Source organism: Diospyros lotus, chromosome 7 (assembly GCF_014633365.1).
Source record: "Diospyros lotus cultivar Yz01 chromosome 7, ASM1463336v1, whole genome shotgun sequence".
Lineage (NCBI taxonomy): Eukaryota > Viridiplantae > Streptophyta > Magnoliopsida > Ericales > Ebenaceae > Diospyros > Diospyros lotus.
This window is the reverse complement of record NC_068344.1, coordinates 36,233,634-36,377,812: the sequence shown is the minus strand read 5'-3', so window position 1 is coordinate 36,377,812 and position 144,179 is coordinate 36,233,634. Positions and strand designations below refer to the sequence as shown.

The 144,179-nt window shown below is 33.7% G+C and overlaps 12 protein-coding genes and 1 pseudogene across 26 annotated transcripts; 6 read left to right on the top strand and 7 right to left on the bottom strand.

The window, feature by feature from the left end:
- Positions 1-28,013: 28,013 nt before the first annotated feature.
- LOC127806155 (dehydration-responsive element-binding protein 3-like) lies at positions 28,014-29,337 on the bottom strand. The gene has a single exon (XM_052343246.1). It carries the CDS (start codon positions 28,951-28,953, stop codon positions 28,270-28,272), a length of 684 nt encoding a protein of 227 aa, XP_052199206.1. The 5' UTR covers positions 28,954-29,337; the 3' UTR covers positions 28,014-28,269.
- Positions 29,338-39,847: 10,510 nt separating this feature from the next.
- Positions 39,848-48,167, bottom strand: LOC127805940 (uncharacterized). 5 transcript variants are annotated; one of them, XM_052342793.1, is made up of 10 exons: positions 47,805-48,167; positions 46,676-46,737; positions 44,727-44,859; positions 44,373-44,565; positions 43,718-43,822; positions 43,411-43,539; positions 42,686-42,735; positions 42,500-42,597; positions 42,031-42,315; positions 39,848-40,518 (listed from the first exon to the last, which is right to left on the bottom strand). In XM_052342793.1, the coding sequence occupies exons 2-10, from the start codon at positions 46,721-46,723 to the stop codon at positions 40,033-40,035; spliced, it is 1,527 nt and encodes a 508-aa protein (XP_052198753.1). In that variant the 5' UTR covers positions 46,724-46,737; positions 47,805-48,167; the 3' UTR covers positions 39,848-40,032. The 5 variants fall into 5 exon arrangements, with proteins under 5 accessions (XP_052198753.1, XP_052198754.1, XP_052198752.1 ...); XM_052342794.1 differs by having other exon boundaries at positions 47,874-48,167; XM_052342792.1 differs by lacking the exon at positions 47,805-48,167 and adding an exon at positions 46,998-47,798.
- A 613-nt stretch (positions 48,168-48,780) lies between these two features.
- Positions 48,781-78,373, bottom strand: LOC127805939 (probable glycosyltransferase At3g42180). The gene is made up of 6 exons (XM_052342788.1): positions 78,050-78,373; positions 76,520-77,776; positions 76,263-76,393; positions 75,296-75,644; positions 74,610-74,963; positions 48,781-49,364 (listed from the first exon to the last, which is right to left on the bottom strand). Exons 2-6 carry the CDS (start codon positions 77,684-77,686, stop codon positions 49,050-49,052), a joined length of 2,316 nt encoding a protein of 771 aa, XP_052198748.1. The 5' UTR covers positions 77,687-77,776; positions 78,050-78,373; the 3' UTR covers positions 48,781-49,049.
- LOC127805941 (equilibrative nucleotide transporter 1-like) lies at positions 57,508-63,026 on the top strand. Its single transcript, XM_052342795.1, has 2 exons — positions 57,508-58,185; positions 62,098-63,026. The coding sequence occupies exons 1-2, from the start codon at positions 57,654-57,656 to the stop codon at positions 62,826-62,828; spliced, it is 1,263 nt and encodes a 420-aa protein (XP_052198755.1). The 5' UTR covers positions 57,508-57,653; the 3' UTR covers positions 62,829-63,026.
- Positions 68,048-75,543, top strand: LOC127805942 (uncharacterized). The gene is given in 4 exon segments (XM_052342796.1): positions 68,048-68,663; positions 68,946-69,206; positions 74,336-74,459; positions 74,461-75,543. Coding segments are annotated over 3 exon segments (252 nt in total). The 5' UTR covers positions 68,048-68,663; positions 68,946-69,195; the 3' UTR covers positions 74,578-75,543.
- Positions 78,374-79,618: 1,245 nt separating the features above from the next.
- LOC127805871 (probable glycosyltransferase At3g07620) lies at positions 79,619-88,368 on the bottom strand. 5 transcript variants are annotated; one of them, XM_052342685.1, is made up of 5 exons: positions 88,228-88,368; positions 81,780-82,669; positions 81,558-81,688; positions 81,124-81,472; positions 79,619-80,670 (listed from the first exon to the last, which is right to left on the bottom strand). In XM_052342685.1, the coding sequence occupies exons 2-5, from the start codon at positions 82,578-82,580 to the stop codon at positions 80,005-80,007; spliced, it is 1,947 nt and encodes a 648-aa protein (XP_052198645.1). In that variant the 5' UTR covers positions 82,581-82,669; positions 88,228-88,368; the 3' UTR covers positions 79,619-80,004. The 5 variants fall into 5 exon arrangements, with proteins under 5 accessions (XP_052198645.1, XP_052198647.1, XP_052198648.1 ...); XM_052342687.1 differs by lacking the exon at positions 88,228-88,368 and adding an exon at positions 83,783-84,114; XM_052342688.1 differs by lacking the exon at positions 88,228-88,368 and adding an exon at positions 82,828-83,312.
- LOC127805870 (probable glycosyltransferase At3g07620) lies at positions 84,899-88,500 on the bottom strand. Its single transcript, XM_052342683.1, has 6 exons — positions 88,353-88,500; positions 88,228-88,262; positions 87,037-87,928; positions 86,815-86,945; positions 86,381-86,729; positions 84,899-85,931 (listed from the first exon to the last, which is right to left on the bottom strand). The coding sequence occupies exons 3-6, from the start codon at positions 87,838-87,840 to the stop codon at positions 85,269-85,271; spliced, it is 1,947 nt and encodes a 648-aa protein (XP_052198643.1). The 5' UTR covers positions 87,841-87,928; positions 88,228-88,262; positions 88,353-88,500; the 3' UTR covers positions 84,899-85,268.
- A 328-nt stretch (positions 88,501-88,828) lies between these two features.
- Positions 88,829-92,189, top strand: LOC127805869 (CRS2-associated factor 1, chloroplastic). Its single transcript, XM_052342682.1, has 5 exons — positions 88,829-89,790; positions 90,249-90,376; positions 90,583-90,808; positions 90,904-91,031; positions 91,117-92,189. Exons 1-5 carry the CDS (start codon positions 89,007-89,009, stop codon positions 92,116-92,118), a joined length of 2,268 nt encoding a protein of 755 aa, XP_052198642.1. The 5' UTR covers positions 88,829-89,006; the 3' UTR covers positions 92,119-92,189.
- Positions 92,190-92,335: 146 nt separating this feature from the next.
- On the bottom strand, positions 92,336-95,857 carry LOC127805872 (sugar transport protein 14). 3 transcript variants are annotated; one of them, XM_052342691.1, is made up of 5 exons: positions 95,743-95,857; positions 95,313-95,514; positions 93,993-94,315; positions 93,279-93,908; positions 92,336-93,176 (listed from the first exon to the last, which is right to left on the bottom strand). In XM_052342691.1, the coding sequence occupies exons 2-5, from the start codon at positions 95,452-95,454 to the stop codon at positions 92,733-92,735; spliced, it is 1,539 nt and encodes a 512-aa protein (XP_052198651.1). In that variant the 5' UTR covers positions 95,455-95,514; positions 95,743-95,857; the 3' UTR covers positions 92,336-92,732. The 3 variants fall into 3 exon arrangements, with proteins under 3 accessions (XP_052198651.1, XP_052198652.1, XP_052198650.1); XM_052342692.1 differs by lacking the exon at positions 95,743-95,857 and adding an exon at positions 94,821-95,139 and having other exon boundaries at positions 95,313-95,451; XM_052342690.1 differs by lacking the exon at positions 95,743-95,857 and having other exon boundaries at positions 95,313-95,689.
- An 11,890-nt stretch (positions 95,858-107,747) lies between these two features.
- LOC127806278 (ninja-family protein mc410-like) lies at positions 107,748-111,815 on the top strand (annotated as a pseudogene).
- A 4,822-nt stretch (positions 111,816-116,637) lies between these two features.
- Positions 116,638-121,123, top strand: LOC127806277 (ninja-family protein mc410-like). 4 transcript variants are annotated; one of them, XM_052343474.1, is made up of 3 exons: positions 116,638-116,817; positions 117,595-118,713; positions 120,383-121,123. In XM_052343474.1, the coding sequence occupies exons 2-3, from the start codon at positions 117,672-117,674 to the stop codon at positions 120,817-120,819; spliced, it is 1,479 nt and encodes a 492-aa protein (XP_052199434.1). In that variant the 5' UTR covers positions 116,638-116,817; positions 117,595-117,671; the 3' UTR covers positions 120,820-121,123. The 4 variants fall into 4 exon arrangements, with proteins under 4 accessions (XP_052199434.1, XP_052199433.1, XP_052199431.1 ...); XM_052343473.1 differs by having other exon boundaries at positions 120,380-121,123; XM_052343471.1 differs by having other exon boundaries at positions 116,640-116,817; positions 120,323-121,123.
- Positions 121,124-122,632: 1,509 nt separating this feature from the next.
- LOC127806560 (E3 ubiquitin-protein ligase ATL42-like) lies at positions 122,633-124,431 on the top strand. The gene has a single exon (XM_052343935.1). The coding sequence runs from the start codon at positions 122,782-122,784 to the stop codon at positions 124,168-124,170; it is 1,389 nt and encodes a 462-aa protein (XP_052199895.1). The 5' UTR covers positions 122,633-122,781; the 3' UTR covers positions 124,171-124,431.
- A 2,061-nt stretch (positions 124,432-126,492) lies between these two features.
- Positions 126,493-136,310, bottom strand: LOC127806508 (protein phosphatase 2C and cyclic nucleotide-binding/kinase domain-containing protein). Of its 2 annotated transcripts, none has more exons than XM_052343858.1 (16): positions 136,089-136,310; positions 134,313-135,529; positions 133,011-133,142; positions 132,668-132,898; positions 132,419-132,544; positions 131,571-131,633; positions 131,330-131,412; positions 130,724-130,955; positions 130,331-130,647; positions 130,095-130,179; positions 129,931-129,997; positions 129,494-129,771; positions 129,327-129,392; positions 129,053-129,174; positions 127,202-127,358; positions 126,493-127,116 (listed from the first exon to the last, which is right to left on the bottom strand). In XM_052343858.1, exons 2-16 carry the CDS (start codon positions 135,327-135,329, stop codon positions 126,871-126,873), a joined length of 3,222 nt encoding a protein of 1,073 aa, XP_052199818.1. In that variant the 5' UTR covers positions 135,330-135,529; positions 136,089-136,310; the 3' UTR covers positions 126,493-126,870. The 2 variants fall into 2 exon arrangements, 1 of the variants encoding a protein (XP_052199818.1); XR_008024428.1 differs by having other exon boundaries at positions 126,969-127,116; positions 127,202-127,401.
- Between the last annotated feature and the right edge of the window lie 7,869 nt (positions 136,311-144,179).

Below are 144,179 nucleotides of genomic sequence, written 5' to 3'. Positions count from 1 at the left end.
ATTCTGTCTATGGAATATAGTTCAATTTATGGTAATTGCTTAACTTAGAATTTCCATGCCATGTATGGATATTGCTTAAACAAGAATTACCATTATCTTGAACTAAATTTACTAACAGAGCTGTAAAACTTAATTCAGATGAATATTGCTGATCTTTTCTATCAAATTGGGAATTAATTGGTTTTGACACTGAAATTGCCTTGACCCAAGCTACTTAAATTCAGTATTAGTTTAGCTTTAATTATTGTCTTTAGATCATCTTAATTACCTCTTAAAATCAAATATTTTGTGATCTTCATTTTCATCAATAAATAATCTCCCTGTGAATCGACTCGGACTCACCGAAATATAAATTTAAAATTGTACTACACGCACACTCGCACACTGGCGAGTATAATCGCCATACACCTGCTTTAATAAGAGGATTGACGTCGGATGAATTTGGTTGTAGTTTTGATAAATAAATGTGCAGGGTAGTGTAGCAGTCACTAGTCCACAGCCGTCATCTCATTATTCTCCCAGAGTGGCGGTATCTGATTATATTTTTCTTGTCCTCCTTCCTTGCCCCTCATGGTCTCCTTTATTTCCATTTTTCTTGAGGGGCTTTTACAATCTAGATAATATATAAAAATACAGTGTTTGTATAATGGGGGACAAATAGTTCTTACCGCCTTCGCAAGACCGGGAGTGGGATCCTCATTACGAGGGGCATGGGCTGTTACAGATAAAGTGATCGGACCCTACCTCTGACTTCTCAGCAGCTTTGCCGCTCATGCGAGCTGGAGATTTTAGGCGAGCGACCTGGATGGTCCAGCGATCTGGAGGATATTTCAGGAGCTCGTTAGTCGATTGCTCCGAGCTCGTTGGGGGATTGCCGGGAGCTCGCCATACGCTCGCTTTATGAGTTCCGGATCTTTGGTGGAGGCTGGACCTTCCTTGACGAGGTCGTCCGGGCCTTCTTGGCCTTGGGTGATTGGGCCGGTCTATCGGACCGAGTCTGGCCCATGCGGGGTGATGCGGGAAATACATATAACAAAAGCGAAATTAAGAGCAGCTTCAATGGAGCACCAATTGCAGGGTCAACTGCAAATTGGCGCTGAAAGTGTCTCCAATGAATATACCAAAATGGTATTGGGCACAATTTTCTATAATTAAATTTGGTGTTGAGTAAATAGTGTAACACCAAATTTGGTGTTACACTATTCACCAACACCAAATTTTTTTTTTTCATTTTATTCCCAATTTTACTCCTCTTTGTGTAACTTCAAAATAACTTATTCCCTTTGTATCTTTTATCACTTTTATTATATTTGTATATTTTGATTAATAATTAAAAATATAAATTAGATTATCATAAAATATATATATCGATGGAAATATTTTATTAAGATCTATAAAATGAGTATAATATTGAATATATTTTAAAATAGTTTCTTTGATTTAAAATATTAGTTGAAAAATGAGATGGATAAATAATTAAGTGGATAAACAATTAATTTGATAAAAGTTATGCGAAAATAATTAATTAAAAATTTAGTAAAGAAATTAATTAGAATAACATATTTTGAAAAAAATTTAAAAAAATTATGACTATCATTTTTAATTTTTTTATAAAATATGACAAATTATTTTTAATTATATTATACTATTAATATTTATTAAATACTTATTTATAGAATATTCTTTAAAGATTCTTTTTTATACCAATTTGGTGTCCAACATTAGAGACAACACCAAAATGATGTTAAAATATTTGGTGTAATCTACTCTTGGACACCAAATTGGCGTCCAATTTGGTGTCCAACATTGGAGATGCTCTAAAATAGAAAAAAGAAATCAGACCAACTAGTGACTTTAAAAATTGATGTTGATTCTCTAAACTAAACAAACTGAAACTTTTATCTCTTTTTGGAATGAAAAAAGTTTTTATCGTTACCTAATTAGAATAATAAATTTATAATGTGGGAGAGTGAGATGCAAGTGGGCCAATGAGTTGGGTAATGATCCCAACGAAAGGAAGTCTTAGTATAAGCTTGTGAGTTGTCTCTCAAGATGGAAAATGAGTTGTGACTCTTAGGATGAGTTGTGATTTCTTTCAATAATGAAAGTCTACTTTGGTGACGAAAGTCTTCCTTGGAGACGAGGGTCCTCTTTAGTGACATGAGTCTTCTTTGGTGACGAGAGTTCCAAAGTGTTAGGAGAGTTGTCTGATGACTAAGAAAGTGTCTGATGACCGAAAGAGTTCCAAATGACCAAGTGACCTATAAAGAAAGAAACAAGTTAAGGGCACGGGTGGGGTTATTTGCGGACGCTTCGATCCAATGCTTAAGTTAGTCTTAGCTCGAAAAACAATTGGAGTTTAAGTGGCCTTGTGAGCGTACCTTTGCTAAGATGGGACTCTTATTTATAGAGACGGGTGAGACTAATAGGTGGTAAGAAACTCACACCTCTTGGCGAGCATCTCGGGAACGATTTTGACTGAGTCTCACGAGGTTCGCATGGCCCGATTGCATGTGGCACAAACAACGACTAGGAAAGGGGGGTAGTCATTATGTTATGACCGAGTGACCCCCCATGTCACTCGATCAACTTCTGTTAACGTTCAATTTCAGCCGACCGTGATTCGTTTTGGGCCGCGGTGAGTGAGTCCAAAAATGCTAAGAGGAGGAAAACAAAGATCCTAGATGTGAGTCAACACAAGCACTTTTCACGTGGTTCAGCCAGAACGATGCCTACTCCACGTCCGCACTCTGATTGTTCTTTCAGAATGGCGGTGTTTGATTATTCTCCTTGTACCCCTCATGGTATCTCTAACTCCTATTTATAATGAAGGGCCTTTATGATTTGGATAACATATAGAAATATAAAGATGACATTTTGGGGGACAAACAACCCTTATCATCTACACAAAATCGGGAGTGGGATCCTCATTACGAGGAGCATGGGCTGTTGCAGGTAAAGTAAATGGACCCTACCCTTGACTTCTCAGCAGCTTTGTCATTTATGCGAGCTGGAGGTTTTAGGCCAGCGATCTTGATGGTCTAGCGAATTGAGGGCTTTGCTGGGAGCTCGTTAATCAATCGCTGAGAGCTCGCTAGGGGCTTTGCCGAGAGCTCACAAGGTGCTCGCTGTACGAGATTCGGATTTCGATTGTGTATAGACTTTCTTTGGCGAGGCCGCTTGGGCCTTCTAGCTTCAGTCGATTGGGCCGGCCCATTAGACTGAGTCTGGCCCATGAGGAATGATATGGGAAATGCGTATAATAGCTTCTAAGTCTTTGTGCACAGGGTTATATAATCACGTGACTTGATTTGTTATGGCTTGGGATAGAAAATAGCTTGAAATATGGTTGAAACAACGATGACTAAGTGGGGAGAGGGAAAGGAGAGGTTACTCGGTCATTACCAAGTGATCTATATACTCACTTGGTCATGATTGAGTGACTGCCCAACTCACTCGATCATGGTTGAGTTTGCTTGCCTTAATGATTTGTTTTGATTTCTTGGTCTTGTTCAAGCTTTGGGAGTGCTTCTTTGGCCTTGGCTCATTTGGTTTTGGTTTTAATGGTCTTGACCCATATTAATTTTTAACTTAGTTCTGCCACTTAAATTTTCATAGAGCTAAATTGATTACTAAGCATAACAGTTATGAAAATTTTAATTTTAAGAATTAAACTCAATGAAATTCAACTATATTAAATTATTTTTTACTAAAATAGGTGAAATTTAGAAATGTATCTTACAATTTAAAGATAAAATTTATTTATAGATAAAAATGCCCCTTCTCTTCTCGTACCCTCACCAATTTTCATTTGCATCGTCATTGACTATGCCTACACTGGCCCTTACCACTTTAAGGGTGCATTTGATTGGTCAAATTTTTCATGAAAAATGTCTATTTTTCATTTAAATTTTAACTTTTGAGGTGTTTGATTATTTTTTTTTTCTAGGCAATTTATTTTTCAAATTTTGTTCATGTGACTTGATTTTCTTCAAAATGCTGAAAAACATTTTCTTGTGGGTGGGGGGAGGGGAAGGGGGAGGGGAGGGTTGGTTTTTAGTTTCCAGGTAAACTCTTCACACTTCCCAACGTATTCATCTTCTCCATTGAATCTGTTACGGAAGAATACTTACCAAAATAGAGGATTAGAACAAAATATAAGCAAACGAAAGAGATATCGAAAAAACAGCCAAGAACACAAAAAAGTAAAAGAGATGAAACTCCATGTAAAATAGCTTTTCAAGGCTCAGATCTGGATCTGTCCAGTTTGTACCACCCAGGTAACTCCAAAAATAGGGACACCAAGCCTCATGGAAGCACACAAGAACCGAGCCACAAAACCCCCAAACTACAGCCCAAACCCTCTCGACCAGAACACCAAATCTTCTCCCAAAACCACACAGGTTACGTTCACAGCAAGATCCACCAAAGAATAAGAACAATCACGAATATATGGGACGAAGAGCAGTACTAGAAAGCTTACCTCTAAGGGATCTGCCGAACCGAATAAATAATAACTACTCATCGATCGACCAAGAGCTTTCAAAGGAAAGGAAGACCACTGTCATGGAAAGGGAGATTTGGCTGAAAAGTGAAGAACCGACTCACGAAGATCAACCATCAAAAGGAAAATATCAGGAGAGCAAAGAGAGAAAGAGAGAGAGAGTTCGGCCGTCAAATAAGGGCAAAAGAAAGCAGAAAATGAGCCTTTTATATGACGGTGCTAGGGCATGATTGGGGAGCCATTTGGCTTGGGCTTCCTTAAGCCTTGAGCAAATGGGCTCAGCCCATTTCTCCTCAAAAAACTTAATTAAGGGTTTATGGCCCGACTTTTTAATAGGCTGCTAATGGGTGGTATATTTGGACTATATTTCAATCCTGGGCCGAAGTCTATGAAGATAAACCCGAAACTTTGTCATAGCCTTGGGCCTCATTGGGAAACAAAAAACAACAAATCTCCACCTGATTTTCAATGAGGCCAGCACACACAAACAGAAGAAAAACAGCAAGCACATGCAATAGAATGCAAATGATGCAACAAATGCTTAAGCAATTATTAAGTAACCTTACCAATATTAAGTAGATCTAGGCAGCTCTTAAATTTAGCCATACGAAAAATTTTAGTCCCCATATCAGCAGGATTATATTTAGAAAGCACTTTTTCCAGTCTAATAATGTTTTGAGATACAATATCATGAACAAAATGCAATCTCACATCTATATGCTTAGTGTGTTTGTGAAAAACAAGATTTTTACATAAGTGAATTGCAAATTGACTATCAGAGAAAACAGTCGCATTTTCATTAAAAACACATAGTTCATTTAGCAATCCCTTAAACCACAGAGCTTCCTTAATGGCCTCTGTAGCAGCAATGTATTAAGATTCGGTGGTAGAGAAGGTAACAATATGTTGCAGCTGAGACTTCCAACTAATGCATGATTCACATAAAGTAAATACATAGGATGATGTGGACTTCCTATTATCTCTATCACCAGCATAGTCTGAATCGGTAAACCCTTTTAATCTCACATTATTGGACTTATGTTTATATATTAATCCTACATTGTAGGTGCCTCTTAAATACTTCAATAACTATTTCACTGCTTCCCAATGATAGGGATCTGGGTTTGTCATAAATCTACTAAGAGTACTAACTGTATAGACTAGGTCTGGCCTAGTACATACCATAAGGTACATGACTGAACCTATTGCATTTGAGTAAAGAATTCTATTCATATATTTCTGTTCTTCCTCATTAGTAGGAGATTTATCTTTAGATAATATGAAATGGTTTCCTAAAGGTAATGAAATTGACTTACTATCATGCATGCCAAACTTTTTTAGAATTTTTAACACATATGTTGATTGATGCAAAAATAACATAGAATTTGACCTATCTCTTACAATTTTCATACCTAAGATCCTCTTAGCCATACCTAGGTATTTCATTTCAAATTTTCCACCTAATGCAGATTTTATGCTATTTATCTTTTTAACATTAGGGCCAATAAGAAGTATATCATCAACATAAAGTAAAAGAAACACACAATTATTTTTTTTTTATGCTAAAAATACAAGCAATTATCAAACTCACTTCTTTTAAAACTAATAGATTTTACAAAGGAGTCAAACGTTTATACCATTGTATTGGGGACTATTTTAAACCATAAAAGGATTTTTTTAAGAAACACACAAAATCTAGTTTTCTTTTGTCTTCAAAACCTTTGGGTTGATATATAAAGATTTTTTCTTCTAAATCACCATGCAAGAAATCAATTTTTACATCTAGTTGTTCAAGTTCCCAGTCAAAATATGCAACTAATGCAAGCATAACTCGAATGGTAGCGTACTTAACAACCAAGGAAAAAATCTCGTTATAATCTACCCCTTTCTTTTGTGTGAATCCCTTGGCTACTAACCTAGCCTTAAACCTTAAACCTTATTGGTTCTCTATCAGTTGTACCCTTCTTAACCTTATAAATCTACTTGCAACCTACAATGGACTTATCCTTAGGTCTAGGGACTAATTCCCAAGTTTGATTCTTATTGAGGGAACTCATCTCCTCTTTCATTGCTTCTATTCATTCTTTTGAATATTTACTTCTTATGGCTTCCTCATATGTGTTAGGCTCATTTTCAGTTAGGTCTTGATAGCTAACATAGTCTAATTCGAAATCTGATGCTAACCTTTGAGGTAACCTATGAGACCTTCTTTCCCTATCCCTAGCTAACTGATAATCAAAAACTGATGGTTGGTCATTAGGAAAATCTTCTATTGTTTCTCTCTCCTCATCTATTTCAGGCTGATTTTGACTCTTCACTTCACTAGAGGTTGAAGGAGTGTTCTCCATCTCATCTGAGTTTATAGGAGCTTGAGTGCTTGAGTTTCTCAACTCTTCTTGAGGACTCTTATCCTCACTAACTTTGTCACCACTAGGCTTTGTACAAGGCATTTCAGATTCATTAAATGTGACATCTTTATTAACAATGATCCTTATTCCCTTTTGGTTTCTATCCCATAGCCTATACTCTTTTACTACCTTAGGATATCCTAAGAAAACACATTTCCTAGCTCTAGGCTCTAATTTTCCCTCATTTTGATGAGTGAAGGTAGCACAACCAAAGGTTCTAAGAATTGAATAATTGGCACATTTTTCATGCCATTTTTCATAGGGAGTATCACCATTTAAAGCAGCTGAAGGAGTTAGATTAACTAGGTAACAGGCAGTCATGACTGCTTCTCCCCATAATGATTTAGGTATATTTGAACTAATCATCATACACCTAACCTTGTCTAAAAGGGTCCTATTTATCCTCTCAGCTACTCCATTCTGTTGAGGAGTGCAGGGGACTGTTCTATGCCTAGTAACTCCATATTCCTTGCACAAATTATCAAAATTAGAATTACAAAATTCTAAACCATTGTCAGTCCTAAGGTATTTTATCTTCTTGTCAGTTTGATTCTCTATTTGAGTTTTCCAGTTTTTAAAACTTTTAAAAATTTCTGACTTATCTTTTAAGAGAATAACCTAAACTGTCTTAGAGTAATCATCAATTATAGACAAAAAATACCTATTACCACCTGATGTGGGATTTGATGCTGGCCCCCAAATATCTGAATGAATGTATTCTAAGGCTCTATGAACATTAGAGGAGAAAGACAACCTATGATGTTTTCTAAGGACACAATGATCACAAAAATGGATATTAGACACAAAGTCTTTACCAAAAGCACCTTTATCACTTAACAACTTAAGCCCTTTAACACTCACATGTGCTGACCTATTGTGCCACTTGATAGTGGCATCATGATTGATTGATGCAATATGGGATTCTAGATTATTAACTACCTCAGCATTTAATACATAAATCCCATTTCTTCTTACTCCCTTACAGACTACCACTATTCCTTTAAACATTTTTAACACTCTATTTTCAATTTTTCCAATAAGACCACTCTTTTCTAACTCTCCTACTGAAATTAAATTCTTAACCATTTCGGATATATACCTAACATCTTTTAATTTTAGCACATAACCAATGTCTAACTTGACAGAGATGTCTCATACCCCAATGACCTTATATGCTACGTTGCTACACACTATGGCATGCCCACCTTCAGATTCATGCAAATTTTCAAAACATTGTTTTTGTGATGTGACATGAAATGATGCACCTGAATTTAAAATCCAATCAGAATCTAAGAGCATGTATACTTCACTAAGGTCGTATGAGGTTACTACATTAGCCTCTTCTTGATCCTTACCTTTTTCTTTATTTTTATTTTTTTTTGCATAACAATTTTTAATAAAATGCCCAGTTTTACCACACCCATAACATTTTTTACCCTTCCCTCGATTTTTGGATTTGGACCTATTTCTTCCTTTTTTCTTACCACCTCTTTCTTAATTCTTAGATTGGAACCTACCTCTCATTATATGGACTTCGCCATGTCTTTTCTCATGTTTAAGTTTTATTTCTTTACTTCTTAAAGAATCTATGACAATTTCTGGTGTTAAGGTATCCCTACCATATTTAATTGCATTTTTAACCTCTTTATAGATATCCGAAATAGCATTTAATAAAATTACAGTCTTATATTCTTCAGATATTGTTTCACCACAATTAGTGATATCTTGAACTAATTTGTTGAAAACATCTAAGTTGTCATCTAGATCCTTAGAAGGGTCAATCTTAAAATTGAAAAAATTCTCTAACAAATAGAGTTTATTTGGTGTGGACTTTTTCACATATAATTTTTTCAGTTTTTCCCATAACTCTTTAGTTGTGTCAAGTTTTCCTACTTTTCTTAACACTGAATCAGAGAGATGTGAGATTATTGAAGTGTATGCCAATTCATCAGCTTCTAGTTTTTGTTCTTCTCTAGTACCTTCAGGGTATTTACCATCTATGGCCTTAGATACTTTCTGTTGTACTAAAATTCCCTTAATTTTTTGTTGCCAAATAGAAAAATCCCCCTTCCCATTAAAAACCCCTAATTCGAAGTGTGTGGTCATATTCACTAAGTATATGAATTTCACATAGAATATGCAGCCTAATTAAATTGATGCAAACACACAGTTTTAAAGATTTAACTCAGGCAGTAGATTCATAGAGGAATAATAAACAGAACTGGAACAGGACTAAACAGGGATAGAGAAAACTGATTTACAAAATAAATAATATTCTAAACTTGTTTTGCACATAGCCAAGTAACTGATATCACACAGCATATTATCAAGATGTACTCAACAAAGTATATATTGGAACAACAACAAAAATTTAGAGAACAGTAACTGCAGGAAAAACAACTCAAATAAGCTGATACAAAATTTATCGAGCTAGATCTCAAGAATGAGATCTAGAATGAAATCGGGTCGGATCTTGCGGACCTGTCGGCCTCCATGTGCCAAAGTCTGCCAACTACACGCGTCGTCACCGACCGAAGAGTAAACTAGCACGCGCCGGTCAGAGTGAACCTACTCGGACAAAGGATCACGGATCTGGGGTTGGTTTACCCCAAATCATTCACTACACAAAGCAATTTGAGTTAAATGATTCGGGTTCCAACGTAAACCCTAGAACCACTTACCGTGTAAATCGATTGAGAAAACCAGAGGGGTTTTTCTATTAGGTTTTGGTTTTGTACAACCCAGGAGCCACACGAGGCTCTGATACCATTTGTTGCGGAAGAATACTTACCAAAACAGAGGGTTAGAACAAAATATAAGCAAACGAAAGAGATATCGAAAAAACAATCAAGAACACAAAAGAGTAAAAGAGATGAAACTCCCTGTAAAATAGCTTTTCAAGGCTTAGATCTGGATCTGTCCAGTTTGTACCACCCAGGTAACTCCAAAAATAGAGACACCAAGCCTCACGGAAGCACACAAGAACCGAGCCACAGAACCCCCAAATCAGAGCCCAAACCCTCTCAGCCAGAACACCAAATCTTCTCCCAAAACCACACAAGTTACGTTCACAGCAAGATCCACCAAGGAACAAGAACAATCAAGAAGATATGGGACGAAGAACAGTACCAAAAAGCTTACCTCTAAGGGATCTATCGAACCAAATAAATAATAGCTACTCACCAATCGACCAAGGGCTTTCAAAGGAAAGGAAGACCACTACCATGGAAAGGGAGATCTGGCTGAAAAGGGAAGAACCGACTCACGAAGATCGGCCATCAAAAGGAAAATATCGGGAGAGTAAAGAGAGAAATAGAGAGAGTTCGGCCGTCAAATAAGAGCAAAAGAAAGCAGAAAATGGGCCTTTTATATGATGGTGCTAGGGCACGGCTGGGAAGCTATTTGGCTTGGGCTTGGACTTCCTTAAGTCTTGAGCAAATGGGCTTAGCCTATTTTTCTTCAAAAAACTTAATTAAGGGCTCATGGCCCGACTTTTTAATGGGCTGTCAATGGGTGGTATATTTAGACTATACTTTAATCTCGAGCCGAAACCCATGAAGATAAATTCGAAACTTCATCATAGCCTTGGCCCTCATTGAGAAACAAAAACCAACAGAATCAAATGGGCTTACAACTATCTATCTCACATCTCTTTCTTGTTGGGGTTGCAGGCAATGACAAAGAGATTGAATTTGTTGTTGAGCAGCGAGGACGTGAGGTTGAATTGGGAGATTTGGAGGGTGGCAACGAAAAATAATATAAGAAACAAAAACGTAAAGAAACACATAACTAAAAAATATATTTTTTAAAATATAATTTTTAATATAAAATTATAAAAAAATAATTATTCAATCTAAAAAATAAACATAAATTCTATAATACATTCAAAAAAATTTGAAAAAAATTAAGAATTTTAAGTTATAATTTTTTCTCTCTCTAAGCTTTTCGTGGATAGAATCACGTTTTCAAATTAAAAATAGGTTTCTAATATTCTTTTAATATTACAAAATAGTTTTAAAAATTTTAAAAACGGTTATTTTTTTTTATCTTATTTTTTGTATTTTAAAAATTAGAACATTTTGAAAAACGCTAAAACAACGTCTTTCCGTGCGCCATAGACTTTAAACATAAAATTTGTAAAATTTAATTAAATTTTATATTTTAAATGATATGATTTCAAACATAATAATTGATTTATAAATAAAATATATATAAAATTCATTACAATAGATTCATCGATGACAGGCGGACGAGTAAGGGGAAGTGAGTGGTTGACCGGTGATGAAAGAAGCCTCTCCAGACGCCAGCTGGAATACGAACACAAAGGGCAAGGGCAAGGGCACATCTTTTCTTTGCCGCCATGTTGTCTCCATCTTTACATCCTTGTCACCCCATAATCATTCCTCTTCCTAGCTGCTATGGTGGCAGCACGTTGAAATTGTTTGAAACGTGGTGCCTGCAGGCTGCAGACGATCGAGAGAGGGGAGAAAGCTACCCCCCACGCACTGTAGTCTGCAGACGGACCATCCATTGCGTCTGAACCTCCCATTGAAGACGTACGACGTAGCCGAAGAAGAAGATGATGGAGATGGGGATTTGTCGGAGAAGGCATCGCCGCCGCAAAGGGCCAAGAAGGCCCCCCCGGTATTTTGCCGGCAACTTCCACCGCCCTACTTTTATTTCAAGACCCCACCACCATTCCAACCCATCTCTCTCTCTCTCTCTCTCTCTCAACTGCTAGGACGTCACTGTTTGTATAGAGATTCTTAGGCCCCTCCCTAAAAGCAGAAAGATCTTATGATCCATTCCCTGCTCGTCGGCACAGTCCTCACCTCTCTTTCTTTCTCTCTCTCTCTCTCTCTCTGCAACCTCCCAATTATTCTAAATTATTTAGTACTTATATTCTCGGATCCATTTAATTACAATTTTATATTATTTCGCCCCCTCAATTACAAAATGCATTTGAAGGTAATACCCAACTAAGTTTATGTTATTCCAACTTGAATATTAGTTGTAAAAAATTAAATTAAACATAAACCCGAATCAAATTAAAAAAAAAATCTTAAAATTATATCGATCAAATCACATTAAGTTCAATTCAATTCTCTCGAACTTACTCGGATACGAATACCCTTAAATTACATCAATTTTTTGTATTTAAAAAATAAAGAAAAGAGACAAGGGAGGGAGATGTTGATGCAGAGGTCCTAAAGAGACATCACCTCATCAAGAAACAATTTTTTTTAAGTGAGACAGAGAAAGATGAAAGCTTTTGGGGGGATGAAAAGGGGAAACCGAAAAGAAGAAGAAGAAGATGTGCTATAATTGAGAAGTGATGATTGGGCATTGGATTTTTATTTCCAGCCATCTCCATCTCTATAATAATAATAGTCACCCATGCAGAGCTGCCGTTCATTTCATTTGGGGGCCTGTATTATTGCAGAATAAATATGGGGCCCTCCAAATTTTGAGCCTTTTTTTTTTTTTTTTTGTGTACCTTGTTGTACAACTTGTCCTTTTTTCCCACAAAATAATATATAAATATAAAATCAAATTCTCGTATATATAGGGCAATTAGTTTACCTATTCACTCTTGTTAAAATAAGATCGAGTCATTACCCATATTATTTTTGTCTTATTTAACTAATTCTACTAAGGCAATAAGGATCGAACCAAGAAAAATACATTTTAGTCTAAATCGAAATATATATATAAGAGTTCATCCATCTCTAAGTGCCATGTGTGTGTATATATATATATATTATATTTATATTTAAGAAAGGAACTTGAAAATAAGATGAGAGACGGGGTTGCAGACATGTTCAAAAGCTTCAAAGCAAATTCAAAGGTTAGGAAACAGCCTTTTGAGCCGCAAACCTTGAAAAGAAGAACCCTGGAAAGTTGGTAGAACCCACTTCCAATTATCAATTTCAAATGATTCATTCATTCATTCATTAAATTTATATCTTTATACTATTATGTAAATAAATATTAATTTCAATACCACAAAATTCTGTCAACAAAATGTCTTTCTAAACTATTCTTTATGTTATATATCTTCTTTAAAAAATAAAAATTAACTATCCTAAGAATATTTAAATCTATAACCTCTAAATAATAATTAATTACAAATAAATGCCACCTTATATACATATATATATATATATGTATATATTGATAGCTAGCCATTTTGTTCCGTTGCTTGGGGCAAATCCAGTGCAAGAGTTGACGACTCCTTCACCACACCACCTTGTCCCCCATCTCTACATGCCGACAATCTCTATCCTGTTCGTCTATATATATATATATATATATGTGCGTGTGTATGTGTATTTATACATATATATATATTCATGCAGACATCGATATATATATATATATATATAAGCGCACACATGCAAGTTATGTAAAAGCAATATAGGGACAGTGTCGATGTGCAAGGTTTGATTTGGGTTGTTGCATCCTTTGTTTTCTATATGAAAATGATCTTTTCATTTTGCCTTTTTGACCTTTTCATATATATATATATATATGTGTGTGTGTGTATATGTCGTGTATAACAGTCTCGTCTATTCATAATCGCTATTCTGGTCCTACTAATTGAAAGGTTGCTTTGTTATTTACAGGGCCCAATCTAATTAAGGGGGATAGATTTTTAACTGATCAAATTCTAAGATCTTAGATTTTGGATTGGTACTTGTGACATTAGGAGTACTTATTCAAGAAGTGATAATTAATATATTCAATGATCTTCATGTTTATGAGATTAAGCACATAAATTGTTAATATGGAATTAAATCGTCAAAAGTTCCTTTGCTTGTAACTTCTGACATTCTCTCGAAGATAGAGAACTCTTATCTCAAGTTAACAAAAGATGATTTTAAACGTATTTTCTTTACCTGTCTATACCCGCATAGTAATAGTCTCAAGTTGACTCTCATAAGTCTTAGTAGTCGATGTTGCTATGTATTGGAACCTAAGGTACCACCTGCTAGTTCCTGCAAGCGTGGGACTTTTGTCTCTTGGCTAATTTTTGAGGATGAAATTAATATCAAAATTTTAATAAAAAAGTAAAAGATAAGAATAATTAGCAGATTAATGTCCAAAGTCCCTCTCGTACCTCTAGAATTTAAGACTTATATATCTCGATTCAAGATACTTTTGAGTATGAATTTTATTGGATCATTTCTTGTGTCTGGACCATTCTTTTTAGATCACTTTAAAGTCCATGCTCCGATAATCAAAGAGAAAGACAGTGACGCTTGGTATATAATTTATTAAAAGAAATACGTGTCTTCTGGATACAGATCAGATGGTATCTTGGCATTTGACAATTGAATAGTAAAGTTGATATTCTTTGACTATAAATAATTTGTTTTTTTTTTTTTTTGCTACAAACAAATGCGCTTTTATAATATATATATATATATATATATATATACGAACATGAAGACTTTTTTTGAAATTTCTTGGGACAAAAGTGAAGTCAAGGCACCGTCTTTGCTGGCTCTGGACACATGGTCACCACCGACCCAAACGCGCCAATTCCGCCAACTGGGCTGCCTGTTTTCGCTGGCTCGCTCGCTGCCGCCACACGGCGGCGAGGAAAGGGGCGGTGGAAGTGGGTAGATCAGACATATACCTATATTAAAAAAAAGTATATATATATATATATATGAAATAAGCTTTCAATTTAAACTAAGCTTTTTAATTAAAAGAAAACTCAAATCTCAGAATATTTTTTTAATTAATTATACAGTGGAGGTGGGGTAAAAAGATTTGATGAATGCTTTCCTTTCATGGAAGAGGACAACTGATGAATATATATGAAGTAAATCTATATATGATATAGATGCGTATGCGTGGTGTTAGACAGTTAGATGGAGGTGACATATATTAACCAAATGTTAATTAATTAAACAAAGTACTGTATCTCTTTGACTCCTAATTGGTCTGTAATTTTGACAAAATTCGACTTAACAATGTGAAAAGCAAAGCAAAAGTATTGTTAATTTACTTTGACCCTCTTTCCTTCATCATGGCATGCACACATGTCAATATAAATAAATAAAAAGACTAGCCATGGATGGTAATTAAGTGGATGGATCTCTCCTCATGGTCCACGTAATGATGTTGTTTTTGGAAGGGTTTGATGCCACGTTTGCCCCCATCATGATGAAGGTATAAACTTGGTAATTAAAGCCACTATATATATATATATATATATTTTTTTAATTGCATGTTTTTGATAGAACATATGTTAAATTCGTTTCCTTTGTTGTTTAGCAAAACTCCATATCATGAAAAGTCAGTTTGGAGCTACTCATATATATATATATATATAGTGAAGTGAAGATGGATGCATGCATATATCCAAAAGTACATTCTTTTGGTTTAAGCCATGAATTTGTTAGGGATTGAGTTGGTGTCCAGACCTTAATTTTGGTACTTCAGTCAATATAATTAATTATTCAGTAGGTAACAATATATTTTTTCATTTTAACATTGACATAACATGTAGGGTAAAATGCATCCAAATCTAATATGACTTTATTTATTGATCGAGATACTTTTTGTAATTTAAAAATGTTTTTACTAGTTCTTATATATGTATATAGTTTAGTGTTTCGGCAAAGACACTCATTCTTCACTACTAATCCACGTGGTTTGAAAATGTTGCTAGGTTCTAATAGCGAGAAGAAGAAGAAAAAGAGAAAAAAGAATAAATCAATCCATTGACAATGGTCCATATATCTTCTTCATTGATTTCAAGATTGTTAAAATCAGGATTTTAAGTGAGATCGAAAAAGTGTTCATAAAATCGGATCGTAAAATCGAATCATAAAATCGTAAGATTTTAGAGATAATTAAAAATACCCTTCAATTTTTATAAATATATGTTTATAATAATATAATTTTGTAGAAAATGAATTAATATTTTTTAATAACCTGATTATTCCTTATTATAGTTCAAAAGATATACTTCCAAAATATAGCTAAAAAACTAGCAGGTTGGTATAGGCAATTTAGAGGTAAAATATAGCTTAAAATTCTTTAGAGGATTCTTTCAACGTCTTCCATTAGATTTATGTTGCATTTTTTTCTTGATTTAACGTTGATTAAATCAAGTAAAATCCAGATTTGAGGTTTGGTGGTCCATTAATTAATTACTTGTTTGTCTTGATTTACTTATGCAATCAATGTTAAATCAAGTTCCAATTTGAGGCAAAATATAACAATTTATTGCATAAGTTCCAATGTCAGATGTTATGTGACATTGAGACGTTAGAAGCATCCTCTAAATTGTAACTTAAATCAATGAAGGTCTTTGAAGCGTAAAATTGTTTAAAGATCTCTAAAGCGTAAAATCGTATATATAAAATCGAGATTTTATAGGATTTTATCCCAAATTAGATTTTACATAGGATTTGAATCGTTTAGGAGGTTTTTTAATCTTAAAATCGTAAAATCATACACATAAAATCGGGATTTTAACAACAATATTGATTGACTCCGATTTTAATTTGATTTTAATCCAAAAATCTAACACCATCACCGAAAATGAACCATCGGTGAAACTTGTTAACCTCAAAGGTATAACTAAATGATTTGTCTCATGATAACAAATTTTTTTGCCATCTTAATTAAATTAAGATCAATTTATGATACCATATTATAAGATGTTTCATTCAAAACAAAAAAATTCCTAAAAGATCATGGACTTTGTCAAAATTATCTCAGTATGATCAACTAAGTACGCAACCATATGTGAGGTGGTCTTACTTTGTGAGGGTGTTTTATTAACTAATAAAAATATATAAATATATAGTAACAATGAAACCCTAATTAAAGATTGTGTGAGAGGATAACTATTTGACAGCCTTTTCGAATAAAGCGATGTGATTGAGCAGCAGCTCTATGGGTCCAATGGACTACACACACGTGCAATAAAATGCTATGGGGTTATCAAAGCAAGTAAAGAAGACAGGCTAGCATGATGACTTGAAGTCGACTGTATTCTCCGGTCTCCATCTATTAATATTTAATTCTATTTTCATCTGTTAATTTATTGAATACATAATTCTTAATTTTGATTTGAACAGGTTAACTAAATAGGTTAAATATTAAATACCTGTTAATATTAACATATACATATCAAGTTAATTTATTAACTTGTTTAAATATTTATTTAAATTTAAATACTAATCAAAATATTAAAATTAAAAAATAAAATAAAGTAACACATAGATTACTAATTAAATGATTAGTATTGTTCTGATTCTTGTGAAGCCATCCAAAATTGTTAAGACATAAAGGACAAGACATCCATTATTCATGATATATACTTGGAAAAATAATTAAAATCTTGTTTTACTATCGGGTCGATTTCAAATTCTTTTGGGTTGACCTACTATTAATATGAACCTAATAAATTTTTATCGTGTTGACCTAATAACGACTTAGACTTGTTAAAGGGTCGATCCAAAATTCACTAATTTTGTGTTGAGTTTGAGTTAGAATATTAGGTTAAGTGATCTATTGATTAGGTTACACAGCAACAGAAATAGGAAACGTTTTCGATATGAAATAAAAACAAAAAGAATGATATTTTTTTTGAAAAAGTAAAAAACGTAAACGTGGGATAAAAATGTAACTAAAAAATATATAGGAGATTTTTTGTAAATATAATTTTTAATATAAAAAATTATAAAAAAATATTTATTCAATTTAAAAAATAGTTAATTTGAATCGACAACAACACGAACATCAAACACTGAGCATCGAGCAATCAGTAACAAGAGGGAACCGAGTAGTCAGAGTTGGAAATGATGACCTTGCAAGCGATCGCACCAAGCATCGAGCAATTGAATCGACGATAGTATGAGTACCAAGCATCGAGTAATTGACAGTGAGAGAGAATTGAGCAATTAGAATTGGAAACGATGATCTCGTGAACAATCGCAACCAAGTGATATTTTACTCTTAGTAATAAAATGGTTTTGATAATGACTATATGAAAATCAATCTCTATAATATGGATTACATAAATGAGAAAATAACTTTTATAATATGAAGCAAGGCATGGATTATATAAATGAGAAAATAGCTTTTAATATGTGAATTGTGAATGAGAAAACAAATTTGTAATACATGAATTTTGAAGCAAAATATGAAATCCTATAGAAGAAATATTGAGTTTGGTTGAGTGATATTTATTTTAAAAATATACTTTTGATAATCTCAACTTGCTTTCAAAAAGATCAAAATGAGGATGTGTTTAAGTTTTCTATGTTTTCAAAAGGATAGTCGACTATGTGTTTCATTCTGTTGACTATGCCTTAAAATAGTCGACTATGCTGTTAAGAATAGTCGACTATATATAAGGATAGTCGACTATGTTGGTTTGATCTGTCGACTATGTGAGGCATCTGTCGACTATTTCTTAATCTGTCGACTATCAAGTAAGGATAGTCGACTATGGGTTTTCATCTATCGACTATTTTTGTTTTGTAAATTCAAAATTTTCTTCACATTTTCACATCTGTCGACTATACACTTGTATCTGTCAACTATGGAATTTTTGTATTAAAAAATAATCGACTATCTCTTTCTGTTTGTCGACTATACTTAGCTTTATTTGATAAAATAGTCGACTAACCTATTTTCTCTGTCGATTATGTGTTTTATAGAAACTTATAACAGCTAGTTTTTTGCTCATTAAATGCTCGCCCAACCACCCACAACGGTCCAAATTTTGAACTTGCGCACCATCAACTATAAATAAGTGGTTGAAGACGCATTGAAGGCTGTTGAATCTTATTGAATATCTAAAACGACTGTGCCTTCACTGTTACATCAAGCGTTTATTTTTCTTTCTCTCTGTATTTCCATTTAAGAGGCTTTGATATCTTACTGTTCTATTCTTTTAAGCCTCGATCATTAATTTAAAGAGAGAGCTTGTAACTAAGAGTTGTACTCTTAGAATCTCTACTTCATTTTCTATATTTTTCCTAGCAGTAGCTAGAGGGCCCATTAAATTGGGAGGTTGTAACTCTGCCTAGTCAAGGACTAGAGAATCTGCTCATATTGAGTAGGGGGTTTGATAGTGAAATTGCTTTTAAAATCCTTAGTGGATAGCTAAGGTAATGGACTAAGATTGGAAGGCTGAACCACTATAAATCTGTGTCTTCACTGCTATTCATCTTTTCTGTTTTATGTTTGCATCCTTGCTCTTTTGACTTAGCTTATTCATTGATAAATTTTTCTTTAACCAAAATATTTTTACTTCTCAAAAGAATTTTTTTAATTACACCAATTCACCCCCCTCTTGGTGTGTGCCATATCAGTTCAATTCTATCACCAAGCACTAAGCAACTAAATCGACAACGGCACCAAACACTAAGCAACTGGCCAACAAGGGAACGATGACAAAATGACGACCATTTAGGGTAAAAAATGAGAGGATTGAGTTGAGAAATGCTTTGGACTTCAAAAATTAGGGCTAAGGCATAAAGATTGAAGAGAAGAAATGCAAAATCGATTGAGGAGAAGAGACAAAAATTCTTCCATCTCTAACTAGCGTCTGCTACCCGAAATGAATTTGCTATAGTTTGGGTATATTATGGAATACCCCCCAAAATATTTTTTAAATTACAAAAATGACTCAAAAAACGTTCTTATACGTATTCATTATTTCCAGAATAAGAAATGTCTCGAAAACGCCAAAACATTATTTTTAAGTCATTTCTATGCATTAGAGTCTATTGATAGCTCTATAAAAAGCATGTATTAACAAAAAGAGTTTTTTTGGGAAATGGGTTTTAAAATTTAATTAGTATTTAGAAAAATTTAATATTTAAAATTTATTAAATAAATTAAAAAGTGACAAGTATACTCATTAAATTTGTAAACTATGTTAATATATAATGTTTTTAATTAATATTAATAATCATTATCATGTTGTCATGTATTAATGATGAACCTAAACTTATAACCCTCAACGGTCATATATGGATTGACTTGGGATATTAAAAAATTATGGTGACATGGTCATTTAGAGACATAAATTTACATTTTATTTTTGAAAAGGACAATTCCAAACGAATGCATTATTACATTATTTTAAAATTTATTATATCTAGTAAGTCAGAAGGTTAATAATTAAGCAAATTTTTATACGCTTAAAATTATTGATTACTAGTTATATGTAAATAAAAATATACAAATGTCTTTAAAATTTATTATATTTAGTATACAAACAATAATTTATATTGCTATTTTTTTAATTACTCTAATAAATTTGGATGACCTTGACAACAGTGGGACAAGGGAGTCTTATGGGCAGCGGCAAAGTAGTGTGGTAGGAGCCCTTATAGGTTCTTAACTGTTTGGTTCTACAAATGATGGTTTATTTTTTGTGAAATGAACAAAATAATAAGTGTGTGAGGAAATAAGAGCGATTTATATTATTATTTTTTTTAATTACTTGAAAAAATTTGGATGATCTAGACAACGGTGGAACAAGGGAGTCATACGGGCAGCGGCAAAATAGTGTGGTAGGAGCTCTTGATAGGTTCTTAACTATTTGGTTCGGCAGATGATGGTTTATTTTTCGTGAAGAGAGCAAAATAAAAAGTGTTTTAAGAAATAAGAGCGATTCATGTCCTAGCTGGCACATCAAATGCAATGCGTTGTTGTCTGAACAAAGTTAGCTAACATCTCCTTCTTTCATATCTTACAGAGGTAAGCTCTGCAACATTTTTGGCGGCTCCCAATTGATCAGTCTTTTTATATTTTACTGAGTTAAATTGTTTAGTAACTAAGAGTTAATATCATAAATATTAGTTTTCATGAGTATACTTTTAGTTTTTTCGGCACTATAAATCATTATTTGGAAAGTAATTGAGGGTTAACGTTACAAATATTAATACTTACTGAACATATCATTCTGATGTTTAAGGAGATTTGATAGATGTTGATTGGGAGCTAATTTTTTTAGTGCATATTTTTGAAGACTTCCTCCGACACCTATACATAGTTATATAGCCGCGAAAATGAAACTGGACCACACTATGCAACAGATGAAATTGAAGCATTGAATGAGTACATTTAATTAATGATGCCATTGCTATCATCTTAAATAAAGGCTGCAGTTGAGAGGCTTTAATCATTCTAATTTTGCATTTTTATTACCATTATTATTACTTTTTGCATTATTTCAATGTGCATAAATATTAAATTATTTACCCCATTCCTAAACATAAAAATTATTATGATTAATTAAGTATGCTTAGGAATGGTGACATAGTGGTTGATTTATATTTGAATAATGTTAGAAATCATAACTAATAATGGTGTTATCTGTCGCATCTTTATTAGAAGCAGGAGCAAATGCATGCGTGAGCTGCCCTGGGCCGAAACCCAGGCAGCTCACAATTAAAAATATTTTTTAATATAAAAATTAATTTTTTAATGTAAAAAATAATAAATTTTATTAATAATTCAGTTAAAAAAAATTTCAACCCACTCCAAAATTTGTGATGTATAATTTTATACCTCAAAAAAAAATTTTAGCCTCCCCTACATAGATTTCTGGATCCGCCCCTAATTAGAAGAGGTAGTAATTAGAAAAGATAATTATATATGATGTCTTTAGTCTCTTTCAATGAGAAAATACTATATAACTGATGATATTATCATCAATCATGACTCATAATATTATTCAAACATAAATCAAATACCCTATCACCATTACTAAGTATACTTATTAATCATAATAATTTATAGTCAAACTGACTTCCAAACCAAGAATATATCAAAAGAAAGGTATCTTAATTAGATCTCTTTGCACGACAATTGGGATTAATTAATAGGAAAGAATGATTTGTTGATCAATTTTGACTTAGGATTGTGTGATCATATGATTCTATTCCTAGGAAGCATCAAAGTTTACTTAATTATCATTGAGATCAGAGTTAGCATTCCCAAATTCACATGGACTGTGGCCTAATTCTACCGAGGATTGGAAGATTAGGAAGCTTCTAATCACTATTTTAAGATTAATGGCTAAGTAACAATAAACATGCATTTATTACACCTCAGCCAACATCTAAATAATTTTATTGACCAATGATAAGTGCGTTGCATTTTAAACTATTTAATCAATTAATAAAATTAAAAAAATATTATACATACATATAAATTTGACAAATAATTTATAAATTAACATAATTTTATAATAGTTCTTTTCAAATTTATAATTATTGTCATTCGAATACAACAATGAATTTATCGAATGAAAACATCGTCTTCAAGTTACTTGAAATCTATAAGAAAGAGAAAAATCAAAAAACGCATGAAAGTTTTTGAGCAAAAACTCTGATACTTAAGCCAGACAACGAAAACTTAAATGGTATATTAAAATCAGTATCAAATATTTACTTTTTCTGATATGAAAGCCTGCTTATTTATAAAGGAGTATGAAATTTTTTCGAGATCTACTAGTATTATGATTGTTATAAATAATATTTATCTTCATATTCCAAATCTCATTAGAATTAAATTTTTTATAGATAACACTTATTCTTTCGTAAAACTCTCTAGGGACTTTTGAATATCAAAATTATCATGTTTGCATTTTGTCCGGGACCATCCTAACTATTAGAGAAAAATTATAGCTTTTTAGCCTAAAAGATTAATTTGAGGTTTTAGATTTTTTTGATCTTTTAATGAATTTTTGTCTACCATACATTGATGGTGATAATAATAATAATAATATATTTTATACATAATAAAAAAAAATATATATATATATATATTATGTAGTGTTAGATTTGGGTTTCATTCAACAGTGAAGCATTATGTGGTTGACAGCATAATAATAATTTTAAAATATGTATCATTTTCCGATGCATTTAGAAATTTCAGAAATAGAAAAGAATATTTAGTTTAGAGTCCCAATTAATTCCTGGGATTATTTAAGGTCAACTTTGTAATTAAAGTGCACGTGTGACTCCAAGTCCCCTACATTTACCCAGAATTGACGTACAATTGCTTAGAAGAAAACAGCTTATTATAAGTACTCTGATTATCAACTCTAATTAATTATTAGCTGTACACACCCAAACTCATTCTGGCACCAATTAATACTTTTAATTTTTTAATTAGTGGATTCTGTCATTAAATAAGCTCCCAAAGTAACATGCGATCGCAAACCAACATTGGGTGATTACCCTTCTTGTTATTTTTTGTTTGTTTGTGAGTAAATTTGTTTCAAAATATTATTTAGATATTCAAGTTTGACATTTATGTCGATCCTCTACATTGGTCAATGTAAATGTATAAGGTATCAAATTTGAGTTTTCATATTTTTTAATTTGGTAAAACTAATCATTGCTTTTAAGTAATGTTTGTTAACCAAAATATAGATCGAAAAAAGTGAGATATGTAAAAATATTTTAAATAAAAATAATTTTTATTGTATTTATTAAATTTATTTGGCGATCATTGAAAAATAAGTTACATGACTTCTGATCTAGGATTTTTTAAATAAATTTATCTTTCATCTCCTTCTAAATAAATTTACTTTGGACCTTACAGATAAAAAAATAACGCATATATCCTCTAGTACATTTCAAAAAAATTAACAAATAATTTGTTAAAAAACTTAAAGTGCTTGATAGCCTTATCTTGACCATTATACATATTGATCCGAAAAACATTTCAACCTTATTTTAATACAATCTTATTTTACTTATTTTAACAAACACTATCTTAATAGTTAAGAAATAATAAATATACCTTATTTTCATAAAAGATGCATTTGTTGTTTCTTATTTTCAACATCCAAACAATTCTTTTGCCTAATGATAAATGCATCGTGTTTAAAATCATTTAATCAATTAATAAATTTTTTTGGATATTGAAAACAAGATACAATAACCTACCTTGTATGAAAATAAGGTATATTTATTACTGTCTTAAGGGATATAGATCAAGTGGTTGAATCACGATAAGTTGAGATTCGCACTAGTAGGTCGTGGGTTCGATTTTTTACTCTGTGCAGTAAGACAAAGATTCCACTTATGATTTACCTCCTCTGTCGAAATTGATGGCATGAGCGATAGGGAACCATACAAGAATAGTAATCCCAAGATACATTTATTACTACTTAATTATTGTCCTTATAGTAATAGATTTGTTTTTATAAATAAAAATTTCATTACAAAGAAACTAATAAACATCTACAGCTTAAACTTTACAATATATATATATAAGAGAAGATCTAAACTATTAAAATGTATGCACAATTTTCGTAACATTAAGAATATAGTAAATAGACGTCTCTACGGGCATAGTCTAGTAGTTGAGACCGTATACACGTTGGTCCTAAATAGCTCTGAATTTAGCCACTATATAGCTGGTGCAAATCCCATGTTCGAATCTCGTCGTTGAGTTCTATAATTTAATCCTTTGCAAAAATATTGGAGTTGGGACCCCTAGGTGAGGAATTTCACCTTTTGGTCCCAAAAAAATATAGTAAATAAAGAAAAAAAGGGATAGGGTATAATTTAAAAGGGAGTGGTAAAATAAAGAGCTTGGGTTCCCGTGCCCCAAACATTGTAAAATTACTCGAGGAAAAGGGTATTGTTAATTTACTAGGCTTTTCATTTTGTTAATTTACTAGGGTGGTATTTGTACATAATATTTGACAAGAGAAGGACAATTTTACCATGGTTAAATCTATATTTTTATATTTTAATTATATTCTTGTATATATATATTTTAATTAATTTATTTTCATATATTTTGACTTTTTTTCGTTTGTTAATTTAAATTTTTTATTGTTACGATTATATTCATGTACTTATATTTTTTTAATCGATTTAATCTTTATATTTTAATATGTAAAAAAGAAGACGAGTTAGATTGATTCATATCACTTTATTTTTTTTATATGTCAAAATATATGAGTTAAATTAATTAAAAAATATAAGTATTGAGAGTATAATTAAAATAATAAAAAAATTTAAATGATTACATAAAAAATATTAAAATATAAAAATTAAATTAATTTTAAAAAATAATAAAAAATAAAGTAAGCAAGCGAAGAAAACATAAACGTACCACGGTTATCCATGAAAAAGAAAAAAACAAATGAAATGAATAAAAAGTGGGGTCCTACGAATGCTTTGATCACATCATCACAGCTGGGTGATGGGGTCATGAAAGTTTGACTACGAACCTCTTCCTTAAAGTCTCTCAACAGCAAGGGCCATGGATCACCATCCATCACCATCACCGTCACTATTCGATCGATGGACTGCATTTGAGGTTCCTATCTCTCTACCCATCTCCTTTCCCCTACTCCAATTTTAATCGATAATATCTCTAATTTATGGACTAAATCTATATTTTTATTTTTATATTTTTTAAATAATTATTTAAAATTTTCGTTATTTTAATTATACATCTAAACTTTAATTTTTGAATCAATTTATTTCTTGTATTTTGATCATTTTTTTCTGGTGACAATTCAAACTATTCTTTGTTTCGAATTATACTATTAAATATATTTTTTTGAGTTCATTTAATTAATTTTATTTTATGTATAAAAAAATTAACAAAATACATATCAAGATACACATTCTTCCCGTTAAAATACATAAATTAAATTAATTCAAAAATAAAAAAATATAATCGAAATGATTAAAGTTCGAATGATTACACACAAAAAATATAGGCTTAGTCTCTTTCCATATCTCATTATATATATATATGCTTTAATTAAATAATTAGTCAAATTTTTAACTAAGGTTAAAAATTATGAGTTAATTTATTCTTATCACTAATTTTTTTTTGTGTTAATTTTATATTCAATAAAAATTTTAAGAAAATTATTTGTGGATTTTTAAAGTCATGGTCATGGTATAATTTTTTGGTCTAAATTATAAAGAGAGAATTAATAAACAAATAAATAAATTAACGAATAAGAAAATCATCAATTTGAGATCGAGCAGGTTAGATTCTTTGAATGTATATGCTGGGAGCATGGTCGGACTGAGCTTTCAATGAAATATTTGGGATTTGGGTAGGGCATCTAACAGTTAACTACAACCCTTTTTCACATTTTCAACTAATATTTAAAGGTATAAAATTGGTTTGCTTGTAACACATAAAGTAGGCTCTAAATAATCAAACCATTATTTAAATGAATTGGAAATTGTATGCTCATCATCATCAGGGCACACGTTTTGTGCGTAACCCACATTTTCTATGAAGATATATCTACAATAATGGCTCAATCTTTGCTTCTCTTGCTTGGAAGGTACCTCCAACCCACTATGGAAGACCACTTCTAACACATTTTATTTTACAACCCATTCTATCTATGTCAATGTTTTTCAATTATTCTTCATATTTTCTACCTATTGCTTCCTTTAAAGTCACGCTCTCACGTGTGATGGATTAACATATAACGATATTTTTGATGAATAGTTATCGTTTATTAGTAAAGTTTTTTTGTGTTACCCTAAATAAAAATTAGAGGTAAAAAGCGAAATCAATCTGATTATTTAATTTGTTCGACAAATTATAAACATGAAAAATAGAATACCCACAAGTGATAAATCAACATATAACGATAAAAGTAATGAGTACTATTTTTGAAGAACGATCGTCATTTATTAGTGCGGCGGGCTCACCCTTTATAACAAATACAATGTGATTTTTAAGATGTTAAATGGTGACATCATTTTCGTATTGAAAATGAATTGCAAATGCATAAAACTAATATGCAGGTCCATCTTTGTGTCCTGTAGACAATGACTAATGAGGCAGGATCATCCAATGATTCTTTACTAATTTAATCCAAGGGCATGTACCATGGTACCTAAAATATGTCTCCGGCCTTATGGAAGGCCCCGGTGTGACTAATAATGAAAGCCTAACAACCCTTCAGTTCATTAATCACGTTTATCTGGCTACTTTCTATTGGCCTTCTTAGTAACTCAACACATATATATAAATATCAGCTATACTACATACTTTAATGTATTAATATGTATTATTGTAAGATGGATGCATAAGCAGTAACGTGTCATTTAAAAACTAAAGTTTCAGATTACAGTTGTTAGGATACTATTGCTGCGCATACAAGTCCTAATTAAGGGTCTGAAGAGCAAACTAGACGTACAAGTTTAGTCAATGCCATTAAAATAAATCTTTTTAATTAGTTTATAATTAGCAGTGGGTGGCATGCGGGGTTGAACCGATTAATTAGTTAAGTCAACTAGCTAGTTCGACTGATGAAATAATTAAGCCTAATTAATTAAAAAGATAAATATAATCTTTTACCCCCAATTGGGGACGAAGTTTGAGAATGGGTGGGTCTATGTCCTTGAAATAGGGTGACAGAGAGGGTAAAAGAGAGGAAGATAAGAGGCAGCTGCATGCTATTTTGGCTTGGACACAGCAGGCATAGGTGCTGTATTATTGCCAAAGGAAATTAATTGATTGGGGGTGTCAATATCACCCTAAATGAGTTCCGAGCCATTTCTACCACAAACTTTCCCTTCAAAGAACACCACAATGTGCCCTTCAGAGAATCTTACTGCCTTTGTTTTATTCTCCCTTTCTCTTTTTGATGAGTTACAAAAGAATAGAAGCAGCCAGCAGCTAAGGGCCATTAGTCTGTACCTCCTTGATTATCTTTAGGACCTTTTAGTTGCCCTTTCTATAATCTTGTTCATATTAAGTGTTTAAAGAGTTAAATTGATGGGAATATCATGAATTGGGTCCTGATATATGTATATGATATGATTAAGAGTCCATGGTCTCACGGATTATTAATTCCAAGACTTATTAAGGGAAAAAAACAACAAAGAAGTTTGGGACTGCCTTGAGATTTGGAACCCACTTAATAAAATCAGTACCTTTGAGATGAAACAAACAAACTATAGAATACATATATGCATTGATAATAGAATCAAACAAAACGAGATGGCATTATAACATGGAGAGAGAGAGAGAGAGAGATTAATTGTAGCATTAAGCAAGCCTGTTTATTATTATTATTATTATTATTATTATTATTAATATTATTAATTAAAGAGAAAATGGGAAGAAAAACACTAGCTGATCCACAACTACTACGTACTGTTATTAATGAAGAAGAACTTGAGAAGGAAGAAAGGTATATATAATTTGACCCTTAAAAACAAACAAAAGAGCTACTGATGATGAAAAGTCCAAACAAGGAAACAAAAAAAAAAAAAAAAAGAGGGGGGAAAAGAAACAAAAACAAAAAAAGGGTTGGTTGTAGTGAAAAACCCATAAACTCTCTCTCACCGGCAATCATTAATGCTGCCACAATAAAGTCTCGAAATCGCCGGCGGGGATAACACTCTCTTGCATCGCCAGGGGATCCGTCGCTAAATACGCGTAGGCTTCGTGCAACCACTCAGGGGAGTAGACCCACGCGGATTCCGTGAACACGAAATCGTTCCGGGAGTCGGCCGAATCGTCTAATCTCGGTAGCTCCACTATCTCGCTGAGCTCCTCTGGAGCAGCAGCCGTGGAGGTGGAGGAGGAGGAGGAGGAGGAGGAAGAGCAGGTGGAGGGGGTGGCGGGGATGAGGTTGTCCATGGAGGCGGCCTTGAGGGCGGCGGCCTGGACGTCACGCGCGGAGCACGTGGCGGGGCGGGGGAGGAGGTCGGCGAGGTCGGGGAAGTTGAGGACGGCCGAGCTTCCCTTGATGGAGAGGGCGGCGACGTCGTGGGCGCGGGCCGCCATCTCCGGCGTGGAGAAGGTTCCGAGCCAGATGCGGGACTTCTTCCGGGGCTCGCGGATTTCGGAGACCCACTTGCCCCACGCCCGCATTCTCACCCCTCTGTACACCGGGTGCTTGGTGCTGGCTCCGCCGCTCTCTCTGCCCCTCTTCGGCCGCTTCTGGGCTCCTACACCGTCGGCCTTGCCGGTGGACGGTGAGAGAGAGGACGAGACACTGCTTGACTCCGACTCCGAGTTTGATGGATCCGCCATTAATGCAGCAACTCTCTTTTAACTTAGACTTTTAACGATGCTCTGATACGATTCTCTAAACCCCTTGATCGTTCTAATATTACTTGGTAGGAAATCGGCCAGGGAGAATGGATGAACAGAAATGGAATGTGAAAGCGGAAGTAGATGAGAGAGAGACTGGTATCACTATATGTATCTGTGTGGCGAGTGAATGAATGTATAATATATGTATATATATATATAGACACATCCACACACACACACACAGCGAGAGAGAGAGAGAGAGAGATGGCGACCGACCTGAGCTTTACCCCATGATTTCTTAATAAACATCCGCACACAAATAGAGAAGAGAGAGAGAGAGAGAGAGAGAAGTGCTTATTAAGATTAGGAGCTTAAGGTTTAGGGAGGATCAGTGCTTGTACACATAACATTAACATGCTATAAAGTGCAGGGCACTCCATTAAGAGATGTATAATATAATTATAATTATTAATCAATATAATTAAACTAAGATAGTAGTAGTAGTAGTAGTAATAATAATAATAATGATAATATAAATAAGAGTGGACCTAACTAAATAATAAGAAGCATGGAGGCTGGGGGGTAACGCTACAGTCGGCACACCTAGCTGTCACAAAGCCAGCCATACCATCTCATCTTTTAAATATATATTATATATATATATATTTCAAACATTAAATAATCTAAAATAAAAATAAAAATTAACACTTTATTAAAGAGTTTCAGCATAGAATCCGTGTAAATGGGCTACCTTCGCTTCCGTTTTGAACTCCACCTGACTAACACGGTAACACCCCCCCCCCCCCCCCCCCCCCCCCCTCTCTCTCTCTCTCTCTCTCTATATATATATATAGCATTTATTAAAATAAATAAAATAATATTTAAAAAAAATCGAACTAAAATGTGAAGTAATTAAGATAAGACTAGAAAATATTTGATCAGACTATTTGTTGAATTTTAAAAAATGCATTGAAAATTGTATTATTTTTTTCATATATTTGTTAAAATACATATGATAAATACCAAGATAAGGATTTTTTTACCAAAATATCCCTCTCACTATCAAAGAGTGTGAGGGTTTTAATTATGAGATGATTGATCATATGGTTCTTTTCCTATAAAATCCTAGATAAATTTATCTGTATGTAGAAGAGATTTGTTTATTTGATTTTAGATAGATAAGAAGTCATGTGATTTATTTTTAATAAATTGTTAGATAAATTTAATAAATATAATGAAAAACACTTTTATCTGTAATATTTTTTATATTTCATTTTTTTCGACCTCTAATAACACATACATATTAATTAATATAAATTAAGATTAAGATTATATATGCTGCTTCAAAGTAAATGGATTGGAAAGACACATTGGCAGCTAGAGAACGAGGATTTTGCAAAGAAGCCATGCTTCATAAATGGTGTGTGTAAAATTCAGCTTTAATTGGTTTGGAACCTGGCAATATAACTATAACAAATCAAGAATGATGCCCCATAAATGGCAGTCCTTACACAGAGAAATTAATATATATAATTTTGTTTTACCTATGCAGTAAAGTATTTAATTAATTAATGAAGTCAAACTGTTTTCCTACAAAACCAATATGACCCAATCCATGTGTCCATTTGGGTATTTTGAGTTTAATATTTTATATGTTTATATTAATATGATATATATATATAATATAAAGTATTAATTACTCACAGGAAAAATAAAGGGTAAATATTAAATAAAGTAATATTAACATTTGGTGTTTTAAAATATATAATCTAACTCAATTAATAGAGGGGGATCTTTACCCAGAGTTGGGGATGGGTTCCTATTAGGGTTTGTGTTTCACATTAATGATCCAATGCCCCCACCCCCTCTCGGAGGGCCAGATTAGGAGTTGCTTTGCCCTTTTATTTTAACCTCCACCCCCAGTTAGTGAGTACATAAATTAAGTAATTAAGAACAACCTCTAAGAATTTTATTTTTTTAAAAAAATATTAGATTTTATAAGTAGTAAGAAGTTATAGTTATTTCCTCCATAATTAGGATTTAAACTCTTTTGGGGGTGAATCCATTACGCTCCAATTTCATTTCTCTTGGTTTTCATGGATGGCTGTGTGTTATCTTTTCTTAATGCTACTGATGAAAAATTAACAATTGTTACCCTTTTAAAGTAATATTTATTAAAATGAGTAAGATAAAATTATATTAAAATAAAATTAAAATATTTTTTAAATCAAAATTTCTATCAGATTGTTCATTAATTTTTAAAATGCAATGAGGAAGAGAGTTTTATGAGATGGGGGCCCGGCATATAAGTTATTTTTTCTTATTTATAAAATCTTAAATAATCAGTGATTTGTCAAATAAATTTAACAAATATAATATAAATCACTTTTGTTTAAAATACTTTTTATATCTCATTTTTTTTTTAATTCACAGCTTAATAAACAAATACTACTTAAGTGTATATTAAGTAAACTCATCATAAATTTGGTATTGATGACAAATGCATCAACTTTCATGTAAAAACGGTAGTTGACTCACAAGTATGCCATAGAATCCTAATGATTCATTTTTTGAGGAATAGTCGATAGTTGACATCACAAATGTGAATACTCGCACGAATATACCATTCTAATGACTAGGAAACATCGTAAATTGACAAATTTTCTATATTTTGTTGTTACTCCCCTGATTTGGAATGTTTAGTAATTGGGAGTTACTAGCACAATTGTGAACTTTTGCATAAAAAGTCTAGCAAATCCTTAGGGAAGTTCTTTTCTAGTTGGACTCTCCAACCCACTCTTTTGAAAATCTTTCACTAATATATTTTCTACTCCTTTATTTTGAGCTATCTTTTATGTTTCACAGGAACTTGATGAGTCATGAGTATGTTTTGACACTCTAAGCTATAAAGTTTAGGGAATGTGTTTTTTCTGAATGGTTTTAGAATGTGACACTGATGTAAATTTCTTCCCAATATTTGTACATATTATTCTTTTTTATTATTAGAAAGACTGTATATTCGTTTGCTCTTTAACTACTTCGATCCACTTGGTCTTTTGTTATGGCTTTTAGGGTATTCTCTAGTTGAGAGTAGTAGACCGTTTTCATTAGTTTTATGAAATTCTTATTTTCAGGAAAATAAAAACTCATCATAAACTTAATAGCTAACAAATTACAAAAATTAAGAGAAATAAAAATAAAAAAAATACACACATAAAAACTAGAAACCATTTTCATTACTATTCCACATATTGATTGCATGCACTATGAGCGCTTTATTTGTTTTGTTTGGCTATAGAATACATTATGGATACACAAGCATAATAATAATAATAATAATCTAACTATATCATTTCATAGATTGATGGCAATTTGGTTAATAATGGGTAGTTAGCTTTAAAAATAATGGAAATTAGATTAAAAATGCATGAGGGCTAAAAATGTCAACATCTGACATGTAACATAATAAAATGAGTATAATGTATTAATGATATACGAGTATCTTTAAAAATATCACAACTAAACATACAGATAACATTTTTATTAAAATAAATGATTATGTTTCGCAATAAATGTAGGTTTAAATGGTTCAATTTGAATAGTTTAAAATAGTTTCGTCCTTTCCAGTGAGGGCTAATCATGAAAATATTTCAATCATTTTTCACGAATTTATAATTTTATCTAATTTTTTTAATTTTGATAATTAAGTTTAAATTATCTCAATTGAGTGTAATTTTATCTAATATGTAATATTAATTTACAAAATATATGTTAATATTGACTTGACATGTCAACTGCCATCAAAGAACACTAAACCATAACATGGTTTAGTACTAATGGAGTTAGATTCCATTTGAAAAATCAAAATCTTTTTATGGATTTTTACTAAGTCCCTAACCATTTGGTCAGACTTAATTTCTTGTTACCTACCAAAAAGATTTTCAATTTATTTTGTTTAGGCTAATTAAAGTATCAAAAGCGAACCAAAATTAATGCTAGGGCACTATGTTTGGTAGCCCGGAAAATTTAAAGCCATAACCTAGCAAGCTAGGGGGTCCAACCTTCCCTTAGAAATTTAACATAGCAAAGGCAAGATTTATATGTCATTTATTTTTTTATTATTATTGTAAAAATGTTATGTCAATTAGAGATATATAGAATGAAAATGTTATTTTAACACACTTTTGACATTTTTAATTACACTCGTGCATTAATATATTATACTTTGTGTTATATTAATATAAACGTATAATATATCAATACATAAGTATTATTAAAAGCGTTGTAAGTGAATATCCAAATAACAAAGTATTTTACGTCTCACTTTATTTGAGATGTATTAATAATTCGTAATGCTAATTATTGTCGTTGTCGTTCAAACATAATAATAAATTTAGTGTTTGAAAACGTCGTCGTCAAGTTGTCTGAGAGAAAATGGTCAGAGGGTGTAATGAAATTCTTACACAAATACTTCGATTTTTAAGTTAGACACTAAAGATGCTAAAGACTCGAAAGTCATATTTACTACTATCAGAGACGTATCTTTTTTTTAATAAGATCTTACTTATTTATAGAAAAATATGGAACAATTCTAAATCTCCAAAGATTACGATCCTTACCGATGACATTTATTCTAATATTTTGAAGTCTTATCTAAGATTAGAATTCTTTATAGATAATATCTACTCTTTTGTAGGACCTTCAAAGGAATTTTTAAATGTCAAAATTTATCTAATTATTTTTTTTTTTTTGTAGGTATTTTCACCGTGATATATCAATTGTCAAGCAATGATTAAGGTGGAATAAGTGTAGATTATTTTTAGATAAAATATATTTATTATACATTATTTTTAATTTTTAAATTATTTTATTAATTAATTAAATATTTCAAAATACGATATATTTATCATCAACCCGTAATATTAAAAACAATATAAAATAAAAAAACACAGATTAGCTAGAAGACTTTTCATGTACACGCATGTACATATTGGAATTATTACAACAAAAATGGGCCATAGGGTTGCAATGTGCAATATTAGTATGTACAAAGCTTAGTTGCAGGACACATTCCGACAATGATTGGGAGGATGTTTGCTTCCCATATATATAATATGTGTGTGTATACTCGCTCTTCTTTCACTATTCTTCGATCTTCATTATCATTTTTCTAGTTAAATTCATATTTTTATTTTTATACTTTGATCATTTTTTTATGTAATCATCGAAAATTTTTATTATTTGGATTATATATATATACTTATATTTTTTAGTCAATTTAACTATTATATTTTGAAGTGTAAAAAATAGAATTAAATTAACTCATCTTACTTAATTTTATTTTTTTTACACATCAAACTATAGAGTTTAAATTAATTTGAAAATGTAGGTACAAGAATGTAATCAAAATAATAAAAAATTTATATTGTCACATAAAAAAAAGAGTCAAAGTCTAGATATTAAATTAACTCAAAAATGTAAGTTTAATGATATAATTGAAATAAAGAAAAGTTTTAATGGCCTCAAAAAAAAAAAAAGTAGAGACAAACATGAGTTTGGCCACTATTTTTTCCTTTAAAAGATTTTACATTTTTTTTTATAAATTTCTATAATCATAACTTAAAATAATAAAATGTTAACTTCAATATTTAGAAAAGTGAACCAAGATACTATGGAGATATATTTTATAGATGTATTTATTTAAAAAAAATGTAATTTTTTTCTTATTAAATCGTACTAATTTTTTGGATTTAACAACACTTTTTTAGAAGATTCGATCAATCTTGTTCTTCCTTAACCAAATCGATTTTTTATGTTACATGTTTAGTCGACCAATCCAATCAGATTCACATAATATTATTATTATTATTATTATTATTGTTGATTAAATTGATTTTTAATGTTACATGTTTAGTCAATTCAATCGGATTCATATATTAATATTATTATTATTATTGTGTATCTTTATTGATCAATAAAAAAAAAAAACTACTTGGAGCCATGATTGCAAATTTGGTGGGTGCATTTAAGGGCGAGGCACAGCATTAAATAAAATATATATGGTCAGTAGAGTGTTGTGAAGAGCGACAGATGGTGAAGGTGAAGGGGCGAATTTAATGGGCTGGGGTCCATTTGGGCCTACCCAAATTTACTGTTTCTGGACCGTAGCACAGTTGGGCTTTCCCACTGTTCATCCAAACCAGGTTTCATCCTGCTTCGCGGGACCACTGTCTTATCGTGGTCTCCATCTCCTGTCGTCCTTTTCTTCCCCTTCTCGTGCTACACCACTCATCATGATCATGTGGAACTCTGTTTCTCCTGATCTCTGAACCATGTGATGCATATATGGTCGCTCTCTTTCCCTTTTCTGCGACTTTGTACGCTTATTACCCTGTCCTATCATGTAGGGTAAGTTCCCTACAGCCTTGATGTCTTGGTTCCAGTCATTTTTACAGAGTTTTTCACATTGTTTGAATTTAGCATGTTTATGTGATTTAAGTCTAACATTTGAGATCTTTGTGTGGTTTGTTTGTTTATTTTTTTGTGTAAATTTCACCTAAAATAATACCTCCTAGTTGGGGTTATTTTTTCAGATATAATGCTATATATTTAATCCTATAAAATAGCCTGAATTGATAATCTTATGGTGTGAAATATCTAATATGTCTTTATATTAATTTTAGTGTTAGGAGAAAAACACATCAAATCAATAAATTAATATAAAGATGCTCAAATATTTTGTTCTCTCCATTCTTATATGAATATAGTAGAAGTTAAATCAAGCAGATATAAAATAATATGAAATAAGTGCACTAATCAATCAATCATAAGAACGCCAAATTTTTACTTGAAAAATCCCTTAATACGAGGAGTAAAAACTATAAGATTGGAATTCATCAAAAACTTTCACTATTAAACATTTAATGAAAATACATGAAATTTTTCTCTAATTGTCAATAACTAGAGGCACATAACAATATCTTTTCAAGAATAATCACTCTTGAAACCAAACAACTGCAATAAAAAATAAAAAAGATTTTACTGAATAGAAACTCAACAACTACTGTAAAAACATGTTAACAAAGAGCTCCAAAACTGATCTCCAACGTTCAGATTATAGAGCCGTGTGTTTTGAACATGCTGACCAAATTTCAACCAAATTGGACCACAGACCAAACCCCATATAACCTCTTGATCAAAATTGGATTGCACATCTTTTTTCAAATTCTACACTTTTTTTCTTATTTTTTTTTCTTAGATAGCGTTTGTTAAAATGAGTAAGATAAGGAAGTATTAATATAAGGTTAGAATACTTTTTGGATCAAGATATGGAATTATCAAGATAAGATTGAGAAACATTCCAAAATTTGTATCAAACTTATTGTTAATTTTTTTGGAATTCATTAAGAATTGTACTTTTTTCCATATGTTTGTTAAATGCATATGATAAGTACCAAGATAAGGGGTTTTTTTTTTATCAAAATATTACTATTACAAAATTTATTTAAAACATCAATAACAAATTTATGATTAATGTGAATTATCAAAAAATAAAAATTAAAAAAAAATTATTTTCTAAATTCATGTTCAAAAATAGATTTTAAAAAGACTAGCAAGTAGAAATAATTATTAGTGGAATTACAATAATTCCAAATAGATAATTAAAAATTATCAAAACATATTTTCATAATAGGTAATAAAATATAAAATTGAATAAAATAATTTAAAAAATCAATGAAATGAATTTATATTAGATAATAATATAGAGAGAGAGAGAAATTTAAATTTTAAAAATTGGTGAAATGAATAATTTCATTTAAATTTTAAAAATTGTCAAAATATATGGTAATTTAAAAATATATTAAATGACATTAATTATCCTACAATAAACATATGAGTAATTTAGATTTATCTATAAAATATCAGATAAATTTATCTAAAGAGGGGTCAGATAAATTTATTTGTAAAAAGTAAGATAAAAGTCATGTGAGAGTTTTTTCGAAAAATGTTAAATAAATTTAATAAATATGTTGAAAATAATAAATATTTAGAATGCTTTCTATATTTGACATTTTTTATCTTATATCTTGATTAATAAACATTATCTTAGTATGTAGAGCTGCCATATTAAAAAGGGTTAAAACCCTTTAATACTTGATATTTTTTAAAACAAAAATGGCCCTAGGTCTTTTGAGTCTAACTCATATGGGATTTATTTTACTTAATTAATGATTAAATATAAACTAATAGATCATCTCCACAAAGGAGGAGACCCAACCCAACATTTAGATCATTGTGATCCTTACAACTAATGTTAGGGTTTATTAGACATTTCATGTAATAAATGAAAAGGTAACACAATTACGTTATGGATTCGCTTATAGTATTCTACACTCATATGGTTCACTTTCCTTTGTCATAGTTTAAATTTGGTACAAAAGACAAAATATTTATCCTTTTAACAAAATAGGGGTGTTTAGTAAAAAAAAAAAAAGAACAAAAATCGTAAACCATGAGAATTCAAGAATGTCAAAGGTAAATAAAAGTGGATTTATAGAAAATGACTTACACTATATCTATATTGAGTATGTTCTCTTAGTTTGAAACTTAAAGTCTTACAACTTTGTGGAGGCTTGTGTTTTTGTTAAATAATTGACTAAGCCTTGTCACTGCAACCTTTTTTGTGGGAAGACACTTATTTTCTTGAAGTTACGAGATTACTTTGTTGAGTTCGTTAAAGAGAGTTATCTTGAACTTCTAGATATTCTCTATCTATCCATCTTTATTAGTTTTAAGTATAAATATTTTTTTATTGGAAGTTGTTTGAACTTCTATTAAGAATATTGTATGGGTTACTTTAGAGCCGTAACACCTGATAATCGAATATTACTTGAGATATTTCCTCTACCTTTTTTACCCTCAAAAAGCAAGGTCACCTTATATTTTTGAATCGATAACTATAAAAGGGTTTGCACGGAAAATACTATAAAAATAACCAAAATCTCAAAACGATAAATTTAAATCACACAGGACACCATAAAAATAAACTAAATCACAAAAAGTCTAGTTAGAGTGAATTTACCGAAGTGAGAATTCTTAGTGGGCCGGCGAGTGATTTGGGCCTCACAGTGTATTGGAGCTGTACCGTTGCACGGACGAACCAGTGGGCCTCCTACCATTCGTGTTTGGAATTGGATCCCTCTTGATTTATTCCATGTTTCAGTGGCCCACCGTGTCATCGTAGGCCCCTCTCGTGTTGGCCTGATCTGCACCGTCCCTTGATCTGTTCTGGTTCTAAATCTCGGTCGTAGAAGGGACCCATCATCTCAAACTCATACGGAAACCACCCTCCCTGGTCCATGTAGAAGGGACATCTACCCCATCACTCATCATCATCACGACAAGGTCATCCCTTTCTTTTTCTAGTTAAAGGTTAAGATTGGATGACCAAGTGCAGTCTTTGCCTAATTAGTACTTTGTTTATGCATTTGAATCATCTTCCATTTTTTTTTTTTATTCATCATGGTGTTTGAATTTTGTTCGACTAATTTTTAGAAATGAGTGACATTCCCCTGATATACCCTCCAAGTAAATTTAGATGCAATCACAGTTCATACACACTCAAAACTAGATATTTAGTGTAGTCGATGTAGAATTTACTTTTTAGGGTGCGTTTGATAAGAGTGGAAAATGAGGGTGGAATTCGAATTTCATCTAAATTTTAAGAAATTCTATCAAACAGCTTTTCAATTCCATGAAATTCGAATTCCATCTTAGTTCAAAAAGTAAAGATTTTTCTTAAAATCAAGGAATTAGAATTCTTAGGGGTTGGGGTGAGAATTGGAATTCCATAGAATTGAAATTCCATTCTCATTTTTCACCTCTATCAAATACACCCTTAGTGTTATTGTTACCTTTCAACTTTATTGTTATTTTCTAACTAAATGTTGTTTTCCAGCAATAAATATGTCTTTCAAATCGTTGCATTGATTCAAACTTTAATACTCCATGTAAAACTCTAAATACTTTACCATTATGGCATGTTATTCAAATAGTTCGGGTCATAAGTGAGTGATTATTAGTGATTATTTAGTTACATTCAAGGATAATAATTGTGAGACCATGGATAGAAAATTCCTTTGCCCACACTTACATTTACACTTGCCCTAAATCTTGTACCTTTAAAATGTTTTGTCTCCGTCTCTTTGGCCAAACTCATGTTTTCACCCTTATATTTTTATATTTTTTTTCGTGTGGTTACTTAATTTTTTTATTATTTTAATTACATTCTTAAATTTATATTTTTAAGTTAATTTAATCTCTATTTTTTAATATTTTTTCATATATCAATTCAAATTTTTCGTTATTTCAATTATATCCATATACTTGTATTTTCAAACTAATTTAACTTTTATATTTTGATGTGTAAAAAAAAAAAAGATAAAGTGAGATGAATCAATTTAACTATTAGTGAACTTTTCGTTGTTTCAATTATATTCTTGAACATATATTTTTTAATCAATTTAATCTCTATTTTTTGACATTTTTTTGGTGTGGCAACTCAAACTTTTCATTATTTCGACTATACCTTTATACTTGCATTTTTTAATTAATTTAATTTCTATATTTTGATGCATAAATAAAGAAATAAAATGAAATGAGTTAAGTTAACATTTTTTTTTATATGTCAAAGTACATGGATTAAATTTTCTTAAAAATATAAGTATAGAAATGTATTTAATATAACGAAAAGTTTAAATTGTCACAAAAAAAGAACTTAGAAGTATATGAATTAAATTGACTAAAAAATTCAGGTATAAGAATATCATCGAAACAACAAAAAATTTGAATGATCATATTAAAAAAACATAAAATTACAAAAACAAAAATATGAATTTGGCCAACTCCATTTTCTCATCATGCTATCTTTACACAGTGGGTATTTTAAATAGCTCATTTCCTACCAGGTCGAGTTGGAAGAATATTCATCAATAAATCAATCATTCTGTAATAGAAATTTGAAACAGATGATTGTGGTTGGTTAATGTTAAAGATAGGTAGCACTAGCAGTAGCAGCTATACAATGTGGCCAGCTGCTTTAGCCTTGCCAAGCTCTACAAGCAGACTCAACACAGCCTCACACATTTCACAAGCATCAGCTTCATCTCCATCCTTCTTCCATGGGGAGTATACCATCCAGCTGTGATCAAGCTTCCGGTCCGGCCGGACAACGACCGACCCCGGGACTTCGGCATCGCGACACGTCACCAACCCGTCGCTCTTCTCGCCATACCTGAGCCTCAGGTGGAGCGCGCACACGGCGAGGGCAGCAGAGACAGGAACCACCACGGGCACGCTGTGCCCCGCTTGCCTGCGGAGGCTCGGGAAAGGGATGCATGGGAGCTCTGCGTGCGCTATATGCGACATTGTGGCTAGCACCTCTGGCCCGAAGCTGGCTTCAGAATGGAAGGAGACAATAGGGATGTCCTCGGGAAGCTTGTTCTTCATTATGAACTCCTTTCGCTTCTCGTACGTCAAGTCCTCCAGGGCCCGTATGTCGCCCTGCAATTCCATTTTGTTTCATTTCTCAAGGAATTAATCACAAAAGGGGGATATAATTCAATTAGTTTACTTCACAATATTGTAGGAACTCTTTCAAGACATTGAAAATCTTAGACTTGAGAATACCAACAATATATCAAGTCTTAGTCTCACTATATGGGGTCAAATATATGAATTCTAGCTCGCTTTCTATGAGACATAGAATGACGAATTGTATTGACAAGGAAAGGACAAAACAGATAACAAACAACCGCACCTAAAAATTAGCAGAGCCCCCTAATCCCTTTAACAGGCCTCCCAAGGCACTCATTCGATAAACCTCTAAACTACACCTCCTAGTTTTCCATAGTTTAGAGTGCTTCGCCTATTAAAATCACCTCATTATTCACAGTTGCAGTTCTTAACAATGGTTGGTTACTAAATTCAGTCGCATCCTAACAAGTTTCTATTGTTTCATTATCTCTTGTCGAAATTGTTTTGTCGTCTGTCCACAAGAACATTTTGTATCTCTTGCATCCAAAATCAACAAGAAACAATTCTACTTTTTTTTTCCTTTTTTTTTTTTTGGGGGGGGGGGGACATTTTGTCTCTAATGAAAAAAATCCTTGATAATAATTTATCGAATTATTCCCGTATTATATGTGAATTATTTTATATTTTTATTAAAAATATTATACTCACATATTTTTTAAATATTTAGAATAATTTTCATATTTTAAATTTAAAAAATATAAAACATGTATCGACAAATGTTTTTTAAAAATTTGACTGAAAAATTCGTTATCTACTCCCACAAGACCATGTGCAACAGACCAAATATTTTTTTTAATTATTGCTATGACTAATGCCTCATGATGACTTCATACACTAAAGAAACATATATGCTCCTAACAAAGTTCTCAATTTCTCACTTTTCACCCACCTCTCCTTTGTTTTTATTAAATATTAATGAATATTATTATTCATCTATCCCCATACATACCTCTCATCTCTCTCTGTTATTTTGTAATATTGGTGAAAATATAAAATTATATTTTTATGTTTAATGAATTATTTACTTGTTTATCAAGAATATATTTGTGTATATATATATATAATATGTCAAATTTTTATTATCAAATTTATTTAGTTAAAATGTATTAAATATGAATAAATATCTCCCAAATATTTTCCGTATGACAAATATTTGATCGAATTTTTGATTGTATTTAAAATATATCAAACTAAATAACACTCGTACTTTTATTATTCCGATTTTTTTCTGCTAACAAGGGGAGAAACCATCTGCATTTGCATAAAGGCTCTCCTTTTCCTTTCTCCTCTTTCTAGTTCTAAGGATATGATTTCCCTTGCTAATCGTTTTTCTCGGCCAGGACCTCTCCAGTACACCTCCATTCTTAGTACATGTACAACTATGAAATAGGTTTGTCTAGTCTAACATCCAAATTAAAATGATTACCTTACTTAGCTTGCATATACTACTATGACATCTACATACAGAGGAAGGATTACCTTAATTAGCTTGCATATTATAAGTTCCATGATCCTCCTGGTTTCTTTGTCGGCAACCTGGCCTTCACGAAGAATATCAGAAGCTAAAGGCGTGCCACCGTATGGGCTCTGGACTAGTGCCAAGCCGGCAACTTTGTCCTTTAAATCACCCCAGTAAATTGACAATGCAGCAGCAGCATCAACTCCACCTTTGCTGTGCCCAAGCAGCATTACACGTTTGCCGGACCCCCAGTACAGCTCTTCAATATATAGCTTCAGTTCCCAGGCATTATGCTCCACAGACGCCTTCACAAAACACAAAGATTTACAATGGTTTATGGGATAATAACAAAATGAGACAAGGAAAAAGTACATCATTATATAGAGAAGAGAACACAAACACAGCACGACTATCATGAGGTAGGAATTAGTTTCAATGTTCCCAAAGCCACTTTTTACTCGTATGATTATAGCCACAGAATGCACGTACCTCACTGTGGATTTTTGCAATATGGCATGCTAGACCCATCTTGGAGAAAAATCTCTTGGTGCCGACAAAATACAAGGGACCATGATTGCTAAAAAGCCCTGACAATAACGACTTACATGAATTGGTCATCACACATTAGAAATCAATTGACGAGGAGAATCAAATGTTCAATTAAAATTATTTTACCTGGAATCAGAAGATACACAAACGAGTCTGGGAGATTGTGATTTCCATTCCTGAGAAGCAAAAGAATGGAAGGGAATATCAATTTATGAAAACTAACACAAATGACAAATAGGTATTCAATGATATAAAGACCCCCTTTAAAAAAACAAAAAAAAAAAGAGAGAAGAAGAAAATAAGCTACACTCAAATTCATAGCAGCTATATATAGAGGTTCTTCAAATCAAAAGAGATCCTCGAACTGTTGTTGGAATAAGTTGAAAAATGAAGTTAATATATTGGGGTTGTCTGATTTTGAAGTCAGTTCTAATAAAGTCATTTTTTGCGTTTGTTATTAATTTGCTTTGTCTTCAGTTTCATTTTCCATACAAAAATGGAAACTAAACATTGTGTTTAATAATGTTTTCATTTTTTCAAAATTTTGAAACCAAAAATGAAAATGATGTTTGGTAAAAATGTTGCGTTTTTTTTATCAAATGATGAAGTACATGATGATTAAAAATATTGATAAAAAGTTTTGTTTAGTATTTTTGGTAGATAAAGGGGGTGTGGCTGGTCAGTTGCTGAAGGTTAGGTTAATGAAGGTTGGTCGGGTTCAACCTAGAGGGAAGAATTCAAGCATGAAATCCAAAAGATTCACCACAGAACAGTAATTATCATAATCACCACAGGAAATGCTCATTGCCGAATCTAAATTTGCTAAAAAGTCACAAATTTAAATTTGGTACCTTACATGATGCAACAGTTCTAGGAACCTAGCAGAACCATCCTCCACAGGAGCCATTCCAGGAGTGTGTTGCAACCATCCAATATCATCTGAAGAACCATGCAAAGTTTTCCTAACTCGAGAGATGACACTAAATATGCAAGAATAAGTATTAATTTTCTACAAACCCAAGCTGCTAATGAGAAATTTAAAACATAGGACTGCTAAGATGTATGATCTGAATTGATATTTAAGCATTCAATAGAACAGAAAGGCGCCACGCCTGACTTATCTATGGCAACTAAAGCATATAACAAGCATGCCTTCACCTGCGAACTTTAACTTGGGTGCATCTGATAAAGCAGAAAGAAAATTTCCAAGAAGAAAGTGCTAGCCTCCAGGCAAGTCTAAAACCAAATAATGGGAGCATCAACCTAAAATCAAGAGCAAATAGTAAGACAAATCAAAATTTTAAAAGAATAGTTGATAATAAAATAGACATGCGATACATAACATACTTTGCAGCCTATATTCATGTTGGGTAAATTTTGAAGTTTATTAAGGCAGGAAAGTTGTTTCCATATTATCAAATAGTGGACAACCATACATACACAGTTCACTGTTTAAGCTTCAGAGGATCCATATATGTGCAACATGCATCCATTTATACACTTGCAAATTCCCAAATGATGCTTAATCAATAAATCACATCAACACAAGAAAAAGAGAAACCAAAATCAATGGAACTGCTTATAATTCCAAAACTATTTGCATTCTTCTTGAGAATGAAGCTATTGCCAACAGTGTCATGATTCCAGATTGATGTTAAGCGAGTATGCCCCTTGATTTTATTCATAGAATAGACTGTAATCACCTAGAGATAGAGAAAATCTTAATGCGATTCCTTATGCCCTCGAAAAATTAAATATGCTTTGAAAACAGCAATTGTTTTCTACAATTTCAAATCTTGAATTTAGAGGTAACCTTATCTTGAGATCTGATGCCCTTTTTTCAGGGATTCCAACACTGGTACTAGTGTTGTAAGGTCCTGAAGAAGACGAACAACCATCAGAGACAATTCTACAGTTGGTGCAACTTGAACATCTTGAATGTTGTCCAGAAGAAGGATCCATTAAATCTTCAGAGCATCTGTTGATATCTCTATAGACAAGTTCCTCTGCAGTCATATTGAACCAGATGAAGCTATTATATTAGGGAAAATAACTTCAACAGATGGTTAGAGGGTCGATATCAACAGATACGACATGTATTTCAGGTATTCACCTCAATGCTTATTAGCCGTACATAACCTAAAAATGGTTGAAATAAGGTACTCACCAATAAAATGAATGAACCGACCCCTTACAGAAGTAGTCAAGGTCAACAGACGGGCAAAAATGTCATCCACTGATGAGCAAAATCTGACATGACTGGAAAGAAGGCTTCCAGTCCTCATAGCAGTGGAGCAAACCTGAGGAGCATATTCCAAACTTGGAACATCAAACTTTAAAATCAAAATGAGATGAATATAAATCAAATGCCAAGAATTGCTAGTCAATATGGTAGATGAGTTAATAGCATGCTGGGGGCTTATGGATATTATAAGGGTAAGGGAATGGGATAAGTGCCCAACAACAATACAACTGCACATTTGGATCCTCTATTTTTAAGATAGTTGAAGAAACTAAACTCATGTTTGATTCTGAAGAAAGATTTCAAAACTCTAACATGGGTAAAAGATAAATATTTCTCTCTTAGGTTTCACTTAATTTCAAGTATATTTCTAAACAACATCAACTTATCTTAGAATATCATGCAAGTACATTATACTTACCATTCATAATGTGTCTATATTACCCATTCACTACCAGATATATATTTCAATATCCTCAAATAGAGGATTTAAGTATGTCGATTCATGGTCAAAACCCACACCCAACACTCATATCCAAACCCATATAACATTGATAGCATGAGATAAACCTCACATGTAGTCCAGCTAAATGAAATCCAACTGTCTTCAGCAATAAGAGGTCTCAGAATAGATACAATTATATAAACAACTAAACAAGTCCTCATAAAATGGATGCACCACATTGAAGGGCTATGAGATGTATGGTTCATGCATAATGAACTTTTATCCCATACTCACTGCTGTACTAGTGTTATTTGAAATTTCTCCATTCATGGATAGGTTTGATATTAGTCCTTCCATAAAAAATAACAATTATGTAGGAAAAATATAGACAACAAATAAAAAAAAGGCAATTCAGTTCATGCCAATAGATCTGATATGAATTTATTGGGGGAAAAAAAGAAAATAAGATTCAAGAAGAACTGGGGGGGATAGACTAAACTGGATTCTTAACTCTTAAGGAAGAGACCGCAAAGAAATTCACACTACACTTGCACAAAGCCATAATTTGATATTCCATAAGAATAATGCTAGGAGTGATAACTGATGACAGTGTCATCAATTATGTGGTGTCTCCTCATTTCAGATGTTGTTTGTAATTCATTCAAGGAGAAGCAGGCAACAGTTTCTGCCAATCTCCCTCTTACAAGATCTCCCACAAGCATGATGGGAAGCTCAAGAATGAAACTATCCTGCCAGAGGCATATGCAACTGGGTCTACATTACAAACAAATAAGACCAAAATGTCAAAGACTTTTCAGATCTACCTCTCTTACATGGATAAGGGAGAGAAATATTTTCCTCTTAAGATTCATTTAGTTTCAACTTTCAATGGTACCATCAATTAATCTTATAATATCATGTAAATACATTATACTTTTATCCATATTCCACAACACTCACAAGTAACATTGGTGGCATGAGACAAGCTTCAAATGTAGTCAAATTAAATGAAATCTCAACATTCTTCCCCAAATAAGAGTTACAACTATAAACATGTCCTCATAAAATGCATGCACAACCTTGAAGGGTTATGGCATGCCAGTTCAACCACATCTAGACCCTTCATAGAATGCATACCACTACATGAAACCTAAATTCCCCAATCTGAGGTGACTTCAAGGGGAAAAAAAAAATGGGTGTGCACAGTGCATGAGGCTCCCAGCTTTGCAAAGGCTGGGAAAGGGTCATTTTTATACACACCAGTACCCCTGTTTCTCAACCTTGAATCTATGACCTTCTAGTCATAAAGGAGATTGTTGCTACTAAGGCTTGTCATCAAATAATATTTTACCATTAATACCCTGGATTTAAACATCAAATCTACCTCATTTGCATAATATTTTATGCATGAATGTTTTCAAGCACTCACCGCTCTGGTGTCACTAGAAGTTTCTCCATTCATGGATAGGTCTGACATTAGTCCTTCCTTTCCTGATGAAATGTAACAATTATACAGATATAATTAGAATACAGAAAAAGGGCAATTCAATTCATGACAATGCATCTTATCTGAATCTCTTGGGGAGAAAAAGGAAAATAATATTCAAGAAGAATCAGTACAGACAGAATAAACTAAATTCTTAAGGAAGACCACAAAGAAACTCACACTCGCATTCACACAAAGCCATAATTTGACATTCCATGAAAGAAAGAAATAATCACATGAATGCAATTAGCAGCTTAGTGCCAACCTAATCCCAGTTCATTCAAGAAGAAGCAGGCAACGGATTAGACTAATCCCACTTTTACAAAAAGATACCGATGAGAAGCTCAAGAACGAAATTATCCTGCAAACTGATGTATTCCATGGGTCTTTCTATGGGTCTATATTGCCCACAAATAAGACCAAAATGTCAAAACTTTCTAGATCTACCTCCCCCTCCCCCCACTCTGACCAATCTCCACATAAAAAGGAGAAAATGATGTAAGAAGATAGCATAATATTAGTGGAGGAACAGATGATACGTCATGGAGGACAGTTCATTCCTAATTTCACAGTAGTATTGACTTCAGTGGGTTCCTGGAACGAGACAAGAGGAGGAACTTCGGTGGTATAAACTAATGGCTCAAGTCAGATTCAATCTAAACGTGACATGGTTAACACCAACTCAAAATCTGATCCAATTGCATCTTAAGTTCCCAATTCTACCTAGAAGAACAAACTCAAAACAATAATAATAAATTACAAAGCAAATCGGGTGCAGAAAATTACTACAGGTCATTCCAAAGAAAACGAAGAAAGGTCTCACGGAACTAAAATGATGCATCCTTGAAATTCAAAACACATGGAAGCCATCTTCAGATTAATAGTAATAACCAAAAGAAAAGGAAAGGAAGGTGAACAATTAAGGTAAGGCCCACAGATTGCTCCTCGATGTCAAAAGAATACCAAATTTACACGACAAGAAGTACAAAGAAAGAAAGAAAAACCTGCCAATTTCCAATAAAGCAATGAACTTTGCAAAAATAATAAACAATAAAAATATATATTAAATTACTCCAAACAGGAACCAATGAAAGAGATGGGTCATTGAATGGGAATGGAGCAAAATTCTTCAGAACGTTACCTGTTGCTTTTATGGCCCATCTGGGATCACTCTATCAACGTCCAATTCCATCTGAAAAATCTGCAATTAATCAAATGTCTGGGTTTTCAGTTTCGCTTTCGCTTGAAAAATCCTCCAGAATTTCTGTTCCAAAGATCTTGAATTTATTGATTCGCTGCAAAAAAGTGAAAGTGGAAAAGAAAGGGTCTTCGGCCTTTCCCAAAACCAGTGATTGGGTTATGTAGATTTGAGATCAAATGAGAGCTCTGGAAGCATCCCGTTTCTGGTTTTGCTTCACAGGCACACCAAGCACACTGATCAGACAGTAACCAAAGAAATCGTTACATGATAAGTAACCATCCTATATTTGGATGGATTTTGTCCGAAAAGAACAATAAAAGAGTAATATATTTAACAAGAAACATTTTTTTATTTCAATAAAAGTTGTTAAATTTTGGTCAATGTATCAATTTTAAAATAAATCTCAAAATTTATTAATTTATTAATTTATATTTAAATTTTAGTTTTGTCTGTCTTAATATTTTCTTAATACTCTCTTGATGTATTAATTTATTGATTAATACTCTCTTGATGTATTAATTATTAATTTTTTTTTCTCGTTTTTCAAACTCTTACAAATGTAAAATTGATACAAATTTGAAAGCTTAAACATAAAATTAATAAAGTTTGTTGTGGAATTGATACCATACAAAGTTTGATATTTTCAATAATTGACCCAAAACCATGTGTTTAACAAAATGTACCGCTCTTGTTAGTATTTTTTGGTCCACTCTTTGAGACAAATTCAAGAAATAATATAAAAATTAGGTGAAAACCATAATGTGAAGTCTAAAAAGTGGCTATATGATTAACCCTTTCCTGCAACTTAATCTTATATGAGCAATCTAACATGAAAATCACTTCCCCAGAAGAAGAAAAAAAATAAGTCTTGAAGGCACTCCAGTTGACAAAATGGTACACAGTAAAACCTATTTACAGCAGAGCCTATACAGGACCATTATCCAGTTCAAACCCACAAACACTTTCTGCAGTGGTACAAGATGAATGAGCGATAAAGTCTAACTTAGTGATAGGTCGTAGCACTCGCGAGTTCGAGTCCTGTGAGTCTCAATTGCTCTCTTAGTAAGACTCGAGTAGTATAGTCTTATTCCCCAACAGTTAATTGTCTTGTGCTACTCATCTAACTTTTATCTGATAAACTCTGTTGTACCAAATAGAGTGAAGTGTCATGTGGAAGAGGTCATACTTCAACGGCTTGGCATGCCACAGAAAATGCCTCTGAGCCTTCCTCACAGCAAGCTGCATTGCAAGATACCTCTCCTCTGGTATAGAAAGGAGAACATCTTTCAAGTTTGGAATGTCTTTCTCCGCAAGGATCACAGAGAAGGCCCCCCAGTCCAAGACCTCGAAAAACGGCGGGACAAAGTTGTCAGATATGATCACTGGCACGCACTCGTAGAAGATGGCTTCGACGACACGTGGACTGTTCACCTCGTAGCCCTTGGGGCAGATGCAGTACTTGTTGCTTTTCATATGCTGGATGTGAGTAATTCATCTTGCTTGCCACTCCGAACAAGAGGCGGATTTAGAAATTTATGCATAGAAAAATTAATTTTTTTTTAACATATAAAATTATACATTATAAATTTTAGAGTGGGTTATAATTTTTTTTTAGGACTAATTTATTAATAAAAAATATTTGTTATAAATTTATAATTTTTTTAGGACTAATTTATTAATAAAAAATATTTTTTATATTAAAAAATATTTGTTTAATACAAAATTAATTTTAATTATGAACCGTCTTAGGCTTAATTTTTTAATATAAAATTAATTTTAATTGTGAGCTACCTTAGATTAAAGCCCAATATAGTTCAAGCGTAGATCCGCCTCTCGAAATCAGAGAGGCATAGGACCAACTTCATATTTGGGTCTTTGTTCTTCCAGTGCTTCATCAATATTGAATGTAGGTAGCCATGCATGTTCCCGGCATAGAAGGCGAGTATGTGTTGTTTAGAAGGGGGTTTTCTACCGAGGTCCATTAGAGGATTTTTGGCTGATCAGACGTATGTTTCTAGAAGAGAGATGTCCCGACCTATTTTGAAGCCGGTAGTCACATCTGTATTATAGAGGGCCTTGATGTAGTGTTCTATATGATGCCTCGTCTCATATGGAGCCTACAAAGAGACAATGGGTTATTATCTCACTATTTGGAGTTGCATACACGAATTTTAATTTGCCAATCATTTTCACCTATGATCTTATCTTCTGTGAGCCCCTTATAACTCTACCCAATACAATAAATAAAAAATCAAATATTTTTAACATGTTGTATGGTTACTAGAAGGAAATTAAGCTCAAAGACATCTTCCGGCAAGTTCGATATGAAAACAGTGGTTTAGTAATCTAAGCTGAGATAAATGGGGGATATTATGTTCGAGAGATTTTCAAAAGAATAGTTGTAACCTTTCACTTGTTTGGGAAAAGATCCAAGTCAAGGAACTAGAGGTCGTAATCTTTCAAATTTTATTTACACACATGAATGGTTGTAATCTTTAGTAAAGGGTTATACCTCACTTATTTTAAATTTAATTTAAGTAGTTATAACTTTTGGTGAAAAAATATACCTTTGGTAAAGGGTTGTAACACACAAGAGTTATTTATATCCTTCTATGAAGAATTATAATATATATGAATGGCTATACTTGTGGTGAAGAGTTGTAACATTATCTATAAATAGATTGGTGTCTTGTTAGATAAAAAAATTTGAGAATTCATATGATTTTTTTCTCCTTGTTATTTTCTTACATTCTTACATAAAATTTCATAATATTTGTGTATACAAAAACCTATTCTTTGTATTATTTTATTGAAGAATTATAATACAAAACTTCTTGTATTTGTTATTAATTCTGTGTGTTCGGATTTATTTTTGGAAATTACACATTCGTCAACAAACATTATTCTTGATTTCATTGTATTTTGGAGGCTTGTTTGGATCCCTTGTGTATTGTGTTTTAGGACAAACAGAATTTTAAAGAAAGCGAATTTTCGTGCTTTAAAACCTTTGAATTATTGCAATATATTTATCATTACACCACCACAATTTTTCAACAAAGAATATTTGCCCGCTTTGGCTGGCGCGCTGCGCCAATGCACGCAAGTACCCATCGAAATCAGATCGACAACAGCTGTCTTGAAGAAATCCACCCCAGATGCCTTGTGTGCAATCCGAGCCATTCCCAGTCAAGGGAAGTTGAATATCAAGGACACAATCACTAGCAGGCGTCTTGGCAAAAACCAAGTGAACGGCGGCGAGTAAGGTGAGAATTGACACAACAGAGGAAGATTTTCGATGCATAGTCCTAAGGAAATTCAGCAGAGGCATAGCCATGGAAGGCTGATTTTGCAGATAAATCAATCAAAGAGAGAACAGAAGGCAAGAGCACCATGAATCTTCCGTCCTTGAGATCATGTATGCACAGATAATAGGACACTGCATTATGTAAAGTACAGCTTCCTATGAAAGAAAGAAGAGTCGTCAGGCTGGCAAATTCGGCCCTTTCAAGAGTGAATGTCGTCTACGGAGAGGAAGAAGGTGTCTTTAATTTGTTGGATGCTTAATTTATATCTAAGCAAAAACAGCTGACAAGAGACATGCGTCGCCAGGTATTGAGAGCTCCTCACCTTGCACAAGTCGAGAGATTGTCATTTTTGTTCGTAGCTAGCCTTCTCTCTGTTTTTGTCTTTCAACTGAAAATCTATTATCGACCCTTTATTTTACTCTTTAATCTAGATCACAGGTGATTATGCATGGAGCTTCTTCTGTATCTCTTGTGCCCCTTTTTTGTTTTTTTGTTTTAATCAAAAGGGTTTAATCTTATTGTATGAACTTGAGAGGCATACATAAGAGAAACTTTTAAAAATACTATAAATTTTTAAACTATTTAACTCAATACTATACTTTTCAAACAACTTAACAAACTACTATAAATCATTCGCATGGCGTTTCACATAGAAATCAGTAGAACTCGTTATTTGTAGTAGTGACATGAAGTCCTCGATATTTAACCAAACTTTGTTCACTTGTCTAATGTGTTGTCTCTAAATAATTTTTGTACTTAATTTTTTTTTGGACTATTTTGAACTTGTTACCCTTGGTACAAATCGAGATCTGCTGTCTCATTCTCCAGTCTTCTTGGTTGTCCCTTCAATTAAATTAAGCCATCTCACAAAATTAATATACAGTTATGTGTATTAATAAAGTCAGAAAACTTAACATTCTTCTAAAATTCATTATGCAATATAATTCATTAATTGCATAATAAATTTTGGAAGAAGAACGTTGAATTTTTTGACTTTATTAATACATATAATTGTATATTAATTTGGTGAAGTGACTTAATTGAATTGGAGAAACAGCCAATGAGATGGTAGATCTTAACTCCCTCGGTACCAAGTTCCTCATAATTTTTTATTTTAGGGTGCGTTTGATTGCGAAGGTAGAATTTGGGTAGAAAGGAAATGAATTACGAGGAATTGAATTATTTAGAATTAAATTTCAAGAAAAATATCAATTGAAAGTGTTTGATTGTCTTAATTTTCTATCTAGAAATTGTTATATTTTTTCATCTTTTGGTATTTGATTGTTATTATTTTTCATAAAAATAATTATATACACACATGCAGATAATTAATAAATACACAAATAAATAATCAATACATAAAATAAATTAAATATATATACACGAAATATTTAAAAAATAAATTAACACATACAAAAATATACATACACATAGCAAAGAGGATGAAGAGCCGCTGTTGCCATCGTCAATGGCTGCCCCTACTGCCCTCGTCGTTCACCCCTGGGTTGCGCACCATCACTCCATTGCTAGCTGTTGTTCGCTCGCCTTTTCTCTCACTCACCCTCTCTCTCGCTCACTCCATCGTTGGCTGTAGATCGCTCGCTCTCTCTTTCACTTGTCGCTAGCACTCACTCGCACTCGCTCTTAGCCATGGTCTCCCACTGAGCTCCAATCATTGCCTCTCCCCTTCTCTAGCTCCATTGCTAGTCGTAGATCGCTCGCTCTATCTCTCTCTCTTGCTCACACTCGCTCTCAACCATGGTTTACCACTGAGCTCCCGTCGCTGCCCCTTCCCCTCTCTCGCTGCAAATCAAAGGTTTCCTTACCTAGAAAACAATTTCTCTCCCCCACCTTAAGAATTCATTTTCTAGCAAAAGTGAGAAAAGAGGGTCACGTGATTCTCAAGTGAGAATTTAATTTACCTGAAAAATTAAACAATCAAACACTACAAAAGCTAGAATTTAGGTAAAAAATATGACCAATCAAACAGGCCCTAATTAAAATTATCCTATGAACAAGATATTGCCAAGTAGCAAGTTTTATTTGTGTGAATTTTATATTAAAACACTCTTTCCAGCGTGGAACAATGGTATGAATGATTTTTGGTCATTTGTTAAATTATTTGAAAAATTAAATAATTTAAAAATTTATAGTATTTTAAAAAAAATTCTCCATACATAATAATAAGGAAAATGTTATTGGTACACCCATTTTGTACACCTTGGGCTACAAAATGGGGTATTATAACAAAAAACCCCTCATGAGGCGCATAGAGGCGCGTGAGGCTCATGGAGAGGTGTAGGGTATTTTGGTCATAATACCCCTTGTGTAGTCCAAGATATACAAAAATGGTGTACATGTAGGATGATCCAATAATAAAGGCAAATGACTAGAAAAAGTGAGAAGGTGATTGGCAGTCTTCACCATTGCTTTGAACAAGTCCTTTGGATTTTGTGGAAGAAGAGACAACTGCCGGCCAGTTTCTGGTTTTGTTTTTGGCTCCCCTAAGCAGAAAGCCGAAAATGGGACATTTATGCTTGTTGTTTGGACTCATTAAAGACACTAATAACAATTGCTTTAGCATAAGTAGTGGGATTAATTTTTCATAATTAAAGATTATATGTTTGTGACATAAATTAAAATTGTGTATAAGAATGACCATTTTTTTTATTTCTAAATAATGAAAAATGGTGCAAATTGAGCTGCACCATTTTCTTATTCTTTTGCAATTGATATGTTACTAATTTAAGATAGTAAAGTAGTGCTCAAAATACTCTAAATTCATGAGGACCCGCCCCTCTCTATAGGTGTCAAAAGGGCCGGCCCGAGTCGGCCCACGGGCTTTTTAAACGGGCCGGGCCGACCCTTTTACTAAAAGGGCCGGCCCGGGCCGGGCCCGGGCCCTTTATCATTGATAGGGCCCGGCCCGGCCCACGTCCCCCCTACAAAGGGGCCGGGCCGGCCCGGGCCCGGCCCTTTTTTTTTCTTTTTTTTAAATAATTTTTTTAAAAATAATACATATAATATATACATATATAAAAATTAATTTGTTTCTTTTTAAAATATTTTCTATCTTAATTCTTAAGTTTTAAATATTATTTCATTAATTTATATGCCTTATAATTTTTCTTGTGAATTGAATCAATTAATATGAAAAATAATGTACATATAAAAAGGAGAATGCTTATTTATAATTTAAATATATAAAAAATTTAACTTAAAAATTTTAAATAAATTAATTGATGGTTATTATTTATATATATTGCGAAATTAAATTTTTTAATATCTAATATCAATAATTACTAAATAATAACAAAATTAAAAAAAAAATGAGTAAGGGCCTCATGGGCCCGGCCCATAAGGGCCCAACAGGCCACGGGCCGGGCCATGGGCCCAATTTCTTTGGCCCAGCCCGGCCCCCCAATGGGGGCCGGGTCGGGCCCGGCCCGTATGAACAATAACGGGCCAGGCCAAAGCCTGGCCCATCACGGGCTAGGCCGAGCGGCCCGCAGGTCGCCCGGCTCTTTTGACACCTCTACCTCTCTCCGATTGAGACAGGGTCAAAGGTTGTTTAATTAATGTTGAGTTGAATTTGAGGAATTCTCGATTAAATTTTAATAAGAGTCAAGACGAATATGGTATTTAATATTCTCATCTTACTCGTATCTCTATATAAATATATTATGTATTATATTATATATTTAAAATATATAAAAATATTATTTTTTATATATGAATATATAGATTTGATCATTCGAGCCAGAATGAGGTGAAAACCCCTATCTTGAGTATGGGACAAGATATGGAGTAAGGTACTGAAGTTCGAGATTGTAGACAAGGTAAACCCCATCGTGCCTATAAAAACAATTATTCACCAATCTTCCCACAACAAAAAAGTATGTCAAAAGCAAGTTTAAGTGAAGTCCTATTTAGGTAGCTGGATCAAATGCAAAAGCCAAGTTCAAGTGGAGGCCTATTTAACCCAACCAGGCCGAATATAGCCGAATCAAATGCATGGACTCAAATTAGTCTTCCAAAAATATGATTTAGGGTTATAAGTTCATAGTTTTATATTTTTTAAAATTCTTAAAAAGAGAAAAAGGAAATAGAGGTGATAAGGGACACAACGTGTTAAGGGTTAACTCTATATTTCTCTTTATGTATTTATATATATATATATATATATATTATAATTATTTAAACTTTTTGTTATTTCAATTACACATTAAGATCTACATTTTCGAGTCAATTTAACTCATATGTTTTGACCTTTTTTTCGTGTGACTATTTAAATTTTTCGTTGTTTTGATTACACCCCTCTATTTATATTTTCGAGTCAATTTAACTCATGTGTTTTGACATTTTTTTCGTGTGTTGTTTTGATTACACCCCTCTATCTACATTTTTTAATCAATTTAACACATATACTTTAACGCATAAAAAAATATAATAAAATGAGATGATTAACACTTGGCTAATCACATCCAAAGAATCATCATATGTTTGGTAAAGAAAATAAGAGAATACAAATACAAGATCGAAAGAAGACAATTGGTAGCAATGTTTTCAACTTGACAAATCAATCAAAGTTTTCACCTAAAGTGCTGATTCATCTCATCTTATCTTTTTTTTTTTTTTCTTTACATGTCAAAGTATAAAAGGTTAAATTGACTAAAAAATGCATGTACATGAGTATAATCAAAACAATAAAAAGTTCAGTTTGCCATATGAAAAAAAAATCAAATTACTAGATTAAATTAATTCAAAAATATAGATATATGCGTGTAGTTGAAACAATAAAAAATTCTATTAGTCACACGCAAAAAATATAAAAATATAAGAACAAAAATATAACTTTGGGCTCTAAAAAGGTAAGCATGCTGACAATCTAAGAACACTACTCATGAGTAATATATTATGTACTGATAACAAAAACTAATGTTAATAAATAAGTGCATTCGCAAATTCTATATGGACTTAATTAGGTTTTCATGTAATTTAATTCAATTATTATATTTCTATTTCTTTGTACTAAGTTGACATAGAATCAGATGTATAAACTCAACCCACCCCCATTGCTTGCTTCAAATTTCAGACAAATTGTTGTTGCTTGAAGAAACAACAAACAGCTCTCTCTTTTTTTTTTTAATGATTGTTTGATTTTTTCCAATAACTTATGGCTAAATAAATGTTTTATATCTTAATATTTTGATGTGTCGTACCATTTTAATATAATTGCATAAATTTTGAAATTTAAACCTAAGTCAATGAAAATACAGCCTAAACTCTGATGTTATATAAGAATTGAATTGAAAAAAGAAAAAAATGAGGCCCTTTGTAAGCTTTTGTAAACACCTATACGAAAGATAAGAATATGATATAGTACAACAAAATAATTAAATTTAGTTGGGTTGGGTTAGATTGGTAGTACTTTGTGATTTAATCAATTTTATTCTAAAATTCTTAAATTTCTATTCATACAAATATACTTCCAAATAAATTTAACAATTCAAAGTGATGAGATTGATGATAAATAGAATGGCGAGCTACTCATTTTCTTTTTATGTTTTTGAAAAAAAAAATTATTCGTCGTCAAGATGGTTAAAAGCTTCTTAAATAGTTGTAGAGGGTAAAAAGAAGTTAAAGAATTATATACCACATGATTAAGATGTCACATTTTTTATGCTCACAAAATTTAGTATGGTGAGTAATATTGCTTATTTTTGTTTATTTTCGATAAAAATACCTCCTAAGTATTGAAATAATGAAAAGTTTAAGTTATTATATAAAAATATTATTAAAATATAAAATTTAAATTAATTTACAAATATATATTAAAGAGTGTAATTAAAATAAATAAAAATATAAATATTTACGTGAAAAAATTTAAAAATATAAGAATAAAAATATAAATTTGGCCAGTATAACAAATAATCAAATTAGGTATATATATGGTAAGTAAATAAATATAAAGGACGAAATTGCTAACAAGTTGTCTACGTTCCTTTTGATGTGATTATATAATATTTATATGAAAATAAATTTGGATACAGCTGTATAATTGATTATTTAATAATATTTTTGAATAAAAATATTCAAAAAGTCTATCCAAATTTGTCAACAAAAAGGACATTTATTTAAATAATAGAATAGATTAATATTTAAATCAAAATTTTAATTACTTTAGGTCTGATAAGGGAGGAAGCGTGTCACGTGGAACTTAAAAAAATCATAAAGAATCTCCCTGGTAATAGCAGAATCTCCCTGGCAAGAGCAAGACGCAAACTCGCCTCCAGAAATACGACGTCGTAATGCCAGGATCTTCCCACCATCGCCGGCCAACAGAAGGTCAAACAAATCAGCTCTATCCCGAGCCGACCGATCTCCGGCGAGAAAGAGGGAAAATCTCCGAGAAATGGGGTTCACCGGTGGCGGAGGCGGCGGCGGAGAATCGGAATCATCGTCTCTGCTCAACAGCCAAAACAGTCAAGCCAAAGCGCCGAAGGATTCTTTCCATTTGGCATACGCAATCTACTTCACTCTCGGCGCTGGCTATCTTCTTCCCTGGAACGCCTTCATCACCGCCGTCGACTACTTCTCGTACCTCTACCCGGACTCCTCGGTCGATCGCGTCTTCGCCGTCGCCTACATGCTCTTTGGCCTCGTCTGCCTCCTCTTCATCGTCGCCTACGCCCACAGATCTCACTCCCACGTCCGGATCAACATAGGGCTCGCTCTCTTCGTCGTGTCTTTGGTCGTCGTTCCGATCACCGACGTCGCCTATGTCAAGGGCCGGACGGGGCTATACGGCGGATACTACGTAACGGTGGCCGCCGTCGCGCTATCCGGCATTGCCGATGGATTGGTCTCGGGGGGCGTGATTGGTGCCGCCGGCGAGATGCCGGACAGGTATATGCAGGCTGTTGTCGCCGGCACTGCTGCTTCAGGTACTGTTATTTTCGATTGTGGTGGTAACTGGGAGCATTTCTAGTGGTCTGAATTACTTGGCCTTAAGTTTATATTTGCATTTCATACTCTATAAAGATGGGCAAAATTATTGCTGGATCTCTTCTCTTATCCTTTGGCGCCAACTTCAATTTGGCGCAGGAAGCTCTCGAACCAATATTGCAAAATGGTGTTTGGTCACAATTTTTAATCATTTGGTGTTGAGTATTTACTAACATTAATTTTTTTTATTTTTTTTTTCAATTTTACCTCAATTTATATAACTTCAAAACAACTTATTCTCTTTATATTTTTTATCACTTTTATTATATTTATATATTTTGATTAATAATTAAAAATATAAATTAAATTATTATAAAAAATATATACCGATGTAAATATTTTATTAACATCTATAAAATAAGTATAATATTTAATATATTTTATAAATATCATATTAATATAAAATGAACTATTTTTTTTATGTATATGAATTTTTTTATTAAGTATATGAAATATTAAGTGAAAAAAATATTTATGGGAAAAATAGTTTCTTTGATTTAAAATATTAGTTGAAAAATGAGATGGATAAATAATTAGGTGGATAAAAAATTAGTTTGATAAAAGTTAGGCAAAAATAATTAATTAAAAATTTAGTAAAAAAATTAATTAAAATAACATATTTTGAAAAAAAAAATTAAAAAAATTATGAGAGTAATTTTTAATTTTTTTATAAAATGTGACTAATTATTTTTAATTATATTATATTAAGTTAAATAAATAAATTAATATTTATTAAATATTTATTTATAGAATATTCTTTAAAAATTCTTTTTTACACCAATTTAGTGTTATATATTGAAGACAATACTAATTTGGTGTTAAAAATTTTGGTGTAAACTACTCTTTGACACCAAAATAGCTCTAGATTTGGTGTCCAACATTGGAGATTTATTTCACTATGTTGAGTTGGCGGGTATACATTCTAACCCGTCAGTCATTTCTGCCTACACTCTTATCTACTTGTGATCGCTAAACTGGGAAGAGAATGGAAAAATTATAGCAGTTTGATGGAAATGGGGAGAGCTGCAGTTATGATAGATATGCGTTTCCACATTTATTGCAGGATTAATGAGTATCTTTTCTTTTTCTGTAAATGATTAATGAATCTCGAAGTCTCAAAAGAAAATAAATAACAAAATTCTGGAGAATAAATTTGGAATCTTAAAAGACGAAGCAGCTTTAGCTTTCAAGTAGAGTGTTATTCTTCCTCGTAATCCGTGTATTCTCCAATGGGTAAATTTTGTCAGCCAGGTACTTAAAGTAGCCCAGGCAACAAGCAAAATGACGGTTGTGGGTGAAAGGGACGTAGCATTTGTTAGCAGAAGCTGGAGTCATTTAACTTTTTCGTCCTTGCTACAATCATCCAAATCTTGTTGGTGGCATATGCTTTTGGGGTTTAAAATTGTGTTTTGTCGGTTTAGTTCGATATATAAACACTTTGATATGGAAATATGAAGTGCATCACACTATTTTATTTTTATTTTTTGATAAGCACATCTCGATTATATGTTTATATGCATTACAAAGACAAAAACAAAAATAAAAAAAATCTTTAATATCAACCTGTTGAACTGATAACCACGGGGAAGGATTAAGTAGAGTGTATGGGTAAAATAATTTTTTTTTATCAACAAAGCTAAGCCCAAGACCATGTAGATTGTTTAAGTTAATGTCCACAAGTCCATCAACATCCAATTGGAGAAATAAAATAAAATGTCTTCCAAATGACAATTTACCTTTTTATATGAAGATTTGGGTTGTAGATCAAGAAACTTGAGGTTATGTTTGAAGATTAGTGCTTTAAAGTTGTATATTTCAAATTCATTCACCTTCCCCTTGCTGGATTCAAGCTAGCTTTTACACATGTTGAGGCTACCACCTAAGACAGAGGTGAAAGTCAGACTAAGGTAATTGGTTTCCTCAAAATAAAGGAGAAAATTGGTTTGAAAAATTGATATAAGCTATTGTCGGGAGAAAAGGAGTGTTTTTGCAAGTTTATTAGGTTTATCCAAATTATTATTTTTTCTGTAAGTATTATCCAAATTATTGTTTCATCCTTCAGATTGTTGGTTGTTTTTTCAGTTAGTCTGATCTGGTAGTGGACTGAGTGGTCCTTATCTTCTTTGTTTGGTTTCAGATTAGGTGCTAAAAAGTGGTTTCTATTTTTGAGGAAGTGGTTAGTTTATCTCCAAAACTGTATATATATTGAGCCTACTTTGCTGAGAAATATACGATTTTCCTTGCCTATGTTTTAACAGCTGTTTAAGTTATGAACAACACAGTCATTATGAATGTCATAATCATGGCTACCGGGAACATGGTGCATTCTGGGTCATGGTATGGGAATAGGTACGGAATATGTTAGTATGCTAATTTTGTGGTACGAAGAGGGTTGGCTTAATTAGTTCATTGTTTTGGGTTGTAGTATGTTCTATGGTTGTACTTGAGTTGAAATTAGTTCGATTGATACTTCTAAAAATTGTTTTTTCTGTGTTGTTTAGAATTCTTTTCTATGTTTTTGTACAACTTTTGGAATGAATAATCCTATGCAAACAAAGTTTGGTTTGAACATAATTCAAAATGCAATAGAATATACAATATACAATATACAACAAAGTGAGGTAGCAAGCTTTCTTTTCTCTATTTTTCTTTTAAATTATTCTAATTTTATGTTTCTTTCCTAGTTTTTAACTGTTTTAACTAAACTCATGCACTGCTCGGGATCATCATTCTTAGGGATCCAGATCATGTTCCTCACGAACTTGGGACACAAAAGAACCACAGTCTGAAATGTGTGATCAGGTCACGGTTCTAGGGGGTAGGAGGGAACCCGGTAACTATGGTCATAATGTCAAGGACTAGGCATTATAGCATCGTGCAGGCTCTAAGCTAGTAAGCTTGTGAATTTTATTAGAGCATGTGAAGCAGGCATGACAGATTTGATAGGTGTTTGGGTGTTTGCTGAAGGCTGAAAGGTTGATATTTAACCCATGCATTGAAGCCAACACATCTACACTTGAAGACTAGGAAAGTCCTACCAATATTGACAAGTCTGATTAAAATGAATCAGTGATACCTAACTTGGAAGACTGGTGATGACAAATATCATTTTGCAAGGATCAAGATGTGGTTAATTGAAATTACTTCAAAATGTGGCTAGCAAAGAGTTATCCTAGTCATACTTCTTACCCCTTTTACTTAAACAAAATAATAAAAAAAATGAATGTCCATATCAGACGAGGCTCTCCACTCTGCAAAGGTTGAGTGTTGTTTTTGTCTATAGCCTTACCTTTGTTTTGCAAAGAAGTTGTTTCCACAATTTGAACCAAGACCTTTTGGTCGAAAATGAGTAACCTTACCATTGCTACCAAAGCATGCCCTCACCCATTATGTTTTTATACTCAAGGTCATTTGTCACTTTAAGAGGAGAAAAAATGGTTTTCAGTGGAAATTTATTACAATGTATGGCAGTTCCCAGAATTTAAGGAGATAGTTTCAAGACATTAGTTAGGGTTCTTATTGTTGTATTGCAGAAGTGTTGTGTGTCTATATGAAATTTTCTGTTCTGAGGATCCATCATCAGTTCAATCAAATAGAGACACGATCTATCTTCATGTTGTTCTCTATCACTAATGAAGGTGGACTACATCTCATACCGCCAGCAACTGTTACATAAAAGGAAATCACTTATTTTAATTTGTGTTTGATATACTTGCTGGCTTGGGAAAGGCTGAATGTGCTAATGTTTCGTGGAAGTAGTGCCCTGTGTTATTATTATGTTACTCTTTTATGCAAGTCTTGCACAGGAAATTTCCAGTAAAAGCAGTTTACTTTTGTATCATGGAGTGCAGGTGTCCTTGTCTCATTCCTAAGGATTTTTACCAAGGCTGTGTATCCGCAAGATCCCCATGGCCTCAGACAGAGTGCAAATCTCTATTTCATTGTCAGCATTGTTGCAATGATCATATGTATTGTTTTCTACAATGTTGCTCATCGATTGCCAGTTATCAAGTACTACCATGATCTGAAGGTTCAAGCAGTAAACGAGGAGAAAGAAGAAAAAGGTGTCCTGACTGGGAAACTGTGGAGGTCAACTTTGTGGGACATTGTTGGTAGAGTAAAATGGCATGGATTTGGGGTCCTCATCATCTACGTTGTGACATTGTCTATATTTCCCGGTTATATTACTGAAGATGTCCATTCCAAGACTCTCAAGGACTGGTATTCAATCCTCCTCATCACGGGCTACAATGTGTTTGATCTAGTTGGCAAGTCTCTAACTGCAGTGTATCTCCTTGAGAATGCAAAGGTTGCAATCGGTGCATGTTTTGCCAGATTGTTGTTTTTCCCCCTCTTCTTGGGTTGCTTGCATGGTCCTCAATTTTTCCGAACAGAGATTCCTGTAACGTTTTTGACTTGTCTTTTGGGCCTTACGAATGGCTATTTGACTAGTGTCTTAATGATTTTGACTCCCAAAACCGTTCAACTGCAACATGCAGAGGTCGCAGGGGTAGTCATGTTGTTGTTCTTGGTCGTTGGCCTGGCAGTTGGTTCGGTTCTGTCTTGGTTTTGGGTCATATGACCCCGTATTGTCCCGGATTTGCATGTTGTCAGACCTTACATCTGGAATTGCCCTTTGGTTTGACCTATGGACAGTTTACCTTTGTAAACCACGTATTGGTAATTGCCTCTTCCCTATCTGTCTTGTATTCCATAAACCTTGTAAACCCTGTATTGGTAATTAGACTTAACTGTCTTGTATTCCTTGTAAACCTTGCATTGCTAGTTGTCTCTTCCGCTTCCATATCGAAGCAATTGGTAAAGTTGTCATGTTTCCAAACCAAAACCAACTTGAAAATAGTATATTGGTAGGTTTCATGTTGGAAGATGTTGTTACTTTCTGTCTGCTTGGATGGAGTTTTTTTCTGCTCTCCTGAACCCTCTCTCTAATCTTTATGATACTGATAGCTGTGCCTCTGACTATGTTTTCATGCTTGTTTAGCATACTTCTTTAACAGTTACCCTTGTATAGGCAGGTTCGAGTTTTTTAAACTCGTGCACCATCGATGCTTTGGAAAGTGTTGTGTTTTGCACACAAGTCTTTCCCTTTGTTTCTTTTCTTTTCTGGCGAAAAAATAGTTTTTGCAGCTTGAATATGTAACTTTCTAATCACAAATGAACAATAGTAAACAGATTTACTATTGTGGATTGAACAAATGATTGATTGGAGTTTGGCTTTGTTTAGGAATTTGAGCTGTGGGTGGACACTAACTAGTATTCATCGCCTTATTTGGAAAGTTTGGCAGAACCTTCTCTTCTGAGTTCATTGTCTGTACATTAGCACTGTGAGTTCACTGTCATGGCTTTTATATGAGTAAAAGGTTTTTATTGTTTGTGCATGTGTTGGAATTAATAGGTCTTAAATGTGTGAATTGAAAAAGTCTTCAAGACTAAATATAACTGTTCAGGGTGCTGGTGAGTGGACACGTTCATTTAAATGTGAGAGGTACATGGTAAAAGATATGGACTTTCGTGAAATGGTGCAATCTAGACAATTAGGTCACACTCAAATTTGAAATGATGCGATTTGAAGATTTAGGTTAATCCGAATCAAATAATGTCATTTTTCACGATCGGATACTTAAAAATTATAAATATGATTTCCTTAATTCTATTCTATCCATTCAAAATCAATTCAAGTTAATTTTTTTAGTCAAAATCAAATTTTTGACCACAGTTTGTAGTGTTTAATATGCCAACTTGGATTTTAGATTTGAAGAGGCTATTTCTTCTCCAGTAAATGCTATTTGAACACTTAAGTTTTACATTTTTATTGACATTCTACATTAATGTCTTGTATATTTATATTGATTACAACACAATATAAGATATCAATGTAGAATATGACTATAAGTGTCAAACTTGAGTCTCAGGTAGCATTTCTGCTCTCTTTTATCATCACATTTTGTAAAATTAATATAGAAATAAATATTTAAATTTTTTTTTATTTTTACTCATGATTAAAATAACAATAATAGAAACATATCAAGTTTATGAGAATTAAACTAGATCTTTTACCATTTTTTTTTTGGTCTTTCACTATTTATTTGTTAAATTTATTTTTCTAAATAATCATAGAATTTGAGTGCTTGTATTCTCAATTTTTTTTTAAGACTAAACTATTATGGAAAAAAAATCTTAAATTACCACAAAAATCAAATTAATAATCAATTTTGACCCTTCTTTAAAATAGTCTCTAATTGAATTGGCTATATTTTTACTATCTTGGATGGTGTAGTTATCCGAAAATGTTATTTTGATGTAATATTTTTGTGTTGATATATATATATATTTTTGTAAGATAGTAAAATTGAAGGATCCCTCGATCACAATCAATTTTTGAACTGAACATATCTTGTACTTTCTAAAATTCATGATTTGTCTGTTTTACAATTCTTAGTAAACGGATAAATTCATCGCAAGTCAACGTTGAAAGGCTTAATATCTCAAATAGACACAATTGATTATGCATTCTTGCATGAAAACATAATTGAATGCATAACCTCACAACATCCTAAACTTTTAAATAGATGCAGTGGATCGTCTTCGTTATTTCAAAATATTATGTTAATATATTATATATTAATATTAATTAAATACATGATATAACATATTAATATAAGAGTATCATATTAAGTAAAATTCTCGTGTCCAATAGTGGTTTGAGACTTTTAATTGAGTGATTTTATTTTTTTAAGTATAAGTTTTGAGTAGAAACAAAATTGTATTCTATTTAAATAATGTTTGTTAAAATACGCAAGATAAGAAAGTATCAAGATAAATCCAAAATAATTTTTGGATCAAGATATGAAATAGTCAAGATAAAATTGAGAAATATTTTAAAATTTTTATAAAACTATTTGTTAAAATACAAAATGAGATAGAAAAAAGTATAACATTCTATAGAGAAGAGAACACAAACACAGCACGACTATCATGGGAAGGAATAAGAGGTTGTTTGGCTTAGTAGTTTGATCGCGTATAAGCTGCATAAGTAGTTTTAAAGCTATACAGCTTTGTATGATGAAGTGTTTGGCAACCATTAACAGCTTTAATGCTGTATAGCGTATCAGCTGTTTTAACAGCGTTGGCCAGAAGTTGGTGCCCCCTAGCTTTGGGAAAAAAAGCTATAGAGTTGACCGAAAAAAATACCATTTTACCCTCATCTTCTCCCACCATCTTCTCCACAAGGTATGCCATTATCGCGCTGCCGTCGTCGCCCCTCCACCATTATCGCCCTGCCGCCGTTGCCCCTCTTCCATAATTGTTGTCGTCCAGCTGAGCCGCCGCAAGCAGCCTCGTGTTGGTGGGTCATGCCATGGCAACATCTGGTTCTAGATCCGCCGCCCAGCGCCATCGACAAACCCTTCTCCATTACCGCTGTCTCCATAGCCCATCTCAGCTGCCGCTTCCCGATCCTCCTCCTTCTTCAGATCTGTCGTCGCCGTCAAATTGTGGGTCTCCTCCTTCTCTCTCCAAAATCTTCTGCTCCCTGCGTGCAGCGTATATGTATATGTATATATAAATAACACAAATAATATATATTATTATTATATATAACATATATAGTAATATTGTATTAATATATTTTTAATAATTATGTATAATTTATTTATATTTAATAATAAAATTTTACATCATTCAACATTATGTTTATTTTGGTCTTTTTGTCAAATTTTAATAACTTATCAGCTCTTTCAAACCAAACACATAAATATTAATTGGCAGCTTAAAAGTATATTTATTCAAATACAATATTAACTTAAATACCATCTAACTTTTAACTTAAAAGCTAAATAACTTAAAAGCTATGAAAAAAAATGGTGAGCCAAACAACCTCTTAGTTTCAATGTTCCCAAGCCACTTTTTACTCGTATGATTATAGCCACAGCCAGGGGCGGAGCCAATGTAGGCCCAGTGAGGGCCATGGCCCTCATTGGGCCTTAGCCCGCCATTGAGTTTGGCCTGCACTGGCCTGCTAGAAATTGGATATTTGAAATTGAAACCCTCCCTCACTCTCAATCAGTTCCTTTCTCGCTTGCCCGTCGCCCACCCCCTTTATCCTTCTCCCCCTCTCTTGCACTAGCCCTCGCTTGTAGCGGCTCGCTGCTGCCTCGAGTCATAGTCAAAGATGTGCTTTTGAGGTAATCTTGATATTGTAAGGTCAAATCCACTTGGGAATAATTTCAAAAAAATTTATTTATCCAAAAAAGTAAAGGTTCTGAATGAAGTATTCCAAAGGAGAGAGAAAAAGATTAAAAATAGTTTTTGATAAAACAGTTTTAATTTTTAAAAAATTAATAAAATACTTAACTTTGAAATCTGCCAACTCAACAAATAATCAAGAATTTACCTCTTGCCTTAATTGGTTAGAAATCAAACAAGAAGATGTAGCATTCAAATAAATGTTATTCTGGAAAAATTCTCATTGATTAAATATTTTTAAACAATAACAAAATTCTACTGATTTGAGTCATGGTGATTGTAACGAGAAAGTGGTTGATGATTGGTTTCTTACTTTTGTTTTGTTTGGATGGTTGATTTCTTTCCAGTTGTATGGAACTTGTTAGAATCTCATCACACCCACCCATGTAGTATACATTCATAAGTTAATTTCTTTTAGTTTTAATGTCAATGAATGTTGGGAGCAGAGGCTGCCATTAATTTTGAAAGAGTCATTTTTAAAACGAAAATCTCCGTCAGTTATAAAAAATGTTGATAAAGAGAAATCAAATAGTATTAATTTTGATGTTACACAACTTCCCATCAATCCTAGACAAAGAATTTCAATTTTAGATTACAATATTAATATTCGAGATCAAGTTCGAAGAGCATATATGCAAAAAAATCTTTGTCAGTCTCTAGATCATAATTTTTCATATAGATCATTTGGACGAACGAACAAAAATTAGACAATTTAATATTGTACAATCGAATGGGAGATTAGTGGATAAATGATAAGTTAATTGTTTACGTTGAGAAAGAGATATTTTTAAATATTGATAATGAATTTATTATACAACGTTATTAAAATATAAAACATCGCAAAAAAATTATTGTAAGGTATTAAATAAATTATGTTAACTTTTAAAATATTTATATTATTATATTATTTTTTTTTTAATAAATTTCGCCCTCGATGAAATTTTTTTTTGGCTCCGCCGCTGGCCACAGCATGCACGTACCTCACTCTGGATTTTTGCAATATGGCATGCTAGACCCATCTTGGAGAAAAATCTCTTGGTGCCGACAAAATACAAGGGACCGTGATTGCTAAAAGGCCCTGACAATAACAACTTACGTGAATTGGTCATCACACATTAGAAATCAATTGACGAGGAGAATCAAAAGTTCAATTAAAATTATTTTACCTGGAATCAGAAGATACACAAAACGAGTCTGGGAGATTGTGATTTCCATTCCTGAGAAGCAAAAGAATGGAAGGGAATACCAATTTATGAAAACTAACACAAATGACAATTAGGTATTCAATGATATAAAGATCCCCTTGAAAAAAACAAAAAAAAAAAAAAAAAGAGAAGAAGAAAATAAGCTACACTCCAATTCATAGCAGCTGTATCTAGAGGTTCTTCAAATCAGAAGAGATCCTCGAACTGTTGTTGGAATAAGTTGAAAAATGAAGTTAATATATGCATTACCATCACCCAATTGCAAGGGCTGGGCCCACTGCCAATGCCATTTTTAACGACAGCGCACATTGCACGCAGTGCATTACCATCACCCAATTGCAAGGGCTGGGCCCACTGCCAATACCATTTTTAGTCCACAACGTGGTTGGCCTCTGTTGCTTCGCGTAGATTAGACGATAGGTCGATACGAAGGGTGTTTGTTTTCCGAGCAGGTGAACAATGGCTTCCACCAGCACCCAATTGCAGGACGGAGCTTCTCTCCCTTCTAGGTTTAGTTCCTGCAAATACGTTGTCTTTTTTGGAACTTTAGAGGCGAAGACACCTGTAATGGTTTCGTTGACCATCTCTATTCGGCTCTGCATCAGAAGGCCATTTTCACGTTCAAGAATGGCCCGAAGCTAGAGAGTTGTGAATCGATTTCTCCGACACTCCTAAAAGTCATCAAAGAGTCCAGGTTTGTCGTGATTGTTTTCTCCAAAAAGTACGTACGCTTCTTCCAAGAGATTTTCTGTGGTGGTTTTTTATAAAGTAATCCTGAAGGATCTACTTTATAGAACACGGGCAAAACGGTGAGTGCCAGAAGGGAAAGCGTTTTGCCGATGTTCTATAAAGTAGATCCCTCGGATTTACGAAAACAAAGATGGAGCGTTGGAGAAGCATTCGCCAAACACGAGCGAGATTCCAGCGAAGAGAAGGAGAAACAGAAGGTGTAAAATCAATGGAACTGCTTATAATTCCAAAACTATTTGCATTCTTCTTGACAATGAAGCTATTGCCAACAGTGTCATGATTGCAGATTGATGTTAAGCGAGTGAGTATGCCCCTTGATTTTATTCATAGAATAGACTGTAATCACCTAGAGATAGAGAAAATCTTAATGCGATTCCTTATACCCTTGAAAAATTAAATATGCTTTGAAAACAGCAATTGAATTTCAAATCTTGAATTTAGAGGTAACCTAATCTTGAGATCTGATGCCCTTTTTTCAGGGATTCCAACACTGGTACTAGTGTTGTAAGGTCCTGAAGAAGACGAACAACCATCAGAGACAATTCTACAGTTAGTGCAACTTGAACATCTTGAATGTTGTCCAGAAGAAGGATCCATTAAATCTTCAGAGCATCTGTTGATATCTCTATAGACAAGTTCCTCTGCAGTCATATTGATCCAGATGAAGCTATTATATTAGGGAAAATAACTTCAACAGATGGTTAGAGGGTCGATATCAACAGATACGACATGTATTTCAGGTATTCACCTCAATGCTTATTAGCCGTACATAACCTAAAAATGGTTGAAATAAGGTACTCACCAATAAAATGAATGAACCGACCCCTTACAGAAGTAGTCAAGGTCAACAGACGGGCAAAAATGTCATCCACTGATGAGCAAAATCTGACATGACTGGAAAGAAGGCTTCCAGTCCTCATAGCAGTGGAGCAAACCTGAGGAGCATATTCCAAACTTGGAACATCAAACTTTAAAATCAAAATGAGATGAATATAAATCAAATGCCAAGAATTGCTAGTCAATATGGTAGATGAGTTAATAGCATGCTGGGGGCATATGGATATTATAAGGGTAAGGGAATGGGATAAGTGCCCAACAACAATACAACTGCACATTTGGATCTTCTATTTTTAAGATAGTTGAAGAAACTAAACTCATGTTTGATTCTGAAGAAAGATTTCAAAACTCTAACATGGGTAAAAGATAAATATTTCTCTCTTAGGTTTCACTTAATTTCAAGTATATTTCTAAACAACATCAACTTATCTTAGAATATCATGCAAGTACATTATACTTACCATTCATAATGTGTCTATATTACCCATTCACTACCAGATATATATTTCAATATCCTCAAATAGAGGATTTAAGTATGTCGATTCATGGTCGAAACCCACACCCAACACTCATATCCAAACCCATATAACATTGATAGCATGAGATAAACCTCGCATGTAGTCCAGCTAAATGAAATCCAACTGTCTTCAGCAATAAGAGGTCTCAGAATAGATACAATTATATAAACAACTAAACAAGTCCTCATAAAATGGATGCACCACATTGAAGGGCTATGAGATGTATGGTTCATGCATAATGAACTGTTATCCCATACTCACTGCTGTACTAGTGTTATTTGAAATTTCTCCATTCATGGATAGGTTTGATATTAGTCCTTCCATAAAAAATAACAATTATGTAGGAAAAATATAGACAACAAATAAAAAAAAGGCAATTCAGTTCATGCCAATAGATCTGATATGAATTTATTGGGGGAAAAAAAGAAAATAAGATTCAAGAAGAACTGGGGGGGATAGACTAAACTGGATTCTTAACTCTTAAGGAAGAGACCGCAAAGAAATTCACACTACACTTGCACAAAGCCATAATTTGATATTCCATAAGAATAATGCTAGGAGTGATAACTGATGACAGTGTCATTAATTATGTGGTGTCTCCTCATTTCAGATGTTGTTTGTAATTCATTCAAGGAGAAGCAGGCAACAGGTTCTGCCAATCTCCCTCTTACAAGATCTCCCACAAGCATGATGGGAAGCTCAAGAATGAAACTATCCTGCCAGAGGCATATGCAACTGGGTCTACATTACAAACAAATAAGACCAATATGTCAAAAGACTTTTCAGATCTACCTCTCTAACATGGATAAGGGAGAGAAATATTTTCCTCTTAAGATTCATTTAGTTTCAACTTTCAAGTACCTTTCTGAATGGTACCATCAATTAATCTTATAATATCATGTAAATACATTATACTTTTATCCATATTCCACAACACTCACAAGTAACATTGGTGGCATGAGACAAGCTTCAAATGTAGTCAAATTAAATGAAATCTCAACATTCTTCCCCAAATAAGAGTTACAACTATAAACATGTCCTCATAAAATGCATGCACAACCTTGAAGGGTTATGGCATGCCAGTTCAACCACATCTAGACCCTTCATAGAATGCATACCACTACATGAAACCTAAATTCCCCAATCTGAGGTGACTTCAAGGGGAAAAAAAAAATGGGTGTGCACAATGCATGAGGCTCCCAGCTTTGCAAAGGCTGGGAAAGGGTCATTTTTATACACACCAGTACCCCTGTTTCTCAACCTTGAATCTATGACCTTCTAGTCATAAAGGAGATTGTTGCTACTAAGGCTTGTCATCAAATAATATTTTACCATTAATACCCTGGATTTAAACATCAAATCTACCTCATTTGCATAATATTTTATGCATGAATGTTTTCAAGCACTCACCGCTCTGGTGTCACTAGAAGTTTCTCCATTCATGGATAGGTCTGACATTTGTCCTTCCTTTCCTGATGAAATGTAACAATTATACAGATATAATTAGAATACAGAAAAAGGGCAATTCAATTCATGACAATGCATCTTATCTGAATCTCTTGGGGAGAAAAAGGAAAATAATATTCAAGAAGAATCAGTACAGCCAGAATAAACTAAATTCTTAAGGAAGACCACAAAGAAACTCACACTCGCATTCACACAAAGCCATAATTTGACATTCAATGAAAGAAAGAAATAATCACATGTATGCAATTAGCAGCTTAGTGCCAACCTAATCCCAGTTCATTCAAGAAGAAGCAGGCAACAGATTAGACTAATCCCACTTTTAAAAAAAGATACCGATGAGAAGCTCAAGAACAAAATTATCCTGCAAACTGATGTATTCCATGGGTCTATATTGCCCACAAATAAGACCAAAATGTCAAAACTTTCTAGATCTAACTCCCCCTCCGCCCACTCCGACCAATCTCCACATAAAAAGGAGAAAATGATGTAAGAAGATAGCATAATATTAGTGGAGGAACAGATGATACGTCATGGAGGACAGGTCATTCCTAATTTCACACAAGTATGACTTCAGTGGGTTCCTGGAACGAGACGAGAGGAGGAACTTCGGTGGCATAAACTAATGGCTCAAGTCAGATTCAATCTAAACGTGACATGGTTAACACCAACTCAAAATCTGATCCAATTGCATCTTAAGTTCCCAATTCTACCTAGAAGAACAAACTCAAAACAATAATAATAAATTACAAAGCAAATCGGGTGCAGAAAATTACTACAGGTCATTCAAAAGAAAACAAAGAAAGGTCTCACGGAACTACAATGATGCATCCTTGAAATTCAAAACACATGGAAGCCATCTTCAGATTAATAGTAATAACCAAAAGAAAAGGAAAGGAAGGTGAACAATTAAGGTAAGGCCCACAGATCGCTCCTCGATGTCAAAAGAATACCAAATTTACACAACAAGAAGTATAAAGAAAGAAAGAAAAATCTGCCCATTTTCAATAAAGCTAGGGTGTGCATGGTTCGATTTGATTGATTTTTGATATTTTCAATACTCTAAATCATTTGTGCAATTTTCTGTTAAACCAAACCCTGTGGTCTTTTTGGTGTGTCGAAACTGCACCGAATCGCACTGTATTTTGTGGTGTGGTTCAGTGCGGTTTTCGCAATTTGTTCAAAATATTCAAAATATTAATCTACTCATTTTCGTAGTGCGATTTTTATGATTCAATAAAATGTTTCATCAACCATTTAGTTATAAATCAAAATAAATAAAACAATCTTTTATTTATAACATATTGTATAGAGATTGTTTATAAGCAATCTGTTTGCATATAAACAATCTGTTTATATACAAACAGATTGTTTATGGTTTAATAAATTGTTTCCTAGTGCGGTTTCTGTTTATCAGATTGTTTATGGCTTAATAAATTGTTTCGTAGTGCGGTTTCTGTTTATATATAAACAGAAGAGATTGTTTACAATCTGTTTAACAGTATGTTTTTCTGGTTTGAGAATAAATTGTTTTGTAAATTATTTCATAATTTTTTTATTATTACATTATACTCGAGGATTCAATTTTAAACCGAACCAAGAAATCTTCAAATCACAAATCGCATGGTTTGAGATTCTTAAACCGTACCAGACCGCTCCCCTTAAAAAACCGCACGGTGTGATGCGGTGCGATTCGGTTTTCACGATTTATCAATTTTTTTGAACATCCCTAAATAAAGCAATGAACTTTGCAAAAATAATAAATAATAAGAATATATATTAAATTACTCCAAACATGAACCAATGAAAGAGATGGGTCATTGAATGGGAATGGAGCAAAATTCTTCAGATCGTTACCCAATAACTGTTGCTTTTATGGCCCATCTGGGATCACTCTATCAACGTCCAATTCCATCTGAAAAATCTGCAATTAATCAAATGTCTGGGTTTTCAGTTTCGCTTTCGCTTGAAAAATCCTCCAGAATTTCTGTTCCAAAGATCTTGAATTTATTGATTCGCTGCAAAAAGTGAAAGTGGAAAAGAAAGGGTCTTCGGCCTTTCCCAAAACCAGTGATTGGGTTATGCAGATTTGAGATCAAATGAGAGCTCTGGAAGCATCCCGTTTCTGGTTTTGCTTCACAGGCACACCAAGCACATTGATCAGACAGTAACCAAAGAAATCGTGTCATGATAAGTAACCATCCTATATTTGGATGGATTTTGTCCAAAAAGAACAATAAAAGAGTAATATATTTAACAAGAAACATTTTTTTATTTCAATAAAAGTTATTAAATTTTGGTCAATGTATCAATTTTAAAATATATTTCAAAATTTATTAATTTATATTTAATTTTTAGTTTTGTCTGTCTTAATATTTTTTTATGTATTGATTAATACTCTCTTGATGTATTAATTATTAATTTTTTTCTCATTTTTCAAACTCTTACAAATGTAAAATTGATACAAATTTGAAAGCTTAAACATAAAATTAATAAAGTTTGTTGTGGAATTGATACCATACAAAGTTTGATATTTTCAATAATTGACCCAAAACCATGTGTTTAACAAAATGTACCACTCTTGTTAGTATTTTTTGGTCCACTCTTTGAGACAAATTCAAGAAATAATATAAAAATTAGGTGAAAACCATAATGTGAAGTCTAAAAAGTGGCTATATGATTAACCCTTTCCTGCAACTTAATCTTATATGAGCAATCTAACATGAAAATCACTTCCCCAGAAGAAGAAAAAAAATAAGTCTTGAAGGCACTCCAGTTGACAAAATGGTACACAGTAAAACCTATTTACAGCAGAGCCTATACAGGACCATTATCCAGTTCAAACCCACAAACACTTTCTGCAGTGGTACAAGATGAATGAGCGATAAAGTCTAACTTAGTGATAGGTCGTAGCACTCGCGAGTTCGAGTCGTGTGAGTCTCAATTGCTCTCTTAGTAAGACTCGAGTAGTATAGTCTTATTCCCCAACAGTTAATTGTCTTGTGCTACTCATCTAACTTTTATCTGATAAACTCTGTTGTACCAAATAGAGTGAAGTGTCATGTGGAAGAGGTCATACTTCAACGGCTTGGCATGCCACAGAAAATGCCTCTGAGCTTTCCTCACAGCAAGCTGCATTGCAAGATACCTCTCCTCTGGTATAGAAAGGAGAACATCTTTCAAGTTTGGAATGTCTTTCTCTGCAAGAATCACAGAGAAGGCCCCCCAGTCCAAGACCTCGAAAAACGGTGGGACAAAGTTGTCAGATATGATCACTGGCACGCACTCGTAGAAGATGGCTTCAACGACACGTGGACTGTTCACCTCGTAGCCCTTGGGGCAGATGCAGTACTTGCTGCTTTTCATATGCTGGATGTAATTCATCTTGCTTGCCACTCCGGGAGGCATAGGACCAAGGATCTTCATATCCGGGTCTTTGTCCTTCCAGTGCTTCAGCAAGATTGGACGCAGGTAGCCATGCATGTTACCGGCATAGAAGGCGAGTATGTGTCGTTTAGAAGGGGGTTTTCCACCGAGGTCCCTCAGAGGATTTCTGGCCGATCGCACGTAGGTTTCTGGAAGAGAGATGTCTCGGCCTATTTTGAAGCCGGTAGTCACATCTGCATTGCAGAGGGCCTTGATGCAGTGTTCCATATGATGCCTCGTTTCATATGGAGCCTACAAAGAGACAATGGGTTATTATCTCACTATTTGGGGTTGGGTACATGAATTCTAATTTGCCAGTCATTTTTATCTATGATCTTATCTTCTATGAGCCACTTATAACTCTACCCAATACAACAAATAAAATATCAAATATTTTTAACATGTTGTATAGTTATTAGAAGGAAATTAAGCTCAAAGAAAATCTTCCCTGCAAGTTCGGCATGAAAACAGTGGTTTAGTAATCTAAGCTGAGGTAAATGGGGGATATTAAGAAAAAACAAGTGACGTGGTTGAATATTTTCTGAACAAATTTTTGAAGCAAAAGCAATAGTAACGGGACATACCCAATCATGGCAGGCAACAAGAAAATGATCGGCTCCACCAGTTCTATTCCAGAAGCGGTACTTTGCTGCAATTGTTTCCGTGTACTGTTTCAAATATTGTCGTAGGTTTGTGCGGTTGTGAGAGTTGCGTACGTACAGGGAATACTCGAGCATTCTAGAACTGAATGGCATGTAAAATAGGTGTGCCTTTCTGGGATCCTTAACCGCAAACTGTCTGTTTCCCTCCATCAATTTCATAAACCATCCCTCTGAGGCGTATAAGCCCTTTAGGATTGGCTGATGAAAGATTGGTTTTTCTCCTTCCTTGTAGATATACACTTTGAGATTGCGTTCCATGAGGTCATAGCTCCTAATCACGCAACCGAATCAATGTTTTTTAAATTCAGATGAAAAGGAAAACAAAATGCTTTCTCACAAGAAAAGGGTACTGTCCGAGTTCTAAGCACAAACTCAAGAAGACCGAATAAACTAATGTGCCACTGCCCCGGCCCCGGGGGGGAGGGGGGGTGTTGTTATTTGTGCGCAGATTCAACAATCAACATTGTTTTTGATTCTGCTATTTTCTCCAGCAGGTTCAGTTGCAATGTCAAAATTCAAAAATATGACTACATGTAAAATTAAAAAAGAAACGTAAACTTCAACAACTAATGCCTGAACCTCTGAAACTTTAACTAATTCTCTGTTCCCGGGAAAAAAAAAAGAGAGAGAAGCTTTTTAGAAATTTTATGTCATTTGAAATCCTACAGTTGCATAATTTTGGATTCTTGGTCAAAAAAGCTGTTGCTTCCTCTGTTTCTCATTTTGCCCATTTCTTCTCCAATGGCTTTCTCAATATTTCAATTCCATAAAACATCCAGTAAAAGGATTAACTGAAAGCTAAGTGATAATAGCAGAGATTTCTTCCATTCAGAAACCCACGTAACATAGCATGAATATGCTTGAGGAATAATAATTAAACCAAACATACCTTTTAAATCTAGAAACATTTCTAAAGAGAGGAGCATAGAGCTCTATTTCATTCTTTGCAGGAGGAGCATTGTCAATCTGCATCTTTGCTGCTAGGATTTCCTGGTCATGTCCTGAGGACCATCGAGGCCTCTAAAACCCAATCCAATAAGTTATTAATATCTCTATTTTAATGATAAAAACCATCTGACACAGCCAAAAAATTAAAAATAAAATCATTTGGCAAAATTTTTAAACATTTAGCCATGGAATTCATACCATTGCACGAGAAGAACGGCGGTGCCTAACTAATAACTCATTCATCATATTTATGGACATTACTGATTTTGGGGGCATCTCACATCTCATCTTCTTCGTCATAGAGTTGTTTTTTGGTGGTGAGATATCACTTTGAAACTGCAACCAACTTTGATTATTTGGAAGTAGTATTATTTCTGCTCCAGTTGAAGATCTGTTTACTACAGCAGAATCAATTACGATGCTTGAATTTGACACCAAGTCTACTGAAGAAGTAATGTCATCGAAATCAGATGTATCTTCTTCTACAGTAGTTTCTGCTGAAACTCCATCACTAATTGGTTCAACAATCTGCTCCGGGGCAATACTATGTTCTGTTTCAATTAACTTATCTGACACATCATTAATGTCACGATACTTTTGTGATGCAGAACTCTCATTGAGATTTGCAGATCCCTTAGATGAAAAGTGGTCATCAGCACTTGTGTTTGCACTCTGGCTATGAATACTTTCTTCTTGGGGCAAAACAACTGAGGGGGATACAATTGCAGTCCTAACTGTCCCAACTGTCACTTGGGTAACACTCGCATCTCCTCCTGGAACATTATTCATTGAAGATCCATTGCTTGGTTCAACAATCTGATCCACCGAGAGACTGTGCCTACTTCCATTTACTTTGACCAAGAAATGCTTATAATCTTGATTGTTGGCCACTACAGAACTTTCCCCCAAGTTTACAACATTCTCAGAAGGGAAATCATCGCCTTCCTTCCTCTTTTCAACATCATCAAAACTATTTTCTAGGTCTTTCTTGCCTAATGCAAGATCATTCTCCGAATTCATTTTCTCTTCCATTTCTACATCACCATGCCCAATGTTCCCACCCAAAACATATTTGTCAGCATTTTTGACAGCGCTAACGAGCAGCTTAGCATCCACTGAATCTGAAGCATTGACAGGGATGGAGTTGCTAAGCATCACGGACTTAACAGAAGAAAATCTCGATAAAAAGATGCCCTTGTCATGCATTTGAAGCTCATCACCCGGAAATAGAGACCGAAGAGCATTGCCATAGGGAAGCACAAAGAGCTGACAGAACAAATGAGTAAAAGCCACAAAAAGCACCACAAGGAGCCATTTCCTTTTCTCAAAGCGCCATAACTTTTGAAATTGAATGGAATATCCCATGCCTTAGAAGGTTCCCGATGCTTGCATCAAGCAGGATTTATCTAATTAATCGCCAATAAAATTGGAGCTCTACTAACTCTAATCCTGGTCCTATAAATTAACACAAATTAAAAGGAAGTTGGGATTCTCTCACAAATAATGAAAATAATATAAAGTACTGTATAAAACACATAAAAACTAAGAACAAACTGATGATCACAGCTCAATCTTACTAAAATCATCTGATAAGGCGTCACAAGAAAAACAAAAGTTTCTTCGTTACAAGAAGAAATTCACTCGATTCTTTTGGCAACAAGCGTCAACAGCATTATTACACGCTCATTTACGCAAGAAGAGCCCTCAAAGGGAAGAGATCAAACTTACCTGCATAAATCATCCTAGAATTCGAGAAAATGGGGGTTAGAATGCAAAAAGGGTACTCGATCAACCCATCTTTAGCCTCAAATGTTCACACCAGCTGAAGCAAAAATTCAAAATTCAGAGAGATTACACTTGTCACTCGCGTAAACGAAAGAGAACGAAATTGGTCCGGAAATTGGGGATTTGGAGACGGGAAAAAGCATTGAACAAGTATTAATTGTGACTTGTGAGTTGAAGCATTGAAGCTTTACTGTGCTCACTGCTCAGCACGCTGGTGCTAGTTAAACAAGCAAAGGATCTGGAAGGAAGCACCTTTTTCAACTAAAAAAAGGATTTTTATTTTTGGTGTTTATCCATATCAATAATGCATCCCCTCCGGTCTTTAATTAGCCGCCGAGCCGGAGAGTCTGTCGGGCCCTAATGCGGCGTCGTATTATTTTGTCTTCATTTAAATCTATTTTTTGAAGTATTTACTGATGTGTTGGTTATGTCTCGTCAATATGTGTCATTTGTATTGCTATTATTTGCTAATTCAAAGAATAAGATTGTGATGAGAGATCTTTCATTTATAAATTTACTTGTAATATACCCTTTATTAAGAAAAAATTAATTATTATGCGATACATATCTTACCAATTAAAGAGCATCATGCATCGCAAATACTTTGCATCATAACTTGAAAATCTCAAAAATGATATTATTGATAATCTCATCTAACAATCTCAAAAAATAATTATATTAAAAATTTCGCTTACTCGTTAAAGATTTGACCTATATAAATAGTAAAGTTTTAATAAATAACATATGATATGCACATTTTTTAACTTATATAAGTATTCACTTTTAAACTCTTTCTTAAATATTGATTTGATTATCAAAAATTATTTTGAAGGATAAAAGTCTCACTTTAGTAAGAATTTGACATTTAATGTATTTAATGTTCTCACTCAACCCATCCAAAAATTTTATTAAATTATATTTTGAGACAAATTTGAGTAAGAGATAGAATTTAGGTAGAGTTATAAAAATAGGAACTAAGAGTAGATGAAGAGTGAAAATCCCAACTTATTTTTATATTACTTCTAGAACATAATATCATATAAACAAAAATGAGCCATAATAAGATACAGGTATCTTTCATATAGTTTAAAATAGATGAATTTCCACATAAAAGCATGGTTTAAGAGTTGCTTACTATTTGAACAGGTGCCCACTTAAACAAAGTGTTTTTTTTTTTTTTTTAAAAAAAGGTATATGAATTAATTTAATTATTTTATTTCCTTTATTTTTTTAAATAATATATGTTAACTAATATATAAATAAAAAATAAAATATAAAAATCATTTCAGACTTTTATCATATTTATTGTGTTTGTTAAACTTATCTAATAATTCTTGAAAAAAAAATTACTTACATCTTATTTGAGTTTTTCCAAATATACTTATATCTCTCTCCTGACAAAATAATTATATCTTAATCCTTACAAATAAAAAAAATAAAAATTTAACAAATAATTTAATAAGAAACTTAAAATTCTTTCTAACTCCACTTTGACCATTCTATATCTTAATATAAAAAAATATTCTAACTTTATTTTGATACAATTTTATCTTACTCATTTTAATAAATGTCTTATTGTACAAGAGAAACATGGCAATCTTAACAATCTTGTGACACAACTCATATAAAAAAGTGAGCAACCGAAGGCCAGTCTGGAGTTGCAGGGTCACATTCTTCCTGAATCCATGGCCTATATATACAAGAAAACGTGCAGACTTAAGATCTATCATTTGTTCAACATGATTCAAAGGTTCCCATCCCAGCAACAGACGGAGGAACAGAAATTCTTACATCTTCAATCCTTCCAGCAACCATCTCACACTTTCTCCATATGGTTCTCCAGTGTGTCTCGATCGCCGTTTCTGCCATTTACAGATGGATTTTCGATTAAATGGGATTTAGAGTTTCACCTGAAGAACTCTGTTGTACCAGACTGAGTGAAGGATCATATGAAACAAGTCGTACTTTGCCGGCTTTCTGTGCCAAAGGAAATGCTGCTGCACCAGCTTCACTCTCTGCTGCATCGCCAAGTACCTATCTTCTGGTATCGAGAGAAGTATGTTCCTCAGATTCGGGATGTCTTTCTCCAAAACGAACACAGAAAACGCCTCCCATTCCAGCACTTCAAAGAATGGAGGCTCGTAGTTATCTGATATGATCACCGGGACACACTCGTGGTATATGGCTTCAACCACGCGTGGTGTGTGGACTTCATAGCCCCTCGCGCAAACGCAATACTTGCTGCTTTTCATGGACTCCATGTACTTGGTTTTACCCTCCCTATCGCGCGGCATGGGGCCGGAGATCTTCATATCAGGTTCCTTGTTTTCCCAATGCTGGAGCAGGACTGGACGCAGATAACCATGCATGTTTCCCGCGAAGAAGGCCAATATGGTCCTCTGTGAGGGGGGTTTCCCTCCAAGATCTTGCCCGGGATCCTGAGCAGAGCGGATATATGTCACTGGCAGAGATACATCCTTGCCTATTCTGAAGTCTCTGGCAACATTGGCATTGCAAAGAACTCTGATGAAATTCCCCATACTCTTTCTCGTCATCCAAGGTGCCTGAAAAATCCATGTTTTTTGTTAGGTAACAATGCAAAATACTTGCCATACTGACTTAAAACTGAAATTTTGTATACTCAGAATGCAGCCCGCATCTTATGGCTTTCAATTATTCATAGACTACCCACTCTTTTCACAGAACGAACCAGATGGGTGCTATGTTAGGAGCTTGTATCTTTCAGAACTAGTATAGAATTGCAGGTTTCTGACCACAATAATTCGTGAAATTTCTCAAGTTCTGGAAATGAACTTCCTGCATCCCAATATCTCATTTGAATACTGATAGACAAGCATGACGGGATGACTCATCAACTAACAGTTTAACTCAGTTTTTGTGTCAAATGTTTATCTATTTCTGCTATGGGTAAAGCCATATTACCGAGAAGGGTCAAGACTCAACTTTGTGAGACAATATAAGACACATAATTTTGAAGTAAGGCATTAGAAACAAACCCAATCATGACAAGCAACCAGAAAATGATCTGCTCCTTTCACTCTGTTCAAAAAACGATACTTTCTGGCAATTATATCTGTGTAGTTCTTCAGGTATTCCTCCAAGTCCTCACGACGGGTGAATTGTTTTTGCTGAAGAGCAATCCTGAGATTTTTTGAGCTAAAAGGTAAATAAAACAGGTGAGCTTTTCGGGGATCCCTTACAACAAATTGCTTATTTCGCTCTATCAATTGCATAAACCATCCTTCAGAAGCATAAATACCCGTCAACCGTGGTTGATGGAATACTGGCTTCTCTCCTTCCTTGTAGATATAAACTTTGAGCATGCGTTCCATCAATTCGTAGCTCCTGCAATAAGCATCATGGGAAATTTATAACAGTGCTACAGTTGCTACAAGTGTTTGAATGTATCCTTCAGGGTAAATGGGTGTACCTTCTAAACATGGAATAATTTCTGAAAAGAGAAGCATAAAGTTCTGGACTACTCCGTATAACAGGAGCATTCTGAATCTGTGATCTTGCATACTGAAGTTCCCTGTCGCGTGGAGAAGACCGTTGTGGCCTCTGTAGCCAGAAATACAAGAAGCCAAAAAATCAGAAATAAGAAAATCTGTCCTCCTTGCTAAAGTAGAAGCCATGAAGTTCAAATACATACCGACGATGAGTTCAAACTCTGAAGCAATAACAAAGTCATATCAGATATTGTTGTTGGTTTACGCCTCCTCCTTCCCTTCATAATAAGATCGACAGACACCGAAGAATGATTGCTTTGAGAGGTTGAAGTATTTCCCAGCAGCTCTTTATTTGTATGCCCAGGCTGGATTTCTACAAGTTCTGTGTTGTTGTGTGCTAAAGATGCATTTCCCGCAATAGATGACGGTGGAGTTCTTAAACCTGCATCCAAGTCTGCTATCACATTTGGGGAGATTTTTGGTGACACTAGTCCAAGGGACTCTATACTAGACTCACTGTGAACCTCCCCCAACATAGAAAAGGAGGTGTTTATGTTTCGGGCTTTGACGTATCTTAAACTCTTATCATGGTCAAAACCGCTCTCAGATGTGATTTCTTGGCTCAATTGTCCATCCTCATCTATTTGAAAAGAATTATTCATCTCTTCATGGCCATCTACTTGGAAATAAGAGTGCTTTTCCATTCCTTCCACTTGAGTCTCATCCCCATCCTTTCCCTCACCCTCAGAATCAGAAGCCATCGAGTTATTAACCATCCCATGAATTACACTGATACCAGTTAGTTTTGAACTACTTGAGGAGGTAACATTCCCAACTGTAACAACTGAACCGTTGCTTGCATCCCACAGATTGGATATATAGTTTTTGTTGGGGGACACTAGAAATTGAAATACAACTACCACAGCAACAACTGTTGCTATGGTTAAGAGCAGTCTCTGGATTTGCACATGAAACAACCTTTGAATTTGAACTGCAACCTCCATATTTAGTTAGCAACGCTCAACTAACGATCTTAGCTACACCCCATCGTCTAAGTGAGAGATTGATTGACATGGAAATGACCTGCCATCTCCTGAAAAAGAAGTTAAAAAGAACGACAATCAATTACTCAGAAAAACAGTTCAAAGATGATAGATTCACTTAGCAAAAAACATCAAATTAGCTTAACCACACACACACGCACCCATCTACATTGTGAACTCTCTGTGCCAAGAAAATATCAAAACCTACCATTTGCTGTCCTAGAACTGACTTAATCGCTGATTCGTAAACACATTAAAGATTCCAAATTCAGTCAGGAAAAATAATTCATAATCCCTGAAATGCCTAAATTTCCCAGAAGTGCATGCCAAACCTTAGATTTCCAGTGAATTTCGCAAGCTTAGAACCAAGCAATGATCGAGTAAATCCTCCAAGACAACAAGTTTTCAGCAAAAAATGTTTTCCCTAGCCCCCAAACAAAGAGGGATGATGGGTATTAAAGCTAATTCAGCCGAAGCGATTCTGGTGTTTGGTTCAGGGGAAAAACGAGGTCCAAGTAGGGGGATTTTCCCAGGAAAATTTGGAAACGAACACTCAAAAAGAAGCTTGAGATGAAGAAAGTACTAGTTCAAAACAGTGGAGGGGCAGAAGGGAACGGAGCAAACACTGTGCTGAAGAGATCAAAGCTTCCAGCTACCCAAATCAACCGACATTTGATAATAATAGTTAATTATTAATGTACAGTATAATGTGCAAGAAGCAGAAGATGGATGGATAAGTACAAGAAAGGTCACATTTTTGGTGGACGGACAAAGACACCATATAAACGCCGTCGTTTTTGTAGATAAGAAAAAAGAAAAAGAGACCTTTAAACAATTTATCTAATTAATCACCAATAAAATTGAAGCTTTACTACCTCGAATCCTGGCCCTATAAATTAACAAATATTAAAAGGAAGACGGGATTCTCTCACAAATTATGAAACTAACATAAAGCACTGTATAAAACACAAAAAAACCAAGAACCCACTGATGAGCACAGCTCAATCTTACTAAAATCCTCCGATAAGGCATCACAAGACAAACAAAAGTTTCTTCGTCACAAGAAGAAATTCACTTGATTCTTTTTTGGCAACACATGAGTCAAGAGCATTACACGCTCCTTTACGCAAGAAGAACCCTCAAAGGGAAGAGATCAAACTCACCGGCATAATCATCCTGGAATTCGAGAAAATGGGGGGTTAGAATGCAGAAAGGGTACTCGATCAACCCATCTTGAGCCTCAAATCTTCACACCAGCTGAAGTAAAAAATCAAAATTCAGAGAGATCACACTCTCGGAAACAAAAGAGAACGAAATTGGTCAGGAAATTGGGGATTTGGAGACGGGGAAAAGCATTGAACAAGTATTAATTGTGTTTTGTGAGTTGAAGCTGTACTGTGCTCACTGCCCAGTATGCTAGTTTAAACAAGCAAAGGATCTGAAAGGAAGCACCTTTTTTTAACTAAAAAAAGGATTTTTAGGTTTGTTGTTTATCCATCAATAATGCTTCCCGACATCCCGGCCGGTCTATAATTCGAGGGAGCCGCCGAGCTGGAGAGGTTGTCGGGCTCTAATGCGGCGTCGTATTATTATGTCTTCATTTAAATTTATTTTTTGAAGTATTTACTGATGTATTGGCTATGTGACGTCATTCGTCAATATGTATTATTTGTATTGCTATTATATGTTAATTCAAAGAATAAGATTGTGGTGAGAGATCTTTCATTTATAAATTTACTTGTAATACCTTTATTAAAAAAAAATTAATTATTACATAATACATGTCTTATTTATCACACATCGCACTTATTTTTGGTTATTCAAAAAAGTTATTCATCCTTAAAATACTTTGTTTCATAACTTAATAGTTTAAAAATTTCAGAAATGGTGTAGTCGAGAATCTATCTAACAATCTTAAAAGATAATTATGCTGAGAATTTTATTTATTAGTTAAAAATTTTACCTATATAAATAGTAAAATCTTAATAAGCAACACATAATGTACATTTTTCATCCTACACAAATATTCTAGTGTTCACCTTAAAACTCTTCAATACTATTTGATTGTCAAAAATTATTTTGAAAAACAAAATCCCACTTCTATATAACGTTTAATGCACTTAATCTTCTTACTCAACCCATGGAAAAAACTTACTAAATTATATTTTGAAGCAAATTCAAGAGATAGGATATTAGGTAAAATTATAAAAATAGGAGTTAAAGAGTGCCTGAAGAGTGAAAAACCCAACTTACTTCAATATTACTCCTACTGGAAAAGATACACGAAATAGTTTAATCATTTCATTTTCTTTATTCGTTTATCGTACAACAGAAACATGGCAATCTTAACAATCTACAACAATCTTGTGTCACACAACTCATAAAAAAAAGTGAGCAACCTAAGGCTAGTCTGGAGTTGCAGGGTCACATTCTTCCTGAATCCATGGCCTATATGTACAAGAAAACATGCAGACTTAAGATCATCATTTGTTCAACAAGATTCAAAGGTTCCCAGCAAGAGACTGAGGAACAGAAATTCTGACATCTTCAATCCTTCCGGCAACAATCTGACACTTTCTCCATATGGTTTGCAGTGTTTCTCGATCGCCGTTTCTGCCATTTACAGATGAATTTTCGATTAAGTGGGATTTAGAGTTTCACCTGAAGAACTCTGTTGTACCAGACTGAGTGAAGGATCATATGAAACAAGTCATACTTTGCCGGCTTTCTGTGCCAAAGGAAATGCTGCTGCACCAGCTTCACTCTCTGCTGCATCGCCAAATACCGATCTTCTGGTATCGAGAGAAGTATGTTCCTCAGATTTGGGATGTCTTTCTCCAAAACGAACACAGAAAACGCCTCCCATTCCAGCACTTCAAAGAATGGAGGCTCGTAGTTGTCTGATATGATCACCGGGACACACTCGTGGTATATGGCTTCAACCACGCGTGGTGAGTGGACTCCAGTACCCCTAGCGCAAACGCAATACTTGCTGCTTTTCATGGACTCCCTGTACTTGGTTCCCTCCCTATCGCGTGGCATGGGACCGGAGATCTTCATATCAGGTTCCTTGTTTTCCCAATGCTGGAGCAGGACTGGACGCAGATAACCATGCATGTTTCCCGCGAAGAAGGCCAATATTGTCCTCTGCGAGGGGGGTTTCCCCCCAAGATCTTGCCCGGGATCCTGTGCAGAGCGGATATTTGTCATTGGCAGAGATACATCCTTGCCTATTCTGAAGTCTCTGGCAACATTGGCATTGCAAAGAACTCTGATGAAATTCCCCATACTCTTTCTCGTCAACCAAGGTGCCTGCAAAATCCCTGTTTGTTGTTAGTTAACAATGCAAAATACTTGCCATACCGACTTAAAACTGAAATTTTTTATACTTAGAATGCAGCCGGCATCTTATGGCTTTGAATGATTCAGACTATCCACTCTTTTCACAGAAAGAACCAGATGGATGCTATGTCAGGGCATTGTATCTTTCAGAACTAGTATATACTTGCAGGGTTCTGACCACAATAATTCGCGAAATTTCTCAAGTTCTGGAAATGAACTTCCTGCAACCCAATATCTCACTTGAATACTGATAGACAAGCATGACGGGATGACTCATCAACTAACAGTTTTAACTCATTCTGTGTGTCAAATGTTCTATCTACTTCTGCTATGGGTAAAGCCATACTGAGAGGGTCAAGACTCAACTTTGTGAGACAATATAAGACACATGATTTTGAAGTAAGGCATTAGAAACAAACCCAATCATGACAAGCAACCAGAAAATGATCTGCTCCTTTCTCTCTGTTCAAAAAATGATACTTTTTGGCAATTATATCTGTGTAGTTCTTCAGGTATTCCTCCAAGTCCACATCACGGGTGAATTGTTTTTGCTGAAGAGCAATCCTGAGATTTTTTGAGCTAAAAGGTAAATAAAACAGGTGAGCTTTTCGGGGATCCCTTACAACAAATTGCTTATTTCGCTCTATCAATTGCATAAACCATCCTTCAGAAGCATAAATACCCTTCAACCGTGGTTGATGGAATATTGGCTTCTCTCCTTCCTTGTAGATATAAACTTTGAGCATGCGTTCCATCAATTCGTAGCTCCTGCAATAAGCATCATGGGAAATTTAGAACAGTGTTACAGTTGCTACAAGTGTTTGAATGTATCCTTCAGGGTAAATGGGTGTACCTTCTAAACATGGAATAATTTCTGAAAAGAGAAGCATAAAGTTCTGGACTACTCCGTATAACAGGAGCATTCTGAATCTGTGATCTTGCATACTGAAGTTCCCTGTCGCGTGGAGAAGACCGTTGTGGCCTCTGTAGCCAGAAATACAAGAAGCCAAAAAATCAGAAATAAGAAAATCTGTCCTCCTTGCTAAAGTAGAAGCCATGAAGTTCAAATACATACCGACGATGAATTCAAACTCTGAAGCAATAACAAAGTCATATCAGATATTGTTGTTGGCTTACGCCTCCTCCTCCTTCCCTTCATAATAAGATCAACAGACACCAAAGAATTATTGCTTGGAGAGGTTGAAGTATTTCCCAACAGCTCTTTATTTGTATGCCCAGGCTGGATTTCTACAAGTGCTGTGTTGTTGTGTGCTGAAGATGCATTTCCCGCAATTGAAGACAGTGGAGTTCTCAAACCTGCATCCAAGTCTGCTATCACATTTGGGGGGATTTTTTGTGACACTAGTCTAAGGGACTCCATACTAGACTCACTGTGAACCTCCCCCAATATAGAAAAGGAGGTGTTTATGTTTCGGGCCTCGACGTATCTTAAACTCTTATCATGGTCAAAACTGCTCTCAGATGTGATTTCTTGGCTCGATTGTCCATCCTCATCTATTTGAAAAGAATTATCCATCTCTTCAACGCCATCTACTTGGAAATATGAGTCCTTTTCCATTCCTTCCATTTGAGTCCCATCCCCATCCTTTCCCTCACCCTCAGAATCAGAAGCCATCGAGTTATTAACTATCCCATGAATTACACCGATACCAGTTAGTTTTGAACTGCTTGAGAAGGTAACATTCCCAACTGTAACAACTGAACCGTTGCTTGCATCCCAGAGATTGGATATATAGTTTTTGTTGGGGGACACTAGAAACTGAAATACAACTACCACCTCAACAACTGTTGCTATGGTTAAGAGCAGTCTCTGGATTTTCACATGAAACAACCTTTGAATTTGAACTGCAACCTTCATATTTAGTTAGCAACGATCAACTAACGATATTAGCTACACCCATCGTCTAAGTGATAGATTGATTGACATGGAAGTGCCCTGCCATCTCCTGAAAAAGAAGTTAAAAAGAACGACAATCGGTTACTCAGAAAAACAGTTCAAAGATGATAGATTCACTTAGCAAAAAACATCAAATTAGCTTAACCACACACACACACACACAGAGACGGGCGGATATGTGTGTTGGGGGGGGGGAGCAGGTACGGCAGATCTGGCCCATTTGAGGGGAGGAGGGCTAAAATCCTCATGGATCTTGGGGCAGCCCTCCCCCAGATCTGCCCCAAGATCCGCCCCTGCACACACATCCACATTGTGAACTCTCTGTGCCAAGAAAATATCAAAACCTACCATTTGCTGTCCTCCAACTGACATAATCGCTGATTCTGTAAACACATTAGAGATTCCAAGTTCAGTCAGGAAAAATAATTCATAATCCCTGAAACGCCTAAATTTCCCAGAAGTACATGCCAAACCTTAGATTTCCAGTGAATATCATAAGCTTAGAACCAAGCAATGATCGAGTATATCCTCCAAGACAACAAATTTTCAGCAAAAAGTGTTTTCCCTAACCCCCAAACAAAGCGGGATAATAGATATTAAAGCTAATTCATCCGAAGCGATTCTGGTGTTTGGTTCAGGGGAAAAAGGAGATCCAAACAGGTTAATTTTCCAGGGAAACTTAGAAACGAACACTCAAAAAGAAGCTCGGGATGAAGAAAGTACTACTTCAAAACAGTGGAGGGTAGGATCATATTCCTGAGAAGCAGAAGGGAACGGAGCAAACACTGTGCTGAAGAGATCAAGGCTTCCATCTACCCAAATCAACCGACATTTAATAACAATATTTTATTATAAATGAACTGTATAATGAGCAAAGAAAAAGATGGATGGATGGATGGATGGATAAGCATTAAGTAATGTTACATTTTTGGACGGACACGGACACCATATAAACGCCGTCGCTTTAGTAGCTAAGAACCAAAAAAAAGAGATTTTTGAACAATTTGCTACCTTCTGGAGCGGTAATGTGATGTCTTCTTCTTGGGAGTAAATCGTAAAAACCTAATCTTTCAGACTTTGATGGCATCAAATTTCAATTGACAACAGTTTTTGAAGTGACCAAGAAGATGGCGCTGAAAACCCTAATTCAGTTCCCAGTTTTCGCGCCACCGAACCCGACACGCCACCGTCCGGTCACCGAAATCCGCTTCTCGCGTTGGAACAACGCCAACGCTGAGAAGTTCATCCGCCACGAGCGCCCCCAGAAGGAAATCGAAGACGAACTTCGCCGCCTCAAGCGCTTCAACTCCGCCCAAAAAATCTCCAATATTCCCGAAAATGCCGCCGCCCCCGCCGCGGCGGACACCTTCAGGTCCACGGGAACCCGGTCCGCGCCTTCTCGCCCCTCGATTCCCGGCAAAGCTTCGAAGTACTCCAAAAACCCTAGACAAACCCACCCGGCTTTTCGCCGGTTTTCCAAAGCGGTAAAAGCTCCGGCCGACACCGAAAAGGCCGACGCCCGCTTGGAATTAAGCGACGACGGAGTGTCGTACGTCCTTCCCGACGCTCCATTCCCGTTTCAGTACAGTTACACTGAGACGCCGAAGGTGAAGCCGCTGAAGCTGCGCGAGCCGCCAGTGGCGCCATTCGGGCCGAGCACGATGCCGCGGCCGTGGACGGGGCGGAAGCCGCTGGCGCCGAGCAAGAAGAAACTGGAATTTGATTCGTTTCAGCTTCCACCGCCTCATAAAAAGGGCGTCAAGCCGGTGCAGGCGCCGGGGCCGTTCTTGCCGGGGTCCGGCCCGAAGTATGTCCAGTCAAGGGAGGAGATATTGGGAGAGCCATTGACGAAGGAGGAAATTGATGAGCTCGTGAAGAGTAGTATGAAATCCCAGCGGCAATTGAATATGGGTATGCATGCTCTAATTCACTAATTCACAGTTAAGATGGATTGGTCTTATGAGAAGAAGACCATTGATAGAAATGAATGAAAAGTTAGAATTCATGTAGCCAATCACATAGTGGGATAAATGCTTGGTATTTTATTGTTGATATTGCATTTTCTTGTGAAATAATGAGTAATTTCTACGGATCATAGAGTTTGAACAAGGAGTGACTATGCTTATTGAATCTGTTAACACTTTTCCTTCTGAGAAAGATAGCTTTTTCCCTTGCTGTATTGAGTAAGTAATGTTAATTGTAGTTTCTGAAAGTTGATTTGCTTTTGACAACTGTTTTGGTTCTGGGTAGTAATATTGATTATTGAATAGCTACTATGGATTTTGGATTTTATACCTTCCTTGGACAAATTTATTTGGTTCTAGATTATGATTTTATCGACTTTTTGTGCCTAACAATTGACTTTCTAGGGAGAGATGGCTTGACACACAACATGTTGGACAACATCCATGCACATTGGAAGCGAAGGAGGGTCTGCAAGATAAAATGCAAAGGGGTGTGCACCGTTGACATGGACAATGTGCGCCAACAGTTAGAGGTCTGTCTCTCACATGCCCCATGTGGATCTCGATCTCCTTTTACTGAAGAAAAAAAAGTTATTGTGCTTACTTGCCTATTTGTTTTTTTATCTTAAGCATGATCTTGCTTTTGTATTAGATGCAATATAAGAATATTTGATAAGAGCTTAAAGTAATTTGTATTTCAAACAAACTATAGACTTTCAAAAAAAATAAATTTGTGCAGGAAAAAACAGGAGGGAAGGTCGTATATAACAGAGGCGGGGTCATATACCTATTCCGTGGTAGAAATTATAACTATAAAACTCGGGCACGCTTTCCTCTTATGCTGTGGAAGCCAGTTACGCCTGTATATCCAAGGCTGATTCAGAGAGCGCCCGAGGGACTTACATTGGAAGAAGCAAGTGAGATGCGCAAGAAGGGGCGCACATTAACACCAATATGCAAGCTTGGTATGCTTATCTCTATTCTTTGAGTTCTTCATGTAAAAATTTCCAAATTTCTTGGAACCATACTGATGACCCAGATACTTCTATGTCATTTTCAGGGAAAAATGGTGTATATTCTAACCTAGTGAAAAATGTTAGAGAGGCATTAGAGGCATGTGAGTTGGTGCGAATTAATTGCCAAGGGATGAATGGAAGTGACTACCATAAAATAGGTGCCAAACTCAAGGTCTGGTAAATCCTTGATTAAACTTTATGTTAAAAAATGATTTTTCATGTCATAACTTTTATGTCGACCACTTTCTTAATTGCAGGATCTAGTTCCATGTGTACTAATCTCATTTGAGCGTGAACACATACTCATGTGGAGAGGAAGAGATTGGAAGTCATCCCTCCCAAAACTAGAGAACAACTCGCAGCCTAAAAATTCAGAAGCTAACGGTGCAATTTCCTCTGTAACACATTTAGGTGGCAAAGAAGTTAGCGCATCGTCTATTCCAGAATCAGAAGAACATACTTCTGTTGCAACCCTAAGCTCAAGCACTTCTCCCACATCCAGTGAAGATGTTGGGATGGTGGAATGTGAGGGTGCAAGTGTTGAGCCTGATCAGTTTGTTGAAGTAAACGATTCATCATCTCTAGTTTCTTTCTCCGTTTTAAATGAAAAGAACATTAGTGCAAGTGAAAACCAAAGAACACCCACCGGCAGTGTCGGTGCTGGTTCTGAACTTTTAACTGAAAGCAACAGGGGCCAGACCATGGCTCATGGTGCTGGCTGTGATACTGATGGTTCAACTTCTGTGTCAATGGAGTATGACGACATCAGCTTTGAAACCATTAGCAGCTGTGGGAATCAGCTAAAACCTCCATCTGTGGTTCCTGCAGCTCGTGACAAGCTGCAAGAAGATGTACCAGAAACATCTCAAACTCTCAGTGACACAAAAATGCTAAGCCCACATTGGACAGAGGGAATTCGGGCACTCTGCAATGAAGCTATTGAGAATGGGGCTGCAGTTATTTTGGACGATTCTAGTTTAGATGCTGACATTGTTTATACAAGAGCAGTTGCTCTTGCCAAGTCTGCTCCACCCGGCCCTGCTTTCAGGCACCGATCCAGGAAGCAGGCAGTTCCGAAATTTGAGAAGCAAAGAAGTGGAGATATGGAGGTTAAAGAAGTTATGATAGTTTCTGAGAAGCAAGGAAGTGAGAGAAAGAGTTTGAGAAATCAAAGAATGAAGGATATACAGGAAGATTATCCTGATGTGGTTCCACAAGGAAGCCTGAGAGTAGATGAACTTGCAAAGCTACTAGCTTAATGGATATGCTGAAACTTGACTCAAAGTTTTCAGTGCCTTTTTATACTAATAGCATTGCATCATTTTTGGTAGTCTTTTTCATTGCATTGGCGGTATTTTGTTAAACCTGTTTTGATTTCTGATGCTGGTAGCCGACTAGCCCTTGTCTGGCAGTGGATACAGCCTCCTTGCAAAAATCAAAGGGAATTGCATGCAAATACGACTTCTCCCCTGACCCTTTCAGGGCCGAGAGCCTCTTGCGCCGAAGACACTTTTATTTGAGTAAAAAGTTTAGCTGGTTGTAAAAACTTACGAAAGCGGTCTATCTGAACTTTGTGTTTGGAAGGAAAGAAATTAGAAAGGCGTTTCATTCTGTATAAAAATTCACTATTGTAAGGAAGAAACACTAACAATTTAACAATCAAGCTCGCAAGCAGCAGCAAGATCCCATATTCTATACAATTGCTTATCCCTCTCATTGCTGAATTATCAATCCAGAGAGAGCTCACAATTTCTAAAGCATGAGATTTTCCCAGTATTCTTCCTAAACTAACAATTACTTGAGATAGAAAAACTAAAGAACTAGCTATAAGCATCCAAATTGTTGCAATTGTTTTGTGCTTTTCCCAGAAATTTCATGCTGGTGGCACAGGCTTCTCATCCTCATCGCCAGAGCCAACATATCTCTTCCAGAACCAGTGGTTCTCGAACAGAAAATGGATCTCTTCTATGGGAACCTGCTTTGTCTCTGGCAACAAGAAGAAGACGAAGCAGCTCATTATGACGATCAAGCCGGCAAACAGCAAGAAGATCCCGTATTGCAGGTGGCAGAGCGATGCAAGGAAACACTGCGCGATAAGCGCTGTGAAGATCATATTGACACAGACGACAATGCTTTGGCCGGCTGACCTTGTCTCGAGGGGAAAGAGCTCACTAGGGACCAACCATCCGAGAGGACCCCACGACCTTCCATAAGCTAGCACGAACATGAAGATCAGAACGACGAGGAGGACGCCTACGCCTTTTGGCAGCATCTTTCCTTCCCCAAATTCCTTGGCCAGAGTAATGCCTACAGCCACCTGCAAATCAGAGACTCAGGTAAGTACTCGAACACGTTGAACTTGCAGTTGAGTTTAGTTGAGTTTCTAAACAGAAAGGTCATATGCTAAAGTAGAACTTACATTGCAGGCGATCATTTCAGCACCAGCTTCCAAAAAGAAGGCTCTTCGACCAAACTTGTCGACCAATGCCATCGATATCAATGCAGCAATAACCAGTGCGCCGCTTGTGAGGGCAGATGAATAGAGAGCAGCCCCCGAACCAAAGCCCAAACTCTGGAATATTACCGGGGCATAGAAGAGTATGGAGTTGTTGCCGGTGAGTTGCTGGAAAGCAGGAATTGCCAGAGCACCGATCACCAACTGTGGGCGATTCTTTCGCTTCAGGAGATTCCTGAACGGGTTCTTGATGGCCCGTGCCACATTGCTTGCATCGAGAAGATCAGCAAACTCTGCATCAACGTTTGTTGTGCCTCGCACTTTCTCCAACACTCGCCTTCCTTCTTCGAGTCTCCCCTGTTCCACCAGACTATTGGGGGTCTCCGGGAGGAAGAGCCCGCCAACAAACATCAGAGTAGCCGGGACTGTAGCCAGGCCGAGGGACAATCTCCACCCCCAAGGATGGATCTTTTCGGTCCCATAGTTGATGAAGTTCGCGATGAGAATTCCCAGGCAAGTCGTCAGTTGGAACAGCTGATTAACTGCTCCTCGGATCTTTGCCGGTGCCATCTCTGAAAGATACAGAGGAACAGCCTGCACCACGAGAACAAGAACATAGAAAAGTGAATGAGGAAGCTGCAAAAATTTCGGGATTAAAATGGTTTGGTCAAGGCTTACCTGGTTACCGAATCCTATACCTATTCCGAGAAGGATTCTGCCGACGATGAGCATTGCAATGTTCTTTGCAAATGCATTCATGAGTCCACCCAGAAAGAAGCTGACTGCTCCGGCAAGGATACTGGCTCGTCGGCCCTTCTTCCTGGTAAGAGCTTCGGCTCCAAATGTTGAGACCAAAGCTGCAAAGTATAGGGACGATGTGAAAAGGGTGAGAATTTGGTTGTCATATTTGCAGTAATCTGTCTCCTTGAGATGCGCATGCTTCCTTCTGTAAACTTTTGGGAAGAATTCTATCAAGAAATCATCCATGGAAGTAACTCCACCTGTAAGGAAAGGGAAAAAAGTGATTAAATTACCAATATGTAACTAACCAAATTGATTTCGCCCCTTAATGAAATATGATCAACCCCATTGTGCCCCTTTACATATGAATTAATGAAATTGCCTTTGCCCCAAATTTTCATGATGGTTTGCCAATCTCAATCTATCATTCGAATGTTTTCCCCACTTGAACTTGAAGGGTCGTTCAATATCTTTGTAAATTTGAGAGACCTTAAGATACTTCATTCTAACTACTTAAAACTATGGAGAAATCGAAAGACAGAGCAAAGTACTCAATTGGGTGTACATGTTATCGCCAAAATTTATCAAATTTAAACTTTTATCCGACTAAAAAAATTAAGTTTAAATTGAGAAATCAGTATTGTTTCAGAAAACGATAAAATTATTCCCAAATCTCAGCAAAAGCAAGAAGGATAGCGCCTACGGCCACTCTTTTTGTTTTTTTATTATTATTATTATTATTTTTTATTTTGCAGTATCAGTTACCTGCGGATATTCTAAAGCACTCCCTATTGCTTGTTTGAGCCTACGGACGATCGAAAGGTCAGAAGGACTGAACTGGCAAACAAAATCAGTGAAAAACAATTGCTAAATTTTGTCTTGTTGCCGTGGAAAGAAGAACTGACAGCTACAAAAAGATGCTCTCTCGTCAAAATTGGATGGCTGACTATTTTCCACAAACGCCATATCCTCTCTAATCTCCCCAATTTTCTGGGGAAAATCATCATGAAACCCCACCAATCTTCCCAAATCAAAAGATTTGTTATTCCTCTCATCAACCCACTTCTGGTAATTAAACTCCCAACTACAAAACTCACAATGAACGACAGTTATATATACACACACACACATGTTCATCGTGATCAAAACCCAATTCAGAAACGGTTTGAAATCACAAAACCAACAAAACCCAGATCAGGAAACAAGCTAAAATGGATCGAGGAAAGAAAAGGAGGGAATCGACGAAAGAGAACAAACCAGAAACTCCGAGATCATAGCCGAAGAGAGAGCCTCCAAGAGCGGCAACTATGCAAGCGAAGATGAAATAGGCAGTAATCTTGTACTCGTAGAGATGAGCCCTCTTTGAATCCCCTCCATTGGCGAATCCCCCGCCCGCCATTGCTGCAAAAACTTGCTTCTCTCTCTCTCTCTGTTTTCTTCTTCTTCAACGAATCCCAGACTGTACAGAAGAGAGAGACGGCGAGAGGTTTATAAATCGAGAGACAACTTGTTGGATAAAATATATAACGTAAGACTAAGCAATCAATGTTTGATTAGGATTATGACTAGGAATAGAAATAGTTGGTTTGATGTTTCCCATTCGGCCCTTGCATGAAATCCGGACTCCATCAGGATCAATCACAAAAGATAAACCCACACTAATTACAGTCAGCGCCAGAAAGTTTACTTCGTTGAGCTAATTCAACGTTGACTAGATAAGCATCATCAACGATCAGATAGCTTCAGAAAACCCAAAAAATAATCACAATTCGTTTGGATAAAGCGCAGGAAAATTAGCTTTTTCTGATCGAATTCAATGACAGGTAAGATTGACTTTAACAAATTGGCCCTTATCCAATCAGATAGCTTCAGAAAATCAAGCCTTTAAAAGATAACTAAAATAATAATAAATTCATAATTTTTGACTTAATAGCTTGAGATAGCTTTTTTTAAATAAGCAAAATCACTGTCAATCAAAAATAAAGAATATTGTTATTATAAAATTTCAATTAAACTAAAATAATCAAACTGAACTAATTGAAACTGAGGGCTCGATTCAATTCGATTTGATTTTTAAATTTAAATTTTTTGATTATTTCAATTCACTTTGATCTTCTTATTAAAAATAACTAAAATAATTAAACAAACTAAAATCTATTCACAAGAATTAATAGAATAAAAGTTGTGTTTAATTGAGGTTAATAGAATAAAAGTTGTACTTAACTGAATAATATTATTTTTATTTGAGTAATACTTATTCTTCAAATTAATTATATTTACTCACACTTTATTTTTTTATTTTTTATTTTATTTTTTAATTTATTTATTTGAGCAGTTATTCAATCATTTTGATTTGATTTTTTAAAAAAAAATTGATATATTCAATTTGAGCAATTTAGTCAATTCAATAATAAAATTGACTAAATGCTTACCTCTAATTGCTAATAGATTTCATATTCTTCTTATTAGTTATTACTAATTATTATAGTTGAAATCACTTAAAACCTCTCGAAACTATATATGGTGACATTTAACATTGAGATCTTTTGTGTTTATATTAATATGACATAAAATACAAAACATCAATATAAGATGTTATCATAAATATCAAAATTAAATGTTCAAATGAAATTTCTATTAAGTTAATGGGTAAAATAATGCAAATTAAGTTAAATTCATATTTTTATCTTTGTACTTTTACATTATTTTTATATAATCATTTGAATTTTTTATTATTTTAATTATATTCTTGTACGTATATTTTTTAGTTAATTTAATTTTGATATTTAATATTAAAAAAGAATTAAATTGATCATCTTACGTTAATTTTTTTTACATATATAAGTATAAAAATTAAATTGAATCAAAAATATAAATATAGGGGATGTAATTGAAATAATAAAAAATTTAAATTAATACACAAATAAAATTTAAAATATAAAAATTAAATTAATTTAAAAATATAAATTTAAAGAGATAATTAAAATAACGAAACATTTCAATCACAAAAAAGACACAAATATGGTTTCGCCGTGCAAATTAAGCTGCCCTTAGTTTAGGGGGCCATGCGATTGACATGGACACTGTAAATTATTTAATAAATAAGGGTAGTTCTACCAGAATGGGGAGTCATACAAATTGGGTGTGTCCCACAGCCTCAGTTTTTAATTATTATCACATTAAATTAAATTATTAACCTCATTTAATCATTTTGAAGCCAATATATGATAGCATTAATGATTTGAAAAGGTAGTGATTTTGACCCTTTTGATTTGTAAATATGATACCTCAAAAACATTGAAAACTAGGGCACATGCAACCAACTCTCCCAAAATTTTGACTTTTTAATTTTGTAAGGGCAGTGTCCCTACTTGTATCGTCCCAATCATTAATTGGCTTAATTTTTAAGCAAAATATGAATTATAAAGTTTACATAATGAGATATTTAACTCGGCATTTTTTGGTAAGATCAATTATGCTTGAAATTTATTTATTTGTTTTAAATTTGGGATAAAGATATTGATGTGTCATAGGACAAAATTCGTAGTAGTGAGGGCTCAAAAAGATTCAAAAAAGATGAAGTCTAAAACTCAAGACAGGAAAATATATCAAAATTCAAAAAATTGCTCAAAGTGTCAATAGTTTTTGATTAACAGTTTTTGAAGATTTTTAGGAGATTGTCATAGAAACTATTGATAATCTCCCAAAGAATGTTGAAAGTTATTGAAGATTTTCAGGAAATTGTCCTGAAAACTCAGATTGTCGATAGTTTTAATATACTACATTCTTTTTAGAAGATTTATGATAATCTTCAGAAAAAAATTAACAAGCAAGTCTCCGTGAGACGACTGAAGGGTTTCTCAGAGATCTCCCATTTTCATGGAAAAGTTCTAACTAATGCACGAACATGATATAAAAAGTCTATCTAAAAAATTCGTAACGGATGAGCTTTATTCATAAGAAATTCAAATTCTAATTAATCTTGAAATATCATAGATATTTTATCCTTAAACCCTATGTTCCTTCTTAAAAATCCCTCATTAAAAAAAAAGTTATACGTCTCTAATACTGATTCAAGAACTCTATAATTTTTGTAAACATTTTTAAGAATATGATTTAAGCATTGGATTAGTCTGAGAAGGATTACCTGGCCCCTTCTGATGGTGTTCTTCCTTGCAGGAATTCACTAATTTGAAGACGATTCCATAACATACAAATTATATTATTGTATCTACGCAACAACAATTGGTATTGTTGTGTCATATGTAAAATTCAATTAAAAGATCAAAAAAGTCCAAAAATCCAAAATAATCTTTTAGGGTAAAATGTGTAAATTTCTAGTGCATGGGGGTCCCACATATTATACAAACTAGATAACTCTGACATTCGAAAATTTATCCAAAAAGATAAACGTTATTTATAAGAAATAAACGTCATTCAAAAGAATTCTCATCCCACCAGAGTTAGAAAAAATCAAGATAGGTGTTATCCGTAAGAATTTTAATCTTAATAAAATTAAAAAAAAAGTTAAAATAAATATTATCTGTAATAATGTTAATCATGGAGTATTTCGAATTACTCTATATCTCTCTATAAATAGGCATTGGAGTGCTTGACTTAAGTATCAAAGTTTTTTTTTTTTTTACGGATTTAAACGGCAAATTGATGACGTTTTTAATTAAATAATTTTTCAATTATATTTTAACAAGTATAAAAATCAAAACAATTTTCTACAATAATTACACTTATTTTGACCTTCTTTCTCATTAAACAAAATATTAATTTTTTTTGTATTAATAAATTCAATTCAATCTCCCTCGTAGTGGTTGATAAATATATAATATAGATATTGGGTTTGGATGGATAAGCATTGTTGTGAAGTCAAGTGGCTGCTATTCAACTCTTAGATATTTCAAGATTTTTAGATAAGAAGAGTCCACAGTTTATTTCATTTATTTGAGTTAACATGGATTTATAGAGAAGATATGAATTTATAATTGATGTGTTTGTTGTTCATCGAGGCCGAAGAGCAGGTGGAGGATGGATTGGATTTATAGAGAAGATGAAATGTTTATTATTATCTAACTGTTATCATTGAATTAATGATTAGCATTACTCTTTTATAAAATCTCTTGAAACAATTCCAGAATTTCATAATTTTTATTTTTATTCTGTTGAATCGATTTTTAAAGTAAATAATTAAGTATAATAATTATACGTATACTTTTGTTCTAAAAGTATAATTAGGGTACCTCCTTTTGAGAACAAATGGTATCTCCAAACATTAATCTGAACAAACCTATAGTGTCGCCGAACAGTCAGTTAAATTTGGTTTTGTGTATGTTTGTTTTGGTATGGGAATTTTCAGGCTCCAATCTAAATCTAAATCTATATCTATATATATATTATAACAAAGCAGTCGCCAAATTCTTTTTCCACCCATTTTCAATTTCTATTTTGATATTTTATTATGTTTTTTTTTTTTTTTTTTTACCCAAAATAGAATTTTTGTAAATCATTAATTAAGCCTAAATTTATGAAAAACATATAGTTCTTAGAACTTGTATATAATTTTTTTTAGTTAAAAAGTGTTTGGAGAATGTGTCAACATGGTATATGAAGAGACAATATTTAATCCATATTATTAATTCTCAATAAATCCACCACACAAAACTCTAAAACACTTAATTAGTTTCAAAATCATGCAAAAAAAAGTACAAATCATATATATGTTTATGTTATTACTTAATTTTGAAAAATAATTAATTGGTAGGTTATGTTAAATTAGTTATTTAGGCAAAATTAGATTATTTTAAATAAGTCGTTTAAGTTATTTTGACAAAATTAATATTTTGTATAGGATATTTATATTTATCATATGTTGTCATATTTTTTTTGAAAAATTTATTATGTTTTATATTTTTATTATTGATAGCATGAATATATAAAGTCATATATGGATAATTAATTCTGAAAATTGGATGATTATCATTTATATAATTAATTGATTATTTAAATTATTTTTATTTTTTATATATAGTTTAATTAATTTAAATTTATTTTTTTATAATTTTAAATGTTATAATTTTATATATAACTTAAATATTATAATTTTATTTTCTAACTTTATTTTTTTTGTATTTTTCTTAAAAATTTGACATATTTTGAATGTGATAATTGATTGCCATGTATGGATAATCAATTTCAAAAATTTTATTATTGTCATTTATATAATTAATTAATTATTTAAATCATTTTTATTTTATATATAGTTTAATTAATTTAAATTTATTTTATTATAATTTTAAATATTATAATTTTATATATAACTTAATTAATTATTATCATTTATTTAATTAGTTTAACCATATTTTCTTATTTTCAACCAATTAGTTTTAACCATATTTTTGGTTTGTCAATGTAAACGGATTTTGTGTAATAATTTAATTTTTTGAAAATCGTCCCAACATTAAAATTTTCAATTAATAGTTATTTTTTAACTTTAAGTTTTCAATTTTGAAAATTTGATTATTATCATTTATATAATTAATTGATTATTTAAATTATCTTTATTTTATATATAGTTTAATTATTTTATTTTTTTATAATTTTAAATGTTATAGTTTTATATAATTTTATTTTTTTAATTAATTAATTTAATTTTTTAAATTTTAAATGCTATAATTTTATATATAACATAATTGATTATTATCATTTATTTAATTAATTTAACTGTGCTTTTGGTTTTCAATCAATTAATTTTAATCATATTTTTTATTTGTCAATGTGAACAAGTTTTGTGTAACAATTTAATATTTTGGAAGTCGTCGTAGCATTAAGTTTTTCAGTTAATAGTTATTTTTTAATATTTTTTTTGTTACTTTCTAAAAATTTTGACTTATCTTGAATGTGGTAATTAATTATCATGAAGAAGATGTGAAATCATGTATAGATAATCAATTTTGAAATTTTGATTATTATAATTTATATAATTATTTAAATGATCTTTATTATATATATAATTTAATTAATTTAAATTTATTTTTTTATAATTTTAAATGTTATAATTTTATATATAACTTAAATGTTATGATTTTATTTTTTAACTTTTTTTGAGTTGATTTTTTATAAATTTGACATGTTTTGAATGTGACAATTGATTGTCACGAGAAATATGTGAAGTCATGTATGTATAATTAATTTTGAAATTTTGATTATTATCATTCATATAATTAATTAATTATTTAAATTATCTTTATTTTATATATAGTTTAATTAATTTAAATTTATTTTTTTATAATTTTAAATGTTATAGTTTTATATATAACTAAATGTTATAATTTTATTTTTTAACATTATTTTTTTTTATTTTCTTAAAAATGTGACCTATCTTAAACGTGATAATTGATTGGCATGAGGAATATGTGAAGTCATATATCGATAATCAACTTTGAAAATTTGATTATTATCATTTATTTAATTAATTGATTATTTAAATTATCTTTATTTTATATATAGTTTAATTAATTTAAATTTATTTTTTATAATTTTAAATGTTATAATTTTATATATAACTTAAATGTTATAATTTTATTTTTTAACTTTATTTGCAAACGTAGTGAAGTTTTTAGTGTGATAAAGTTGGTAATTAACCCTAATTTGATCCTTAAGTGCACATGTATGTTAGAACTTAGAAGCAAGTCACATTAGTATAATATTTAAGGTTTTAAGGTTTGCAATGTGTTAAGAATGACTATGTGCTAAAACATGTTCTAATGTGTTATGCTCACCTTTCTCAACAATAAGAGTCTGATCTTTATTGAAAGATTGAAAAGACTGAAATTGAGGAGAAAAATGTGCTTCATCAATTTTTAGAATTTAATATTTATATTTGTAAAATAAGTTTGGGGATTCCTAATATGTATGACATAAGTACTGATTAATGACATTATATTATAGATTTCTTCATCTAATGATAAGGTTATTACGTCGCTGAAGTCGAGTCATGAGTTATAGATACATTGGAAAGCTATGAAGAGTGTTTTGTCAAAAGGGCTCTCCTTAGCGATTTGTTGACTAATGCAACTAAGAAGATTCGATCGATGATCAAGAAGGAGGATAATTGAAAAAAGTTTATCTGATTGGTTTCAGATTACAATATATATTTTTTTTATTTTTTATTATGACCTATTCCTATAAAACTTTTGAGGTTGTTTTGTTAATTGCTACTGAATTTTATTTGTTGAATTTTGTTAAAATTTCTTAGGTTTAATTTTATTTGTTGGCATTTGTTATAATTTCTTTTATGCAAGATAAACTTGGTTTGCTGATTTCTTATTTCTAAATATTTTGGTTGTTACTGGATTTATATCTAGGCAATTTGTTTAATCTACATGTTTTTTGTTTTCTTTTATTATTTAGTTTCTTTTTTTTTTTTACTGATTCACACTTATGTATTTGCTCATTTTTTATGTTCTTTCACTTCTGTCTATTTGTATATTTTTTTTAGTTCACTAATTTATAGTGGGTGTTTAATGTTCCTAAGTACATTCTTACCTGTATTTTTTTTTTCACTGCACAAATTATTCTTTTCAACATATACATAATATTGAAATCATAACGAACGAGAAACATTTTCAATCAAATAATTAATAAAATGGATCAAGAAATCACCATTTATACTAAGCAATCAACTACCTTGCTACTGAAAGTTCAGAATAAGACATTTTTAGTGTTTCGTTCATCAAAGTGAAAATAGTATATTAGAAATGGTAGACGTTAACCTCACTCTAACAAGTCACAAATACTATAGACGTTGGATACAATTTTTTGTTAAAGACACACATATGTGTTAGTAGAAAGACCATGATAAAAGTATAAAAAAAGTCTGAAAATAAAAAAAGTCAGACAAAAAGAGGCATACATATTCCGGAATAATTGAATAACTAATTTTGTTGTATGTTTGTTCATTTCTCATGATTGCAATATGATTATTTTGTTTATTTTTTACTTCTTTATTATGATGTTCATTTGTTATAACTACTAAATTATTTAACTTCCACTTTAACGATTATTTTTTTTCTTGCGATATCCGTGCATTGCACGAGTGATGCACTAGTATATATTATAACAAAACAGCCGTCAAAATTTTCCCCCGCCTATTTTCACTTTCTATTTCAATATTTTATTTATTTTTTTGCTTACCCGAAATAAAATTTTTATAAGTCATTAATTAAGTCTAGGTTTGTGGAAAACGTGTAACTCTTGGAACCTGTAGATGGTTTTTCCATAATTGAATAGTGTTTGGTGAATGTGTAAGTATGCTGGTATATGAAGAAGCAAGATCTAACCCATATTATTAATTTTTAAATATTAATATAAAATTTTAATTAAAATAAATTATATAAAAATGATTTTTTGTTAAATCTGGAGAAATATTGAGATATCAGGTAATACTGCAAAATACCGACTACCAAATAAAATTTTTTTTTAAAAAAAATTAATTTTTTATTTTATTTTATTTTCCATAATTTACCTCTCATTTTCTCTCAATAAAACCACCACTCAAAACTCTAAAACTCTTAATTAGTTTCATAACCATGCAAAAAAAAGTACAAATTTTATATGTTTATGTTATTACTTAATTTTGAAAAATAATTAGTTTGTAGGTTATGTTAAATTAGTTATTTAGGTAAAATTGAATTATTTTAAATAAGTTGTTTTAGTTATGTTAACAAAATTAATATTTTGTATAGGCTATTTATATTTATCATATATTGTCATATTTCTTTTGAAATTTTTATTATGTTTTTATTTTTATTATTTATGTTACTAATTTATTATATGTTGTCATATTATTTATTATTTTGTAAGGGTGTGCATTCAGTTATAACCGAATCGAATCGCCCTATTTTTCCTAATCGAACCGAACCGACATTATGGATATAACCGAACCAACTTAATTCACTAACCGAAATAACCGAAATCAAATTAAACGATTCAGATTTTAAACTAACCGAACCGAAAATTGAACCGAAAAAATAGCTCAAAAATCAAACTGAATTAACCGAAATGGCTGTAAAGTAACCGAACCAAATATTAAACCGAAAACACTAAAAACACCAACATCATCAACAGAAAACAGTAACACTAAAAATCCATTAACAAAAAAAACACCTGATCAATACAAATATGAACTGCAAAACACCAATAACAAACACTAAAAACCAACAAAACAGAAAAAACATTCATTGCTGCACAATTCACTTATATATCAAAACAATAACAGCAGAAAGCAAAACAAATTAAACAATGATAGTAACAGAAAGCAGAAAGCACAACTGCGCAAGAATTTCATTCACAATGCATTAAAACAATTAACATCTCATTCATAGTGCATTAAAACAATTAACAGCAGAAAGCACAACTTTAACTATGACAATAACAACAGTGCATTCTGCACAAGAATCCAATACAACAAAAAAAATTAACAAACGAATTTGCAAAAGAGAAACAACGAACCAAATCACAACGAGTTAAACAAATCAAACGAATTAAACAAATCAAACGAATTAACCAACGAATTCGCAAAAAGTCAAAGCATCTACGAACCAAATCGTATTACCAACCAGATCGAACATGACAATCAAAACCACAAGACAATTAAGTTGTCGAAATCGTATTACCTTCTCAAATCGAAGACGGCGATACCCTCAAGATCGTTCACTCCTAAGTTGCCGAAACCAACCAGATTGTTGATGTTGACAGTGAGAAGGGTGAAATGGCTTAGGGTTTGCTGTCGTGTTCGACAGGGTGGGGGAATGGGCTGGGTGGGGGAGAAGCCGACGGTGAAGGTGTTTGGGTTTGACGGCGAGGGCGAGGGCAAGGTGAGGGTTAGCCGACGACCTAGGGCTAGGGTCAATGCTTTGAGCCTTCGATGACTAGGGGGCTGGGTGTTTGGACTTGGGTGGGGAAGAAGTCGACGGTGAAGGGCTTGAAGGCATTTGGGTCTAACGAGGACAATGATGCGTCGATGACGAGGTTAGGGTTAGCAGCCAAAGACCTAGGGCTAGGGTTAATGCTTCGACGACGAGTAAGGGGGGCTGGGTGTTGGGTCGGGTGGGGGAGAACGACGAAGGCATTCGGCTTCGACGGCGATGTGAAGGTTGACGACGGCGACGGGTGTGGGGGTCTGTGAGGCAATCGGTCTCTCTCTCTCGAAGCGAGCTATCGGGTGTGATGCTCAAGAAAGAAGAAAGGCAAGGCAAGGCAAATGTTGAATAGATCGGACCGACAGTACAGAAGGCGGCAGCAGGCAACACAGGTCGGTTCGGTTATTCGGGTTTTTTTCCCAAATAACCGAACCGAACTGAATATCCGAATTTTTTGCAAACCACTAACCGAACCCGAACCGCCCACTATGAAAAATCGAATCGAATCGATCGGTTCGGTTTAATCGGTTTAACCGATTTTATGCTCACCCCTATTATTTTGTATAAACTATTTATATTTATCATATGTTAAATTAGTTATTAGTTTGTGAAAAATGTGTAGTTTTTGAAATCTAGAGATGGAATTTATGGTTGTGAGGTTGTCAATTTTAAATAAATTCAATATATATATAAACTTCCATGCATCACACGGGAATAAACTATTTGATAAATAAAAAACAAGGCAGCATGAGGCGCAGCCAAACAGTCAGTTCAATAATATAACACGATAACCACGTGCCCCATGGGACAGAAAAAGTGAAGCTCGTGGTTTCTCACCCCACCATCTCTTTCTCTCTCTCAACAAGGTAGATTTTGGGGTCCTAAGTCATAAATGTAAAAATAGGCCTCTAAGTATACATTTAAATTTTATTTTATAATAAAATATTAAATAAATAAATATTCATATTATATCAAAAAATAAAATAATTTTTTTTCCAAAATAATCAATTAAAAACTACTCTTCATACAATTTTGAAGACAAAAATATCAATCAAATTGTTTGAGCTCTTTTTTCTATCCATTCAATCTGTCTTATCACACAATATATCCCAAATAATTAGCTATTGTGTGTGTGTCTTAGTTGACTGTTTGATCAACTAATATAACATTTTAATCTATTATGTATTGTAATTAATTCTAACTTTTAAATAACACTAAATCAGTAGTGTCAACAAATATATATATATATATATATAACACGAGTTTAGGGTTGAATAAGAACCAAACCTTATTGGTCGTGGCATTATAAAAGTATTTAAATAAAAAAAAATTATTGAGTCTTAACTATAATAAAGAAATGTAGTGATTTACATAGGTATTTTAGGATGACCGCCATTGCGCGGCTCTCAGTATTTGTGTCCTCAATTACGTCAAAGAAGGTAAATTGCTAAGGTTTCACCTCACTTCGCAGGCTAATGATTGAACTCATGACTAGTGGCGGAGCCAGAAATTTTAGACAGGGTGGACAAAAATTAAACCCTAAACTCTAAACTCTATCTAAAATTAAAATAATATAATATTAAAAAATATATATCATTAAATTATACAATCGGTATATTTTCATATTTTAATAACATCACATAATAATATCATTATCAATTTTATTAAATATCTAATTTTGAATATACACAACTAAATTGTCGTTCAATCATTAATCTCTAATTTGATTGTGCAGCCAAGTCTTGATAAGGTTCATGATAGACTATCATTCAATTATTGATCTCTAATTCAATTATATTGTCGAGTCTCGACAAATTTATGACATAAAATATATTTTTTATCATAATTTCAAATATGTAATTGATAAATTTGTAACAAAAAATGAAAACAATTAATCCCTTTAATTAAAACATAGTTAAAGAAACGGTCAAAAGACGTTAACATACACAAAAGAAAAGTAGGTCAAATTTTCATATATCTTATTTTTAATTTTTGGCTAATATTGAAAAAAACACTTGTAATTGCCACCAACTACCATGATCGGTGATTTTCTGCAATTAGAGACAACCACTCGACACCCTTATTCTCATCAACCAACATACCCAAAAACTAATAAAATCTAATGGCTAAATTTCGTAGATCTAAGCTTAAACTTCTGCACAAACCCAATATACGTAAACGCATTAGCAATTGCCACTGACCAAAGTGGCATGTGATTTTCAGTAATCAGAGGCAATCACCGAATACCCTTATCCTCATCGACCAAAATACCCAAAATCTAGAATTTTTTAAAAATTTAGGTGAGTATTTAAAAAAAATATTAAATTATTATATATAATAATTTTTTAAAAAAATTCAGGGTGGGCAATTGCCCATCTTGGCTGTACATGGCTCCACCACTACTTATGACCCATTAAACTGACATAAACATATCGTTTATCTGATCGCTCGACATATGTTCTAGGGGTTATCTAGGTATATCTGAAAGAGTCGTTTACATAAATGAATGTTTTTTTTGGAGAGTGAAAAAGGAGGGAGAGAAATGGTAGGCATTAAGAATTTTTGGGAGAAAAGAGAATTTATATAAAGGCAAAATTATCACTATAAAGCAGGGACAAAATGATCAATTTATCCTCATATTTATGAGTCCTAAATTGACAGAATTTTTGGGCCCTACGCAACCGCCTCTTAGGCCACACTGTAGGTCTCGTTCTTCAGCTCGGGTTTCATGCCCCCTCTCTCTTTCGTCACTCAGGTGCTCTCTGTCTCTCTGAATCGCTTTATTTTCTGTGAAACCCATTGCAGACTCGTCTGAATTTTCCATGTTCAAAATTGAGATGCTTTGATGGGTTTCTTTTTTTCTTTTTTTTTTTCTGATGAGGCTTTGATGGGTTCTTTAATCCCTTTTATTTGGGGTTTTCACGTATTAGTCTGTGTCGGAAGTGGGTTTCGTTTCTCTTCCTCTTCCCTGAATTTTTCTATTTTTCTTTTATTTTTTTCGTTTAATTTGTTGGGTTCACATGCTGGGGTTGCTTGTTGGAGATCTGTGCATCAGTTTACAATTTAGATCTTTTTCTTGTTTGGATTATTGAAGTTGGATCTCATATGGGTTGCCTTTCTTTGCTTATTGGATTTACATGCTCTTTCCATTTTTTATTTTTCTTTTCAGTTTCTGTCAATTTGGGATCTAAATTGTTATGATTGTTGCTCTGTGTGGTTTGTTAATAAGTTGATTAATTTGGATTATGAGAACTGTTGAAGATGTTTACACATTTCTATGTAGGCATGCTGCTCTGTTTGTCTTGAATATGTGATATAAATATATATATATATATATATATATTGCTCAAATGTGAATTATATTTTTTACATTTCCAGAGTAGTATGAGTAGTGATGAGAGTTTTATCTGTTAATTGGTATATTTTTTTCGAAAATTATGATCTTTCTAACTATAGTAGAGTGAACATCTGTTTGACATTCTGTGGAAACTAGATTTATTCCCTCCACGGATGCAAATTTTGTCTTTCTTGTTGAATGATTTCTGAGATTCGATGGATTTTTCATGTAGGTGTGCTTCACAAGATGATTGCTTAAGACTCTACGAGTTGCTTCATAATGTAAATTGAAAGTAAAGACAAAGAAGGCTTATGAGTGAGTTGTACTGAGATATTTTCGTTGAAATGGAGGACGACAACGGGCTTGAGCATATAGCTTGGGCCTATCTTTGTGCCGATCATCTGCCAAGTCTAAGGATAAAAGTTATAACTCTTCAGACACTAGAACCGATGAAGGCGACAGGAGCAACAAATTGATCAATGACTTCAAAAACTTTCTTGAAGGTGGGACTAGGGAACAAGAATCTGGCACGGGGTCTCAGAGAAGTGATCCTGCAAGACCTGATGACAACTTCTCTAATAACTTTTCCAACTCTGCTGCTGATATTGTTGCTTCTAGAAACTTTAATGGAAAGGGACTTTGGGTTGCAAATGACAAGAGGGGTATTGAAATGGAAGAGGAGAAGAGGGTGGAGGCTGGTAACAAACGGAAAAGTTTGTTTGATGAGATCAATCAGAAGAAGCGTGAGAGAGAATCTCGTAACTCTGATTTACATGACAAGTGCATACAGTAGCACATTTCCATAAACACAGATGATGGATCAACTGCTGATAATGAAGATGTAGCAGATTCCGAAGTTGTGCGCTCAACCTCAAGGCTGGTTTCTCACCATGACAATGGTGCAAAAAAATACAGCAGGGATGCCAGTCCTTCTGAAGTCTCAAAAGAGGTTCACACAGTTATTGACTCAAGTGTGGGGGACTTACAAGGGCAAAAGAGGTTTACCATTTCATCTGAGAAGGAAGTTAAGCTTGGGAACATGCCCTATGATGTTCCCTTTCCTGCTCAGTCACTAAATATCATGAATATGCCTTATCCATTACCGGTGAAAGATTCTAGTTCTGTTGGGGTAATTGATACACCTGGCTACCCACTACCTCCTATCCAGCTTCCAGTGTTGGACAAGGATAATTCCCGGGGTTTGGCTTCTCATCCTCAACAGATTCACCCATCCTATCCTAGAAGGGTTCCACCAAACTCTGATAAACAAAATGAAGGCTCGAAGATTTCTCAAGGTTATTTCCTTTTATTTTTATTTCTCACTCTTCAAATCTTGTTAAGATCCATATCTGTTGGTTTGATTGTGAGCAGTGCGTGTTAAAAGTTCTCTACTAAGAGAGTCAGTGTTTAGAATTTAGGTCATATATGTAAGGGGCATGACTGCATTCCAACACACCCTCCTCAACCCAACAAAAAATGAATAAAAAATAAAAATAAAAAAGGAGGAAATGAAAGGAAAAGATATAGAATGGCACATGAATGCACCTACACCCAGACCTTTTGGATATTTCACGGTAGTCTCACTGCCACAAATTTTTTTTATATTTTTATACAAATAGAAGACAAAATTGTGCTTTCTTGAATTTTAAGGAAGTTGAGGTCATCTTTAACTGGCTTGCTTGCTATGAAAATTCAATAATATATTGCTTTCCATGTTTTGCATGGACCTGTCTTAGACATTTGATAAAGTTGTTGGGATTTAATTGAAAATTTCTCCTATCTTGATTTTATATGCTTTACTTGTATTGCACAAATTATGGGGCCAAAATATGGGAATAATAAGAGATGGTCATCAATCATGAATTATTAGCAAAATACTTATAAAGACAGAAGGAAAAAGAATAACATAAAAATGTAAATGTACCCATTATCCTCTTCCAACAGTTGTCAGTAATCTACGGTTTCGAGTCTTCTAGACATTGTCAGAAATTCAATGGTTGGTATGGTCTACCGGAATCGCAATTCATTGCTACATTATGTTCTTGTTATAACCTCCATCTCGAAGTCACTATAAGTTCCTACAGATGGCTATCTTCTTTGTTAGATTCATACTAAATAATATCTGAAGCTTTACTTCAGAATTTCTACAGCCTCTGAACAAAATACGTTATGTTGAATATAGTTTTACTTTATTTTCTTTTTGTGCGCACAGGCATAAAACCTAAGGTCAGCCATTTAGTTTCCTGATATAATATGGATTTATTATAATAGCCATGATAGATATTCTGTTCTTAGTGGAAATAGAAATATACAAGGCATGAATATCAGTGTTCTTTTCCATCCCAATATACGTGTTATTACATAATAAGGCTTTGTGGAATCTTGATGTTAATGTTCCCAAACTGCAAATGGCTTTGGTTGATAGCTGGTGGGTCTGCTCCTGATTTAGTTGGTTTTCAAAGTATTTTTACGATTAGGTATAGTTGTATGTAGACTCGCAGGAGCGGTAGGTTAAAGAATCTATTTGCAAATATCTTATTTTGATCAATTCTTTATTTCAGCTAGGCCAGGATGTAGGATTGGCCGCGTTGATGAAATTTGTTTCGGTGATTGGGCTTATGCACTAAGGATGTCAGTTATACTTTTTGAGATTGGTTGGAGGTTTAGTTGCATGATATTTCAGGATGTGGTGCATGTAACACTTCGAATGTAGAGTAGAAAGAACTTGTGTCCAAATTAATTTTCTTTATCTATCCAATTATTAGTGATATTTGGATCACTAATCTTGCGGTGAATACATTTTGGCTACACCTACACTTACCTCGTCCTTCCCTGCTTTTGAAGTTACAATCAATGCCTGAAAATGAGCTTTTTTACCCCTACTGTTCACTTGTAGCTATGATGCCATTAACTCTGCAAAAGACATCTGAAGCTTTACAGTATAATGGGACAGCAGTTGAACAGGCCGAAGGAGACGGTAAACAGCATGCTGCTGATGGAGGCTCTTCGTCTCGGACAGAAGATGGGTTGAAGGGAAGCAACATACCCTTTGGGTTAAAAGATGAATCTGATAAACGAAGACCGGAAGGTTTCCCATTCGAGTTTTCTGCTATCGGGCCAGGTATTGCCGCAGACCTGAAATTTGAGGGATGTGATTCGCACTCGTACCCAAGCTTACCATGGGTTTCGACCAAGGGGCCGGGTCCAAATGGGAAAACTATTTCTGGTGTCACTTACAGATACGGCACGACTCAAATCGAGATTGTGTGCGCGTGCCATGGTTCGCACATGACCCCAGAAGGGTTTATTCGGCATGCGAGTGGGCAGGGCCAGCTTAAGGGTTGGTGGGGTCCTAGGCGATTAACTAAGCTAGGGGCTTCTAAAAGATAATAAAAATTATTGAAAATTTATTTTTCTTATTTTTTGAGTTGTAAAACTACTAATTAATTTTTTGTATTCTAGTTTAGAAATTAAATTATTTTTAATTGATAATATAGCCAAGTTATTTAATTTTTCTTATGATGTAGTTTAACGAAAATAAGATTTTATTAATTTGAATTTTGAAAAACTTCTACTGTGTCGGATGAAGCTTTCAAGAAATAGTTTGCACAAGCAACGCTGACCGCTTGAGTGAGATGGGTGGCCTTAGCGTTGGTCTTTCTTGTCACACTAAGGACTATATCCTAGCGGAGCATAAGTGACAATTGTAAGAAATTTATTTTATTAATATTTGTAATTTTTTATTATTAAAATTATTAATTATATATCAATGTCCTTTTTTAGGAAAAAGAGTTGAGAGGAAGCTTACATTGATTGAATTTTTTAAATGAACTCATTCAAAAAAATTAGAGAAAGAGAGAGGACGTATGTTAATAGACGTTATGCAAACATCGTTGTAAGTTTTTTTAATTATAAATAATATTATTTTTATAGTTAAACGTAAATTTTAATATTTGTAATTAATTTAATTTATTTTATTTTGTTAAACTGTCGTAAAAAATGTACGGACAGTTGTTGGAGTAAGTGACTCAACTGGGTGAGGGGTCCAAGAAGCCTCGCAAGGCAGGTTGTGACCAGATTTTTCTCTAGATTGTCGGCAGGAAAAACAAGAAGATGATTTATGACACAAGATCTTTATCCCAATAGAAGTTCTCTGACGTCGGCAACTCATCCATTGTCTCATCTGGCTTTAATGAAAATTCCATCATATATGAAATGACAAAAAAGATAAACTTGCAGGCTCAGGAGCTAAACGACATTTGACGACAGATGTTTGAGATCCGAGCTCTAATTGAACAATTTACTATAATCACTCGTAGCATGTTTCCTTCTTCTTCTTCTTCTTTTCATTCATAGTCGACTCACCGGCTTGACTCGCCTAATGCTAATGACGATCCAGATGATTAACTTTCGTAGCTATTTTTATGTAAAAGTCAGTACGATATTTCAAATATTATTAATATTTTAATTGAATATTAATTTTTATTTTGTAAATATAAATTTTATAATTTTTATATAATTCTTGTTTTAATTTATATTAGAATTAAAATTATTTTAAGTTAATTAGGTTAATTTAATAATTAATTATATTTTAAAAAATAAAATATATTTATTTCAGTGATGGAATTAGCGATGCCATTTTGTCGTTAAAAATATATTTTTTAATTTTTTTATAATTCCATTTCAATCCCTAAAATAATTTTTTAAATTTTTTATTTTTTTAATTTATAATATGTTTTAGCAATAGAAATGATCGTTGCTAAAATAATTTTTTAATTATATATATATTTAATTTATAATATGTTTTAGCAATAGAAATGTTCGTTGCTAAATATATTACTGCTAGCCCGCAGCAGCAGTAGAGACTGGGCTGGCAGTCTGGTGACAGGAGGCAAGTAGGAGGCCGGCGGTCGACAGAGGGTAGTTGCGCAGTCGAGAGGCAAGGTGACCGGCGACCGTGCGTCCGCTGCCACCTCTTTCCTCCCACCGATGACCTTGTCTCGTCGGCGTCTGCCATCTCTTCTAGTCTCTGTCGGCCGGTGAGCGACTCTTCCTCCTGGGTGGTTGACGGCCTCTTAATTTCTGAAGGTGGCCCAACAATTTTTTGGGGGCCCTAAGCATAGGCCACTAAGGCCTATATCTTAAGTCAGCCCTGCTAGTGAGCAATCGAAACCAGATTCTTGTTCTGGTTTTGCTTCTTTGCCCGGTAACTGCCTGTCGCCTCAGCTAAAGGCTGATTCCTTGTAGCTTTTATGTTGGAATAGGCTAATAACTAAGCCCTGACACCTTATGAAATTGGGTTTGGCTTGCCTTGCTATGTACATGCTTCTATTAGCTATTTGAGTTTTGCATTGTTCAGTTGCTTAGCTAGCAATTGTAATTTCTGTCAATTATTGCTTTGTTCATCTTTAATCAAGCATGATTGTTCTTACCCAAAATGAAATTGATAGCCATTAGATGGTTGGAATCAGATGTAATCTTTTGAAACATAATCTGAATGTATGTACATGCCTTTGATTAAATGCCACATCAAAATTCTCACATTGTAGAATCATCTTCCTTTGGTTATTTCTTTTAATGTGAAAAGGGAAAATTGTTAAGCGCCCATGACACCAATGGGCCATCAAGGCATTTGGAACGTTGTCCCTTTGAAGTTTGGGCTAATTTGGCCTCTTGAAACTAAGGGACAAATATTATTCAATTCAATTCAATCTCCCTCGTAATGGCTGATAACAAATATTATTGATATATAGATATTGGGTTTGGGTGGATAAGCATTGTTGTGAAGTGAAAGTGTGGACAGGATGTCATATGGCTGACTTGTAACCCACAAAGATATCTCTACGGCTCGCTTGGCTGCTATTCACCTCTTCGATATTTTAAGATTTTTAGATAAGAACAGTCCACAGTTTATTTTTTCTTTTTGTTTCATTTATTTGAGTTAAGCATTATAGTTGGTAATTCGGGGAAGAATTTATGAATATGCATAATTGAGAGATATTCGAGTAATTTAATCATAATTTTTTTTAGCAATGGTAGATGTATTATTTGTCTTGTCATTTCTTAAATTTAGATAATTATGTGAAGAAAAATTATGATGTATGAAAAGGCTTTGGAAGTGTCGTTTTGATATTTTTGAAACGTTTCTTGTACCGAAATACTGATAAACACTAAAAAATATTTTGGGTAATTTTTGTAATTTTAAAAATATTTTAGAATAATTTCATAATATTAGAAAAATATAAAAAATGTGCTTAAAAATACGTTTTCCTCCATGAAAAGATTAGAGACTAAATTTATTTTTTTAATTTATTATTTATTTTTATTTAATAAATCATGATTCATAAATAATAGAACTTATATTTATATTTGTTTAGATATATTATGAAATTTATGTTTATTTTTAAATTAAATAACTATTTTTATATTAAAAAATATATTTACAAAAAGTCCTTAAATTTTATTTATTTATACGCATTCTTATATTTTTGTTTTTTATTTTTTTAAAAATATTATTTTTTTTTATTTTGATTTCATATCGTATTTATGTCTCATTTATGTGAAATTTAGAAGAGCAATGTGAACTTTACGAAGCCATTACATGAATATTAAATTATTACTTTTTTGTAATGAGAATTTTTGAGGTTTTCTACAGGCTCAAATTAAATATAATCAAATGAATATTACCAATTAACATTCAGCAATTTATTTAAGCAACGAGTTAATAAACCATATATGAGAATGAAATCCACCTCTGTAAAGAAAAGAAGAAATCGAGAATATAAGTAAGTGGTTGGATCATGATAAATTGAGATTCGCATCAATAAATCATGACTTTGATTTCTTGCCTTATGCAGTGAGACAAAACTTTCACTTGTAATTTACTTTCTCTGTCAAAATTAAAGGCACGAGTGGCAGAAAACTGCGCAAGAGCAATAATCCTAAAAAGAAATTTGAGGGTCCCAGGGTATAGGTCAAGTGACGGACAAATGATACGTTGAAATTAGTATCAATAAGTCACGAGTTCAATACTCAACTTAAACAAGAGTCAAAGATTCGCTTACGATTTATTTTTTTTATCGAAATTGAGGGCACGAACGGTAGGAGACCACGTAAGGGCATTAATCTAAAAAGAAATTTGAAATTTTTTTATATTTGTGTCAAATTATGATTAAAAAAAAAAGAGATTTTTATATATAGTCATCAGTTTAGGTTGAGTTTATAGACTCGAAGATTTAGACTCTGACTAAATTAATACTAATTGAATTATTTTTAATATTTATATCTAAATAAAATCAACCCAAATTACTACACACACTTTTAGTTGAGTATGGTTACTGGTGTGCCACGCTCACCTCTACTAACATTACCATTAATATAAAAACAAGGACAACAACAACAAGAATATTACCCTTTTAAACATTATATTATGAGTACAAAATTGTGGATTAAATTTTAATCTCTCTAATTAGGGGTGTGCATGTTCTAATTTAATTCTATTTGAAAGAACACAAAAAGTAAACCATAAACAACAATTTGAATAAATTTCTAATGAAGCTAAACCAAAACAAATAATTTCTTAGTATTGACACTAGAACAAACTAAACTCTTTGGAGTAGTGCAATTAATTTGTTACATATATTTAAATGTTTGGAATATTACAAGTGAATTTAATTTTATCTTTATATAAAATTATATATTAAATGTGTCTATTTAAAAGGCCGTCCTTGAAATTCAGCACAAGACTGATCTCTTTGTTCAACTAAGTCAAAATACTCTCTCCAAAGTGAGGGGGCTCCTTGTGCGCGGTGAGTCCGGGTCTAGCTACTGCGTTCGACTGGGTCACCATGATTAACCTCCTCCCACGTTCTATTGGGTCGGGTGTGAGGGGCGCTCGGGGTGAGCGATTTCACCTTCGACCAACTAAGTCGAAATACATGTGAAACATGAATTTATAGAGAAGAATAAATGTTTGTTATTATCTAACTGTTACCATTTCATTAATGATTTTTATACAAAATTCAAAATCTCTTGAAACAAATGCATTATTATTTCATAATTCTTATTTTTATTCTGTTGAATCGAATTTTAAAGTAATTAATTAAGTATAATAATTATACTTTTGGTCTAAAAGTATAATTAGCGTACCTCCTTTTAAGAACAAATGGTATTTCCAAACATTAATCTAACCAAACCTTAATGTCGCCGAACAGTCAGTTAAATTTGGTTTAGCGTATGTCTGGTTTGGTATGGGAATTTTCAGATTCCAATTGATAAATAAAAGCAAGGCAGCGTGAGGCATGAGGCGCAGCCAAATACCGAATTCAGAAATATAACACGACAACCACGTGCCCGCTGGGAGAGAAAAAGCAAAGCTTGTGGTTTCTCACCCACCCCTCTGTCTGTCTGTCTCTCTCTCTCTCTCTCTCTCTCTCTCTCTCAGGACTCGATCTTCGGCTAGGGTTTCATGCCCTCTCTTTCTTTCATCACTCAGGTGCTCTCTGTCTCTCTGAATCTCTTTATTTTCTGTGAAACCCATTTCAGACGACTCTGAATTTTTCATGTTCAAAATTGAGATGCTTTGATGGTTCGGATGAGGCTTTGATGGGTTCTTTAATCCATTTTATTTGGGGCTTTCACGTATCAGTCTGTATCGGAAGTGGGTTTCGTTTCTCTTCCTCTTCCCTGAATTTTTCTATTTTTCTTTTATTTTTTTCGTTTAATTTGTTGGGTTCACATGCAGGGGTTGCTTGTTGGAGATCTGTGCATCAGTTTATAATTTATATCTTTTTTTTTTTGTTTGGATTATTTAAGTTGAATCTCATATGGGTTGCCTTTCTTTGCTTATTGGATTTACATGCTCTTTCCATTTTTGTTTTTCTTTTCAGTTTCTGTCAATTTGGGATCTAAATTGTTATGATTGTTGTTCTGTGTCGTTTGTTAATAAGTTGGTTAATTTGGATTGTGAAAACTGTTGAAGATGTTTACACATTTCTATGTAGGCATGCTGCTCTGTTGGTCTTGAATATGTGATATATATATATATTGCTCAAATGTGAATTATATTTTTCACATTTCCAGAGTAGTATGAGTAGTGATGAGAGTTTTATCTGTTAATTGGTATATTTTTTCGAAAATTATGATCTTTCTAACCATAGTAGAGTGAACATCTGTTTGACATTCTGTGGAAACTAGATTTATTCCCTCCACAGATGCAAATTTTGTCTTTCTTGTTGAATGATTACTGAGATTAGATGGATTTTTCATGTAGGTGTGTTTCACTATGTAAACTGAAAGGAAAGACAACAAATTCTTATGAGTGAATTGTACTGAGATATTTTCGTTGAAATGGAGGACGACAACGGGCTTGAGCTTAGCTTGGGTCTATCTTTGTGCCGATCATCTGCCAAGTCTAAGGATAAAAGTGATAACTCTTCAGACACTAGAACTGATGAAGGTGACAGGAGCAACAAATTGATCAATGACTTCAAAAACTTTCTTGAAGGTGGGACTAGGAAACAAGAATCTAGCACGGGGTCTCAGAGAAGTGATCCTGCAAGACCTGATGACAACTTCTCTAATAACTTTTCCAACTCTGCTGCTGATATTGTTGCTTCTAGAAACTTTAATGGAAAGGGACTTTGGGTTCCAAATGACAAGAGGGGTATTGAAATGGAAGAGGAGAAGAGGGTGGAGGCTGGTAACAAACGGAAAAGTTTGTTTGATGAGATCAATCAGAAGAAGCGTGAGAGAGAATCTCATAACTCCGATTTACATGACAAGTGCAGACAGTCGCACATTTCCATAAACACAGATGATGGATCAACTGCTGATAATGAAGATGTAGCAGATTCCGAAGTTGTGCGGTCAACCTCAAGGCTGGTTTCTCGCCATGACAATGGTGCAAAAAAATACATCAGGGATGCCGGTCATTCTGACATCTCAAAAGAGGTTCACACAGTTATTGACTCAAGTGTGGGGGACTTACAAGGGCAAAAGAGGTTTACCATTTCATCTGAGAAGGAAGTTAAGCTTGGGAACATGCCTTATGGTGTTCCCTTTCCTGCTCAGTCAGTAAATATCATGAATATGCCTTATCCATTACCAGTGAAAGATTCTAGTTCTGTTGGGGTAATTGGTACAGCTGGCTACCCACTACCTGGGATGGTGCAAGTAATGGCTGCTGCAAATAGTGAACGACCTGGGACTCAAACCTTGATGCCTGGAAATGTACCGGCAATGTTTGGCTATTCTCCTATCCAGCTTCCAGTGTTGGACAATGATAATTCCCGGGGTTTGGCTTCTCATCCTCAACAGATTCACCCATCCTATGCTGGAAGGGTTCCTCCAAACTCTGATAAACAAAATGAAGGCTTGAAGATTTCTCAAGGTTATTTCCTTTTATTTTTATTTCTCACTCTTCAAATCTCGTTAAGATCCATATCTGTTGGTTTGATTGTGAGGGATGTGTGTTAAAATGTCTCAGCTAAGAGAGTCTGTTTAGAATTTAGGTCATATATGTAAAGGGCATGACTGCATTCCAACACACCCTCCCCAACCCAACAAAAAATGAGTAAAAAATAAAAATAAAAAGGATGAAATTAAAGCAAAAGATATAGAATGGCACATGAATGCTCCTACACCCAGACCTTTTGGATATTTCATGGTAGTCGCACTGCCACAATTTTTTTTTTTATATTTTTATACCAATAGAAGTCAAAATAGTGCTTTCTTGAATTTTAAGGAAGTTGAGGTCATCTTTAACTGGCTTGCTTGCTATGAAAATTCAATAATATATTGCTTTCCATGTTTAGCATGGATCTGTCTTAGACATTTGATTGATAAAGTTGTTGGGATTTAATTGGAAATTTCTCCTATCTTGATTTTATATGCTTTACTTGTTTTCCACAAATTATGGGGCCAAAATATGAGAATAATAAGAGACGGTCATCAATCATGAATTATTAGCAAAATACTTATAAAGACAGAAAGAAAAAGAATAACATAAAAATGTAAATGTACCCATTATCCTCTTCCAACAGTTGTCAGTACTCTATGGTTTCGAGTCTTCTAGACACTGTCACAAATTCAATGGTCAGTATGGCCTACGAGGATTGCAGTTCATTGCTACATTATATTCTTGAAATAACCTCCATCTCAAAGTCACTATAAGTTCCTATGGATGGCTATCTTCTTTGTTAGATTCATACTGAAAAATATCTGAAGCTTTACTTCAGAATTTCTACAACCACTGAACAAAATAGGTTATGTTCAATCTAGTTTTACTTTATTTTCTTTTTGTTCGTGCAGGCATAAAACCCAAGGTCAGCCATTTAGTTTCCGATATATTATGGATTTATTATAATATCCATGATAGATATTCTGTTCTTAATGGAAATAGAAATTTATAAGGCATGAATATCAGTTTTCTTTTCCATCCCAATATACATGTTATTACATAATAAGGCTTTGTGGAATCTTGATGTTAATGTTCCCAAACTGCAAATGGCTTTAGTTGATAGCTGGCGGGTCTGCTCCTGATTTAGTTGGGTTCAAAGTACTTTTACGATTAGGTTTAATTGTATGTAAACTCACAGGAGCAGTAGGTTAAAGAATCTATTTGCGAATATCTTATTTTGATCAATTCTTCATTTCAGCTAGGCCAGGATGTAGGATTGGCCGCGTTGATGAAATTTGTTTCGGTGATTGGTTCACAGCTTATGCACTAAGGATGTCAGTTATACTTTTTGAGATTGGTTGGAGGTTTAGTTGCATGATATTTCAGGATGTGGTGCATGTAACACTTCGAATGTAGAGTAGAAAGAACTTGTGTCCAAATTAATTTTCTTTATCAATCCAATTATTAGTGATATTTGGATCACTAATCTTGGGGTGAATACATTTTGGCTATGACTTACCTCGTCTTTTATCTTCCCTGCTTTTGAAGTTACAATCTATGCCTGAAAATGAGCTTTTTTACCCCTACTGTTCACTTGTAGCTATGATGCCATTAATTCTGCAAAAGACATCTGAAGCTTTACAGTATAACGGGACAGCAGTTGAACAGGCCAAAGGAGACGGCAAACAGCATGCTGCTGATGGAGGCTCTTCGTCTCAGACAGAAGATGGGTTGAAGAGAAGCAACATACCCTTTGGGCTAAAAGATGAATCTGATAAACCAAGACCTGAAGGTTTCCCATCCGAGTTTTCTGCTATCAGGCCAGGTATTGCCGCAGACGTGAAATTTGGGGGGTGTGGTTCGCGCCCAGACCTACCATGGGTGTCGACCAAGGGGCCGGGTCCAAATGGGAAAACTATTTCTGGTGTCACTTACAAATACAGCGCGACTCAAATCAAGATCGTGTGCGCTTGCCATAGTTTGCACATGACCCCAGAAGAGTTTGTTCGGCATGCCAGTGAGCAACCGAATCCAGATTCTGGTTCTGGTTTAGCTTCTTTGCCCAGTAACAACCCTGCTACCTCAGCTAAAAGCTGATTCCTTGTAGCTTTTATGTTGGAGTAGGCTAATAACTAAGCCCTGACACCTTATGAAATTGGGTATGGCTTGCCTTGCTATGTACATGCTTCTTTTAGCTATTTGAGTTTTGCATTGTTCAGTTGTTTAGCTAGCAAGTGTATGTATTAGATTTCTGTCAATTATTGCTTTGTTCAAGCATGATTGTTTTTACCCAAAATGAAACTGATTGCCATTAGATGGTTGGAATCAGATGTAATCTTTTGAAACATAATCTGATTGTATGTATATATGCCTTTGATTAAATGCCACACCAAAATTTTCACATTGTGGAATCATCTTCCTTTGGTTATTTCTTTTAATGTGAAAAGGGAAAATTGTTAAGCGCCCAGGACAACAATGGGCCGTCAAGGCATTTGGAACGTTGTCCCTTTGAAGTTTGGGCTAATTTGGACTCTTGAAATCCATTTATTTAGTTAAATAAACAAGTTTGAGTTTGATCGCTTAATTTAAAAATAAATTTAATTTGACTTTGGGGGTTATTATTTTATTTGAGCTCGTAAATAAATTTATTTAAGCGCTTGATTTGGACTCTTTCCAAAGTAATGCATTTTTTAGAATGGAATTTCTTTATTTATATTATTTAAAATTTAAATATATATTAATATACACTAATTTTATATATTTTACATACCTAAACAACAAGCTTTAAAATTAGGGTTCATGAAATGGCTCATTTAAAATTTTTATAAGTTTATCAAATATAAATGACCCAAATCTTAGCACAAAAAAATTCTAAACAAACGGGTTTAAATTTTTATAGTCTTTTGATTCACTCTCTTCCCGTATGTATTTCTATATATATTGAAACAAAACCATGACAGCTTCTTCTCAACCTTAATGAACAGACAGGAAGGGCATATTGAAACAAAACTGTTTTAGATGCTAAGACCACCATGATTGAGTAGCTTCTAATTGAAAGGTTCAAAGAAAATTAATGTTGGATCGGTCAATAATGCAACTTTTGTCCTCAAGGCCGATGACATGTTAATGTCATGTCAACTGACTTAAGCAAGATTAATTAATTTAATTAATTATAATTTCTTATGGCATGATGAATTATGTCAAACACCGACCGTTTAATAATTTAATTCTAGTGGTTTCTTAAATACCAACCCCTAATCCACAGCAAGTCCCAAGTCCCAAGTCAAATGGGTAGATAGAATTATGGTAGTTGAAAAACCCATATGAAAAATATAATAATATTTAAATAATTGCTTCAATTGAGAGAATATGAATTTTCATTTGAAAAGTGTTAGTTAAAAGTGATTATTGAATTTATCTAAATTGGGTCATGATAAATTCTCTCTTTTTAATTTTTTATATTTTTGCTGAGCCTAAAAATTTGTATCTTAATTTGGCTTAAAATGGCTTCTTAATCTATATGCACTCTATAATGGTTCTAGACCAACTCCAATACCACTTGTACAACTATATATGAGTCTTCACCCAAATTTGCTTGTTTAAGGTGATTGTTGGAGTTATTTAAAAGTGTTACTTTTTTTTATTTGTTAGATTAAGTGTTAGTTAAAAGTGATTATTTAATTTATAAATATAGGATTAGATCGTGATAAACTCTCTCTTTTTAGTTCTTGGCGTGCTTGTCAAGTCAAAAAACTCATATCTCAAACTGAACTAAAACAGTTTTTAGTTTGTATTCACAGTAATTTCAGATTGACTTTAATACCGCTTAACCTACAATGCGTTATCACTTAAGATATTAGTTTGAGGTGATCATTAAGTTCTTAGAACTAAATAATATATCTAAGGTTTCTCAGTAGACTACCGATTACAACCATATTAAAAGACAGAAGCATAACAAATCATTGCAAAGCTTAGCCACAACAAAATTTTAGATCATTGTCACACAAAGAATCATCTACATCTTCTGCATACTCACTGCAAAAACTGTTCAAGTCCCCCATGAATCAACCGAGTTTGCTCATTCTGTTTCTCCTTCTTATGTTCTTTCATGTTGCAGCATTCTCTCCCTCCCGCCGGAGCAGCCTCCAACAAGATGCAGCCACCAATTTCCAGCCCAGTGTTGCAGTTGCCATTGCCATCTTGGCTGTCATTTTCTCCTTGACATGCCTCCTCCTTGCCTATGCAAGATTCTGCCACAGAGCTTCATCGGTTCATGACAACGAGCAGAGTCTTGATAGAGGGATTCGATTGGGGTCTCGATTCTCTGGAGTCGATAAAACAGTGATCGAATCGCTTCCTTTCTTCAGGTTTTCTTCCCTCAGGGGCTCAAGGGAGGGGCTGGAATGTGCAGTCTGCCTGTCTAGATTCGAAGATGTCGAGGTCCTTCGATTGCTGCCTAAGTGTAAGCATGCCTTTCACATAAACTGCATTGACCTGTGGCTCGAGAGGCACTCGAGCTGCCCTCTCTGCAGGCACAAGATCAGTGCTGATGACCTTGCTTCCTTGGCTTATTCGAGTAGTTTGAGGTTCTTGTCGAGCCATACAGAGCTTCGCGAGGATTCAAACATCGAGCTCTTTGTCCAGAGAGAAGAAGAAGAAGGAGAAGAAGAACAAGGGTTGCATGGAGGCTCTTCAAGATTTAGCATTGGGAGCAGCTTTAGGAGAGCCAACAAAAGCATAAAGGAAGAAGAATTGCCAATCCAAGAAAACTCTGATTTTGATGAAAACCAGAAGCCTGTTCTCCACAAGTTCAATCACCGGATCATTGTGCCTGATGTTGTCTTCAAGAACCGATGGAGCAGCGTCAGCTCGTCAGACCTCGTGTCTCTGAATTCAGAGATGCTTGCAGCCATGTCAAACAACAGATTCTCTTCTTCAGATCCAAAATCTGCACAGCCTGCAAGAACACGAGTGCTCGAAAACAGCCAAATCATGAAGATCAAGGAAGAGATGGAGAGGAAGAGAGTTTTCGAAAGCAAGCTCAGTAAAATGAGCCTAACGGATTCATTTCAATTACTAGAAAATAAGGGAAAGGCTTATGACCAATTTTCGACCTCTACGAACCCAAGAACCTCGTGCATTGAGAATGTTTCTTTATCAAAAAGTACTAATTATTCTTCACAGGCAAAACCCAATTCGAGCTATGCATCCAGAGCTTTGAATCCGGCTGACAAGCGATCGATGTCAGAGATAACGGTTCATCCAAGATTCATTGACTTTGGTGTTAAGAACAGTATCAGAGAGTCCTCTCTTCCTGAAAATGATGCCAAGGAAGAAAGATTAAAGAGGCTTTGGCTGCCGATTGCTAGAAGAACAGTTCAATGGTTTGCCAATAGAGAAAGAAGGTCTCATCATTCAGATAACAGAATACAATCATCAAAAGTATAGATTCAGATACGGCTTCTGAAGAGGAGTTGTTCTAGTCCACTGATCATTAGGGTTTCAATTCCTCAACCTGAGCTGGTCTTTATGAGCAGATTAAGATATGGTAGAACTTCTTGTCATACTTTCATTTGAATGAACTTCTAGACATGCTTGTTAATCATTGATGATGTTGTTATGACAATAGATTTTGTAGGGTTTACACAACTTTTATCCAATGATCAGTAATAATGGTAGAGTTTAAGATTTAAGATCTAACTTTTTTATAACCTCATAACAAAAAATATGTATTGTTTTGGATTAAAAATAATGATAAGAGTTAATGATTGTTATCAATCATATGACGACTTTTCATTGGAGGAGACTAAAGAGATTATGTATTATTATCTTTTCTGACTAACACATCTTTCAAATGAAAATGCATGATTAATGACACTCCTAACATTACTCTTTGATTAAATATTAATCGCCCATTGAGTTGTATTTGACTTGGGATTATAAACAAATTATGAGCTCAGGAACAAGAACTGCTTTGACTTGGGATTATAAACAAATTATGAGCTCAGGAACAAGAACTGCTTTGCCACCCTGGGTTTTTGTGAATCCAAGTTGGAGACCCAATGATTCAAGGTGGAGGAATCTGTTCATTAAAATATAGAAACATTAATGTCACTTCAATTAACATTGTAACAGGTTGATATAAGCTCTTGTATGGCTGAACATTAAACTTGTAAGAGTTGCCTCAAGTCAAGTCACTATAAATGTTCTTTGATAATGATAGATCATCAATAGCATGTTTATTAATCTTGTTGTCTTTAAACTTTATTTTATCATTACAAGTTAACAATAAATTTTTATATAGAACATGATGCTTAAACTCAAGACTTCTTATTCCAATTCTAGTCTAACACGTTGGCCCATCTTAAAGCTAAATAATTAATTATTATTTAAGAGAAATAATCATCCAACCCAACATGGTCCAAAATTAAAAAAGGATAATTCCATTTGAATGATAACCTTTTTGTGTTTTTGAGAGACCATGGTGTTGTATCTCAAACGAATCACATATATTCTCATGTATTCCTGATAAAAATAAATTTATAAAAGATTAATCATGAAAATAATTTAATTATTTTTATGAATTTATAATTTTATCTAATTCTTTTTAATTTTAGTAATTAGGTTTAAATTGGTTTAATTGATTATAATTTAATCCAATATATAAAATCAATTTAAAGAGAGTATATTCATGTTTACTTGACATGTCAAATATCATATAATAATAATATTTGTAAGAGTCATATATACATATAAGTAAAAAAAAATATAACTTGTTGCATTAATTTTTTTTTATTTTTTTTTTACGGATTACATTTTTCTTTATTTATTTATATGTATATGTGGCTCTTACAAATATTATTATTATATAACACTTACCATACCAAGTTAACATAAACATATATATTTTAAATCGATTTTATATGTTAGATAAAATTATACCTAATTAAATTAATTTAGATCTAATTGTTAAAGATGAAGGGATGGGACAAAATTTTAAATTCATGAAAAAAAATTAAATTATTTTTATAATTAACCCACTTATAAATTATATTTACAAAAATAGGCTTATCACAAATGTATAATATCATATAATTGATTTAAACCACAGTAACAGTCAAAAACACATTGCACTTTCTCCATTTGAACAAGACACTGCCGCCCGGCCCCAAGGCCAAGACTAATTTACTATCATCTTATCAATAATAATTGTTATTATTTTTGGAAGATAGCCGCCAGCCTTCTGTGACTTACTGGCTGTCTTCTATTAGCCTCAAGGTCTACGGATGGGTAAATACAAACTCATTAAATTTTAAACATTGGGAAATGAGAAATAAGTATTTAGTTATAATGTATTTAAATTAAAAATTTATTTTTTAATAAATCACACATGTAAGTGCTTGAGTAATATTACATCATCGATTCTTAATGTTAACCCTATCTTAAAAAAATAACTTTCCAAACGTATTTATATCAAAAATAAAACTAATCTAGATTCGTGATGTTCTAAGATAATTTTATAAACTCGTTATCTAAATTTAAATTGCATGAAATCTTTCGTAAAAAAAAAAGAAAAAAATCACAAGGAATTTGTACTTCAAGTCTAACCCGACCCATGCAATTTTGGGGGGCAATTTTATAAAACTCGTTATCTAAATTTAAATTGCATAACATCTTTAGTAAAAAGGACAAAAATTACAAGAATTTGAGCTTCACTCCTCAAACACACTTTGTGAATGCCACTTGAAAATGAAGTTAAAGAACACAACAAAAGTATAATTGAGAAGTTTCATTGAGCTATGCCAACCTTGCAATCAATCAAGAGCCAAGTTTTCCAACCTCAACAATGAGGAAGAGCTCATTTACATGTATACGTATTTACAAAGCTAAGAGCAAACAAGTAAGAAGAAAATCTACCCACTCACCTCTATTAAGCTTTGTTAAAATGACTAGGTAGGAATAAGCGCCCAAGGAATTAGGGTTGCTGGCACCATCAAATTCAGTCACCGGGAATTCCATCGGAGTTGCTCTCCTCTTCTCCATTGAATCTCATGGATTCGAAAGAGCAGCCTCAGATGGATCAACTGTGACGGGAAGGGAGAAACCGGGCTGAAAAGTTTGAGTAGAGAAACGATGCCAAGCATTCGCTTACCAGTCTTCAAGCCATTCTGCATTGTTAAGTTCTTCAACGTCACGGGGTGGTGAACAGTGAGGAGCTCCAGAGTCCTCGGAATGGCTTTCTAGGTGTTGAGTTATACGAGAGAGAATCTCCTGTGGAACAGGGAAGCTACTGTTGGCGATCCCTTCCCAATCAACACCATCAAACCATGGATGAGTTTTGACTGAGCCGGCACCTTGGCTTCCTAGTCTCATGTTTTCATCAACTTCGAGTAACTGAGTGAATGTAATTCTCGATATGAGCATGTTGCAGAAGAAACAACATAATCAAGGAAACAGATCATATCAATCTTAGTGATACCTTGGTGATGAGATCAACAGCCTCAGGGCTCAAGGTATGGGGCAGAGTTAGCTGGCCTTTTGCAATCTTTGCAAATGTATCGAGCTCATTTTCTCTCCATGATCCAAAGGGCATCTCACCTACTAGCGTGAAATATGTCAAGACTCCTAATGCCCACCTGCAATGTTTTTGCTAGTAAGCTCATGGCCCTGCAGGCGGTCCTAAGATACGATATCAAAAAAGTAAGACAAGCAAAACCAGGATAGGCATACAGATGCAAGCGTTAAATTGCCTAATCTTAGAAACTTCCTATAAAATAACAACATATCCAGCTTTTATCCCACTATGTGGGGTCGACTACATGAATTCTAAACTTCTATGTAAGTTACGCCCCAACAGATAGTTTGTCTATAATTCATATTTAGATCCAACTAGGTTTTACGCTGGTTATCGGCTACCTAACGCAACCCTTCTCTTTTATCCGGGCTTGGGATCGACAGTGGATAACATTTCTTGACGGAGTAATGATGAAATGAAGTTTCAACACCATCTTCATATGGAGAAGTTTCATGAGATGGAGGTGAATGAAGATAAACATACATAAGTAAATGAAAGCACGCTAAGTTCATAGGAAGTATCCAGTGGAAGTGACTTAGTTACCTATAAAAAGATAAAAATAAACGAAAAAAACAAAAGTATGCTATCTTATATGCAAGAAGAGATATGAATATGCTTATTCACAACAATCCTCTAGAGCCATTCAAGACAAGCCTGGAACACTCCACAAAGGACTAGAGAATTCCAAAAACTTCCAAGAAACATCCAAGCCTGCACTCCTGTTGTGTGCATCTAAATTGGCAGGGTGTGACAAGATGCTCCCAAGTACAGTTCAATAAAGGTTGGGCTTATAACATGGATCGCATCATTGAAATGTACTGACGGAGTAATGATGAAATGAAGTTTCAACACCATCTTCATATAGAGAAGTTTCATGAGATGGGGGTGAATGAAGATCCACATACAACTTAAGATCCACATACAGAAGTAAATGAAAGCACGCTAAGTTCATAGGAAGTATCCAGTGGAAGTGACTTAGTTACCTATAAAAAGATAAAAATAAACGAAAAAAACAAAAGTATGCTATCTTATATGCAAGAAGAGATATGAATATGCTTATTCACAACAATCCTCTAGAGCCATTCAAGACAAGCCTGGAACACTCCACAAAGGACTAGAGAATTCCAAAAACTTCCAAGAAACATCCAAGCCTGCACTCCTGTTGTGTGCATCTAAATTGGCAGGGTGTGACAAGATGCTCCCAAGTACAGTTCAATAAAGGTTGGGCTTATAACATGGATCGCATCATTGAAATGTACTGAGATATGTCAAATTTATGTACACTTTTCAATTAACAATTACACAATTGATGATAAAATATAGTAAAAAGCATTTATTCTGATTTATGAAGTTCTACTTTTAATAATACTCAAATTAGTTGTGCAAAAGCAAATATCATGCATCTTATATAAGTTGCAGTATCCATGTTATTGTGCCCCCTTTTTTTACTTATTTGCCTACCAAATCTCCATTCCCAGCAGAAGTTTAATCCCTTATAGTTTGGGGCTTTACTTTTATTAATAACATACTAGTAAACACATTGGAGATATTTGTTTCATGGCTTTAAATTGGGAAATTTCTTTTCTTTGTTTTTTTTGGGGAAGGATTGTGCACCATGCTATCCAAAACACGTGTTTAAAAGACAGATTGTCATAGTATTAGGATGCAATTCTTTATAACACTACACAAACCATGACATGATATGTTATGATGTAAAGAACAACATGAATTCCAGGACGTATAAATATTGCATACCAATCTGCAGGAAGACTATGGCCTTTTCCCTGTACTATTTCTGGAGCCAAGGAGTCTGCCATCCCACATAATGTGAATGTTCTGTCACCTGATAACTTCTTCCCAAATCGGAAGTCCACAAGCTACAATGCAGCAAAAGGTTACAAATTTGCTGAGCACAATGCTGATTAATGTAAAACTCCAGGAGTAAAAGAACGAGGATACACATTTATGTAAATCCACATAAGTTATCCACAGATCTCAGCCAAAAAAAAAAAAAGGAGATGGAATAAACCTGTAAATGTCCGGTTTGGTCAAACATTAGGACATCAGGAGATACACCTCTGTAAAGAACCCCATTCTGAAATTCAAACAAAAGAATTCAGGATGAAATTTCAGAAATCAATATTGATGTACACGTTCAGGAATTGAAGCAACAATCCACTAATACAAACATCAAACCTCGTGCAAAGCTTCTAAAGCTGTGACAACAGAGGCAGCACAGAATCGTGCAGATGCTTCATCAAGTGGGGTGCGAAGTATTGAAGCAATTGGGCAAGCAATGCGTGTGTTCAACAGTATGCCAGCATATGTTTGATCAGCACAAGTGCATAAAACTTGTGGCACACCAGCTGAAGGGCTTATGCTCATCATCAGGTTCTTCTCTTTTAAAACCAGTGCTTCCTTTCCAAGACTTCTAATTTTATGCTTCAAAAACCTCTTCAAGCTAAGCAAATTTTCTGATAGGTGACAGAAGAAGGAAAGAGGGACAAAAAGGAAAGTTACTCATTATTACGGAAATGTTTGCTTTACAAGGTTATTGACCTCAGTCAAAGCGACTATCACTATGCTTGTTTTCTTTGAAAGTACTATTATCAATTTACTGGAAGAAAACCAACCCGAGTTTCTCAGAAGTACAAGCCCAATCTCACTGCAGTCTGTGGAATATAAGCACTTTCTCCACTCCTATAAAAGGTTACCGGCATGAGAATTAAAATAACAATATCTTTTCCACGAGAAGATGATGGTAAAATGCACAAAAGCAAGACAGAAAAAACCTTACCATATCAGAGAGCTTCACCTTCCCAAGAGTGGAAGGATCAATACTTCTAGATTCCTTGGACAAGCCCAAAGAATAGTCCCTTGACCTAGATAATAACAATCAGGGCAATCACAGGACATTTAAGTAAGAAAATAATAATAAATTCCATGCATAGAGTTCTTTAGTTTTTTTATGCAATAAAGATGCTTAATTATTTATTTTGTCAATGAAGAAATTAATTGGATAAGAATACATACTTGTGCTCATCCTGTGATAGCTTTGCTAGAGGACCAACGACAGAATCAAACTTTTCTTTTGTTAAAACAGCACATACGACATTGCCCAAAGCAACTGCATTCACTGACCCAATGTGCTCACCAAGAAGTGTCCATTCACCAAAATAGCTTCCCTCAGCCTTCTCCACAAGAAGCTCTTTATTGTTCTGCGTATCATTATCCTGCTTCCAGTTGTCCCCCATGAGACTGCCGGTGTTTGGTTTGTAAATTACTTCTGCATCAACTGTAATTCTAACTTGTCCTTTCTGGATAATATACAGCCCTAGGAGAAGCTCATCCTTCATACACACAAGGAGAAATGTAAGAAAAGAAGACGAAGCAGACAAAATATTTTATTTGAAATACAAAGTTTACCCTATTAACTATAGTCTGCCCATTGGAGAAGGAAACTTCGGAGAGAGAATCAGCAATTTGACTCAGCTGCAAGATTGTCAACCTTGAGAGGAGGTCTACGGATCGAAGCAACTTCAATGACGATAAGTTTGAAAATTTTGACATAAGAATTCCACGAAAATCTTCTCTTTTTAAAGACCAAAGAGTTCCACTTGTCACAGCCCGGACAGAAGCCTGGAGTGGTTTGTTATACCTAAGTAAAATGTGTCCAAAATAAGAAATATCACTACAGATGATCATGTTAAATACTTAAGAAATATCCCTACCATGGTTGATGTTAAACAGTTAATAAATATCACTAGCATGTTTGATGTTAAACAGTTAATTAAATACTAATAAATCATGGCACTAATGTACAAGCATGTTGAGTGAATGAAGCACGTTTCATAGAAATTGAATATGGATATACAATAACAACAATCGCATGAATAAGAGTGAAAACACTTAAAAAAGTCATGCCCAAGACATGTTTTCAATATTTCCAGAATTTGAGTCTGCCAGACTTTTTGAATTATAAATATCAACAATCCTCGTTGAGAGAGAGAGAGAGGGAGAGAGAGAGATCACATTAATGCCAACTCCCCAAAGGATGATAATTTTTCAGCTGTATATGTCTGCAGAATCCTTGGTACTCCCCCATCTTTTTCTTCCTGCCATTATATACTATCTTGTTAACAATTTTATAGAAGAAACTTATAGGGAAAAACTGATATAAAATAAGAATTCTTCTAGAGAAAACAAAAGTTTCTGGTAAAACTAGTCAATGTCAAATTAGTAAATGTAGCAGTTGAATTGTAAAAATGATGACCTGGGTTGCCAAGACTTCAAATTCTCCACTGCCAACGACATAAAAACAGTCCCCTTCACCACCCTGAAAAATATGGTATTAGTACATGACTATAACAAAAACTTTGAAAGAACAAAAAAGGAAAGTAAAATAGATATGCAATACAAACTTGTAGTTTCTTAATGTAGAATTTCTTAAATTGATTGCAGACAAAATTCAAGCACAGTTTGAGCCAGATTAGGGTAAACAGAAGCCTTGAAATTAAGCCAACCATCCTATCCCCTCTGTGCAAGGGAAAAGAACTGTCAGAAGAAGGTAATACATTGAGTAATAAGAATCAGATTTCCTTGTGCCGAAACTACAATTCTTCACACAACGAAGTTTCAATTGACCAAGATTTTCAACATCGTATATCAAGAATGCAGATGTAATCTATAGCTCATAGCTCAGATCTAAGTTTTTGATCTTTACTAACTTTGTACCTCATTTATAAGTACTGTCCCAATCATGAATTTCAGATATGCAGGCAAAGAGTATTTTTATTTTTCTCTTTCAGATATTCCAAATTGATCAGCTATGATGATTTCTTGTCTTTTCCTAAACTTATTTTTCTTTTCTTTTTGGCTCCATTTTTAAGATACCTTTGGTGATTATAGATCCATAACCAACAATAACTAAGTAGGGTCACTACTTTGCATCGCAAGGGAAATTCCCGAGTCAGATGGCAGTCAGACCTAAATTCTTCAAACCATAGAAACTATTGGTTCTACTGAAATTGATGTTGCTACATTAATCAAATATGATATTCAATACTCAAAACTACAGAAGTCTATTAGGTTGAAATACTCAAGGGTTGAACTATGAATAACCTGTTCTACTATAACATCCCCTGGTAGAACCTCAACTCTTTGCATGCAGTCCAGCAAAACGTGACACTGAGAATCAGTGAGTTTTCTGAATAGAAAATGATCATGCAATACTCGTTCAATGTGTGCCTGCAAGATATAGAATCAAATTGGTTGGTAGCACCTAATAAAGACAACTGTACCCAAAAGAAAAGTAGAGGGGCAGGAATTTTCTTTCACAAGATTGTGTAGAATATAAAAGCAATAATTTACTTCTTCTTCCCAGGTCTTCCTGTGGGCTGGAGCTGGAGGAACCCACATTTGCCCATTCTCTAGAGAGCTCTCAATAACACGTAGACGTGCCCGTGATAGCTCATGCCTGGCACGGTTTGTCCTGGCACTCCAATTCATGGTTGATGGAGACTCTGATCCCGTAGCCTCTACAACTTGAGGGATGGGTGGTTGTAAAATGGTACCTGGAGTTGCTAAGTGGCCAACTGCAGTCTGGAACAAAAAGAAAATCAGCAAAAGTAAGAACCCTACCTCATGAAGTACAACTACAACAGATTCCAATGACAGGTAAACAATGAATAGATTGTGGACAAAGCACTCTTACATCATTTAACCTATTAATATGAACAACTAACACAGTGATATCATCTGTACGAGTTTCATATTGCAGCCAAAGTCGATATGACTCAGCAACAATTGCAGCACAGGCATCACGTGGATCCTTATATTTAGCAACCTGGAAATTAAGCAGAAGAATATGTGGGGGTCAGCACATCTTTACATTGCATTCATGAAGAGTGGGAGCTACCAACTTTCATGGAGAATCAGTTCAAAAAATAAGATAGAAGATACTCCACTATCAGCCAATCTATAAAAGCATTCTCTGTAAGCAGAAGAACGGCTGTCACATCAACCTTAATAAGATAAACCAGACAGCTGAGAAACCTAGAAAGATTTAGTTGAAACAAACTAGACCAACAAGTCGTAGCAATGTTGAAAAGATGGCATGAGACACAAATGAAACAACTAATAAATGATATCACTATTTGTGTACTCTGGAAAGACATGGACTCCACTTCCATTAAGTTATCTGGTCTACTAGAGGAAATCAATGCCTTGTTGGTTTGGTTTTACCAGGTTTCAGGTGTTTGTCTCAAAGAAAGGTAGAGATGCTATAGTTATGAAATGTTACTAAAACCAATTAAATTGCGGCTCCAGAACCAGCTTTGCCTCTTTCTTAACAGGCTGCTAATATTATCAGTAGGTTGTAGCCATGCACAACATAAAGAAACTGAAGGTTGAGGTATGACGTTGAGAATGAATCCATAGCATGCGAATAGACATAACACACACAAAATGATGCTATACTAACCTAATTCATCGTCAAATGGCAAAAAGAAAAGAAAAGAAAATCTATCATAGAGACATGCAAATATGTGATCTTCACATGGCTAAGCTAGTGAAGCATTGTTAATTTACATGCAAATCAATAAAACCTATGTGTATTATCTACCCACCATTGAAGCCCATATTTGGACTGCCCTAAGGAACTAAATTCAGTTCCCTGATTGATTGATTCTCATCTACAGCCACCTGCAATGCAACACACAGGACAACTTCTAACTAACACAATGATAAAGTTGCATACAAAAACAACCCTTCCCTGACCTTATAAACATCCCTTTTTATTAATTATGTCCCCATTCAATTCTGTGAATTTTATGTTCGTAATTTACCATGCTGCTAAAAATTTCAAGAACAGCACCAGAAGTGGAGCATCCCCGAATACCAAAATCATTAGACATTGTGCTACAGAATTCACACTAACAGCAGGATATAACTTTTCCATTGAGACCAACAACATATGATTAAACAGCCAAAAACAAACAAGAAGAGAATACCTCACCATGTCAACCACAGTTTGGCTAGAAAGGAACTCAAACACCCCATCACTGGCAATTACAAAGAAAGGATGCTGTGGTGTAAGCTCCAAAACAACAATTTCAGGGTTTGCAACAACGCCAACTGTCTCTGCAATTGAATCACCTATACTTCTGGTAAAAGCTGTACCAGGATACATCCCATTTTCAACCCAAAGTCTAGGAGGATCACCATCATCACCTTCTTCAGTACCCCAACACTGAACATCAGGGTTCTTCAGCCCTTCAATCTGGTCCAGAGTGAGAACTCTAGCTCCACAGAGCTTAACCCGTTCAAGTTCATCAGCCCTAAATGGAGTTTGATCTATTGATAGGTCAACTGCAACAATATCCTCCCCTCTTCTCTCAGCTATAACAGCCCTAGAATCACCTGAATTAGCTACATAAAGTGTCCTACCACGAACCAATATGGTAATAGCAGTTGTCCCACTCATACTATCATCCAAACTCTCAGCATGCAACTGTGAATTTGTTGCTAAGAATGCAGCATGACATGCCTCAACTGCATTGCCATGAAATTGACTATTCCGAAGCAAATTTTCACATAGCTTCCGCTTGACAAATTGGGAGCATTCAGCTCCAAATTCTCCGTGGCCATCAAAAACCCCAAAGAAATGGTCATCGGCGTTTGTCCCAAATGGAGTGTGGATGCAAAAACTATCTTGATTAGCTTTATCAAGGGCATCAGGGTAATAACCTCTTTGAGATAAATACGAGTAATGTAACTCGTAGTTCCCTGACGGGACCTTAACTGTCCGTGATCCTTCTGGAGGCAGAAATTGTGCTGAAACCCGAGAAAGCCTGGTGATACCCACTTCAGGATCCCTAGTTATACCAAGCTGATTCAATTGGTCTCTAAATTCTCCTCCTTCCCCATCCGAAGAATCGGGTGAGACAGCCCTGACATTTTCAGTTTGTTTAACCCTGACATCTTTAGGCGCGCATATCTCACCAATGCAGGCCCTGGAATAAACACAACCCATCACTGAGACTGGCGTGGAAAGAAAAATCCAGATACCAGAATTTCCAAAAGCTTCATCAGTTTCAGCTTCAACACAGTTAGTTAAATCTACCAATGAAACAATCCACGGAAACCAATCAACGCTCTGCTTTAACAAATCCCAATGTAAGAAATCCACAATCACACTTGCCAACTACGAAAGCAGCTATCCCAGTAATTCTCCTAAAAGAAAATTCCAAGAATCAGAAGCAAATCAGATAAAAATGTAAGAGAAATGCATTAGAATCCATTAATACCGTACCTTTACAACATTACTGATCAAATAAAGCTCCGAGAAAAAGAAAACGAAAAAGAAAAGGCAGAATTCAAAACCATGAAAATTAAATTCTATGCCGGAAAACTACTAATTGATGTACAAACACATTAAGTTGGGTTCTTGATCCAGCAATTGGAGCAAGTCAAAGCCAAATTGAAAAATGCAACGTCATCCATCAGATTCCACTAAAACCTTATTTCTTCGCAAAACTAAGTACATCTTCAAGAACCATTCGAGCAATACCAGGAACAAAGATAGTCCCAAAACAACCCAAACTTCAAATCCATGAAAATTGAAGCTTGTGGTCCAAAACTAACGAATTCCGCTCAAGCAGATTCGGAATTACATTCTTGATCCACCGTTAAGAAAACAGTAAAAGGCGGCAGGCAGTGTAATTGAGCAGATAACATAATCATCTTGCAACTACAGTTCATGACAAGCAATCAAACATACGAGTAAACCTACCAAAAAGCGAGGAAATACAGAAAACTCAGTCGCGGAAAGCTCAGAGGCAATGCACTTGGAGGCCGCCGTCGGCTGCGTCGACCAGCGGGTGCCGAGAGACCCCGGCTGCGTAGTACTGCCGCCGGCGGGAAATCGGCGGCTAGGAAAGGGGCGAAGTGAGCGTAGCGCGTAGAGAGATAGAGAAAGAGAGAGAGAGTGTGTTGGAAAAATTGGAGTGGAAAGGTCTCGGGACCTCAGCTTTTTAGTTTTCGGCCTCTTTTTCTAATTTGTACGGAGAGCGTTTTCCACGCGCTTACTTACTCCACGCGCCATTGTTCTAACTGAAGAGATAATATGCAGCATTATCCTTCTATTGCCATTTCCACCTGAATAATAATATTTTTAAGATTAAAAATTCTTCAAATATGCTTTTAATTTTATATTTTATCAAAAAAAATCTCTCAATTTTCGTATACCTCTGAATTTTATTTATTTAACTTTAATATCCTTCGAATTTTATTTTTTTAAACCCATTATTAAACTTTCTTACAATGGATTTGACATTACATTAATTAAATTAATTTAAACTGAAATTATAATTCTTATTTAATTTAATTTAATTAACATCGTTCCTTACGTAGTGCTTATTTTGAAAATATTTAAAGACTGATTTGTCAAAAAATAAAATTTAATAGATATTCATGTTAAGCCCATTTCTAGCGCGACCAAAAATTGCTCATCAAGCCAAAATTTGAGAAGGCAACTATTGAAAATCCACTCCTTCCCATTTGTATTGTCCTTGGCCAATTTTTTGTTAAGTTTTAAATTACTCGCTAAAATTATTGAGTTTCAAATAATTCCCTATTTTTCTTATCTTAATAGATCTCTCTTGTAAATTTGGAATTAGAAAACGGTCAGCGACGAGCAAAAATAGTGACTATCGACAGCAGCACATGAGAAGAAGAATGAGCATTGCAGATGTTTTCACAACTTGCAGACATCAGATTCAGCAAAAGCGATAGTGACGACAACGACGATAAGTAGTGACAATAATAACGACGAACACCTCCAACAACGACGTCTTCTTTGAACAGAACAATTGTTAGTTTTTTTGTGAAATCTAAAGTTCAAGAATATTTAGTTCAGGAAGTTTAAGGGATCTATAGTTAATTAATTCTATTTTTAGTTATAAGATATATTATGCAGAACACCCCAAAAATTTAACTAAATGACATAGACACTCACTTCACACATTAAAATGACAAGAACCTCTCCTAATACTACCTTACTTTAAATAAATGATAATTAATTTGTTATTAATATCAAAATATCTTTTTTTAATTTAAACATTAGAGTGGTAGTTCAAAATTTTTTTTACACTCTCTAATCATTTTTTTTACAGAACTCGAGAACTTAACAACGATGTTTTTATTTAATAAATTTATTATTATATTTAAGTAATAATATTTATTTAATAATTATGAATTTTTACTCTTTATATATAAGTAACTTAAACGAACAATGATTGTTCATTCTCATCCGTTGATTGAACTTACAACAACAATGAATGTGCACCCACCATGGAAGGAGACTGAAAATGCCATCCACACCACCCAATGATCACATACCCCTTTGTGCCCCCCCCCCCCCCCCCACTATACCAATTTGGCAAATATCATAGCCTATATATATATATATAATATTTATTTTTCATGCTCTAAGCTTGCATAATAAATTAACTATGGTCGGCGCCTACCACAGTACTAAAAAAAAATATATATATATATATATATCTTTAACCGATCCCACACCCCATTTGACTGTCACATATACATCTGCTAAAAGGGTCAAAATAATAATAATAATAATAATAATAATGTTGTTAGGAATGAAGCCCCAAAAGTGTTAAATTAGACTTTTTAAGAGTGATATTTTTATTTTTTGGAAAAGTATTGAAAAGGCAAGTTGCAAACTAATAAGTAAGTTTAAAAGCATATCCGAGTGTTACCTTTAAGAACGGTACCATTAATATAATTTGACTTTTCAATGGGTGAGCGATTGAACTTCTCATGAGATTTAATTTTTATAAATTTTAGACAAAATCTTCAATAATAATTGACTTGGAATCCTCAAATTAACTAGAGGCGTATAAATGAGTGACTTCGTGGACATAATAGGAAGAAATAGTGGCACATGATATTATCTGATAATGGGAGACGCGTTACTCCATAATTGATTAGATTCGTCATAGAAAGAAATGTGATTTAAGAACTCATCAATAATTAAATCAATCTTATAACTTGGCAAAAAGATATTATCACATTACAAATATATTTATTAAGGGGCGTTTGTTAATCAAGATATGAGATGAAAATGTCAATATATGAGATGCATCTCGAATTTCTATCATTTATAACATGTTTGTTAAATTTATCTGATCATTCTTGAAAAAATCATTAATGACCTCTCATTTTGATCTTTCAAGATATGCTTATCTCTCTCCCTTCTCAAGATAAACATATATTGATCTTTATAAATAAGAAAAAAAATGACATTTGTATCATTTAGTGTATTTTAAAAAAATTAACAAATAGTTTAATAATTTTTTTTAAATGCTTCCCGACTTTATTTTAATCATTCTATATATTGGTCTTGATACTCTCTTATTTTGTTCATTTTAACAAACACTCACTAAAAAAAACTTACAAACTTTTGAGACCTTAAATTCTTATACACTTTCTATCATGTTTTTTATAAACTCGAATAACTTTTCAACTTGAGTATGGAAAAGTTTTGAAATTGAGCTCCGATCTTAGAAGCTAAGCCATTGACAAAAAAATAAAAAAAAAAAGCGTGTGGGGTCTAGCTTGGTTGAGTTGAGAGAGCAGGAGGGCCATGTTTTATTAATTGTACCTACCAGAGTAAAGTTGCCAGCCTCTTTGGTCACTTCACCATTCAAATCTGTGACCATGAAAGCACACTCTGATTGGACATTCCCCAGCCTGAAGGACCCCTTGCCCCATGTCCCAGTCCCCGGAGCCCTATTTCACTCCAAACAAAACACTTCCCATGCATTCAATATAGAGAGAATAATCGTCCGATGCGTATAGTCCAGCGGTTCAAGATAAGTACGATTTTTTTTTTCTTTTTTATATTTACAGTGTATTTGTATTTGACTTTTATTGCTATGAATTCTTTGATTTATTACCTTTTTAAAATCAGGATTAAGTAGTGGAAACACTCGTGATGATGAAGCGTTATCTAAAAAAATATATATAAAGAGAATAATCTTCATATTAAGAGGGAGTTTTGTTAAAATATCTCATATTTGTGTTATTTATAGGAACACCTCTTATACATTTAAAGAGCTTATTTTTTTTATTTTGGGTCCTCTTAAGGTACAAGATCAAATATTTTTAAATTTTTCAAAATGCTGCATTACTCATTCAAAATAATCTTATATTAACATTAATCTTTCTCATAATAATACAAAATTTTTACTTAATAATTATATGATAATTATATACCAAAATATTCTGTTGTTCACATCAAACAATATAACGCTTATTTGATACGGGCAAAATGAGAAAGAGGTGTGACCCCTCTCTCCCTAAATGTCTATGTCAGGCAAAGTTAAGGCGGACAGAAAAATAAATTTATAGTTATATAATATACCTTTTACGAGAGTTATACACGCATTATATTATATATTATATTATTTAAATTATATTAAAAATTAATATTCATAAATACCATAAAATTTGAGGATAAGGGGTCAACCATGTGTTGGGAAAAGTATTACATTGTTAATGGCGATGCAGCTGATGCGTGCAATGACAAGGAAACCATTGGGCTGCGGATATCACATGGAGATGGGTCACTCTGCATTTTCACTTACTACTGTTGCAACCTTCTTTAATTCAGGTCTTGCTTCCCTGCACATGCAATGTACTTGCTTCTACTTTTGTTTTATTTTTTTTTTCACCTTAATTTAATTTTTTTATTATTTTAATTATATTTTTAAATTAAAAAAATAAAATAAGATGACAAAAATAGGTCATACTTTATTTATATCAAAATACAGGAATTAAATTGACTAAAAAATATAAATCTAATCAAAATAACAAAAAATTTAAATTTTTATATAAAAAAAATCAAAATATAAGAATTAAATTGACTCGAAATGTAAGTTTAAAAATTTAATTGAAACAATAAAATAAAAAATTTAGCTTAACAAAAAATATATATATATAAATTAAATTAATTTAAAAATATAGATGTAGAGATATAATTAAAATAATAAAAATTTTAAATAAACACATAAAAATATAGATTTAGCCTTTTAATCATTTGTTGTGGTTGGAGGGCTCCTTGATGACAACAAACTCAAGAAAGGCAGGGTCTATTAAAGAAGGGAGTTAAGGTGACAAGAATGTTTGAAATATGAGTTATTGGCAAAATGATATGACATTATATATTTAATGCTGGTCATTATGGGTTTGATTGGAGACTCCAGAATTAAGATAGACTTGAATTTTAAGGTCAATCAGACTAAATCGACCTATTAATTAGGTCACGGGTCACTTGGTCCGATCGGAATAGTTCGACCGAATAATGTCATATATATATATATTTTATAATTAAATAATATATATTTAAAATATTAATATTTTTTATATTATTATGAAAAATGTTATTATTAACTAATATACAACTAATATTTCATATATAATTGTTATATATGTTATTATAGAATTAATTAATAATTAAAATTTTAAAAATGAGTGAGAGGTGAAAAAAATCGGGGTCAATCCGGTTCTCGGTTCACCGGTCTAACAAGATTTTGACCTGGTCGAAAGACATTTGACCTTTTAAGTTAAACCAGACCAGATAGGCTATCGATTCTCGATTTAACTAGTCCGACCAGGCAATTCGATCCAATTTTTAAAACATTGATTAGGATTCGTCTAAAGTGGGAACCAATTTAGTTAAGTGAGAATATTCTCTTTCACTTTACTTGAGATAGTGTTAAATACTTATAAGTATATAACATTTTGGGTTAAATAATAGATATGTGTTTTCTTTATTTTCAAGCAAATTGTTAAAATTTTGATAATAATTTTTTATGTGCTAGGGAGGGGAATTTGAAATACCAAGCATTAGATTCTTGCAAGAGTGAGATTTTGTAACCCAAAATCGACATTGTTGATTAAGTCAGTACGTAGAATAATGAGTAAATTTAGAAATGTATTCGTATCTACTTTTTAAGAGTTATAATTATTGTCCGAACTTTAATATATAAATGTGAGATTAGTAATCTACCTTTTATGATTATTTGGATAAAATCCTTAGCAATAACCAATCCCAAAATTCTCGAATTGAGTAGAGGGATATCTGAAATGCAACCAAAGTTGAATTAAAGTAAAAATAGCCACTAACAAAGTGTCTCAAAAATATTAAAACTAATAATAAATTTTTTTAAAATAAAGTTTATAAAAGCATATAAAGATGTGATGGGCCTAACAGGTCATTAGTCTTTGAGACTCTTAATGGGCCAACTCAAAGGCCCATAAAAACAAAGAAATTTGCATAATCAACTTATAAAGATGTGATGGATCATTAATTAAAAGATTAATTAATTTTTTTGTTATTTTAATTATACTTCTAAACTTTATTTTTGAGTTAATTTAATCCTTGTACTATGATTTTTTTTTCGTGGGATAATCTAAATTTTTTGTTGTTTTGATTAATCTCTGCACTTATATTTTTAAGTCAATTTAACTCATATATTTTGATATGTTAAAAAATATAAAGCAGATAAATTAATTCTAAAATATAGATAATTGGTGTAATCAAAATAATAAAAAGTTCAAGTAACTATATAAAAAAAGTTAAAGTACATGAATTAAATTGACTCAAAATTATAAATATATGAATATAATAAAAAAATTTAAATAATCACAAAAAAAAATTAAAGTGTAAGAACAAAAATATGAATTTGACCAACAAAAAAAAATTCCAAAACCCACGTTCCTTAGCCATTGATCATCTTCACTCAGAACAGCAAAGATGGCGGCAAATGCACTTTCCGGCGCCATTACAGTTCTCCGGCGAGCTGGGTTGGCATGGATCGAAACTGAGATAGGCTACATCCAAGCTTGCTTGGAAGTCGCTGGCGCTAACTAGGGTGAAGCCGGTGGCAGCAAGGTGGCCGCCACCTTACTGAACAACGTTAGGATCCCAGCCCATGACGTGGAGGATGTCGTCGACGGGTACTTTGAAGCTCGGAAAGGGCCGCTCGGTTGGCTCAAGAGCCCCATTTCCATCCTTAAAAACTCCAAAGCTAGCTGCTAATGAATTCGCCATGGAGATTGATTTGATTAGATGAAGAGTGGAAGATGTACTGCTACTCTGGACATGCAAGAGAATGAGATAGGGTTAGGCCTTATGGTTCAGCCCCTAGCCCAAATCAATGAAAGAAACATGGTATGGTTTCGTAAAGGGAAAAGCTAAACATGACTTTGTAGTCAAATGCCATACCTTGGAGGGAAGTCCTACTTCTTATAGAGACAAGATATATAAAGTCATTAGACATAAAATATTGAGAGTGAGTTGTAAGATCCTCGATCTCATATTTTGTAGGTTTCGAGAGAATTTTTTATACCCGATGAGCATGGGATTGGCTTCTTCCCATCTGTCATGGATCTTTCAGGATTTGGATTTAGGTTTTTATCTTGACGCTAACACTATATTTTAGTAATTTTTAAAGTTTTTTATAATATAAATAAAAAATTAGCCACCATGAGTGCTATAATATAAATATAATATTTTATTTAAAATGATAACATTAATATAATACTATAATTTTATAAAATAATATTAATATATATATTACACAATATATTATGTAGTAGGATAACATAATATTCGTAACTTAAACTTATGAATAATCAAGCAAATTAAAAAATATATAATAAACATACATATATATAAATTGAAGAGAGTATGATACATATATACAAAACGTGACTCTATTCACGAACTTGTTCGTAAGTTGAATCAAGCCAAACTTGGTCTTACTCAAGTTTGATTAATTTATATGGCGAGATCTAAATTGGAGCTCAATGTTGACCAATTTATAACTCGAACCAAATATAAATGAACTTTTATGATCAAGTCGAATGCCGAGTTGTTCACGCTCGACTCATTTATAACTCTAAGGGCTAGGGTACACTAATAAATAATAAATAGCTTAAAATTATTTAGCTCTCCCAAAAAGCAATAGACTCTGGTTTGGTTATAAACACAGTTACTAAATTTTAGGTTTGCCTTCAATTTAATAAAAATAAAAAAATTATTTGCAAGATGCATATGGTTGAAAAATAAAATAAATTGTACCGATCATACTTAAAATTTACATTAATTACATATAATACTCCCCCAAGTTTTAAAAATAATTACAAAGAATACTATTGTGGTTAAAAATTAAATAATTTAACTATTTTACCTTTCAAATCTCTCTTTATATGGAATTGTAGAATTGCTTGTGTTTATTTGAAGAGCCAGAGCCATTGACTTGGCTCGCAACGAATTTTTTCATTCACCTAATATTGTAAAGTAAGTGAATCACAAATTTTAGAGAAGGTAAGATAAGTCTGGGCCGAAGACTATTTGTGATCGAGAGACCTCTCACATTACAAAAAAAAAAAACTATTTTACCCTAAAGTCTCTCCTCATTTCTCCCTATTCTTTCTTTCAAAGCTATATATATATATTGTTTAATAAAAATATATTAAAATTTTAATTTTGAACTAAAAATCATATATTTTCTCATTTTATTTAAAAACTTACTTAAAAAGATTAAAAAGTAAACTGATATTGTTAAACACCACCTAATGAACTTTTATTTAAAATTTTTAATCTGTTTTGTACGTGCATACCATGGAGTCACAAATCACACCTCTCTTATAAATAAAGGATAATATTAATTGTCACCCAGAGAATAATAGTTAATCTTTAATAAATATATCTTATTTTTAGATAATATTTATTGTAAAATAATTTTATTGATTGACGATAAATATATTAAATTTTATAATATTTCATCAACTA

Bases quoted from the DNA above. Each gene is read 5' to 3' on its own strand.
- LOC127806155 (XM_052343246.1), bottom strand. From the start codon at position 28,953: ATGGCGGATCCATCAAACTCGGAGTCGGAGTCAAGCAGTGTCTCGTCC.
- LOC127805940 (XM_052342789.1), bottom strand. From the start codon at position 47,573: ATGCATCATTTTAGTTCCGTGAGACCTTTCTTCGTTTTCTTTGGAATG. The intron at 44,566-44,726 runs GTGAGTACCTTA...ATATGACTGCAG, and splicing joins TCGGTTCATTCATTTTATTG to AGGAACTTGTCTATAGAGAT. The intron at 42,598-42,685 runs GTAAAATAATTT...CGTTATTGTCAG, and splicing joins TGTGTATCTTCTGATTCCAG to GGCTTTTTAGCAATCATGGT.
- LOC127805941 (XM_052342795.1), top strand. From the start codon at position 57,654: ATGGGGTTCACCGGTGGCGGAGGCGGCGGCGGAGAATCGGAATCATCG. The intron at 58,186-62,097 runs GTACTGTTATTT...CATGGAGTGCAG, and splicing joins CGCCGGCACTGCTGCTTCAG to GTGTCCTTGTCTCATTCCTA.
- LOC127805939 (XM_052342788.1), bottom strand. From the start codon at position 77,686: ATGGGATATTCCATTCAATTTCAAAAGTTATGGCGCTTTGAGAAAAGG. The intron at 75,645-76,262 runs GTATGTTTGGTT...TTGCGTGATTAG, and splicing joins AATGTTTCTAGATTTAAAAG to GAGCTATGACCTCATGGAAC. The intron at 74,964-75,295 runs GTATGTCCCGTT...GTCTCTTTGTAG, and splicing joins TTGTTGCCTGCCATGATTGG to GCTCCATATGAAACGAGGCA.
- LOC127805871 (XM_052342685.1), bottom strand. From the start codon at position 82,580: ATGGAGGTTGCAGTTCAAATTCAAAGGTTGTTTCATGTGCAAATCCAG. The intron at 81,689-81,779 runs GTATGTATTTGA...TTCTGGCTACAG, and splicing joins AGAGTTTGAACTCATCGTCG to AGGCCACAACGGTCTTCTCC. The intron at 81,473-81,557 runs GTACACCCATTT...TGCTTATTGCAG, and splicing joins AATTATTCCATGTTTAGAAG to GAGCTACGAATTGATGGAAC.
- LOC127805870 (XM_052342683.1), bottom strand. From the start codon at position 87,840: ATGAAGGTTGCAGTTCAAATTCAAAGGTTGTTTCATGTGAAAATCCAG. The intron at 86,946-87,036 runs GTATGTATTTGA...TTCTGGCTACAG, and splicing joins AGAGTTTGAATTCATCGTCG to AGGCCACAACGGTCTTCTCC. The intron at 85,932-86,380 runs GTTTGTTTCTAA...GGGATTTTGCAG, and splicing joins TGGTTGCTTGTCATGATTGG to GCACCTTGGTTGACGAGAAA.
- LOC127805869 (XM_052342682.1), top strand. From the start codon at position 89,007: ATGGCGCTGAAAACCCTAATTCAGTTCCCAGTTTTCGCGCCACCGAAC. The intron at 89,791-90,248 runs GTATGCATGCTC...TTGACTTTCTAG, and splicing joins CCAGCGGCAATTGAATATGG to GGAGAGATGGCTTGACACAC. The intron at 90,809-90,903 runs GTATGCTTATCT...TGTCATTTTCAG, and splicing joins AACACCAATATGCAAGCTTG to GGAAAAATGGTGTATATTCT.
- LOC127805872 (XM_052342691.1), bottom strand. From the start codon at position 95,454: ATGGCGGGCGGGGGATTCGCCAATGGAGGGGATTCAAAGAGGGCTCAT. The intron at 94,316-95,312 runs GTTTGTTCTCTT...CTTTCCTTACAG, and splicing joins CTATGATCTCGGAGTTTCTG to GTGGAGTTACTTCCATGGAT. The intron at 93,909-93,992 runs GTAAGCCTTGAC...CTCGTGGTGCAG, and splicing joins GTATAGGATTCGGTAACCAG to GCTGTTCCTCTGTATCTTTC.
- LOC127806277 (XM_052343471.1), top strand. From the start codon at position 117,672: ATGGAGGACGACAACGGGCTTGAGCTTAGCTTGGGTCTATCTTTGTGC. The intron at 118,714-120,322 runs GTTATTTCCTTT...GTTCACTTGTAG, and splicing joins AGGCTTGAAGATTTCTCAAG to CTATGATGCCATTAATTCTG.
- LOC127806560 (XM_052343935.1), top strand. From the start codon at position 122,782: ATGAATCAACCGAGTTTGCTCATTCTGTTTCTCCTTCTTATGTTCTTT.
- LOC127806508 (XM_052343858.1), bottom strand. From the start codon at position 135,329: ATGGGTTGTGTTTATTCCAGGGCCTGCATTGGTGAGATATGCGCGCCT. The intron at 130,648-130,723 runs GTAAACTTTGTA...GTGTGTATGAAG, and splicing joins GGCAGACTATAGTTAATAGG to GATGAGCTTCTCCTAGGGCT. The intron at 129,175-129,326 runs GTTTATTCCATC...GCTGCATTGTAG, and splicing joins ACCAAACCGGACATTTACAG to CTTGTGGACTTCCGATTTGG.